Source organism: Microtus oregoni, unplaced genomic scaffold, assembly GCF_018167655.1.
Source record: "Microtus oregoni isolate MIOR12 unplaced genomic scaffold, Mior012 000026F_ref0000081, whole genome shotgun sequence".
NCBI classification, from domain to species: domain Eukaryota; kingdom Metazoa; phylum Chordata; class Mammalia; order Rodentia; family Cricetidae; genus Microtus; species Microtus oregoni.
The window spans coordinates 2,530,682-2,674,860 of NW_024543085.1; the positions used below are offsets into that span (position 1 = coordinate 2,530,682).

A 144,179-nucleotide genomic window follows, 5' to 3' on the forward strand; every position below is an offset into this window, starting at 1 on the left:
ATTTCCCAGATAGACAATTGTAATGATTCATTGCTCTGCCTTCTAGTCGGCAGCCTTGTAAGCAGAGACTCGTCGAGTTATAAATCAAAACCTTCCCAGCACTGTGCTCACATTCCTCTTGCTCATGTAGCTTGCCAATGAGCAGAGAGCATTTTAATTTAGCTTGTACGTTTTATCACCTGAAGAAGTCTTGCTGATGGAGCAATTGAAAGAGAAAGATGACCAGTTCTTTCTGTGGTTTGCAGGCGACTATGTCTTTCAGTCATGATGCCCAAGAGAATGCCTGGTGCCGAAGTTTTTCTCTTCTATTTGAACTCAAGCCGAAAACTTAAGCGAAAAAGTATTATTTCTTCATGGCATTTTTTTAAGTCGCAAGACATTTTTAGATAGCACTATACGTAAGAATATAATAAAAACATAATGGGTTTTTTATATATATTTATACTTGAAATCCATCATATTTCACTTGGTTTAGCATGTCTTCTGGATAAGAGGGCATTGCAGAAGCTGCCACAAGGATGGCATCTGTGTTTGGGAAAGAAAGTGTTCTTTCTGCTTGGTGTGGATGCTGACTTGCTGGGTATGCCAATCTTCATCAAACTGCTTCTGTATGCTAACAAATAGAGAGGACAGTTCTCAAACTCAAATTGTCTCTAGTCAAAATCGCATGCAGGAAACCATTCTGCCTCCAAGCTACTTCGCTACTTAATTTTCCATGCCCGCCCCGCTTCTTGTGGCAAATCTTCCCCTTGTGTCCAAGCACATTGCCCATCTCCCTGTATTAGAATGGATTGTTTGTTTTTGTGAGTTAATAAATGATATTGATATGCCACTATTCCATCACAGCATAACACTACAATTTCTTTAATGGATACATTTTTTTCCTCCATAAATTCTTTATTTTCTCAAGGCTAGAAAGCTTTTAGATGTGATAAAGTTAACTTTAATAATAAGCATATCAGTATTTTCAACTTTTGCAGATTTTTTATAAGTAGATGGTTAGATGCATGGTGATGATTAGGTAGACAGGTGGATGAAGGGAGGGAGGGAGGGAGGGAAGGAGGACAGAACTTCATGTGATAGACACTAAATAAGAGTTAATATTATCACAGGTTCTTGCAATTTTCTCAGAAAGAACTCCTTCTCCCCATCTTTGAAGGTTAGTATTTTTGTCAATTTAGGAAATGTTAGAAAAACTAAATTGACATTTTTATGTTAGATGTTAAATTGCATATTAATATACTAATATTTTTGACATACAGAAATAGCTATTTCCTATTGTCCAACTTAACAGCTTCCTTTGTTTTTAAGGATCTAGATGGGTTCTAGTTACCTGAAGATTTTATATTGATAATTAATTATTCCAGAATTTATAAGTTTGGTCATATTTTGGGTTAGTTTTGTATGGATTGGTAGAAACTTTAGACATACATTTTTTTAAAAGCAGTGGTAAATATTTGTATTCAACAAAATTTATTGTAGTGCTATGTGTGATAGGAATTAAAAATACTCTTAAATTCCCTAGAAAAACCATGAAACAGTGTAGAACTATTCTTCAAAAGAAATAAGGCTATTTATTATAAAATCCTTAATCGGATTAATTAGTAACCTGCTTAAATTTTAAAAAGTAAAAGTGGGACAAATAAACAATCTAAAAAGAAGCTTGGGGCTGGTAAGATGAGTCAGTAGGTGAGGGGCTTGCGGCCATGTCCGAGGTCCCAAGCAGTAGGACAGAACTGTGCATGCAGGCGTGCACACACACAAACACTAAACATAGAATAACTAAAAGAAAAATAGAAATAATTTTGTGATTATTTAGAAGTATATCATTTCAGGCAAAAATCTTTAAAGCTAATTATTTTTAAAACTCACCTATATTAGGATTTCAATTACTAATATCTAGTGGTGCTTGTATTTTAGAGAATTATCTAATAGTGAAAATTGTTTACACGTTTTTTTCTCATAAAATACTATTCAAAATACAGAAACTTTTTTAATTATAGAATTATTGCAGATGGATGAATTATTTTAACTCCCATGGACAAACTGAGTCTTTAAACTCCACGCTGTCGCCATCTCTCAGATACGAATTCTAGCACCTGAAAAGCCATGCTTGTTGTTTTTCTGCAGGTTGCTTTCTTCTCATTCTTTTTGCTTGCCTACCTCTGAGTCCTTTAATAAGTGAAATGGAAGCATCACCGTGAGACCAAATACTTTCTTTTCTTTAAACATTAACCATCCAGGCTCCGTTACTTCATAGAAGTTGCAGCTCTGGAGTGACAGTGAACATGGGGGGGGGGGGGCGGGGCAGTGAATAAGAGAAAGCCATGGCCGTTATCTAAGACAAGTAGGCCTTATTTCTCCCATCCTAAACCAAGATTCCTCTTGTTGTCTTGCACTCCCAGAACTGGGGCCTCACTTTTCTTACAGCCCAACCTGCTCTTGTCAGGATAAGCAAGGAGCCCCTTCCTGCTAAATCCCACTATCACTGCTGTATCATCCCTATCCCCAGGCAGCTGCTGTCATAATACCTCTGCCATTTCTGCTTTTGTCTTCTTCCTATCTGAGGAGCCATTCCTCCAGTCTTGGTTTGGGATCCTCTTCACATCTTCAGCATCTAAACTGCATTTCCCAAAACCCAGATCTGACCCCCTATTCCCACTTCTCAATGTCCCTTGCCCAATATCATGACTTAGTATATCATCTCTATCCTAAGGACTATGAAGTTTATATTTTATCTGAACTCAAACTCACATATGCATTTGCTTTTTCTGTTCAACTACTTCAAAGATATATATAACCATTAAAACAACATGCAAAGCTTCCCTATTATTGGTCAAATAAAAACTGACCAATCAAACCTCCCAGTTGTTCCCCACCTGGGCAAATGGTAACCATATTCCTCTATAACAACAGAAATGGATGTACTTCTTTGATACCCTTACTCATATACACCATGGCTTACAGTCAGGAATTCCTGTCAGCTTCCTCTCAGAATACAGTCAAAGTTCAGCTCCTTGTCACCACCTCCAAGATGACCACTGATCCGAAACAGAGTCAAATCTGGATTACTGCCTGTCTATGACTTGTTTGGTTTTGTTTGTTGAGGGGTGGGGTGGATATGTGCACGTGTTTAGACACTACCAAGCACAAGTGTAGAGAGCCCTCTACTCTCATTCCTCAAGAGCCTAACTCAAAACTTTTCATTGAGCTAGAGTTCACACATTAGGCTAGACTGGCCTGTCTCCACCTCCCCTCTGGCTGCGGCCATGGGCACACATCTCTATCTGGATTTGAAGTGTCTAGCTGACTCCCTAGAGCTTATGTTTCTGAAGACAGCAAGTTTTCTTTTCATTCACCGATTCTCTTCTAACCACTGTATCCTTGCTTCTCTGAGCACATGGTCTGCTGACGTCACCGCTCAGTCAACACTGCCAAATCACACCTAGTCCTAATCCTACTTTTGAGGTAAGAAAGTAGACGCTAAGAGAAAATGTTTCTCTTAGGGACAGAGACAAAGGCCTGAAGTGATACTTTAGTTGGCTTTTACAGCGTTAATTGCAGTACTCTAACATTTTAAACAGGTAAGCAGTTTGTATTAGCATGGGGTCCTTTGTGTTCCCAATGGCAAATTCCAGCTAGAACTGATCACAGCCTTTCCTGCAGTGTAGAGCCTCACCCCTCCCCTCACTACCATCCCCTCTCTGGTCATTGCCTTTGGTTGTTCCTTCTTAAAGTAGAAAATCTTTTCTTTGAACTTAAATATCCATCAAAACTACGAAAATAAAAAAGAAAACTATTTTTTAAAATATTGAATTTTTTATGAAAGCCAAAAATACTCCTCAATATTCAACCTGAGAAGTGTGAGAGCTTGCGAAGTGAAATCAAAATGAATGTCTACAGAGCTAGTTCCAGAACAGTTTCCAAAGCCACAGGGAAACCCTGTCTCGAAAAAAAAAAAAAAAATGAATGATGTCACACAAAGGCATAAACTTTAAGTTCATGTTAGTTTGGTGGCTTACTGTTAATGTAGTTTGCTCCTTCTCTCTTGTGTGAGGGGAGTCATTCAGGGGGAAGTTGTGACAGGTATTTTTGGTGTAGTGAACTAGAAATAAGCACCTACTTCTTGCCTCTTTCGTTCTCCTCTCTATCTTAAATCCCATTCATTTGCAGAGAAATGACCATGGAGATGTGCCTAGTGGAAATCCTGGTCCAGCAGTTGCAAATAGCCTCCCTATTCATGGAAACTGGAGCAGGAGGCCTTCCTCACAGGGCACCATTTTAAATGGGAATCATAAAGAGGTTATATGTACATGGGTCTGAATGGTCAGTAAGTATCTTTAAATGTAATAGTGAGGAAGGAAGAGACTTACATAATTGGTTATCTAAGCACATTATTAAATTACAATTATGTCAATATGGAAAAAATGAAAAAATAAATAGATCAATGTAAAAGCCTACTTTATTTAAAGGACATTCAAGTAAATGAGTTCACACGAGGTACTTTTCTCATGGCTGTGACAAAATGCCTGACAATGGCTACTTTTGAAAGAAGGAAAGCATTTATTGTGACTCATGGCTGGAGGGTATAGCACACCACAGTGGACAAGGACGGTGGCAGGGGCAGGAACAGGAGAGCAGCTTTGTCAGGAAACAGAGGTCACACCCCCATCCCATGGGATGGTGCCACCTCCATCAAACTTCTGGGAATGCCCCGTAGATACTCGCAGAGGTCCATTTCCATGGTGATTCCAAAGCCAGTCCAGTTCGCGATAAAGACTAACCTCAGAGTCCTTGTCTCTAAATGAAAAATGAGCCATGAAAGGAAACCAAAAGTTAAAATCAGAATCACTACATTCTAGTATATGAAAATTTAAAACTTAATTCTAAATTCCACTATATAAGAAATTAAAACTGAAACATGCCAAAAGGCATAAATAGGAAAAAAATGCAACCTGTAAATTTGCAGAACATGACTATTTGAGAGAAATTTAATGCCCTGAGCATATAGAGGGCTCTTTTGGTGTAGAAATACCAAGTTGTCTCTAGATTCCAGTTGGTTGCTAATTCTGGACAGAAGGCCACTTCATTCACATGCCTTAATGTATATTGCACAAATAATTTAACTTGGAAGAACATCAGGAAACCAGCATACTAAATACAGTCTTTCTATGGATCCTTCTGGGAACTGGCGAGAAGGGCAATTTTTCTTAATAACCACTGTGTTTTCTTATGCTTCCTTCAACCTTTTCCAAACTAAAATTAATTAAGACTAGATTATATTTAGCAGAAATTTGGAAACTAAATGGCCCATCTGTCTGTGTGAGAGCACAGATTCAATATTATTTTTCTTACTAAGGAGAATCTTGGCCTACCGCAAGAGTATTAAACTCTAAGTTTCCCCCGAAAGATGTCGCTCCTGCCCAATATCTTAAGAACTTTTCTCTGGAACCCTGGGGTGGTTGAACCCCAGGCAAAGAGTCCAGTGAATCCCACATAGTGCAAATTGTATACGGGTTTGGCTGTAGCAAACTGTTAGTAATATGATGTTAAGAATATTCATGTTGGGGCTGGAGATATGGCTCAGTGGTTAAGAGCATTGCCTGCTCTTCCAGAGGTCCTGAGTTCAATTCCCAGCAACCACATGATGGCTCACAACCATCTGTACTGAGATCTGATGCAGGCATACATGGAGGCAGAATGTCATGTATACATAGCAAATAAATAAACTTATTTAAAAAAAAAAGAATATTCATGTTGTTACTTCATCCAGTCCTTTAAAATGTATCTGTACGACTTCCTTTTTCTTGCCATTGTGACTAAATATCAAAGAAGTAGGTTGGCTAAAGGAGACACTCCTTTTGATTCCTCTTTTGAGGTGCAGCCCATCATGGTGGGGAAGGCAAGGCAGCAAGAACTCCCTGCCAACAGGCCTGAGGTAGCTGCTTGCTCACAATTCAGTGGACCCCGAAGCATGCTGATTGCACAGTTGGCTTTCTCCCCATGCCCTAGCCCTGCCCTCCAAGGAAGGGTGCCTTCCACTTTCAAACCAGGGTCTTTGCAGAGTGTGGTGGCTATAACTTTAATCCCAGCTCTAAGGAGAGAGAGACTAGAAGATCTCTGTGAGTCTTAGACTGGCCTGGTCTACAGAGTGAGCTAGGGTGGTGGTGGTGCACGCCTTTAATCCTAGCACTGGAGAGGCAGAAGCAGTGCGTATGTGTGAGTTCAAGGCCTGGTATACAAGAGCTAGTTCTAGGGCTTGTTTCAAAGCTACAGAGCACCCCTGTCTCAAAAAAGGGGGGGGGATGGAGCTCAAGGCCACTCAGTGCTTATTTCAACCCTATCTCAAAACAAAAACAAACAGAAAACAATGGTGGCCTTCCCCACTCAGGTCACCTCTCAGAGTGCACTTTGCGGATATACTCTAAGGTGCTCTTCGCTAATCCTCTAGGCCTTTCTTAATCCAATCAAACAGACAAAATTCACCAAGACACTGCATCAGAATATTAACCAAGAACCCAGCAAAGATCATCTGGATAGCAACTCCTTACTAAGCCCCTGATCTCCCTTGAATTTGAAGACAATAATCTGCGTTGTACTTCACCCTGCAGAGCAACTCTATGAGAAGCACCCTGTATCCTTCAGAACCTTAATTACACCTCGGTGAACTCTTTCTGTGCACTTTGGTTGTTCTGTTCGCTCTGCACTGGAGTGCTCAGTCTAGTTTCTTTGCCTGTAGACACCATGCTTTGGCTCTTAGTTTTTACTGGTAAGAACTAGAAGGGAAGCCGTTGTCACAAAGAACAGAGAACTTTGGTGTGTCTTATTCACATCACCCCCATTCTTGGCCACCTGTTTTTTCTTGTTTATTTCAGACGATACTGCTCTCTGCCTTGCCCTCATCCTTTCTGGAAACAAGACAGTCTTAAGGTTTGGGAGTGTCTATAGCTAACAGCAGTCCGAATGAGAAACACCACAGTCACATGAGCTCTTCATCTTAGTGGCCACACTTGGACAACACGCTCTTATTACGTGTCTCTGCAGCAAGTCTTCATGGCCTTCTTCACTCTTCCTTAACAACATGGCTGGAAGTTCTCCTTACCTCCTCACCGCATGTGTGCCCTCTTTCTCGATCGTATTTTTCCTTCTTTCTTTTTCTCTTTAAGTTAGCATGAGTTCTAGAATCATTTCTGCCCGTTTTCCCAACCCTCCCCCCAAACTGTCAATACTATTTCCCTTTACAGAGATTGTGGTCCTGAAGACCAGGTGCCAAACCACGGCCTCAAGATGCTGGCATATCCTTGTCTTTCCAGCAGAAGTGTGTGCTAACTTGCTTTGTTCTCTGACAATCTTCATGCCACTGCCTGTTCTCCCCTTGCTCCAGTATGCCAGTTGGACCTGACAGAGTCAGGGAAATTCTAGAAAAACATGGCTTACTACTCTCTGGAAGGAGTACCCTCTTCCTTTGGTGACCCAACATTGTTACCCTCAGAGGGGCTTGAATCCATGAATGCATGCACAATGTGTCACCTATGACAAAGTGGGCAGAGGCTAGCAACAGCTAAGCAGTAGTGAATACAGAGCTAGGGTGCTGAATGGCCACTCAGTACAAGAAGTTAGACTTTTGGTCTCCTTGGCCACTTCTCAAATATCCTAAAAATAAGCTGCTTCCATACAAGAATCAGGAACGACCGTCCTAGGAGATAGTGCAAGCTCTGGGAAACTCACATCTCTGAAAAAAAAAATTCTCTAAAGGAAAATGACATTAAAAAGTCAAACCACAATTAGCAGTTTGTACTTCTCACCATAAAAAGCCAGGTCATTTACCTTATCCTTATGTGACGTAAAGGTGTATAGCCTTCTTAGTCATCTATAAGCATTTTTTTATATATAAGCATTTTTTAATAAGGACGATAACCCTTTTTTTCTAATTTTGAAAATACTATCTCCAGTTTCTACTTGCCGTCTATTTTGACTTTTCATTTCTTTATGTAAATTTTAATTTAAAAAATAAAATCCACTCAAGTGTGTCTCTGATTATGCCTTCTTGTAGGCCCTTTTCATTCTGTAGGCTTGTCTTGTCCAACTTTTATGTGATAATTTTGTTTTATCTTATTATATTCTATTTTGTTATATTTTATTATTATCTCTTAGAAGCCTGTTCTTTTCTAATGAGAGACAGAAAGAGAGTGGATCTGGATGGGAGGGGAGGTGGGGAGAAACTGGGAAGAAAATCATGAAAAAAAAAAACATATCAGAATGTATTATTTGAGAAATGAATCTATTTTCAATAAAAGGGAAAAAAAGAAAACATGAAAAATAAAATCCCTATTAAAAACTCTATTTCTGCAAAGTGTTTTCCTATTCAGGGCCCCTCTAAAAGCTGGCTGCCTCTTTTGTCACTTGGCATATAGCCAGAGAAATAGTCTTTGAAGAAGAATGTGTTGTCTCTAAAATTTAAAAAGAAAAATCCTAACTAAGGAGCTCTTCTTTCCTTGTAGTATAAGATGCCAGAGGCAGTAATGTATTCTTTGGTTTGATAGACATGCCTGGGCACAATACTCATTGCTGGACTCCTAAAAGGTTTGCTGAAGAGTCTGACCTATTTTGAAGGGTTTATTACCCAGAGTCCATAGCGTGTATATCTTACCAAAGTCTGAGCAGAGGTCACCTTTTTCACATTCTGTCCTCAGTATAGCCTATTATCTTGAGAGTCCGTGCACGCAACACATGGAGGACCCACAGCTCACAGCTCTTTGGGCCATCTGATGAGACAGGGCGAACGCAGCTACATTCCAGTCAAATGAATACTCTCTATTCTATGTGACTGCAAACTATTTCTGGCTAGATAGAAGGAACAAATTTACTAAATCAGTGGACTTGCTCATGCATCTTCAGCAGCCTGTTCTAGTAATGAAACTCTGTCTAGTACAACACAGATGATCTTGGTTGTTACACGCTTGAGTGTGCTGTATGCACGGATACTCCTCAGGATGTATGTGCTCTCTACAGTGCCACAATGTTAACTAGAGTTATAATTTTTGTCAGGTAGAAGCTCTTGACCAGACCTTAGTGATTGTCTCAGCTCACACAGTGTGTACTTTCTAGTTAGGTTTTTAATATGTAGAAAAAAATTTCCTGTCACCCTGCATCCCAACAGTCCCCAGTTCATGCCTAACTTTGCCATCCTGTTGAACCAAACAAGGCAGTCACACGGCAGATACTGGCCAGAGGATATTTTACACCATTTATTCGGATAAAGACTTCCTGCTTCTATCGTCTTCATTTGCTTATTTCTATTACTCAGTAATGCGGTTTATTTTTCTCATATGGTGTAATCAACTCATTTTTAGTTTTTTTTAATTCCCTGAGTCGTCCAATGCCAGGGGCTGTCTTTCTTCTTTGCCTCACAGTTCTTGTGTTATCTGAGCAGTGCTGTGCATAAGAGCAGACATATTAGGGAACAAAAATTTCAATCGTAGTGATCCTCCTCCTTTCATACATGAAACCAGTGCATGCTTCCCTTCTGGCAAGAATCTAGCGTTGAAAATAGCAGTGGAGTCATATGGCGAAATCCGAAAGAAGGACAGGCGCCCTTCCCCAGGCTCGGCATTCTGGTCATCTTTAAAATACCAGAGAAGCCACATGAAGTCAGCAGAGATGGGATGCATGCTTGAGCCAGCCCTGACCGCCATCCTCTTCTTTCAAGGACAGAACATTTCATTGTGTACTTATTTCTGTTCAAGAGCAGGTTTTGATGGTTCAGAAAACAAGAAGTGCTAAGGAGAAATCACGCAACGTTTTATTTCTCGCCTGTGCGGTTCTTATAACGTCCACATTCCGGCGCCATGGAACCCGTCTACTGGTTCTTTGTGTTCTTGTAAATTTGCTTCATATGCCACAAAGAAAATTGCTATTTTTAATTTGCAACATACTAGAGTTTTGAACTTTTTCTTACCTAAAAATTTTCTTTAGTATCTATCTCTATCAATATGATGTCTTTCCATTGTGAGTGTGTGTGTGTGTGTGTGTGTGAGAGAGAGAGAGAGAGAGAGAGAGAGAGAGAGAGAGACAGACAGAGAAAGAGAGAGAGAGAGAAAGAGAGAGAGACACACACACACACAGAGAGAGAGAGAGCCAAAGAGTAACTCTCAGGTGCCATCTACCTTACCTTTTGAGATGAGATCATTCAGTGACCTAGAACGTCATCTCTTAGCGAAAGGTTGGACTAGCTGGCCAGATGTCTAGAGAATCTGCCTGTCTGCCTTCTACCTCACTATCATTTTCTACCTCACTATCATTTACAACTATGTATCACTATTAAAATTCTGTGTCTGTTCTTGGAACTAAGCTCCAGTCCTTACAATGGAGAGATGAGTACTTTGACTCCTGAACCATCCTCCACAGTCTTCTGCATCATGTTTTATCATTGCATAGTACAGATGTAAGTCATTGGCCTGGGTGACAGGGTGACATACCATCAACATCTTTATTTATCAATACTGTCAATTCTAACAAAAAATATTTTTAAAAAAACAGTACTATACACGTAGCTTTGCTTACATTTCATTTTCCACTATAAGTGCATTGGTTTAAGAGAGATTATCAGACGTGCAATTACTGAGTCTTAGGGAATCTGCATTTTTAATTTTATTCTGGAAATTTGCCCTCCTTAGGGGCCCCTGGGAAAGTACCCTTCCAATAACAATGCATCCTTGGCCTCTCCTGGCACCGTAGCTTTCCCTCAACACACTGGCATTATCACCACATACTCTATTGTAGATTTAAATGTCATTAATATGCCAGGCGTGGGTGGCACACTCCTTTAATTCCAGCACTCGAGAGGCAGAAGTTGGTGGATCTCTGTGAGTTCAAGGCCTGCCTGGTATACAAGAGCTGGTTCCAGGACAGTTAGGACTGTTACACAGAGAAACCCTGTCTCAAAAAACAAAACAAAAAAAGGCATTAATATTTCTCTCCATGTGAACAATCGCTTGCCCCCCTGTCTTAGTCCTTGAGGCTGCTATAGCCAGAAGGCTATGGACAAAGTGGTTCATAAGCAAGAAATTTATTTCTCTCATTTATGGACTCTGTGAAGTCTAAGATCAAGGCATTGGCAGACCCTGTTTGTGAGGCCCTAATGCCTGTCTCAGAGACAGCAGTCTTCTTTCTGTATCCTCACATGGTGGAAGGGGCCAGGCATGTCTCTCTTGTGAGGCTACTAATCCCATTCCATCTGCATGCCCTTATCACTCCACAAAGTCCCTATTTTCTTATACCCATGTTTTGCACAGTAAATTTCAGTATATAAATTTTCGTGTGGTATGTACAGGCATCTAGACCTAAGTACTTGTTTATCTATTGTTTTTTCTTCAACTCTTAATAGAACAGGGAGATTAGCTCATTATCAGTGATCTAAAATATACTTTCTCTCAGTCTGTCTTTTGTTTATTGTTTTGTTCTGCAAGAAAAAAAATGTTTTCAAAGAATAGGTTGTGTCAATCTGCCATATTATGACGTTTCCATTTGAATATTTTTGAATAAATAGGACTTCCCATTCTTCTTTAACAAAGGAAGCTAATAAAGGGAAACTGACAGCCATTTATTGAGACCTGGGTAATGTGTGCTTGGAATTCAGTCTGATTTTGTTTCAGATGACCACTCTGTTGCCAGAACCAATTTTTAAATACTCCATCTTTTTTCATAAGTGACTTCTCATTGCTTCTTATATACTTCGTATACTTATATTCTTCTTATAGGTGCCTAGAGCACCGTGTGTTTATAAAGCAGTATAGTCACACTGTGCCCGTTACCTTTGTGCTGGAGCTCTCACAGTTCTAACTACAGAGGCTTCCAGTTCCTTTATCTCACAATGTACTGTACAATGTTTGTTGCTGGTGAAAAATGCATCTCCATTTTTCTTTTCTTAAAAAATGAGAGGCTTACTAACAATTTTTATGCTTGTTTGTCCAATTGAATTCAAAGTTTGTCTACTTCCAAAAATACCCTAGTCATGTGTGTGTATACATATGTATGCATATACAAATACATCCAAAGCACTCCACTTTTGCTAATGTTGGATAAATGGCATGCTTTGTTTGCTTAGTTCAAAGAGATAAGAAGCCTTTTCAAAAATTTATGCAGCCCTCTTTTGTGAGAGTCAACTGGCATTTTGGAATTTCTACTTACATAAAATTTTTCCAGGCCAACTCATTACTAGATGTTTTTGTTGCTGTTGTTGGTTTATGTTTGGTTTAGCTTGGGCTGCTATTTTAAGTGAGGACTTTTTTTTTTTTTTACCATATCTTCTAACTAGGAATTATATATACATTATATATATATATGTTATCTTTATATTAAATCTTTATATCATTGTACTAGTCACTTTTAAAATAATTGGGGTTTTGGGTTTTTTGTTTTACTCATTTGTAATTGTTTAGTTGATTTTCTTGGATGTTTATATTTTTTCTGCACTCTCTTATCTGCATTAATTTTTCGTTCCCGCTGCCTTTGCAGGGTCAGATTGTCATATTACTTTTGCTGTCTTGTCTTGATGGCTCTTGTGTAGTCAGCTTGGGTCAGAACACCTCTGCTGTGCCTTCTTAAAGCACAGGGCTGCTAAGCAAACACCTGCCTGGATTCTCCTTCAAAGCACTGGGCCCTACTTGATGAAAACAGAGTGGAGATCACAGTCGCTTTCCAGCTACAGTGCGGACGGTCACTTCATCTTAAACTATAAGTTAATGCATACGTTGAATTGTGGGCTTTATTCTATTTAATTTTATTTACATCTGCTCATGTGCTTTCTGCTCATTTATGTGTCCCCTTTGGAGAGATGTGCAGCAGGGTTGTTGATTCTGAACTGGGTGAGGGGGGTCTTGTTGTTGCTGAACTGGAGTGCTTCTTTGTACAAAGTGCACATCTCTTATCAGATAAAAGAGTGGCAAATATTTTCCCATTCTTCAGACTTTTTTTCCCATTTCCTTGTTAGTGGTTTTGATATGGGAATCTTAACAAAGATCATGTTTTTCTATATTCCTGAGTTTGTAGTTTTGGGTTGAAGCCTTTGATACGTTTTGAATTATTATTGTAATGTAATTTTATTGGCTTGGATGCAGGAGGTTTCACCGACATTTCCCCTCAGATGGATCTTGTACTTTGACCGTGTCTGTGTTCTACTTGTCTCTTTCTTGCCTCTCCCTCTCATTCTTCCAGACTCATGTCCAGCTTCCCGTGTTATATGCGTGTGTTATTTAAAGCATCCGTATAAAACCTAGGACCCACGAATAAGAAAAACACGTAATGTTCGTCTTTCTGAGTCTAAGCTACTTTGTGATAATCTTCATTTACCTCCACTCTTGCAAACGACATGATTTTGTTCTTTTTTACTGAACAAAACTCCTCCATATGCACATAAGGCATTTTTCCTTATCCATTAATCTGAAAATTTTCAAATATGGTACAGAATACAATTTCATTCTCTTGCCTCTCCCCGCAACCCCGACCTCCTTTTTCAGTTTCGAAGGTCCTCACAGATGGCAAACAAGAACATTACCTCTGAACTAGATTCCTGTCCTTTTCACATTTTGTTTTTTTGAGACAAAGTCTTGCTCAATACCCAGGATGCCCTCACACTAATGACCCCCCTGCCTCAGCCTTCCAGGTGCCTGGACCGGCAGGTGGGATTGCACCACACTAGCCTTTAGCCACGCGGTCTGGATGTGCTTATCTTATTTTCCTAAGAGCATTTGATAGGGGCTTTCTTTCTCCACCCAATGGCTTCTGACCCTTTCCAAAAGCCCGTAGCTAGGAGAAAGAAGGTCAGAGTGTAGAGTCAGCAAAGACGATGTGTGTGAGGGGTACGGTCAAAGTGCATTATATAAGCTCAGCCAATGTCATAACAAACCTACAGCGTATTTAGATATGCAATTGGATTTTTAACTATATCCGAATCATTTTAAAACATCGACCTGCCAGAATGGAGGATAGCTTAGTTGGTAGATTGCTTGCCTAGCATACAAGCCCTGGGTTTGATTTTAAGCAGGTGTGTGGTGCGCAGCTGTAACCCTAGCCCTGGGTGAGTGCCGTAAGGGATCAGGAGATTAGGCCTCTCATGCCTGGGGCACGTACGAATGTTTTAAAAACAAGCACATCTGTCCTCTAACTATATTATTTTTTAACCCATTTACCTTAAAAGTAATTTCTGGTAGGATAACCCTCACTCTGGCATTTGTCAACTGTGGTAAACATGCTAAAGATTTTTGCTTTCTCATTTCCTCATTCTTGCTTTTTGCGTTTAGTTGATTTTTTTTTTTCAGTGAACAGTTTTTGGTTTTTCCTTTTGTGTTGTGTATCTTCTACACACAGACAGACACCCATACTCCTGACCCCACACTCCCACATGCAACACACACATGCAACACACATACACAGACAACACACACACACACACACACACTTCTCTCTCTTTTCTGCTTTCTATGTTGGAGATTGAACGGGTGCTAGAAAAGCACTTTACCAGTCCTGTCCCAGCCTCGAAATTCAAGCTGATACCAATTTACGTCTCTGTCTTTTTTTTATGTTGTTGATGTGATTTAAAATTTTATACATGATAAACATGCGGTGCTAATTTCATTGTCAACTTAGTTGCATTTGTAATAAATCAAGAAAAATGCTTCTGACGTGTGTCCGTGGGGCCCATTTCCATGGAAGTCTACCCCTGAACATGGGCCACTTCATGCCATCAGGGCCCTAAACTAAATAAAAAAGAAAAACTGATCAGAGAGCTGGCGGTCACCTCTTTTCCTGACGGTGGATGCAATGTGACCAGTCAGTCACCGTGTACTGCTGGAAACACTTCCCCACCACCATGAACCCTATACTCAAACCTTGGGCTGGAATTCACCTGCCTTCCTTTTTTAAAAATTTATTTAATTTTTTTCATTTTACATTCCAACCCCAGTTCCCCCTCCTTCCCGTTCTCTGCTTACCAATCTCCCCCCATGCCACCCCCATCCACTCCTTAAAGGGGATAAGGCTTCTCATGAGGAGTCAACAACTTGGGATACCAAGTTGAAGCAAAACCAAGCCTCTCTCTCCTAAATTAGGCTCTGGAAGTTATCCCACCATAGGGAATGGGGCCCAAAAAGCCAGTTCATCCCATTACCAGGGATGCTTCCCAAACATATCAAGCCACATAACTATCACACACATTCAGAGGGCCTAGTTCAATCCCTCGCAAGATCCCCATGTGTCAGTCCAGGGTCTGTGAACTCCCACTAGCTCGGGTTGGCTTTCCCTGTCATTTTCCCCATCATAATCCTGTCCCCTTTTTCATATGATCCCCTCTCCCTCTCTTCAAATGAACTCCAGGAGCCCGGCCCAGTGCTTAGCTGTGGATCTCTGCATCTGCTTCCATCAGTTACTGGAGGTAGGCTCTATGAAGACAATTAGGGTGGTCACCAATCTGATTACAGGAGATGGCCAGTTCAGGCACCCTCTCCACTATTGCTAGGAGTCGTAGCTGGGGTCATCCTTGTGGATTCCTGGGGATTTCCCCAGCACCAGTTAACCTGCCTTTCTTAACTGGAATTTTTTGTCACAACCATGAGTAAAGTACCTGCTAGTGTTGTCCATAGTATGGATTAGTGATTTATCTTTTACATCTTTGCCTCCAAGTCAGACTTAGCCCTGGGTTTCATATTTACCCATCACAAAAGAACTGGCTTTCATATTAACTCAGGGAGTCACCCTCGTTGAAGATAACCTTACAGGGGTAAGGTTGCTGTTGTTTGTCTTCACCTGAAGGACTCTGTAGTAGCTCGTCAGTTAGGTCTAATGATATTTAAGTTTCCTCAGATTTTATTTTCCTGGAACTGTCTTAATTTCTTTGCATTGTTTAATAGGTAGTTTTGTCAGATACACTTTGAATTGATAGATCTTTTTTTTGCAAGTTGGAATAATTATGAAGAAAATGACAGAGAAGGCTTACATTTCTTGGATCTGATCATCAGTAGAAATCTCAACTTTTAAGGATGTCGCTAGTTAGAATTCAACAATAAATAGATTACATAGGTATTTATAATCATGGTCAGCCTGTATGTTCTCCATGTCTCTGCTGCCTAACCAAAGTGTCTTCAGAACAGATCTTGTCCCTTTCTCTTCACTTTATGTTAGGGTTTGAGAGAGGGCAGAATAGTCACAGATTTAATGTGTCAGACACAGCCAAGGAGACATATCTTAACCTAGTGTAGAGTATGAGATTCTGTTGTCAAAGACTGTTGCCATGTTTGTGAAAGAGTTTGGGGGTCTTGTCGGGAGCCTTGTGTATTTACACGTGGGAAGAATGGAATACTTAAGATCAATGTATAGTCTGGTAAAGTGACTGCATCCCTGGTTTCATTGAATAACTTTTGTATATTTACACTTTGCCCTGTAGTCTTGAATGCTTTACTCACTCAGATTTAGGGCTCAGCTAATTTACTTGCTTGGTCTGATACTCGCAAATGTGTCACAAAGAGTCATTTGTACGTATATTCTGTACATTTTAGCTACTCCCATTTCTGCCTTTCTATGAAAACGCATTCTTACAGCCTAATCCAGAGAAGGAAGAATTTAAGTGTCCCCATCATCTCAGATAAGAACAGTCTTTATCCGCCACTGTATTCAGTAGTTAACCAACACAAGGCACAAGTGGAAATCCAGCTCATATCAGAAGATCTTCTTATTAAATATAACCTAAACAGATTGCTCACCAAGGCCTTTAAAAAGTTATTTAAATCACTGAAGTTTCAGAGTGGCTTTGTACACATCAGAACTGTTGCAGCAGATAACTGTGTACCCATGAAGAAATGAAGTACAAAGTATAATCCGTTTGAAGGGTACCCCCACCCCGTTTCATGGGAAATTTTAAGTACTTGGAGTTTCTCACAAAGCAGACTCGTCAAGCTGGTGAGTCATTCTGATGTAACGAGTAGACATGATGGATTTGATTTCTCGTTGGGAAAACTCTTACAGAGTATAATCCATGACTATCATCTATCAAGATGAGGCACTGGTGTGTGTTGTTACGTCTCAGTAGGAATTGTATACACAATAAGCGAAGATTTCTTCTCTCTTAATGGCCACAATGGGCTGCAGGTTCTTGTTCTCAACATTCAGATTTCTCAACACACAAAAAAGGGGAAGCAACTTTAATTCATTTCGAATTTCCATAATTTTCAGAGATCATAATAATGAGGGATTACTAGAGACAAATTGGGTAATAGCCCTTATTTACTTCTCTAACTTGTTTATGGCGCTTGAGGTCTGCAGAAGACATCCAGTGTTACACATTCACCTGGACAAGACCCCTGGATCTCGCTATCTTTATCCATGGTGGGACCTTTGAACGCTGTGCTGTGTCTGACCTGGACAAGACCCCTGGATCTCGCTATCTTGATCCATGGTGGGACCTTTGAACGCTGTGCTCTGTCTGACCTAGGCACATCACAGCTAGCTAATATGTGACCATCTGTTGTAGCCCACAAAACTTGTTTCAGGACACTGACAAAAATTTGGCGGATGGCACTGAAAACTTCTAAATTGGCACTTGTGGCAAGTTCTTCTCCCTAGAAAGAGTTGTCATTTGTGACAAGAGATAAAAAAAAAAAATCTGCAGAAATAATCTTACATTTATCCTTCATGCCTCCACCAACACAGTAAAGAGGCAAAAAATGCATTCACAACCTAAGATCATGATTCTGGAAGTTACCTTCAGGTCTCCTTTCCACACATTCACATTTTGCAGTTTATCAAAAGTTTCGAGCCAGTCTATGCTCAAACTGTTTCTCAATGGCAAACATGTCTATTCCTCAGCATGGAAACAGTTGATTGGCTGCCTTCGCATTAACTTCTTGCTCTTTCTCTCAGAATTTGTATTTTGGTCGCAAAATGACTTTGTTTTATGTGTGTATGAGTGTGCCACAGTGTGTATGTGTGTGTGCCACAGTGTGCATATGAGTGTGCCACAGTGTGCGTGTGTGTGTGAGTGTGCCACGGTATGTGTGTGAGTGTGCCACAGTGTGCGTGTGTGTGTGAGTGTGCCACAGTATGTGTGTGAGTGTGTCACAGTGTGCGTGTGTGTGCCACAGTGTGCATATGAGTGTGTCACAGTGTGCATGTGTGTGTGTGCCACAGTGTGCATATGAGTGTGTCACAGTGTGCGTGTGTGTGTGCCACAGTGTGCATATGAGTGTGCCACAGTGTGCATGTGTGTGAGTGTGCCACAGTGTGCATGTGTGTGTGTGAGCCCCAGTGTGCATGTGTGTGTGCCACAGTGTGCATATGAGTGTGCCACAGTGTGCATGTGTGTGTGTGCCACAGTGTGCATATGAGTGTGCCACAGTGTGCATGTGTGTGTGAGCCACAGTGTGCATATGAGTGTGTCACAGTGTGCATGTGTGTGTGTGAGCCACAGTGTGCATATGAGTGTGTCACAGTGTGCGTGTGTGTGTGCCACAGTGTGCATATGAGTGTGTCACAGTGTGCGTGTGTGTGTGCCACAGTGTGCATATGAGTGTGCCACAGTGTGCGTGTGTGTGAGTGTGTCACCGTGTGCATGTGTGTGTGAGCCACAGTGTGCATATGAGTGTGTCACAGTGTGCATGTGTGTGTGTGAGCCACAGTGTGCATATGAGTGTGTCACAGTGTGCATGTGTGTGTGAGCCACAGTGTGCATATGAGTGTGTCACAGTGTGCATGTGTGTGTGTGAGCCACAGTGTGCATATGAGTGTGTCACAGTGTACGTGTGTGTGTGTGTCACAGTGTGCGTGTGTGTGTGAGCCACAGTGTGCATATGAGTGTGTCACAGTGTGCGTGTGTGTGCCACAGTGTGCATATGAGTGTGCCACAGTGTGCGTGTGTGTGAGTGTGTCACCGTGTGCATGTGTGTGAGCCACAGTGTGCATATGAGTGTGCCACAGTGTGCATGTGAGTGTGCCACAGTGTGCGTGTGAGTGTGCCACAGTGTGCGTGTGTGTGTGTGCCACACTGTGCATGTGTGTGTGAGTGCCACAGTGTGCATGTGTGTGTGTGCCACAGTGTGTGTGTGTGTGTGCCACAGTGTGCGTGACTGTGCCACAGTGTGCGTGTGTGTGCCACAGTGTGCGTGTGAGTGTGCCACAGTGTGCGTGTGTGTGAGTGTGCCACAGTGTGTGTGTGTGTGAGTGTGCCACAGTGTGCGTGTGTGTGCCACAGTGTGCGTGTGAGTGTGCCACAGTGTGCGTGTGTGTGAGTGTGCCACAGTGTGTGTGTGTGTGAGTGTGCCACAGTGTGCGTGTGTGTGAGTGTGCTACAGTGTGCATGTGGAGGGCAGAGAATACCTTTCAGCAAATGGTTCTCTTTTTCTATTATGTGGGAGCGAGAAATCCATCTCAGGTCTTCAGGCCCGAGAGTAGGTGCTCTTATTTGCTGAGTCATGTTGCCAGCCACAAACAATTTTTAAGAATTTATCTCTGAGATAATTTCAGGGTTGGAAAAACTTTAAATATAGAAAACAATCCAGAAATACTCAGACTTCAAAGTCTGTCGTGTTACCACACTGGCTTTCTCCTTTCTGCACACGCATGCATTCACCTTTGGTTTAGTTTCACCTGTAAGAATTACGTTGTAGACCTGTACACTTTGCTTCCAAATCCTTTAGTGTAAATCCTTAAAAAAAAAAAAAAAAAAAAAAAAAGAAGAAAGAAATACTCTCTTACATTACCTGTGTTTCAGAAGCCACACCAGGGACTTTAGTTTTGCTAGAATTCTATTATCTGATGGGTTGACCTTATTTTTATTCTACAAATTGGCCCAATAAGGCGGCTTTTCTGATCCAGAATTCAGGTGGAGGTCACATGTTACCTGTTACCTGTGACTCCTCTCCACTGTCTTCAGCAACCTGAAGCTCCCCAGTCTTGGACTCTGCAAGCTTGGCTGTTCTGGAGGCTAAGACCAGCGATTGTATTGTATGCCTTTACGATCACTGTCACCGTATCTCCTCTCATTTAGTTTCTGGCAGGCAGGTTTCCCATACAAACCACAGTGCCTTCACCGTTTCGCTGTGCAGAAGTCTGAGAAGCACCTCTTTTACCTGGTCAATGTTAAGAAACATGTACATTTGCCTCTTGATGGGGCATGTTGAAAATGGTGGTTCACATTCAAAACAGCCAAAAGAAGGAAGCAACTCATATGCTCCGGTAAAAAAAAAAAAGGAAAGAAGGAAGCAAGCAAGCAAACAAGCAAACAAGCAAGCCCATTGGAAAAAGTACCAGCAACGAATATTATTTCTCTCAATCCATCTCTGCATGGTTTATAGTGTAAAATAGTGTTACTCATATTATCTATGAGTGCAGGGATGGGTTAGTTTTCTCCACTGATTAAAGAATTAAGAGGCAGGAAGACTTTGAAAATCAAGCAAAGCTTAAATTTATTCAAAGAAGACAAAACCAAGTTTAAAAGCTGCCCCGGGGCAGGCAAGCTGTGAAGCTCAGCAGCTGTCCAGAGGAGGAGAGAAAAGAAGGTGAAAAGCCACTCTGCTAGAGCTAAGCCAGCATGGAGCTCAGTGAGGGACAGACAGCCACAAGATGGGGAGCAGAACTTTAGAAGAAAATGTCCCCCCCCCCCCCCAAAAAAACCACCTTAAGTTCTGGCCATCCTCAGAAAGAAATAGAACAAACAAGGAGAACAAAGAGGCCTTTAGGAGTGAGGACTCAAAAAGGTGGAAGGACCCAGGCAAAGCTATGAAAGCAGCTCCGGAAGACTGTTCCGGGGGTGGGAACGGGAGAGGGATCATTATTTCGCTGATCTCTTCAGCATTGCTGAAGGAGAGCCAGCTTTCCTGGGAGTGATCCTTAGGTGACTGACAGGCCCAACTGGGTTCACTTTTTCATGTTTTGGATAGCTTGGACTATTAAGCCTCTACCCAGGCCAGAGATTTCATCCTCTTGACCAGAAATAATTAGTTTTCCTTTAACAGGCCTTTTGCCGGTACTGTTATTACCTTTTTGAAAGCGTCCACCAACTGCGTGTATCCTATTCTCTTGGAGAAATAACACTCTTAGGCTGAATAACACCTGGGAAATGCTCATAGAGAGAGTGGGGTTTTCATGGACTCCCACTGTTTCGATGACTGCCTCCACCATCGCTCGCCATTCACGGCGCAGGTCCTCATCTCTTTTCTAAACTTTAAATTCAAATATCCACTTCCCCGCTGTTCTTAGTTCTCTCAAAAGAACCTTAAATTCAAATGCGTAAATCAGAACTCATATTTATTTCCTCGGCCCTGCTTGCCGCCTGGCATCATGTCTCAGGACAGGCCCCTTCCTGTTCCAGAACACATTTGCCACAATACAGCTGCTGCCCTTTACTTCCTAAGCAGCCACCCCCTCTCACAGGCAAAGCCATTATTTCTCCCGTTGTAGGTCTTATAAGACTGACAGTTCTAGCCACACCCACTCTGCCCACTGCTCACGACACTACTGCTGGATTACTTGTATGGGAAAACTATGGAAAATAAGACATCATCGCTTTTCATTCTTAAAATTTTTTCAGGTTTTATTTCTCTGCTTTAAATTCACATAAAACTTAGTTCTAGAGACCTCCTGGGTCTGCTTGACACCTCACCAACCCTTACTTGTTCTCCTTGCTGGCAGCACTGGGGTCTCTGGGAGAACTCGGTGCTCACGGGCATGCCTGCCTTTTGCTGGTGCTCACGGGCATGCATGCCTTTTGCTGGTGCTCACGGGCATGCCTTTTGCTGGTGCTCACGGGCATGCCTTTGGCTGGTAGTATAGACATCTGCATGCTTCAGATCCTTCCTCGCTTCTCTTCAAATGAGGCTCTACAGGCCTTCAGATGTCACCATGAACTCCTTCATGGGAGTAGCTCTTTCCTTGCTGAGCAATTGAGGGCTCTCTGAGACAAGCATGTTTCACAGAATCAGTTACTTTCACACACAGTCGTCCTCATGATTGCACTTTGCCTTTTGTGTCTGTGAGCACTTGATTGGCATCCGTCTTCCCAACAGAATGTGAGCACCATGAGGGGTACTAGTGCCTGTTTGGCGTCACCACTGTGTCCTTCCAACATTGACTGGCTCAGATTAAAGTATTGGCCATTAAAATAAATAAGCGTCTGGTAAAGTATGTTCCATAGATGCTTTCACATGCACACACATCCTTCTTAGTTCAGTTTTTTAAGATATTTTCATCCACCATCTCCATTGGGATAGTCAAATATGAAACCTGGTACTTTAACTCATGAGCTGTGGGTCTGCATGGTCACACTGCTTCCACTTGCTATAGCTGTACTTAAAGGCATGGGTTTAGATGCTGCTTTCTAATTATTATCTTAGTCCAACCTCAGACTTAACATTCGTTCTTGGTATCCTCCACTATCATTAGGGCTGACTTGTACATGTCGAAATTTTAATGAACGTTCTAACGGAACTGTTTTGGAGTGCCGAGTTTTCTTAATGTATGTGATACCTCTAGCCATTGGTAAAAATTCCCTGCTGCTTATGGTCCAATCTCACTAATCATGATGCCTCTGGTGTCCAAAATAGGTGATGGGCTCAGAAACAAAAATAGAAGTTTGGTGGGAAACAGTGTTAGGAGGCTCAGTGCTTTCAAGGGTCATGCTCCTTTAGTCAATTTTAGGGAGCTGTTTTATAGACATGGGATTTGTGGAATTGTGGGAAATCTTACAACCACTGACACATCACAAGTCTTCGTGAAAGGCAATTCATCTCTTCTATTGGTGACTATACTTGTGAGGACAGAAGACACTTACTGTCTGGGAACATCTGAACCCTAAATCCAACTTTAATTGAATCTCCACAACTGCAGAACACTACAGTTTTAGGACAGGTCTTATTGTAGCCAACTGAAAAGATATTTTAGGTTTATATTTTGGAACTCCAAACCCACCATGCGATGATTTCCTCACAAGGACACACAGGAATCTTCCGTGGGTGGCAGAATGCCTATTTAAAAACACCACACACACACACACACAAACTCAAAATAAGGATCACTAGGGTATTAGCAACTAAAAGGAAACCTTTGGACTTCTAAGTTTCATCAGAGGGAAGACTGCTTTTCAGGTGGCTTTCTAGAGATTAAGGCTGTCAACAGTGTGTAAGACTTTGGACGATGGTCACTGCAAAGATCAGCGTTATCTCCAGCTGAATTTTCCAAATCCCTCCACAATGTTTTTACAGGTGAGTGATTGTACTGACTCCCAATGCACAATTCTCTGGTGATTAAACCTTATCCTACTCTTTCTCACTTATTGAGCAGAAGACTTTGATTTCAGCAGCAGGGCCAGCAGTTTATGCCAGACTCTGTGCCGCACCCTCTGGAGCCTCGACAGTCGTTCTTCCATTGGGATGTAAGCCTAACACAATCACCAGCTGAACACTCCCAAGGAGCAGCAAGAGGCAATGCTCTGGTTGTTTTAGAAGAAGAGATCTATCTTTAAGAAATAAAATAGCTCTTCATCTGGACCTTGGGAGCTCAGTCCAGTGCTCCAGTGTTGGTCTCTGTCTCTATCTCCATCCATCGCCAGAAGAAGGTTCTATGGTGATATGCAAGATATTCATCAGTGTGGCTATAGGATAAGGCAAGTTCAGGCACCCTCTCCTCTGCTGCCCAAGGACCTAGCTGGGAACATCTCCATGGACACCTGGGAACCCCTATAGAGCCAAGTCTCTTGCCAAGCCTAAAATGGCTCCCTTAATTAAGATATCTTCTTCCCTGCTCCCATATCCACCCTTCCTCCATCTCAACCATCCCACTCCCCCAAGCTCTCCCCAATCCTCCCCTTTTCCCTTCTTTCTCCCCATCTTCACTTCCCCTTACCCCACTCCCACCCCTGTGTTCCCAATTTTTGCCCGGCGATCTTGTCTACTTCCAATATCCAGAAGGATAAATATATGTTTTTCTTTGGGTTCACCTTCTTATTTAGCTTCTCTAGCATCACGAATTATAGGCTCAATGTCCTTTGTTTATGGCTAAAATCCACTAATGAGTGAGTACATACCATATTCATCTTTTTGGGTCTGGGTTATCTCAGTCAGGATAGTGTTTTCTATTTCCATCCATTTGCATGCAAAACTCAAGATGTCATTGTTTTTTTACCGCTGAGTAGAACACTAAAGTGTGTATGTGCCACACCTTCTTTATCCATTCTTCTACTGAGGGGCACCTAGGTTGTTTCCAGATTCTGGCACTGGACTGAGTTCCCAAGGTCCAGATGAAGAGCAGAAGGAGGGAAAACATGAGCAAGGGAGTCAGGACTGCGAGGGGTGCATCCACCCATGGAGACGGTGGGACTGATCTAATGGGAGCTCACCAAGGCCAGCTGTATTGGAACTGAACGAGCATGTGATCAAACTGGACTCTGAATGTGGCTGACAATGAGGACTGACTGAGAAGCCAAGGACAATGGCACTGGGTTTTGATCCTACTGCATATGCTGGCATTTTGGGAGCCTAGTCTGTTTGGATGCACACCTTTCTAGACCTGGATGGAGGCGGGAGGGCCTTGGACTTCCCACAGGGAAGGGCACCCTGACTTCTCTCAGGTCTGGAGAGAGAGGGGGAAGGGGGAGTGGGAGGGAAATGGGAGGAGGTGGAAATTTTTAATAAAAAAAAGAAATAAAATAGCCTGGTATATCACTGCATCCTTGCAATCCTGGTCCTTGGTAGATGAGGGAAGGGGATTGTGACATCCAGACAAGCTACACTGGAAGACGCTGTATCCAATTAAAAAAAAATAAAAAGACATAAACCAACACATGCCCATATAATATCCTCAGTCCTAGAAAGAACTGAGAACAGGAAGGTGATCCAAAGACCCGCTGCAGTATTCCCTCCGTGTGGGAGATAATTTGTCATATGCAAAAAAAAAGGGGGGAAATGCTTTGGATTTTGAAGTGGTATTTATATATCATTTGTGTGACATCTGATTAGATACAAGGTAACCCACAAACTGGCCCAGAATAGAGAAACAAAGCATGTTACAGCCAGTCCATCCCTAGGTAAGGCTGTAGCGTCTGCGACTACAGCCATATGGGTCCTTGGCTCCTAGCTTCTCAGCTAAGTCACCTTAAAAAAATAGATCTTCCCCAAATCTGAGAGGGCTCTTCCCATTTGTGTCACATGACCAGTTCCTGCATTTGGGGAACAAAGTGCTGTGATTCAGTGGGATCAGATGTTCATTCCCAGATCATCCCTGGGAGCAAAATAGAATCAATATGGAAGATTTATCATGTAGCAGAAGAGCTTCCCCAAATGAGCAGGTATATTCTTTCCCAAGAAAATTATGTCTAGTTGTCAGATTAAACATTACATGTTCACTAGATGCTAATCCTATAGACCACAGCAGCTATCTTAATACCCAAAGATGCAAGATCTGGAAATTAATGGTCCAAAGTGGAAAGGGATTATTTGGAAAATATTACACGGACTTATCTTTATCAGGGCTTAGCTCAGTTACTAAAGTTAAATTTCTAAGTCTTCTGTAAGAATAGAGTAACTGAACAGTTCAGTGTTGGAGTCATGAAACAGAGCAAAATTGGATGAGGAAAATGCCAAACCCGGAACATGAAATTTCCCATAGCGGACACTGCAGGGCTAATTTACAGCCTTAGCAACTGTTCTCTCTGTGTGGAGCAGTCTTTGGCTTGCAAACATCCAGTTACAAGGCCAAGTCTACACCCCAGGCCACCCCACATAAAATGGGCATGAGCACTCTATGAAATACAATATGAAAACAACAGGCTGTACAGTTCACAGGAGTTGACGCATTATTTAAATGGGCTGTTCACTTGGAACACAATTTATAAAGTCATAAGAAGCACTTAATAAAAATCCCATTGAACGGCCCAGCTCCTAGCAACTAATAGATTTCTACCACACAGGAGGCAATCAAATACTTTTCTGAAGAAAATTTCACTGCACATTAGACTTCATTAATATTTATTTTAAAGATCACTTTTTATTGTAACAAATATAAAGTCACTGATGTCTTATAAATTTTCAAAAATGCTTTAAGTACAAAAAAATACATTAGTAAATAAAAGATATGTTGTAGTATTTGGTATATACTTAATACAGTCAGCATGCATAACTGATGTCAGAAAAGCTCATGCATTATTGGGAGCGAAAGGAAATGAGACATAACGCTATGTTGCTGATTATAAACTCATTGCTTCGGTCAGTTTTCTTTCTTCAGGGATACCATTTACCTAGAATCAAGATGACAATATGAGAATGAGTTATGCAGGATATGGTATACCTAGATTTTGAGCATCAGAAATTATTACAAGAAAGTTTGTCTTTTAAAATGAGTAAAGTGCTTATATCATTACCAAAATTTCTAGGTAATGTAGAAAATGGTGCGTTTTTTTATACCTCCACATATGTATCTCTTGCATGCTGCTTCTATTTGGCTCCTTAACACCTTTTTTTTGTACTCTCCTTTTGGTCCTCGGGGTTCTCTTCACACCACTCACCCCCTTTTTCGCCTCCAGCAGACTTCTACTTTCGTGTTGTATATAGGACACACACACGCATACACACCATACGTGCATATCTGAAAACCTAGGTTGTAGGGAGGATTTTTCTATCATCTTAATTTAAAATAATTATATTCATTAGTTTGGTTTGGTTTTGAAGGAAGGAAGGAATAAAGAAAGGAAGAAAGGAAGGGATTAATTCTGAATTAGCAACTTTTTCCCGAACCAGGCTGCAATGTTTTTTTCTCAAAAGTTATAGTCTGAAAATCCCTCCCTCAATAAACAAGCAGAATGAGTTCGACTGCGGGGTGTATGACTGTACCTTTTAATGGTGGCTTAAAAAAACACCACGTTTTTGGAAGGGCAGCGTAAAAGAGAGACCCAGAAAGCACATGAAGCCCACTGTCTTGGACCCAGTCCAAAAGGTAGTGCTATTGTCTGCCCTCCCCTGCTCTATTATCCCAGCCAGCGCTCCAGCCCAGCATCCGCGTCACGGGCTAACTCATTTGCTAAACTTGCGATGAAAATTTAGCAGAAAGCAACTGGCTGCAGGAAACAAGCCGCAGACCTACTTTCTGCACTTAGGGGCTACAAACAAAATGACTTGCTCTCCAGGAGACGACCCGAGCGCCTCTCCTCCACACAGAAAAAGCCTGTCCCTGCTCCATAATAATCACGCAGAGATCTGTCCCTTCACACCATGCTAGGATGAGCCGAGTGAGGGAACAGAGGGAACAGAGGGAACAGAACAGCTCAACTGTACTCATGAAAATACACAACCGGCCCAAAGCCACGTATTTGCAGATGGAACAGAACAAACTGGGAGCCAAGAAAAACAACATTTTAATGTAAATGAATAGAATATAGAATATAACTGTCCCTCAGCTCCCTTCCCAGGAGGCCTTGGTTTTAAATGTATGAGAGGCAGAAACAACAGCGCCTCACAGTTCTCAGACACTTTGGAGGCTCACAGAGAAAACAACAACAGAACACAGTAGAGGACGGTGCCCTCTAGTCAATAACAGGAGGAGAAAAGCCGCAGGGAAAGGACAGGCCTAACAAGAAGGATGAAATTCTTCTGACCTCACCAAAGTGCCTGTCCCCTAAACCTTCTTAGAAAAAGCTGTCCAAGAGGAAGCGTTTTCTCAGCTCTAAGTGCTCCTCCTATCAGGGCAGAGAAAGCACCCCGGTATTGAGGATGCATGTGGATAAAGATCTAGATTTTTACGAGTTTCAACATCGAGTTAGGATTTTCCTAGAAATTATCTGACTCCCTCTTATTGCCTGCCTCAAATAAGAAAGAGTCAGAAAACAGACATCTCAGGAGAGATAGGCCTTGGTGGTGGTTAGAAAGGAAGGGGCTGTATCATCTTTAAAAATATAGGTATGTCATTAGTAGAGATAAAGAATTTGAAAACTCTCCTCTTTCCGTGACATGTATATATAACTAAGCTTGTTTTCATCAATCTCCTGAATGTTTACGGAATAGCAGCCCCCACCAATACATTGAACAATCTGCTTGATCACATTAGCATTTAATTAAAACAAGCAATCAAAACTGTAGGAACAATTCTGATAAACATCATCTTATAATTAAAATCTGATTTTTTTTTAAAAAAAACTTTATTATACTTGCCTCAAATCTTTGAAAAGTTGTCAAACGAAAATCTCCTTAAATTCCCGAAAGCAGTAATAAAGAAAATAATTCTGAATGAAAACATCCAATGCATTTCTGCATGTGGCTGACATTTTTGAGAGGCTCACTTAATGGCTCTCCTACCACAAAGCCACTATTCATACTCAGAATTCCACACTCAACTTACACTTTCAGAACTTCTCTTACGTTTCCAAAAGAGGAACAAAGGCATTATTGGTTGCCTGGCAATTAGAACTAGGAATCAACCACTAATTAGGAGACAATCATGAGTAAGCAAGGGATGAAGGAAATAATTGGCTGTGGAAATTTTTTTAGGGACCCTTGAAAGACATAAACTTAAAGAAAGCAAGTTTTGGGGAAACATAACAGCCTCAGGGAGAATTGGCCACCATCTTGTTGTCACTGGTCATGTTCTAATGGCCTTTTAAAAGGGCTTTAAAACCAGGCTATTTTTGATTGATTGTCTGAAGGCTCAGTGACTAGTCACAATTCCTTCCCCTTGTGAGTCAGCTTCCACCTGCTTACTTACTGAGACAAATCCTGGTACCATCCAAGCTAAAAAAAAAACCTTTTATACCAAGGAGAATAATAGGGACTATCCCCAACCCCCTTTAGAAAGGGACTTCAACGTAGTCTTTCTTAATTAGACAGGACCTCCATGGATGCTACACTCTAAGATCATTTATCCTTTGTCACTGTGATGCCAATTTATGCAATAATCTAAGCGATTATTCTGAGGTTCTAAGTCTAATTAGGGCTGATACAACTGTTTCGCCTTCCTTGATGAAGATAAAACTGTCCTCAATTATATAGTACTGTGATTATCTTTAATATATTAGCTTCATTCATAAACATCACATCAGCATTTCTGCACTCACCTGTAGTCTGCTGCTGGGGAATCTGAGTCTGGTGTGGCAAGTTCCTAGAAATGATTAACACAGTTAAGCAAAAGTGTGTTTTCACACTTGTAAAGAGAGAATAATTCACATTAAGATGGAAGCCTGCATGGAGAGGCAGGACCCAGATGATGTTCTCAGCTCCCCTCTCTGGAGCTTACACACGAAGAAACTGAAATCCAAGGAAGACAAACAGCAGTCCCTGATAATGTCCATGAAACTCTCACCATACTATATTAACTCCTTCACAACTCTGAGATATAGTGCTTTTTTTTTTCATCTTCTTAAATTAGGAAATAGCCTTAGTATTCCAAGATCACACAACTAAACACAGTGGATAAAGATGCAAACAGTGATTCCAGCACTATTGATCTGTACAATTTCAAACTAGGTCTAGATCATACAGCAGGTATGTATCCATGCATAAAATATATGTATATATGCAATGTCTTCATATCATCATCGTCACTGGCATGTTGTAACATCTTTTAAAGCATATTACCACCTTTCTTCACTATGTCCCAAGTGTGTTCTTGTATCTTCATGCCAAGGAATGCCATTTTCCCACCTGACTAGTGAGAACACACGAGTCACCCTTAACCTTTCTCTCTCCTCCCAAAGTCAATCAGTTGGTATGTCAGGACACATCTCAGTCTCGGTTAAATCTGACCCCTTCTTCTATACTTTCATTCCTCCCTTGGAATGTCTGATAGGTCGGATATATTTCTTTGTTCACATTCTTCCTCCCTTAAAATGTTCACTGTCGTCACACGCTCTCTCAAGGCACACATTTGCAACTAATACCGCAATACTTCTTTATATCGATCAGCAAATCAAATTTCTGGTTGCTTTAGTATGTCACATGCAGTCAGAAAACTACCTGTGCCTCCAACCCCACACACAGAAAGATAAATAAACTTGCACCCAACACAGAGAGCCCCACCTGTTTGAAAAAAAAAAAAAACAACTCAATGAGCCTGCAGCTGTCTTTGCAAATTCAATTTTAAGCTGATTCCAGCAGATATATTTTAGAGTGTGTCTGTGTGTGTTTGTGTCCCTTCATGTGCGCCACAGCATGGGCGTGGTCAGAGGTCAGTTTCTCCTTACACCACATGGGTCCTAACGATTGAATTCAGGTCATTTATGCTTTGGCAGCAGGTACTTTTAGCCACTGAATGATTTCATTAATTCTTTTTTTTTTAAAAGAAAGGTATATATTGCACAGAGCAGATACATATTACTCGTGAGTATAAGATTTATATGACTGTATCAAATATTGAAGTATTATTTTAATTAAAAAATAACACCTTAGGAACCACCTCTTTGGGGGTCTGGGAGATGGCTCAGTAGATTAATCACTTGCTGGACAAGCAAAAGGATCAGAATTCAGATTCCCAGCATCCACATAAATGCCAGGCAGGGTCAGTTTATGTATCTAGGGAGACAGAAACACGGGGTCCCCCCTGGTAAGGAGGGAGGTCATTAGCCTATGGATCACAGGTTCTGGTTTCAACGGAGAGATTCTGCCTCAGTGAACAAGATGGGGAGTTCTCAAGGAAGATTCCTGACTCCAGCCTTGAAGCCCCACATGCACATATGCATTCTTCACGTACCTGCATATGTGACCATGCATATGCATGCATCACACACAGATACATGCAGAAGATAAAAGGAAATAAGACCTCTTCCAGACATTTTCACTCTCTAAGCACCCCTAAATTAGATGATGATACTTAGGCCATTTAGCTTGCATTAGACGTGTGCCGACTGCCATTATATTTCTCCGCCTATGCTATTTTGTTGCCCCAAATTGCTGTACTGGTAAGAACCATCCTATTTGTTAATAGCTCTAGGAGGGAAGAAACATGCAACAATTTCTTGAATGACTATATGCAGAAGTGAGATGCTCATAAAGACTCAAGTAATATGCACATATTTATTAACATGTAGATGCATAAACTGATATTGTTCATGACAAAGTACAGTTTAGGTTGCAGGTGGAATAAAGCCCAGAGTCAACCCATCCTATGCGGTAAGGACCGTCCAAGCTTTTAGTTTCTCCTTAGCAATGCGACTCCTTTCAGATGAAATAACACAAAGAATTGTGATGCACCAGACATAGTCCCAGCACTTAGGAGGCAGAGGCAGGCAGCTCTCTGTGAGTTCAAGGCCAGCCTAGAGTCTACAGAGTGAGTTCCACAACATAGACCTTTTTTTTTTTTTTTGAGACAGGGCTTTTCTATGTCAACCTTGGGCCTGAACACTGAACACACACACACACACACACACACACACACACACACACACACACACACACACACACGTACATCTACATGCACACACCACAAACAATAAAGAAGAAAAGCATACATAATGATGGAAGGGAAAACAGCACCTACTAGCTGATTGCTGTTTAAAGCTTCCAATGGTTTTTGTTTGTTTGAGCAGATTTTTACTCGCTATGGAAATCAGGCTAGCCTCCAACGCATAGACATCCACCTGCCTCAGCTGAATGCTGGTATTAAAGAAGTATGCCTAGCCTAAACTCATAATCTCTACTAAATGCCTTTAAGTGATTAAACCACTTAGAATATACATTGTTGAGGAACTAACAAAAATCAGTTCTCACTCACGGAAATTATCTGATAATTCACCCCAACAATCATCTCCTCTTCCGCTACTGGTTTAGCTATGCTTATGCTCCTGTGGCCTAGGGAATATTTCTTTTGGTTTGTTTTCTTTCAGAAGTTCACACGATGTATTTATATTGGTTTTGGTCACAAAAGTAAAAAGATTGATTTAGAAACCATGAAGAGATCAGCTGTGCATTTACCAGTGGAAGAGCAGAGACCTTTATTACACAAGTCCAAATGCAGTTACGTGGGCCCTGGGGCTGAGGGGTGGATGAACTTCATTTCAGGTCCTCAGGCAAAACGGACATGGGTCTAGTCTGCACCTGAAACTGCTCCACACTTGCCCTGCCTTCTGAACACACTTCCTCATTCTCCATTAGCTCCAGGAACACCTAGTCTAATAGCAAATTAAACCAACACTAACAAAATTCACAGAGGAAAGGAGAAACCCAGAGTATGTGCGTTCCGACACGTGGTCAAAGACAGTGATTTCCCAAAGGCTGCAGAGGAAGGATATCTTAAATTCAAACATAGGGTTGGGATATGGCCACTGGAATCCTACACTCTTGCCAGGCCCCACAGCACATCTGTCAATGGCATATATTGTTTAAAAACTAGAGCCTGTCAGTTCGTACCTGTTATTTCCTGATTTTTTTTCTTTAACTACACTGTCAAGGCTGACCTGGAACTTGCTCTGTAGACCAGGTTGGCATCGAACTCAGAGATCCACCTGTCTCTGCCTCCTAAGAGCTGGGATTAAAGACATTGGCCACCGCTGGCCATCTTATTTTGTTTTGTCTTTTTTGAAAGAGGATCTATGTAGTCTTGGTTGCCCCATAACTCCCTATGTAGGCCAGACTGGTCTTTAACTTATTCAGCCAGGACTACACAGATAAACCCTGTCTCGAAAAACTAAAAATAATAAATAAACAAATGAAGGAAAGGAGGGAGGGAGAAAGGAGACAGCGACCAAAGGAAGATGTTATAATACTTGTTTTATTTCCTCTAAAAATATTTGTGAAGCAAATTGCAAAATGCTGATGACAGCCAGTGCTGAGGTGGGGGTACACAGTTCTGTACTTTCTGTACTGGACGCCCCCCTCAAACAGCTCTCAGGGCTAATCAGGCGGGGGGGATTTGGAGTCATTAATGCTAAGGCAGGAGTCGGCAGGCATTTTCTATGAAAGACCATAAGGTCAACACTTCCGGATCTGCCCTGTGCTCTCCACTGTGATGACTCGGCTCTGCTGTCAGCAGCCACAGACAACAACATATCAATGGACGTGTAGCAGTGTTTAATAAAGCTTTATTTATAAACACCAAAAAAAAATAACTACACTGTCAAACTTACAATCAAAATACTCTTGGATGAGTGAAGAGAAATTGTTTGTTAAAGAACTTAATCGCTTAGAAGAAGCTTAGAAAAGGCACACGAGAGAGCCATTTGTATACCTGGATTAGTCTGGGGGTTCAAAGCAACTAACATGGCATCTGATTGAATGATATACATGGTCCCCCCAAGCCTGCAAATACAACTGCAGGTGAGTTATATAAAAAGAGCTCATTTGTGCAAAGAGGTTAAACAACAACAAAAAAGCTGAGCTACTTTTGGGCATTCACAGCTGTGTGTGAACATGAAGGAAACTGAGGGGCCAACGGTATCGTGGTTAGAGATCCAGCCTGGGAATGCTGCTTCACCTGGTCGCTGGGAGGTCCCGTGTGCCACCTAGAGTGGGGGGTGGCTGCAGCAGGCATACTGAATAATCGGCCTACAATGGACTCTTCTGGCACTGTGATGAAGGGAGACTGTGGGGGACGTGGGAGCATGCCCATCTTTGTAGAAAACGGGCCACGGGCAGCAATTAGGCAGGAAAGTGGGGCCAACTTCAAACAGAGCACCTAGGCTCCTTCAAAGAAAGGACCTTTATGAAGCCGTAAGACCATTTTGAGTAATTAAGTTATTAATGGACTTATGGAAGGGTTATAATATGTAAACTGCAGCAGTATATAGAAAGCTAAGAAAAACTGTAATTCTCTAAATTATTCACATTAATTATTTCCCAATTTTTTTGCCATTAATTGCCTGCATCTAAATAGAAAATTGTCCGAATTAGCCACTGCACAAGCTTCATTCTTTAAGAAAGCAAAGGTAATAATTTCCAAATTCGTAAATAATTGATTTGGGAAAGAACACAATTATTCGTAGTTTGTACAACTGTTTCAAGGTAATTTACATTGTTGGCTATCCTGTAGAGTAATTCTATGAGTAAGGTGGATGATTAGCAACTGATTATGCTGCGCCTTGATTGAAGACTCAAAAAACAAAGTCATTTGTATAAAGGCACAGACAGACTCTATGCCGGAATCGAAAGAAAATGACCTTCAGTGTGCCGACGTCGTCTTTTAAAATTATATGGAGATATTTAGCAGCAAGTAGTAGTTATATTATTTGGGAAATTTTCCTGTTATTTCGGCAAAACTGATAATGCCAAACCATTTTTTTTTTTTGTCCTTGAACACGGTGGCTTGGACCTACAACTCTCTTTTTTTCTGAGAAATCAACAACAAGGGAAGGCCACACAGAATACAAAAACACTATTGTGGTTTAGATGTGAAGACATTTTAATTAAAATCAACTCTGTTTTGTATATGATACATAAAGGAGGAAGATGCCTCCATCTGGTTTTTTCAGTCCTGTCCCCCCCCCGCCCCCCACCGTCCTTGCTCGAGTCCAGAAGCAGGACTCATCACAGCTTTAACCTGATGCAGGAGAAACCAAGAGGACCCGAGTCCATCAAGAAGCAACAAGCCCATCACTTTTAATGTATACTTAAATAACTAAACACATTTTTGCAATATTCTTGGCAGCTGATGGTTCCTGTCAGCAGGAACACTGCAGTCTTGGCCTACAGAAGCAGTCAGCTCCAACTGACATTAACTTTCACTAAAACTTAACTTTCTATATGTAGAATTTTACCTTGAAAACTTGGTTTTCATTATCACTGAAGAGAAGAGAAATGGAAAACACTCAAATAAAAGCTAAATTAGTTTCCTAGCTTTAACCCTCATTCTCAACTGTGCTCGCATAGCTGTTGATCTCAAAGGGTTCTGAGCAAAGTCTGTCTGAGGGGCTTCAGTTTTCCTGGATTAGATGTTAGGGTTAGCAGAATGGATAATGACAATTTTTGTACAGTCAGTTAAAAATGTTACAGAAAAGTGTCTAGAGGCTTGTGCTCCGTTACAAACATGTCCTCTGGACAGAGGCTTCACCTAGAAAAGGTCAGGGGCTGTGGATCTGGTTACAAAGGAATGAGGAAGAGAACCATCTGCCTGGAGTAGCAACTCCTCAACACTCAAAAGAAATCAGTGAGCCTCTAGAAAATTCAGTATTTGGGGTCTCCCCTGTGCTTTTCAAGGCATAAAACCATACATTAACCACAATCCCTAAGGTGTTTTTATTCCTTTATTTACTTTAGTTTTTCAAGGTTTGGCATTTTTCTCTCATTTGGCCACTGCTTTCAAGTCAGAACAACTGCTCACTTCCACCCAGTGTTTCCTTCGAGCAGCGGAAGAATTAATTTGGTGCAAAGCCCAAAGGTTTAACCACCTAAACTCTATACGTAAAATCCAGTCCTATTTCATACTTGCAAACATGCCCTTCGGGGGAACTTAGAAAAAAAATGCCTTTGAAAACTTTAGGTGAAGAGTGTATGTATGTGCCATCAACACTCTTACTGCAATCCCATTGGGATGACCTGAGAGGCTTTGCGGTTTTGTCTTCTCCCTCAATTCTTTAGTCTGTTAAAGGTGAATTTGCAGTCATGATCCTGCTCTTAGTGACATGTGCTCCTACTCGCCTCCAAACCCAGACTTCGGACTGAGCTCCTCACTGGAACAGCTCCAAGAGGTCTGAGCACCATGGTATGGAGATGGTGTTAGATTGATTGTCTCCAACTTGAGGACATAAAATTCTATGACTCAGAACTCAATCTTCTAGCTATAGAGAGTATCTTCTGGAGTTTTGGATAAGCCTCTAGTTAAACACATTACCTCAATTTCATTTAAGAATTATCTTAAAATGTGATTTCCAGAAATGAATTGTATTAAGGAAACTGCCGGTGGCGGGGACATCAACAGACATGTATACCTTGAGAGACACAGACAACAAAGTGGGGAAGCAGCATATGTGAACAGGAGGAGGGTAGGACTGATGGAGGAGGGTCATTGGCTAATAAAGGAACTGCCTTGGCCCATTTTATTGGGTAGAGGATAGGTGGGAGGAGTAAACAGAACAGAATGCTGGGAGGAAGAGGAAGTGAGGTCAGACTCGACAGCTCTCCTCTCCGGAGCAGACCCGAGAGAGACGCCATGCTCCTGGCTCCTGGGCAGACGCATGCTATGAAGCTCCGACCCAGGATGGACACAGGCTAGAATCTTCCCGGTAAGCGCACCTAGGGGCGCAACACAGATGATTAGAAATGGGCTAAATTAATATGTGAGAATTAGCCTAGAAGAGGCTAGATCGAAATGGGCCAAGCAGTGATTAAATGAATACAGTTTGTGTGTTGTTATTTCGGAGCATAAGCTAGCCAGGCGGCTGGGGTGCCAGGGATGCAGCCCTGCCGCTCCTATTACTACATAGGACAATTCCTCAGAACACTTAGCTAGGACTTCTGCACCCTAACATGGCAATCAGACAGGACTAAGGAACTTGCCAGTGCAGCGGGCACTAAGGAAACATAGTGACTACTGTGCCCTTAATAAAATGTTGGAAGACGAAAAGAACATGACTGGAAAACTAGGAAAATCTACAGGAATGTTGGCAGACTAGGTAATAGCAGAGGGCCGTTATTAAGAACCTCACCTTGGTCCTATGCGTCCCCGGAACCACAGTGTGGTAAAGAAAGAAAGTAACTGAGAGCAAGTGCAGGCTCTATTATCCCTGCACCTCCAAAAGAAACTGCGTGCCAAACGCACCCCTTTGCTGAGCATGTGACATGCCTCCCGATCCTGCCCAGCCTACTGCTTTTCTTCTTTTAATGTCCCTGTGCCTGTGAGCTGGCTCAGTACCTCTGAGGTCAATGATCTCACACTATCTATCCGAAGTAGATAGCAGAACTGGTAAATACTCCACCCTGACCGCATTTATCTTTGTCCATTGTTGGTGTCTTAAAGTTATCGCATACAAACAATCAGGCTTATTATTTTTTTTTTAAACTGGATAATTTATGGTGTTAGTCTCGAGCCCTGTGAAGTATTGTGTCAAAGAAGGAAGGTATTTCCATGTAAGTGATAACACAGCCTGTAGTTACCCAGCTGTTGGGAGAGCTCCATACCTCTCAAAGGCATTAACTTGTTTAAAAGACCAAATTAATTTCTATGCAGCCTTGAAGGGAAGCTTTGAATGTTCCCAGGTTTTACTTATAAGCTCACATAAGTGTTGAGCCATCTCACGCTGCCTGACTATTTCTGCTACCAAATCTGAGGAATAAACACGAAATCCTGTAGCTGGGTAAGCCTGGTGTGCTAGGATGCGTGAGCCTGACACGCTGGCCCTTTCACAAGGGGCTGATGAGCAAACACAAAGCAGCAGCATCCAGGCACACACCTGGCCATGAGGACCGTAGCCTGCTCAGATAAATACCACATATTCACCTTGAAAACTCGGCTCCATCCAAATGACCAAAATATTTGTGTCTACTTGATGCTAAAATAAAGCCTTTTTTTTAAAAAAAAAATAATGATTTTCAGTTTAAAGCATAAAAGTTGAATTTTGTAATAAAAAAGTGTTGATGAATCTAACACAATAAATTCCCTATTATCAGGCATAGTTAGAAAATGAGGTTAATCACATATTCTGGCTTATAGGGAGTTACCATAGAGACCGTGCACATATTATCTATTTCTAAGAATAAAAGAAAGATAATATACACTCAACACTGAAACGACAGCGAATGTAATTTAATTTTCCTCTGATGAGTCAGGCACACTTGATGATCCCACAGTGCCTCAGAACAATCACTGTGAACATCATCAATTATCTATGGACCCCATTTATATAGAAGTGTTAGTTAATGGAGCTTTTCCATTAGCAGGAATAGAAATAATACAAAGGTTTTCTGGACTTCAAAACACATATACGTTGAAATTGTTGCAAGCTCTGTGTAATAACCTATTGTATTTGCAAAGAGCTGGGCAGCATAATGGTGGGTCTTAGCGGATTCTGAGAAGGCCTGCGAGACACAGGGACTTATAAACCAGACAGAAGGTTTATATATACTGATAGATAAAAAAAAAAATCTATCAGTAGCAAGAGTATAGAATCCTGTTTTGGCACAAGACAAATAAATATTTTTCAAGGAAATATTTGCTAGTCTCAACATATATAACTGGAAAGGGTATCTTTAAAAGTGGCAGCAGCCTTCCCCTTCTCACTGAGACGTCAGTCACTGAGCCTACCTGCATTACACATAGCCAAGTTCTTAAACACACCACAGTAAGTAACCACCGCTGCACTCTAAAGTTTGAGAGTATCGTGATGTCATCAACAGAAACACTTCCAGTCCCTTGTTCTCTGCAGAGTTAGCAACTCGGAATGTTCTCCACAAATTTAAGAAAAACCTAGTGAGACAGCTCAGCCCATAAAGGTTCTTGCTACAAAGGGTATTACCCTGAGTTGGATCCCTAGGACCCACATGGTGGAAAGAGAGAATCAACTCTTACAAGTTGTCCCTAACCACCCCATGAACACTATGGCATGCAGTCCTCCCCAAAATAGTATGTGGGAAAAAAGTAAAACAAACAAAAGTCTGGTTTTTAAGCATACATAGCTTCATGTTTTGAATACTGTGAACACTTCTTTGGCCCTCTACACAATGTAAGAGACAGTACTTAAATATCAAGTATGATTCTGAGAATAAAAAAGATTATTCTCAATTTTCATCTAAAAATTGGCTAGATGGATAAGCTTAGAATTATTACAATATTCTTAAAACTTCTGATTTTTCTATCAGTCCCTAATTTGAGTAAGTGAGGTCTTAGATTAGCCTATAACAATGGACCACTACCTTTTATAAAGAAAACATCAATGTACATATGTCTCTACATTAAAATTATATATTGTGAAATTTGCATATATTACTACTATAACAATAATTTACAAAGTTATGAATTCAAATGAATGCAAAGTTTGACCACCATTGAAAGACTTAAATTAGTCACTCACACACATAGCCTGAGCTTATACAACCATCCCTAAGTAGATGATCTTAGACATTTAAGAAAATATTTACAATTACGTTAGATTTTCAGAGTGTTTAGGTAAATGCATGGAGCCATGCTGTTTACACAGTTCTACATGATTATTGTTTGAACTGATTTATTAGCACATACATTTTTACATAATCATAAATAAGCACTCTCCATGGAAAAATGTTTGTGTCCAGCACGGTTCTAAACAGGTTTTACTTTTATATCTGTGTGCGTGTGCATGTGTATGCATGCATGCATGTGTGTGTGCATGTGTGTTTGTGTGTGTGCGTGTATGTGTGAAGGAGTAAGGGTCAGAAAGACTGAGAGATTTTTCTGTGACTCCATACCATTCCCTTTGAAAATTACGAACACGTACAAAAATACAGTTGTGACTTCTAGTTCTTGGGCAACTCAATTTAACCCATTCTATTATAAGGTAAAAAAAAGAACTACATACCAAAGGAACGAATGACAGATTCATCTACCACTTCATATATGAAAGTCTAGTTTCTAAGCGTGTAAACGTCCTCCCTTCCTTCCCAGCATCTAACCTTCACAGTGCCCTTCCTGAAGCATGAGGGGTTTGCTACATCTAAATGTATGATCATCTGGACACGAAGGCACATGCCTGTACCTCCGGCACTTACGAAGCTACAGAAGAACCAGCAGTTCAAGGCCATCTTGGTTACATGGAACTCTGCCTTAAGAAAGCAAACCGAATAAAAATAATTGTATGTTCAAAGTTCAAATCAGAGTTGCTTGTTTTGATGTGCAAACGTATACACATACACTTTTTTGTTGTTGTTATTTGTTTTTTTGAAGACAGAGTTTCTCTATATCTTTGAAGCTAGTCCTGGAACTAGCTCTTGTATATAGTAGAAGGCCACTTGTCTGTTCCCAGCTGCTTAGACCCAAAATAACCATACAGAAACTGTATTAAATCACTGCTTGGCCTATTAGTTCTAGCTTTTTATTGGCAAGCTCTAACACCTTAATTTAACCCATTTCCATTATTTTATATTTTACCATGAAAATCGTGGCCTACCAGCAAGGTTCTAACTGCAAGCTTGCATCTTCCCTCTCTGGTGGCTCCATGGCAGCTCCCTCACTCTGCCTACTTTCTCCCAGCATTCAGTTTAGTTTTCCACGCCTAGCTCTACTCTGCCCTATCACAGGCCAAGCCAGACTATTCATTAACCAATAAAAGCAACACATATGCAGAAGGACTTCCCACACTACTTGTAGACCTGGTTGGCCTTGAATTCACAGAGATCTGCCTGCCTCTGCCTCCCAAGTGCTGGGATTAAACCGCCTGGCCCACAATTTTTTTTTTAAACAGAAAAAAATAGTTTAGATTATAGTTCTGTGAAAGTTAAGAGAAAAATCAAACCCATCACCTCTTAGAAACAATGTGATTGTCATGCTTTAGTCTCTGCCTATCTGCTTACACTGAGTTCACCTTAGGACAACCATGTAGATTATTATCAGCGTCAATTTCTCACATATTAATTTTGATGCATTTTTCTTACTAAAGAAAAACATCTAGAAAATGGTTCTCTTACACTTATGTCAGACCAAGTTATGATATTATGCTAAGGTGTACTCCAATAATAAATGAACAAAACCCGTAACAGCTAAATGGATTGGTTTTGATAGATATTAGTAAAATACCCATGCACTCTGGCACTGTGCCTCCACATGCATACTTACTGCTGTGTCTGCATCAAGGGCATGTTGGTGCTGTCGTAGTTGTCTGTGTGCAGGGGAGGTATGATTTCCCCAGTCACGGGGTGAAACACGGGGAGTGTAGACAGGGGCCATGCAATCTCTCTGTTTTTGGACATGTCTCGAAGCTCCTTGGTAGATTTCTGAATAGAACTGTGATGGACAAGTTGGATACTACATAAAAGAAGAGATAAAACAACACATATTTAAAATTATATACTAGCCTAATAAGTATCAACTTGAAAAAAAGACACTTTCTTTAAAAAAAATTAGACATTATTGCATTGGGGTGTTCTATAAACTAGCTCAGAGAAACATACATCAAATATACCTTTATTTACGTCTCAAGCTAAACTCAGCTATGAAGGACTATGTTAACATTACAGCAAGAGTCACAAACTGGTTACCTATTTATTTCTATGATTAAGATAAGACTTAGGATAGCTTTTTATATTATTGCTTCTGGTGGGGGCATTTATAAATACTCCCAGGAGTTTCATTTTATGGAAGGTTATTACTATAGATTCAGGAAAACATGTATGAAAGGCCTTGCCATCTGTCCTTTGGTTTATAGAAGTGCAGGTTGGGAAAGCACATAATGTAAGTGACATGTTAATATTCTGAATCTGAAATAATTTAGGTTTAATTTTATCTAGGTTACCTTAGATTTTGAGCCCTTTTTAATTTTAGTGTCTACCCATCCTAAACCTCTATTTAGAGAGCAGCTTTCGAGTTGGTGACGTCAACTAGGAGCGACGGTGAATGGGAAGAAAGCATGAGACACATGGACGGAGCATGGTGGGAAACTGAGGAGTGACAGAAACGATGGCAAAGAAAATAACAGGAAAGAAGACACTTACTCTGGGGTTTGCATGTTTCTCTTTTCCCTAGAAACAAAACAAAATTTATGAATTAAATAATAGCATTGATATTTGGAACATTAAGACTATATGCTCATGGGACCTTGTGTGATGGGGAAGTGCTGATGTTGTGACTCAGGCAACCGGGCAGCATTTGCCACCAGGTTCACAATATTACCAGGAAGAGTACACACACAGCGATGGAATACTGATGAGAAACACACAGAAAATGAAAAAAATGGAGATTAAGAATCGAGCTCTTGATTGAAATAAACTCTATGACATAATGAAATCAGCTACATGAAGAATGGAGAATTTGTTACTTGCTGCTTTATGAGTTTTTGAGCCTTTGCTTTGTTACCCTGACTTCCAAGTAATCTCGGGAGATTATCTTAATTGACATAGATGTCCTGAAAGTACTAACTATTCATGAAGGGAGGACTCATTACTCAAATGATACCTTATTTTCATTAATTTACTCCTGGGTTATTTTTTTTAATATATTTTAAACATTTAGATTGTGTCACCCTGTTTGACAGCAGAATGACTCCAAGAATTCTGACCATCACTTTTCATCACACTGACTAAGACAATTTATTTATTTAAATGCAATTACCATGTCAATAGACTTCTGTCTCTGCTCACACAAGATGGCTTGCACAACCACAGGGTCTAGCCTCAATTATTCTTGGTACTGTTTTTCTATCATGAATTTATATCTAGCCTTAATCATTTCTGAATAATTTTGGCCCCTAATTTGGTTTGCTAGACTCACAACTAGATTAATTCATTTTGAAGGAATAAAGTACTGCTGTTTGACTTGAATCAAATTTCAATTCATTTACAGTGTGCTTTATGAACTAGACACACTTGGCTTTGAAGGGACTCGTTCGTCTCTGTGGTGCTAGCAGGCTCGCCCGCTCCTGAGGTCTTTATGGAAAGTACTCACACTCCTTCCCGGCGGCAGCACATGATGTAGGCGAGGATCAGGAAAAGCACCAGTGCTACTGCCGAGGGCACAGCCAGGGTGACCAGGAAATCCGTGTAGTAGTCTCTGCTTTTCAAAGACTCAGAGGGGGGCTTGTACTCCCCACCATCGGGCAAGATCCCCTCACCACGAACCACTTCATGATAGGTGGACACTTGTTTCGTTTTATCAACCTGATACAAAAGGAGACAATTACACATCAAATTAGTAGCTACAAACATGAGATTTTAAGATGTAAACACAACAAAAACAGTCTTTGATAAGTTACCTTCCCAAGCCAATTAGTTTTCCAACTACTTTATTATCCTGATTTATCGTTCTTTATTGGAGCTAGGGAAAGTATGTATCTAAGTAATAAAGACTTTATAGAAGCCTGTTTGCAAGATAAACACATATACAGGTATATTTTGCTTGTTTGTTGCAAAGCTGAAGTCCTTTTAAGACTAAATACTTGTGACCAGCTCCTAATGAAAATGTTAACCAACTGGCTGATAAACCAGGACACAGAGACGGCATGTAACAGGAAAAGGAAGAAGAAAAGACAATTTCCAATGCACTATTCAATCTTTCTTCTATTGGGCTGACATTAATTTTAGAAAAAGGAGCAGAAGACAGCCCCCCGGGGGGCGCAGCACACTGTGCCCTGCTCCAGGACCACAGTGCCCACGCACCCTGCACCACGCTCACACGTCTCCTATTTTGCTCATCTGTTTCTTTGTGCTACACTTCATTCTACTGAGGGTTTCCTGTAGCCATGTGAAATTTGTTTCGTTTTATGATTTAACAAACCGCTGGGAGAATTACGTTGGCCGTATTGAGCATCCTCTGCAGGAACAGCTTGTTCACCGGGGCACTCCTGCAGAGGGCCCAGTGCCCTGCCTCCTCCCAGGGACTTCTAACTCGGTTTCCTGGGGTGTTAGTCTTAATAGTAGGAAGCTGGCTGTCCATTATAACCTTATTTACGTCCTACTTTTATCATTTAAAAAATTATGTTTGTTATAAGACTGTGTTGCTTATCTTTATCTTATTTTAGTTTTCTGCAGCTACAGCCTGAACGGGCCGGCCTCAAACCCACACAGTTCTGGGGTTACAAGCAAGCACCATCGCATCTCTTTCATCTAAGCTGCCTTAAATAGTAAGAAATGTTCAAGAAATATTTTTGTAGAATGATGTGGCATATTAATAAATATACATGTAAAATTAAAATGAAAATCCCCAGACTCTTCCATTATAAAAAGCCTTGCCCTCAAAACTTTCAAAACAGAAACAGTTTTTAACTTTTGGAAGCTAGACAGTGTTGCTAAACATAAATTCACGTAACAGCGTCGCCACGAACAGAATGCTTCTGGCAGGGCCTGCTGGCTCCTGGCTGGTGAGAGGAACGTTTGTAAGTCATGGAACCAGCTGCTCCTGCACAGTCTTAGGTGATTAGTACCGTGACTGAAATATTGAGCTGTTAATATTTACCTAAGATTGTACATAAACCAGTTTTTTAAAGTAATTTTATGTGATTTAAGAAGGCAAAGAAGGGTATAATTTTTCTAAAATACAAAACACAGGAGAAAAAGCATACAGGGCAGAAAGCCACAAGGAATGCTGGGCGCTGCAGTGTGAGTGAGCAATGTGCTCCCTGGCCAGCGCCGGGGCCTGGAAAGTCACCTGCAGTGGCCTCTCTAAGACATGAAGTGACAGTTGGGTTTATGTGTCAGTAACTCTGTTCAGACATCAGGTTTAAACTTAGATCGAAATCCTTCACCACCAATCAAAAAGTTGACAGAAGTTGAATCTAAAGGTCACTAAAAAATTAAAGGTCATAAAAAATTTAAGAATCTAAATAAGCTCAAAATACCATATAAAAAGACAAAAAAGACACACACCATAGATAAACAGGAATATTTTTATTTTTAGCTTTCAAATTCAAAACACGTTTGCAATTGTCATAGGACAAATTTAATCAATAAAAATTTTTTAAGGTAATTAAAAACACTTGGAATGTTGATACATTTATTTAAGGCTGTGGGGAAAGATACTCTCTTCCCTTAGAATTGTTCCTTGTCTATTGAGCACTGTGGTGTGAGTTCACAGCAGAACGCAACTCTATCCGCACTGTTTCATTGTGCTCTCTTATTTCCCAGCAGCAGCACATTTAAAGGGACCTTCTGCTCACACCACACTGGCTCCCTGGTGTAGGCTGAGTTAACAGCCTCCTCCTGCATGTCTAAGAGCTTCAGCAGAAGCTCCCGCCAGATAATCCAGCCTCAGCAACTAAACAAGGTTAGAGTCCAAAGGTGGCAAGACTCTTTCTTAAGCGGATGTACCATCATCAAATTTACCAAATCCTGAAAAACAAGCAAGCCCACACAGCTGACAAAGAGAACCTAGGATTTATTTCCGACAGCACTGCAGGTTTTAGTCAGACGTTATGTTCACAGACATCACTACTGAGCACATTCGCACAAGCAAAATCTTTTTTTAGGGAAAAAAAGAAACAAAAAACTCACCAGTGAAATTTTGCACCAGTCAATGTGAAACTGAGTTCGAAACTTCTTGTCACACGTTATCACAGGCTCCATTTCTTGACTGCATCTCAACTGATTCTGTGGATTTTCAACTTCTCGTAAACAAGAAGAAAAGGCAACATCGGCACCAACCATGACATAAACACTGCAAAAGTGAGAAACTCTCAAGTTACCCTTTAGGAAAATTGAAAATACGGAAAAAAAAAATAAAACATTTACCCCTGAAAACAGGTCTTATCCTTCTGAATTGAGGGATTAACTGGAATCATCTCTAGGTGGGAATCTAGGCGTTCAAAGCAATGCTTCATGTAGGGCCTTCTGCTGCCCATTCCTTTATTCAGCCAATATTTACTGATTGCTTAGGTGGACCCAGTACTCTTTCCATTCTGTGTGAATGCCTAAAAGTTATATTTCATCCTTTTTATAGCATTCAAACCTGCTACGTGCTATATGCCCTGGTTATTATATTTGGTAGACTTCTTACACTAAGATTCTTCTTCAGATAAATTTGTTAAGAAAATAACCCTATCGCTAAAATAATAGTTGTGAGTAATGGCTCTTGATTTGATTTCATCCTAATGTAATTGTGACATCACACACTGGAACAGCCAAGCTCTCTTCCAACTTCATTTTTCAACCGTACATTTCTGTGAGTGTTTGGAGCACACAGACCCCTCTGCTTTTGGCTTCACCTCAGATCTCCTACTCTGCAGCTAAGAAGTTAATGTAAGAGAAAATTATTGTTTGGTCACACAATTGAGTCAAAACATGTTTTCTTGAAGAGTACCCTTAGAATCATGAGGAAAACAATCCACTGAATTGAGAAACAGGATTTCACAAGCAAAGGGAGACAGTGCCTGCTGTGACAGGGACAGTCTCACAAAATCTTGACAAGATCGGAATCTTATCAACTTTCCAAGGAAAAAGAGAAAACAGAAAAATTCTCTGAATAACTATAAAATAACTACAACTTCTTTTTTTTAAAAGATAAGGAATAGCTATTCCTAAAATGTGTGAAGCCTACCCAGGATCCAGTTGTCTTTGGGGGGGAAAAAAAAAAAAAAAAGACAGATCCCAAGACTCATGAAAGTTCAAGAAAACCAAAAGGCCAAAAAAGAAAAATTTGAGTAAACAAAACAAATTTGGAAGGAGGGAGAGTGAAGGTTTGCAAATGAGCGTCAAGTCACAACATAAAGATACAATGTGCCCTGCATGGGGTATTTAGTCAATTGCTATCACAGAAAGTCTGACAGAAGATGAACAATATTTACAATAAAAGTCATAGAACAATTAGGTATCCACTTGAAAACGAAGAAAACTTTAAATCCCACCATTATCTCATGCCATCAAAACCATTACCCACAACTGATCAAAGAAGAATCCTGGTTTTGGATTCAGTTAGCACAGAAGAAGACTGGCAATCCGCACCATATTTTAACATAAAAAAACAAAAAATGAACAAGCTGAACAAAAGAACAATTCCTAGACCCAGAAGACAAATAAGACCATAGATAAAACTGATGCTCTGGACTTGGAGAGACCAACAGATGAATACAGAGAATTACAACTTCCTGGAAAAGAAGTTTGCAACCCCCAGCCTCTGAGGAGCCAGCCTGTGAGGTGGTGGAAAAAGAAATCTTAGCTGCAGTTAGACTTGCTGGAGGGTCAGTGTGGACAAACCCCATAGTTACAAACTCCAGAGCAATATGGTCGCTAGCAGGCCTGCCCCCACTTCTTCGGGAAATACAATGTGTTTGTGCTGTTGGCAGAAAAGAGGGAAAGGAACAACTCCATTCTTTAAAGCCTGCCTTCAGGAGAAACCATGTGGATCCTTGACTTCTGGGATTAAGGGAAGTCTAGCAGCCCCAGCGGGAAACTTTCAATTCCACCAACCATCACAGGGGATGCTGTCCTCAGCTCCAGGGCACAGGATCACTTCAAACAGAGGGCTAGTCACAGAGTTGGAGAAACAGACCCCAGTGCCTACCCCAGGCCCACATCTTAACTACTCCATTACTTAACCACAGCAGCTCCTTTCTCTCATTATCAGTCCAGGTGCCAAGAAAAACATTGGAGGTAAACACCACAGCTTGAGAAACTTCCAGCAGAGTCTGAACCAGACCCAGAACAGTGGCCTATAATGTGAGTTTAAAACAAAACAAAACAAACAAACAAACACCCTCAAAGAACAATCTTAAAATATTTTTATATTTTAATCTTAAAATACAAGTCTTGTTTGTTTTTGTTAAAATATAAATCATAAAATATAAATACAAAGAATGCAAAATGTTTTTCAAAATTTTGGGACGATAGCCAAGGTAGTTCTTAGAGGGAAATTTATAGCACTGAATGCATCCATTCGAAAAGAGAACAATTTAAAATCAATCACATACGCTGCCACTTTAGGAAACAAAAGCAAAACAAAACAAGTCGGCAAATTAAATCCAAAGTAAACAAATAAAAAGCAACAATAAAATTCAGAGAAGAAATGAACGAGTTGGAAACAAGACTGAAGAGGAACATCAAAGAAATGAAAAGATAATTCTTTTAAAAATGATAAAAACAGATAAATGGTGGTATACAAGTTGTTAATATAAAAATAAATGCTATACATTATAAGAGATTGTTATGAACACAAATGAATAATGAAGGAATATCACAATCATTTCCATACCCAAATTTTGATTGTGCACAAGAACTTGAATAATTATGGGGGAGACCCATCTCACACAACTAGTAAAAAAGGAAACAATTGGTGTAGACCACAATCCAGAAAGAAAACTCATCAGTAGTCAGTCGGTGGGAACAGCAGATCTACACACAGGAAGTCGTAGACTTCCCCACACAGTTGATAAAATAGTGCTTGTTTCCTGCCAAGTCATTCAGAATACAGAAGCCAAGATGGTGCCAATAGTCTAGCAAGGCAGAAGCAGGGGAGCCAGGAGCTTGAGGCTGGTCTCACTCACTACGCAGTGAGTTTCAGAGTGTATTTGATATCAAAACAAAATGAAAAAAAATGTATAAATAAAACTATAAAAGATGACCATGTAGAATTTATCCCAGTTATGAAAATAAAATTAAAAATAATTTATCATATTAGTGAACTGCACAGGGAATTGTCTTATTAACAGATTAAGAAATATTTTTAACAAAATCAAACATTCATGAATGATAAGATCACTTATAAAATGAGAATGGAGGAAACTTCCTAATCTCAATATGGAGCATCTTTTAGAATCAAAGCCAGATAATAATGAATAGTTAAAAAAAAAAAAAACTCCAAGATTTTCTATGTCAACATTGTCCTGGAAGTTACAGCTAATGTAGACAGAATGGAAAAAGAAATACAAGTCATGCCAATTTGGAAGATATATAGACATCTTATTCACAGATGACAAGATCCAAAATAATGTACAAGTGCCTCCCAGAGCTAATAATTCATGACAGTGGGATTACAGAGTACAACAGAACACAAAGACCAAAGGCACACATCATTTTTCTGCATACCAGCATAAATGAGTCTTGAACCAAAAGCACCATCCCATTGACATTAGAAGCTAACAAAAATAAATAAAAATCTCTAAAGGTTAAAGGTGCATTCAGACTATATACGAGAAAAACAAAGCCTGCTAAAGAAATAAGAAAACAAAATTAATGGAGAGAAATTGTGTTCTCAATAGGAAGACTCAGTATTGTGAAGACGATAATTCTTTCCAAATTAATTCATAATCGCAATGAAATGCCAATCAAAAGCCCAGAGATTTGTTCTGTGGCTATTGGCAAATTGGGTCTAAAGCTTACACAGAGAGAAAAGACTTAGAATATCAGACATAACACTGAAACACAAAAACAAAGTCAGAGGACTGAAACTATCCCACCTCGAGACTCACAGTAAAGCAAAGTCATCAAAACAATCTAATTGTAGATATGGTAGTGCAACCAAGAAGAGAGCCTAGGACTAGACCTATATGAGTTACCCATATTAAGTTACAGTTAATTGACCGGTAATAAGGAACAAGTATACTAACTTATATTAATCTTTTCAACAAACAGTACTGGAACAACTAAACATATACATTAAAAAAAACAACTGCAATTGAGTCTTCATATGTAGCTTGTATTCTTCACAAGAGTCATCTCAAAATTAGTCACATATCTAAGCAAAAACTGCAAAAGTACACAATTCTGAGAAAGAAATACTACATGATTTTCTAGAACAAAACACTAAGAGTATAATTCATGCGATAAAGGAATTGATAAAAGAAACAAATTTAAATTTTCTCCCATCTTAAACAAAATTTCAAGAAGACTTTCCAGAGCCTGGGTGAAAACATTTGCAAACCTCCTATAGCATAAAAGCTGCTATCAAACATAAACAAATAATAAAATGAAACTGACTTAAAAGTGTCTCAGCGTTGGGGGGTTATCTCACTTGGTAGAGCGTTTGCCTAGCGTGCACAAAATCCTGGGTTCAATCTTTAGCACCTCATAAACTGGGCATGGCGATATACATCTATAATCCAGAATCCAGGAAGTGGAGGCAAGAGGATCAGGAATCCAAAACCATTACCAGCTAGTGAGCATGAGACCAGTTTGATACTGTCTCAAAAAGAAATTAAAAAGTAAATTAATTAATTAAATTTAAAAAGGAGGAATACCTTAATAGAGAATTTAGCAAGGAAATACACAGAGAGCAAATAAAGATAAAAAGCTGTCCCACATCACATGGCACTGGGAAACCGACGAAAACGGTGTTGAGAGACCAAAAATTCTGGACCACAAGATCAACTTTCCTGAACGAAGCAAGATAATGTGGTGCAGCCATCTGAAGGCAGCTTGAAGTTTTCTAACAACATTCAGCATATTTTACCTTACAGCCCAGCTATTAACGAAAGGATCCAGCACTTAGGTCCACACAAAAACATCAATGAATAAAGAATCCAGAAGCCATCTGTGGGCATTTTAGGGGTAAATGGCTAACTGTGGTACATCCAGAAAAAAGTGAAATATTATTCAGCACACACACAAAAAGGAATGGATTATCAAGCAAAAGAAATTTACGTGCATGTGACAGAATAAAAGAATATAAAAAGGGTACATGCATTATTATAACCAACAACTCTTATTAACTGTATGGCAATCCAGATTAAGCAAACTTTGGGGGGACAAAAGATAGTTGCTAGCAGGTAGACGAAAAAGAAAGATGAAGACGTGAACACAGATGATTTTCAAGACAGTGAAACCGCTCAGAAAGATACACTAAAGTGTATATATGCCATATGCATTTGTTCAAATCCATATAATGTACACCACTAACAGCGAACCCCCACGTAAGGTATGGACTACTAGTCCTGTCAATCAACAGCAACATCTGTACCACTTTGGCAATAGATAATAAGAACCAGGGGAGCTACAGGTATGTGGGAGCAATGGCATGCAGAGCATCTCTGTACTTTCTCTTTAATGTTGCTATGAAGCTAAAAATTCTCTAAAATCTGTTTACTTAAAAATGTACACAGTGACTTACTTGAATGCAAGAGTTAAAACTAGGAAGAAAATAGGCATAAACCTCTGCAGCCTTGGATCAGCCCATGGTTTTTTTAGCTTTGACATCAAAAGCTCCAGCAGTGACAGGAAAAACTAGATAAGCTAAACTTTATCAAAATTAAAACATTTCATGCTTCAAAGAGCAACAACAAGAAAGCAAAGATAAGTCACAAAGGGGTTATTTACAAACTGCATGTCTGATAAGTGACTTGCATCCCGAATATGTAAAGGAATCTCATGTCTTAAAAAGACAAATAGCCCAGTTAAAAAAAATGATCAAGGATCTGAACGGACATATCTCCAAAGAAAATCTGAAAAAGATGGTTCTGCTGCAGTGCACGCAAACAATGTACAGAAAGACATACAACATCGTTGGCCCCTAGTGAGAGAGACATCAAATCCACACGGAGATACCACTTAATTCCTGCTAGAATGGTGATAGCCAGAAAGCAGGATGAAAGCTGGTGTTAAGAAGGGAGCAGAAGAATCAAGTCCCTCCTAGTCTGTGACTGGAGCGTGAAAGGACTCAAGGCTTTGGGAAGACAGCTAACAGTTCCTCCATCAGAGGACTTGGGGATCCTATTCCCATGGATAAGCCTAGGGGAAATGAAAATAGCTCTCTACATAGCTATACGTTCACAGCAAAAGCATCTCTAATAGTGAAAATGTGAAAATAATCCAAAGTCTTGTCAATTTATGGACAAACGCATGACGGCAGCCATATTTGAGAATAATAAGACAGAACAGAATACCTTTTCTACAACGGATGCGACTTGAAAACATTATAGAAAATGATGAAAAAGTCAATCACAACAACCACACCCTGCACCATTTCATTTATGTGGAGTGCACAGGAAAGGTTCGTGGAAAGAAGCAGCCAAGGGAGCTAGTCAAAAACTGAGACTGTTGGTGTAAGGGACTACTGAAGCATGTGCCCAGGGGTGGGGGGACTCCCAGGGATAAACTACACCTACTGGTTACTGCGATCCACTCTGAATGGGTGAATTATGCCATACGTGTACTCTACCTTAATAAAGATGTTATTTGGTCAATGTTTTGAGGCAGGATCTCTTTTTTTTTTATAATCTGGACTTACTATATAAACTCACTATGTGGCCCAGATTGGGTCAAACTCACAGCAACCCTCTTGCCTCAGTCACCCAAGTAGCAAGATAACAGACACGAGCCACCACTCCTGGCCTACTGTTATTTCATTTTGACATTAAATAAACCAAAGCATGATATAAAAATTCAAAGCTGTATCAACGTAAGCATGATATCACAGCGACATTTGAGGCGACAATTGTTCTAGAACACAGCTGCACGAATCTGTTTCTCCTTTCCATCAATTTATATCAGGCTGAAGTTTCATGTAAAGAACAACTTAAAAACAGCAACTATATGCCATTGGGGGAATAAAGAGGAAATAATACACTAAGTTAAAGATCAAAGTAAAAATTCAGAACAGAAGTATATGTAAGAAATCACTGGAAAAGCTAAGTGCTCCATGACATATTGTTTATAAAGTCTTTGCTCTCCAGCTTCCGCAAACTGTCTCCATCCCTTTACTAACTGCCTGCCCAATACCACACAATTTTTCCTGATCACTGCAAAGTATTTTCATAAACAGAGACAATGGATGTGTTTCTCATATCTGTTAAGGGCCCTCTTACTCAAACATGGCAGTGATTTGCATTGATAATTAGTAAGGTTTTAGATTAATTCAGCTGAAGTTAATACAAATAAGCATAAGAAGTTTGGGTACTTTGAAATGTGTTTTCTCTTAAATTTTAAAAGCAATATAAAACATTACAGAAAACTTGGAATATAAAAACAGTACTCATTTATATTACCAAGATAACTATTTTCATTTTCCAATGTACCTTGCAGACTATTTTTCAAATGCATATATTTTAACCTAATTGCAATCATCTCTAAAATTTAATTTTGCATCCTGCTTCTGCACTTAATGCGTCATAAGCATTTTCCATATTGTAGTCTTTGTAATTATGGTTTTATGGCAATATAATTTTTTAAGTGCACATGATTTATTTGGCAATTATTTCAGAGTTGGACATGCAGTTGTTTCTAATTTTTTGATGTTATAAGTAAGAGAGTAAAGCCGCTCTCTGTGCATTTTCCTTCCTTGCTGTTGCTGCCTTAAAAGTAAGGCTGGAAGTGGAAACATGTCTATGGCCGTGGCCACTGTGCCAGCTACTTTTATCTCTACTAGGACGAACTATAAACCCTCCAACTTGATCTGTTCCGAACTGAGCTCATAGTCACCCCACCCCACCCCACCCCACCTGTTCCTCCTTCCATCTCCTTCTCTAGTAACTGGCAACCCCAGATGCTCAAGTCATCGTCTTTGAGTCTTCTCCTTCCCTCACAGCTCAATCCATCATCAGTTGCTGACAGTTGCCCTGAAATAACTCGCGAACACAAGTGTCACTTGGTCCCATCTCACTGATACCACCTTAGTTTGCGTCACCACCACCCGAGAGAAGGGCAAAGCGACAGACCTGTGATTCCTAACGCCAGTCTTTGCCGCTGTCCTCTGGAAGCCCACCTACTGAGTGAGCAGATGAGCAGATGCACCAGAGAATAGCACTTATCAGTTAGAGTCAAGAGTGCAGAGGCCACAGTGAAGAGTAACAATACACAGTGGACTTGTCTCATGGGCCAAAGGTGGATTTCTTGCTTCTTTTGTAGAATAAGCAACTTTGGGCACACTGGCTCTTTCTAACATATACTTTTGTATGAGAACATATTTAATAATACCAACCGAATGTTGTACATGAAAAAAAAAACATGTTTTTCATGGTTTCCTTTTAGGGATGACGTGTGTGTGTGTGTGTGTGTGTGTGTGTGTGTGTAAAACCTTATCAAATAAAACGAGGCTAATTGTTATCTTGAATCCAACCATATGTTTTCAAATTTTCCAATGTGTCTGAACAGTTGAGATGGGCACAGACTGTCAAGGACAAACCCCTAGGGCAGTGTTCTCAACTTGCGTCCTAATGCTGCAACTCTTTAACCGTCCCTCATATTGTGGTGACCCGCAAACATGAACTTATTTTACTGCTACTTCATAGCTGTAATTTTACTAGTGTTACGAATCATAATGTAAACCTTTGATGTGCAGGACATCTGCTATGTGACCCTACTAGGTGTTGTGACCCACAGGCTGAGAAGCACTACTCTAGCAGAATATAAAATATTGTGCTTCAAAATGCCAGGAGCTTCTGCACTCTGGATAAAATGCCTTATCAATAGTTTTATTACAATTTGAACACCTCAGTTTCCCTTGAGGTAGAATGCGCTTGCTGATAAACATATCATGTGAGGAGCCAGCAAGCAGGAACACAGCTGTATTCAACACTGCCTTTCACAGCAACAGCAAGACAACGATCACCATGAATGTATGTTTTTCATAACTGTCCTACTCGTGGAATACATTTGACTCCTGACCTTGTGTCTACAAGAGATACAAAAAATAAGGTGTAAAATTAAAGATCTATAAAGCTATTTATAAGATATATAACAAAATGACTAAGTAAAGGCCAGAAATTAAAATTATTAAAATTAAGAATTGCATTTTAATTCAGAGCTCTGCATTCACAGTAAACTTTCTCATAACAATTAAAAATAGAAAAAGAAAACAACAGTAAAAATATATTACCTTCTTAATAATAAAAGGAGGAGTGTGGTTAGTTCCTAGAGACCAGAAGACAGGACTGCTGTAAATTCTGTGAAAATTGGTGTATAGTAAAGGGAGACAGGGAGGAGTAGAGACACTGTGTGGATTTCAGATGGCCCAAGCTCCACGCCCCTGAGCCATCTAAAACCTGCACATCCATCTATACTCCTTCATTCTGTTTTATTTTTTTCCAAACTGTATGTGACGAGCCTAACATAGAAGCTTTCTTATTAACCATTTTCTGAAAAGATTCCTTTGCTTCAGGATGATACCCACCCAGCTTCCATAGACTATAATGGCTTCCATGGTTTAGCAGCTTCATAACCATCCCAATGTTGGGGAAGCACAGACTTGTGAAATCCTGGGCTCACTGTGCACCTAGCAAAGTCTAATCAGTATGCTTCATTCCAGTGTGACCCTGTCTCAAAGGAACAAGGTGAACAGCTCCTGAGGAATGATCATGTTTGGCTCTCTCTCTCTCCCTCCCTCTCGCTCTCTCTCTCTCTCTCTCCCTCCCTCTCTCTCTTCTCTCTCTTTCTCTCTCTCTCTCTTCTCTCTCCCTGTCCCTCTCTTCCTGTCTCTCTCTCCTCTCTCTTCCTGTCTCTCTCTTCTCTCTCTCTTCCTGTCTCTCTATCTTCTCTCTCTCTCCTCTCCCCCCTCTCTTCTCCCTCCCTGTCTCCTCTCTCTCTTCTCTCTCTCTCTCCTGTCTCTCTCTTCCTGTCTCTCCCCGTCTCTCTCTTCCTCCCTCCCTCCCTTCGTCCCTTCTTCCCTCCCTCCCTCCCTCCCTCCTTCCCCCTTTCTCTCTCTTTCTCTGAGAAGGAAAAGATGAGATAGCTTCTGAGCTAAGCACCCTGGTCCAGCAACATGACTTTCCATCACAACAGTATCTAACAGCCACTGACTTACATTCTCTTCCTCACTTCTCATCATATAGACAAAACCCAGCCAGTTAGACAGAGTATTTTATGAAATGGCTCACAAAATAAATGAAGCCAGTTTCTCTGCCACTGATTGAGGCTAGATCTGCTCGCTTTGGTCACCAGAGGAAATAGGTTTGACAATCTCTTATGAGAAGTGAGTATATTCTCTAATCCTCACACCCCATCATTCCCTTCAGAGTCACCATTTACACCACATCACTCACCCACGGTTGGCAGCTCCACTGTGCCTAGCATGAAATATGACCCTACTCTTCTTTCCACTAGTGTGATCCAGGGCTAAATGCATCTATGAGTCCTTAGCCTCTGGCTCTATGTCAGGAGCAAAGGTAACACCAAGTTCATGCACACTTGCCTTGGGATTACAAGTTTGGCAAGTGAAAATTAATCTTTTCAGAGGGCTCAGCCTTCCTTTGCAGAGGCTTCCTCACTTTGAAGTAAATCTTTATAATTGTTTTCTGTTTGATTTAGAAGAAATTTGAAAGCTGTCAGCAGTGTCTGTGGAGTTGCGGAAATGCTCATCATGAAGGAGGAGCTGGGATGCTCCAATGGGCCCTGCTGGCTGGTGTTTAAGGCACCATGGGCTGTAGAAGGGCATAAAAGGGTCTACCACTAAGATACTCCAAGTCACCTGTGAGCTGTGTCACTACGCATAGTAAGCACAGAAAAAAATATGTTAGAGGACTGCGGGGCTGCCATGATTAAAATAATAATTTCATCAAGATCTTTATTTTTCCTTTAAATCTTGGAGCACGATTTATGTTAAGTATTAAGAGAATACATTTATTAGTTTTTTAATTGCTATTACCAAAGCATATGCATTATTTTTAAATAAGATTATAAAAAAGCAATATCTGAAATTCCTTGGTTATATCTGTCCTTCCTTGTTTATATTTTTAATATTTTATTTTAACTATATTTACAACTCATGATATTTTTAAATGCAAAGGCAAAAAAATATATTAAATGAATTACTATACACACTATATATCATTTTAAAATGTATTAAGTGAATTACATATGCACAGATATATCATTTAAAATACATTAAGTGAATTACATATATACATTATATACTATTAAAGAGAAAGAACGACATAGAGCTGAGAAAAGTGCGGAATTTGTTTGTCTTCATAAGGCAATGTGGGTAAAGAAACTTTTGTCATCATAAGTTTATATAACAATGAAAGAAAATAAGCGAAATCATTCCTAGGGACATGTTTTTCTCCGGCAACTGTCACCCAATCAGGATCTTCTCTCACTGGGGCTCACGTGGAGACCTTAGAGGGGCAGAGCTGGCATCAGGGGCAATTTATAGAAGCACTATTTTGAAGACTTCTCCTGTGCATACTTCGCAAAGGGTAAAGCTTAACGTTAAACTACAGTCATGGAAAGCATTTCAAGTTGGGCAGGGATCTGAGACAAGGGTCTAAATTAATGCCACAGGGCAAGCGCTCTTAAATAGCTGGCAGGGGATAGTGCCCTCAAGCAGGTGCTGTGGGTCAGTTAGCTAATGGCTCGATGCTCAGCGAGGACTTGGAGAGCCGAAATTCTGTTCTTAATTTAGAGTCATATGCTCAGGCCCAGCTTAAAACTTCAACATCTCTAGAGGGTACCAGAGGCCAGCAACCTATCTCTTTTCTACATTTTAAATAATACTCGAGTCAAGCTCAGGCTAGGCACAGTTGGAACGCTTTGGGATGGTGTTTGGCTAGAGATGGTGTGAGCCCAGATGAAGTGGAACTATTGGTGCCTGGAGCTCACGCTGTTGTTTCCAAACTCTGGCTGTTGTTTTGACAATCGTCTTGGAACATCTTAAGGGAACTGCTGAAAAGGGGGCAAGTTGGGAGAGTGTTTTCAGGGGACTCTCCTGCTCACCTTGTTCCACATTTATGCTTTTTAATTTACTCCCTGGGAAAGAGAGCCACACTGGAACTCCACAGTGAAAAGTGAAGCTCTAGAGTTACGTGTCATATAGAAAGCCAACCAGCACTCGGACAAGAGATAAGCCCGCCATTTTCCTCAAAGCACTTCTATGTGTGCTTGACTGACTTCACAATCCATTGCTATAGCATTCAAGATAAAAGTTAATTCTGAAATTTTAAGTTGAACTTCACAGACCACTGCTGCCCCAGCCCTCTCTTGCCTGCCCTCCCAGAATTCATTTATGATCTTTGCTGTTATTTCCAAGCAAGTTCTCCCTGAAGCCGCCCTGAAATATGATTCTTCTGAATCCAGTTATCCTACTTAATTCTAGACATCGCCTGCATAGAAGTGTTCCCAGGATTATGGGAGACGGGAGAATTAGAAGGGGGTTATGTTGCACTAACTGTGATTAACTCCACGAAGGACACTTTCACAGGATTGAGTTAAGAAGCAATTCTCCATCAACCTACAGATAAGAAATTAAAGATGGAAGTCTGCTATGATATTGACACTGATGCTTTCAATTCACCCAACAGGACTGTTTTTACTTACACAGGTCACACTCTGCACTGCTTGAGAGTTGGCATATCCACCTCAAACGCACTGTCTCATTTAATCACCTTAAGAAGCTTGAGAGAGAATGTCATCCCCACCGGAACAGAAAAGGAGGTTGAGGCACAGAGGGGTTCCGCATTTCTGCAATGTCACCCAGCATATGAGTGACAAGGCCAAACTTTTGGCTCTAGTGTCACAGGGATGGGTTTCAAATCCACTTCAGCCATCAGCCACCAACACATGGTGGAAAGAATGTGGCAGGCAAAGAAAGAGTTTCCTAGAATAAAGCTCCAGCAGGCGGGGAGTCCTTCAGCTGATAACTGGGAGTCAATTTCCTTTGAAATTCATGGCCCTAAAGAATCAGCTTGTCTCTAAAGGTACAAAAGGCTCAGTGCTATAATTTATGATGTCGATCCTGATCTACAATTAGATTCACAGGGCCTGGGTACTGTGATTGAAGCAACCATTGACACTATCTCTTAGTCAATATAGAAAATTGCTTATGTCTTCATATCTTCCTAATATCTATTTCTTATGAAAAAGAAAATGCAATAGGCTATCTTCCATCTACAATAAGTTTGATAAAGTCACCATACTTAAAAATCTACATTTAAGGCAACGAGATAAAAGTTGTCTTACCCCTCCTTCATGTCATTAATAGGAAGCGGCACCCTTCCACCCCTGTCTAGGGCCGACGTGATGTTTATAGCGTTGAGACGCTCCGGTTGCCACACATTTTTTACAGCCCCAAGAAAGTCTCCAAGAACCTCACTGGCCAACATTTCTTCCACATTCATATTTTTGATGAAGAATTCTGCTTGATATGGCAACGGGAATTCTAGTGTTGATGAAAAGGGATACACATATGTTTAATGAAGCAATCTCTTAAAAGGAACAATTTGAGTCTTGCTGAGTTCTGGTATCGACCTGACAGCAGAGAGCAATGCAAAACCGTCAATTCTCCATCTGAATGGCTCCAGACGCTTGGATAAGTCAGAGGCGGGCAGATCTCTGTGACGTGGAGGCCAACCTGGTCTACAGAGTGAGTTTTAGGACAACCAGGGCTACATAATGAGACCCTGTCTACACAACAACAACAAAATTATGTCTGTACTCAACAGTATAAATTTATAAACTTTCTCATCCATGAATCCTTAAACAATGTGCCAACTATTTATATAGAACCTACATTGCACAGGTATAATGCATAATCTAGAGATAATTCACATATGGGAGAATTGTGCAGATCATGTATAAAAATAGCTTTTGTATGTTTTTACATATGACTTGCCCAACTTATATAGGGGATTTGAGAGTTTTCCAATTTGAATATCCAAAGGGATCTAGGAACCAATTCCTGGTGGGTACTGAGGGATTGCTGTGACTTCAAAGACTTCTCTATAACTGATGTTGTAGCTAAGAACGTAATATACATTAGGAACTGAAACTGTATCTGCAATATAATAAAATCCATGCTTCATGGAAATAATTTATAATTTCAGAATTTAACCAGAGAAAGCAAGAAGATGACTAAACCCTTGTCTTTAATTTATAATATTTCTCATATTTTTTGGAACATGCTAAAAAAATCATTGCTTTTTCTATGATATTGATTACATAGCTCGTGAGAATTCTAAAATTTACCTCAATTCTATTTGGATTATTGTGTACTAAATATTTCAGAAAATCAGAAAGCTCTTGTACAGTTTCACAGTTAGAGTTTTAGTGAGCTTTTTTTTTCTTTCAATACATTCACTAAATTCTCCTTTAAAAAAATATAAAACAGGTGGTGTGGCTCACTCCTTTAATCCCCAACATTCAGGAGGAAGAGGCAGGAGGATCTTTCTGAGTTCAAGGCCAGCCTGAAACTACAAAGCTAGTTCCAGGACAGACAGGACTACACAAATATATCCTGTCTTGAAAAACAAAAAATGTAAATAACTTTCAACAAACCTAATAAAAAATTCAGTCTATTAATATAAGAAAGACTTACTAAATATATATGTTTCTCAAGTGTTCGTCTTGAATTACTGACATTTTCCCTATATTATGATTGTCCTTTTAAAAGTAAAAATGTTTTCTTCTTCTACACAATACTCTTTGTACAATAATAAGAGTTAATTTGAAAACGATTACAAAGCAGGGAAAATGAGGAGACCCCTGTGGATTGTAACAGCGGGAGTGTCAGCAGGCTCTGCCCTCACGCCACCCCCCATACTGTCAGCGAAAGATTTGCTTTAGAGATGTTCAGAAAGACACAATCATTTGAATTTATCTCATTCAATTTTTCTCTAAATTAGAGATTATGTCTATAATGTGCCTAGCAGACTTCAAACATATGGTAAAAACTTATAAAATATTAAGACTTTAGTCCTATTTTAACATGAAAAGGCTAGTTATATGAATACTTCTGAGTTCTAAACAGACTTAATATCTTCAATACGAATTCTACGTACATTCTCTATTTAAACAAAATCATGAGTTTGTAAATTAATCTACTCTTATTTAATAAACAGAAGATAAAATACATAATAATCACCCAACATCTTAATGACCTCATTTCTTGGAAGACTCTTTGATACTAATGGACACTAGACACCAGAAATTTGGTGAGGGAGCCAGCATTGGCTGTAGAGGTTTGTCCAGAGCCATGCAGCAAACATTTCCAAAGCCATAGCTCTGCAAGGCCCTTCTCAAGGGAAACCCTTGCCTCCTCTCCTGCAGGCACTAATCTGGTCTGTGATTATGCTAGATTTATTCAGTGCATGGTCCATATGTAGTCGTCTAGAGCATAAATTCTTCATTCTCTCCTTGTAGATAAGATTTCAGTTGATACAAATGCATTTCCTCTTTACATACTACATTAGCTTAATCATATGACACTTTCTCTCAAGCCTAAAATAGTCACACAAGTGAATCATGATGAAGGCTTTCTCAGTGGTAAATGATGTAATATTTATAAATAATAGCAAATATAGTTTTGGATATGCCAGATGTATAAAATTACTCTTTTCCCTAAATATTTTCACATTCAACTTTCCATAAAAATACAGAAAGCCCCTACTCCACCCCCTCTCCACCCCACCCCACCTGTCTTATCATCAGTACTACTTCTGGAGAACCACTCTTTGGCTCTTCCTGAACCATTCAGCTCCACTTAGTGGTTCCCTTTCTGAGATCTGCTACTAGCCTTGAGGTTGCTACCGGCTCCCTCCAGGGCTCTGGCCCGTGCAGCTTGGGCCAAGAACAAGTGCCAGGTCTCTCTAGCATGAGTCAGCAGAGCTTTCTAACTCTGGGGAAATCCCCGTGATTGCTATATTTGGAAATCAGAGAGGCCAAGAGAACAGTAGGCCAACAGACTGGTGGCAACAGGCCTCTGAGGTGCTAACCCCAATCTAGGGATTCACTTTTTATGCAGTCTTCTTGAGCACCGTGCTGTGAGTCTACATGACTAATTTCCCATGAGGTCACTCAGAGTACAGGACAGCTGGCCAGAGCGCTGGGCTGAGCACGAGTCCCCTGATTTACAACTTTGTTATTCCTTCCTCTAAAGCTTATCTGGGACAAATAGCATGAGTGAAGGCCATGTTCAAAGACCGTCATTCTCAAGTGCATATGAATCTTGTCTAGATTGGCAAGGACAAATGTGTGACCTTTTTAGTTTAGTGGTTTTCAAACCGTTTGGGGGGTCCCTGAACCCTATGTAGAGAAGAAGTGGAGCAGATCTGCCTAAGTTCCAAATAGAGACTTCTAAAATCTTCTCCTCCCTACCTCATGAACTTCTACCTACCTCATGCAGATGAAGAGCCCCGAAGGCTTACTCTTGACACTTCTGTTGGGTAGTATTCTCTCTCATACCAGGAACCAGGTGAATATGGATCCCTGTGTGACATTAACACCTACAGTAGCTTCTGAATGTTAACTTTCTACAGCAGAGACCAGTCTAGAGAAAGACAAACTTCCAACTGCAGACCAGGCTCTCTTCCTGTCTGCCATATCTGACAAAGACCTGGTCTCTTCAGCCTATAATTACAGGGTCCAAGAGCCCAAAGTCACCACAGGGTATCTATGTGACTCAAGCCATGAATTCACAGATTGGAAAAAAAAGGAAAAGACAATGACTCTGCCCACTCAAGAGTTCCCAATTCTACATGAATAGTTTAACTAGATACAACTATCCAATCCTAATTAAGTCAAGAACCAGTCTCCCTGATCTATGGGTGCCTAGAGACCATGCAAAAGGCAGAAGTGAGGGGAGGGAATGCTTCACCGTGATTGGTTTTTTATATGAAAAGCACTTTACGTTTTAACCTGGCAGTTGTCTGCAGTAGGCACTATTAAAACACCTAAGGTTCAAGTCTTCAAGCAGTCTTTCCAGGTACACATTACCAATTTTTGTATTTAATTCTTTGATATAGTCTAAGAGCAACTTGTAGCTCAGCTTAGCTGAGTTATCATAAATTTCAAAATACTTGTTTCTGGCAAATGTTTTTGTTTGTCTGCTTTCTGCTAATAAACAGGAGCAGTAATTCCCCATCAGGAATGTATTCTTATTTTGCTCTTTTTCAGAAGAAAAGATCTGTCACAGCTCCCTTCCTCTCGGTGCCTTCACTAACAGTAGTAGAGTATCCCATAATTTTCTAATGCTACCTAAAATGTCTTCTCATTCTTTTTTAATATTTAAGCCTCAACGGGTGAATCTCTACGAGGTTGAGGCCAGCCTGGTATACAGAGCAGGTTCCAGGACAGCTCAGGTTACACAGAGAAACATTATTTTGAAAAAAATAATCATCATCATCCCTCAAGTCTGAATATGGGATGGTAATATTTTTCCCTTTCCTCCCTTCAGGCCCTAAACCTATCTTCCCAGGAACCATTCCCCTGCCCCCACTCTCAAGTTGGTAGCCTTGTTAGAACATTCTAAGTGTTAAATACATTTCCTATTCTTTGTCAAAATGGGGTCAAATATAAGCATAATTTTATGCTTTCTGTGTCCCCAACCTTCAAAATCCTCAGGAAATCACTTACAGTTTGAGCATGTTCTTCTAAATTGTTGGTGGACTTTTATTTACACAATGAGCAAAATTAGCTAATTAGCAAACAGTGTACCCCACTCCCCAAATCCGTTCATCTTCACATGCAGCTGAACTATTACTTACAATTACATTGAAGTTCAATATAGAATTAGTGAACAACTACTCTGTGTCTTTGGACTCAACTCATAGGTGTTAGAGCAAGCCCGGAAGCATCTTAGCCCCCTTCAGCACTGATGTAGCAAGGCTTGAAGACACCAGCATCTGGGAAGAGCCATCCTCAGTTCGTCAGCATAGCACATCACTTTTATAAAAAGTTAGAAATGGCTTGCCTTTCTTCCTGCATTTTACTATTTCATCAGTTATAGTAGGTATGCGATGCTTTGCAACCCACGATTATATTTTATGTTTATAAATGCAATGAAATCCTTCTTAAAAATAAGAAATGATCATCGACATATTTTCCATACTTACCTTCTGCTGACATTATATTAATTATCAAATTATGCCTTGCAGTCTCAAAGGTACGTCTATTATAGGCAGTTATCTGTTAGAAAAGGAAAATTATGTTTAGAAAGTGAAATGTTTTAGAAAATACAACTCAGTAAAGGCAAAATGAAACAAATCATTGCTTTTCCTATTTTTATTATTTGTTGATTTATCTAGAAAACTTTCTTTCCTGGGTAATAAAAATCATAGGACTTTTAGCAGTATTGTAGGAAAATAATCAATTAGTCAGGTCTACTTAACATGCTAAAACAAAAAGTTAAATACAAAAAAATTCTTTTCCTAGAAAGCCATTAGGCACAGGAGGGGGCACATAGATGGGTCACTAGGAACCATTAGTGACTTGCTGGTGACAGTAAGATTAAACACCACACACACACACAGAAAAACTTAAAATATATGGTTGTGATTGTAAATGAATTTAAGAATCATCATGAAAAGTACATTTTAACCAAGCACACCAATGTTGCGTTTAGTGTCGAACTGCACAGCAATCGGTCAAGAGATGCCATAAATAACCCTCTCATGATGTAGATATACCTCATGATGAGTAAAGCAGTGAGGGTGACCGTCTATAAACTTAGAGCACATGCTCAAAAGCCACAAATCGGTGTTTCATACAGCCACATGTTAGTAAACATTTGCGGGCTCAGTGAGCTTCTATCCAAGTCGGCTCAGAAGGGGCTACCAGAGACAAACAAAACAAAGGCTGCAGAACTTAAGGGATGATTAACTTTGTAACAGGCATTAAATGGTGCAGACACATCTGGAGTACCTCAGCAAAACCAAAAGAGCGTCAAACTCTTAAGAGTCCAGGTACTAGGTTTCTGGCGATGGCTGCAGCTGTTGGTGACGCGGAGGCAGAAGATTGGGAGGAAGCTGGTTCCAGCTACTAGAAGAGACCCCTGTGTGCAACAAGCCCTGCAGATCTCTACATATCAACAGGAGCTGTGCAACAAGCCCTGCAGATCTCTACATATCAATAGGAGCTGTGCAACAAGCCCTGCAGATCTCTACATATGAATAGGAGCTGTGCAACAAGCCCTGCAGATCTCTACATATCATCAATAGGAGCTGTGCAACAAGCCCTGCAGATCTCTACATATCAATAGGAGCTGTGCAACAAGCCCTGCAGATCTCTACATATCAATAGGAGCTGTGCAACAAGCCCTGCAGATCTTTACATATCAATAGGAGCTGTGCAACAAGCCCTGCAGATCTCTACATATCATCAATAGGAGCTGTGCAACAAGCCCTGCAGATCTCTACATATCAATAGGAGCTGTGCAACAAGCCCTGCAGATCTCTACATATCATCAATAGGAGCTGTGCAACAAGCCCTGCAGATCTCTACATATCAGCAGGAGCTTGGCCAGAAGTAGGTTACACTCCTTGGGAATACTGAAAGCTAAAACAGCAAGATTCAGAATTGGGGGATAAATAATTTCAAACCTTTGGCAATATTTGTTCTGAACAGCACACTAACCCACAGAGTTAGTGGAGCTTCTCTCTCTCCAACTTGTCAAAATAACATCGGCATCGCCACTTTCTTCCTCAAGTCAAACAGTGACCTGAGACTAGTTACCAAAATAAGGAGGAGAGAGAGTGCAAAGTTCTAACCAATAGACCACCAGGTATGCTGGCTACCAAAACTAAATAAGAGTTATTTTTCCAAGACAAATGAAAACATTAAAAATAAGTTGTACTTGGGAATTTTTGTGATTTAAAAATTAGCCTTTACTCATTAGCTTACACAAATAATATATACTAATAAATTAATTTGCCATACTCCCCCCCCCCAGTAATCATAATCATATTATCAGTGGAAAAAAGAATGACTGATCTTCTCCAGTGTGCTATTACTGTGAGCTTTTGGCTCAGAAGAGATGAGTATTTTAAATTAATAACAGTAGCCTTCCCAATTTGTCTCAAATTTCATGATTGCAAGTTTCTTTTTTAAAAAAATCTCTGATTACTAGAGGCAGTGAAGAACATTTCATATTAAGAGAAAAAATTAATTACCTGAATGTATATCTAATGTTTAGTCTTAGCAGCTACCACAGAACAACATGCTCTTCCTCACTCCTGCTCAGATATTTAAGAACTATAATGACCTCAATCAGATTTTCCTTACTTCAGAGATATGAAGTGCTTCAAAACAAGATGGAGGAGGCTTTAGTCTTCATCCTCTCTTTCTAAAAATAATGCCTAACAAATTTTAGATGTTTACAATCTAAATATTTCAAATTCATAGCTGCTGAATGGATTAATTCATAGATTGATATAATTAAACAATGTTTTAAGACATAAAATTTAACTAAATTAATAGAATACTATATAAAATCCTATATACTTTTTATACTATATAGATATATTTGTCTTCTATAAAACATTGTGTTGAGTTTTCATCGGCACTTATTAAGCATATTATTTAATGTCTGTGGTGATTTATAAGAATGTCTTGACTGTTCTAGAACTCCCCTCGACAACATTACGGCTCACCTGTGTTGGCCCAGGCTGCTTTCCAGCAATAGTGGAACTGGATGTTTAAAATCCCATTTACTTAATGAGATTAAGATTTCATTTACCTATTTACTTAAGAGCTCATTTGCTCATTACAAAAATGTGTAGACTTCAAATATATTGCTTAGCTTGGCTTGTTTTTGAACACTGTAAGACTAGTACTTTATATACCACCCACATGTTCTCCTGGAGGTCCCATCCGACAGTCTGCTTAAACCTTATCCATGTTGTTGGACAAGCCTCAGTTCAGTTTTGCTCTTAGTATCGACCACATATACACAACACAATGCAAGGACCTAGCTCTTGCTCATAGCCTTTAGAGTCTGTTGTTCTGTGGGTTTCCAGGGCTCCACTTCATGAACAATGTTCAAGGAGTATGTCCATACATGTCTTCAGGTGAGTTGCTTGTTTGGGCAGTTATCTAGAAGTGGGACTGCTTTGTGACACAACACACTGATGCTTACTCATGGATCCTAACTTAGGACTGATCCCATAGTGGTTAGTCAATCTCTACATTTCTCTCCAATGGATCTCACTGATGGTAAAATTCTCATTATTGTCTGAATAAGTATGTTCCTCATTACTGGTTAAGAATAGACATCTTACTTGGTCTCATGACTATTTGTGTGTTCTGTTCAGTGAAATCTTTTTTTTTTTTATTGAATTGAGGGTCTCTTTTCGATTTCACATGCTCTTTTATCTCTTAAAGAATCTCTTTTGATGAATAGTTCACAAATATAAGAGTGAAAACTATGTCTTTTTCTCTCAAAAATATGCAGTTTATATTTAAGAAATCTATTTTTGTCCCCAAGTCAGCAAGAGTCTTTTGTATTTTAATATAATAGTTTATTTTTTTTTGTTTCTCACATTTAATGCCTAATCTACCTATATTTTTGCTTGGCATTTAGTATGAAGGATCTAACTCTATGATTGGTATTCAAGTAGCTAACAAATTTTCTGAGCACTAGTTAAGAAACAGACATCCCTCTTTCCAAAGACCTGTGGCACCAACTCTTCAAACATCTGTCACTGTTCCTTGTGTGGTCTGTTTCTGTCCTTGCTACTCAACCTGTCAGCCCATTTGTCCATCCCTGTGTCACTGAAACTCTGTGATCACCACCATGAGTTTCTGGAAATCTGGATGCCTATGAGAGAAAAGAAACCTTCCCCTTCATTCTTCTTTACTAAGGCTTGGTTGTTTCTACCACATAGCCCTCCCCATATGTGTAAGAAACAGTCAAGTTCTACTTTTAAAAATCTGCTGAAAACTATATTGGTGTGCACTAAATCTATAGATCAAGGGAAATTATGCCATTATCACACTATCTTCCTATCACTGAAATTATCACCTATTTATGCAAATTTTGTATTCATTGTGTTTTATTTACTCCTGGTACCTTATAATTTCTGTCTGTATTGAAAATATGTGCTTCTTTGAAACATCTATTTTCTCAATACTTTTTATTCAGTGCAGAAATAAAACACACTTATGTTTACCTCACAGCGGATTGGTAACCTTTCATAATATTTTAATAGTCAATAGACTTTATACTACTGAGCGCTCAATTTCTTTCAAATCATTGGGGATTTGATTTCATGTTCTTCTCTTCACTAGCTATGACTTCCAATATATCCTATAATAAAATATAGAGGATGTCATTCTTGTTTTGTTCCCAAATTTAAGTGCGATTTCTCTAATGTTTCTCCCACTGAGAACGATGTTTGCTATTCTTTTGGGAAAAATTATCAGGTTAAGGAAGATCAATTTGATCCTTAGTTTAAAAAGTGCTCAACAGAGGAACTGGAGAGACAGCTCCTCGGTTAAAATCATTTCTTATTCTTACAGAGGATGCGAGTTTGGTTCCCAGCACCCACATCAACGGTGAAACTTTTATCTTTTAAGACTAGAACTTTTTTTAATTTTTTTTTATTTTTTAATATTCATTTATTATTTATTATGTATACAATAGTCTATCTGTTTGTATGCCGAAGGCCAGAAGAAGGCACCAGACCTTATTACAGATGGTTGTGAGCCACCATGTGGTTGCTGGGAATTGAACTCAGGACCTTTGGAAGAGCAGGCAATGCTCTTAACCACTGAACCATCTCTCCAGCCCCTAAAACTAGAACTTTTAAAGGAACTATTCATTCAAATTACCATTACCATTGTTGCTGGGGGTTTTAACTTCTCATGTCTTATATGTATGCTGATATTAGAAAAAACTGGGGAATTACAACACCCCAAAGGCGTTCAGAATACAGGTTAACCCTACTATCACAGCTTGCACAGCCTTTGGGGGTTTGCTTAGCAACACTAGTAACTTGTGCCTATCACCTGTCCCCTAGAATGTACCTTAACTTCTAACCACAAATACAGCTTTCTGAGTTCATCTACTTTTACACCTCCCTCAGTTTTTTCCATTCGGGATGGGGTGGGTGTACTTTTATTGCTTGTTTTTTTTTTTGTTTGTTTTTTTTCAGTGCTGGAAATGAACTTGCATATACTTGTCATCTTCTCTACCGTTAAACCAGAGCTCAAACCCTATTTTCAAAACCTAGAAGGCTTCCTTGGCTGTGTGAACTGCCCCAGCAGCTTCTATGCTGGTACTGGGTAGGCGTGTTTCTCCCCCACTCTTCAGCCCCTAGACCATATCGCAGGGTTGAATGCACCTGTCACTCATCCTTCCAGCCTTAGTCACCTTTCACGATGTTTGCTAATTAAGATGTCTAGTGATTGACTTTCTTTTTGAATAAAAAATATAGACTTGACTTGGCAATTTGACTCATTGGGTAAATATACTTACTACCAAGCCCAAAGACCTGAGTGTGATCCTCAGAACATACATGATAGAAGGAGAAACTTCTGACGGTTCTTCTCTGACCTCTACAAATGCATCAAGGCACACGTACACCTCACACACACACACACACACACACACACACACACACACACACGCGCGCGCGCGCACACTCACACACACAAATAACTGAAACATAGAACAATTAAATGTTTTAGGTTTGCATTTATCTCATTAAATAGATTTTACATAAATGTATTTCTTTAATAATTTTTACTAGTTTATTTTATCATTTTTAATATAAATGTTGAAACAGCAAACTTTATAGAGAAGAATATTATGTGTCAAAATATTAGCGAGTACATTTCTATGTTTTAAAAACTCTTAAAAATCACTTCCATGTAACTTTAATTTCCACATTTAAAATAAATGACAAAAAACATAGTATTTCCCATTCAAAATAAATTACCTCAATGATTGTTGGTTTTCCCACATTTTCAGCTGTTGGGGACCCATACAGAACCCCATCACTGTATGGTGTCCTTTGGATGTATCGAAGCCATCCAGGTCTGTCTGGGTAACCCATTAAATTTGTGTTAAATGTTATGGGATCATTACTAACCTCACCTAGATAAGGAACACAGAATTAAGACATGAAACAGTTATTTTCATACATGTTTCTTTGGTGCTTTCAGTCAAAACATTCCATCAGAAAAAAAAAGTGTTTGACATTTGTAGCAACCTAAATATACAAATAAAAAATTTATCTGGAAATTTGACTTTAATTACACACATAATAAAAAATATCCTTTTGATTATTCAATTGGTCTTGAGATCAAATAAATAAGCATAGTAGATTCTAACAAATTTCTTGGTTTTATTTTGAGGATGATACTTTTGGGCAGTTTTGCCAGTTAGAAAACAAGTTTCACAAATATCTCCCGAGATGCATTCATTTGTTCTTGACAAACCTTCCCTGATCTTCAAACATTATCCGAGCAACATCGAGGAGTGGTCTGATAATCATAATGTGTCATGACTACACACTTTTCCTATATGTAACAATTGCTGTCTGAAAGGCCTGGCCATCTAGTTTTCTAAAAATGAATATCTCATAAGAAAACACTTTAAAATTAATAGAGGAAAAGACCCTTTTTATTATTAAAAACAGATCTACCTTCATTTTATTAATGTGGTCATCATATAGCCCACAAAGAATAATTGTATGAATTCTAATATTAAACGTGTATTTTGAAAAGTTAATTTTCAAAAGTCATTTTTTGTTACTGATTTAATGTTTTCTCTTGCTATTCTTTCTGTATCTTCATTAGTGTGACAGTACTTGTGATAATTAACATTTAAACCAACAGTGAATTAAATAAGTAAGAAACTAAGTCCGAGTACAGAAACTCCTAACTGGGTACAGCTGTAATTATTTTTGTTTGACTAAATGTAGGGCACTTGCCAGGCAGGGATGTAACACTCAAGATTGAAACTTAAAAAATACGTATTCTCGAAAATTAAAAAAAATATTTCCTTTTATAATTAAATTTCTAATCTGAAAATGAGAAAGATCCTACAACAACCAATTTTTCACATATCCAAATCATTTTAAAAAGTGTTAATCGTGTTTGATCTCATATCGCTCAGGTTCTGCACAGTGAACAAAAGGAAATATTTCCCCCTACTTCCCTCCTGCCAAGAACCTACCGGGCTTTGGATAAGGAGGAAATTCACCCTTGAAATACTCTCTCTCCAAAACATGAACAAAGAGGACCCCTGCAGACGGGTATACGTTCCGATCAGCGTGCACCTTTGAGAAAAGAGTGTACACTGCAAGCGAAGAGAGAAGAGAGAAGGTGCTAATGAGACTTGCCCTCGATGACCGAGCCGTGGCTATAGAAACGGTCTCTCTACGCAGAAACTGCCGAGAAGACCAAATCAACACATGAGGGAACGTGTTAGTACATATGTGATTGAAAGGGAAACAATTTTAGGACAAAGCTAAGAAAAATTTTCCGACTTGTGTTTAGAAACCATTAATACTGCACAAATAAAATGACACATGTTATATTTAGTATTTTTAATTGCCATTAAGCATAAAAACACAAATATCATTTTGATGATTTATTTTTGTCCAAAATATTACCAACAAAATATATATAACAAGAACTGACATACTTCATAGTTACTAGAGCTTTTTCTCTTTCCCTTTTAAAAAAGCGAATACATTATTAGCACTTTTAAAATGATAAGCACTATGGTTTTCCAAGAAGAGGCAAGTCAGCCCATATAACTCTCACCAGACTCTCTGTCTATACTTATGAGGATGTGCTGACGAGTTTCTCCATGCATTACTGAAACCTTGTCTAGAAACAATTACTTTATTTCATGTTTCCTGATTTTAGCATCTAATAATTAAAATAGCACAATTTACTCCATTACGCTCTCTCCTAACTAAGCAGCAACAATTGCACAGTTCTGAGTAAGTCCTTCTTTAGGCGAAATGGGACCAATTTCATGATTCACCGGGGCTTAGGACCTAAGATTTCAGTGTACAAAAATGGCTAAATTAGTCTGACTAGTTTCCACCTCTTGTTTTTTCTCTGCTATCATCATCTCCACCAACACATCACTGTCAGCACCCCTTGTCACCTCTGCAATATCTTTTGGGATTCTAGTTTCATGACTGGCAGTAGCTGCAACCTCTAGACAGAGACACCCTACTCATCCCGTTCTTCCCCTTAGTCACTGATGGATTTGTAAATGTCACAATTAACCTGAGAAACCCCAAGACTTCTCACACCAAGCTCAAAACTCGCAAAAAGTCCTTAGACCGCCAGATCATTGACAGTAAAGTTTTTAGTATTCAAAAGGAAACTAAACAAAACAAAAAAGCTACCACAAAATGGAGCCCCCTCTGAGAAACCTTGTCCCTCTGTTTTGTGGAGAGCTACCCCTAAAAAAGAAGACAGAACTAAAACATTTGGCTTGTAGTTTCATGTAGCCATAATTTGGGTACTAAAAACACAACTTCAAAGCTTATGGAGCAGTCAGAAGTGGTGGCTCATGCCTATAATTCTATCACCCAAGAGATTTGTATTAGGATTGCTTTAAGACAGTCTTGGTTATAGAATAAGTTCAGGGTAGCCTGGATTACAGAGCAAGATCATGTCTCAAAGTAACCACAGCAAGAAAGGCTATGCATCCAAATAAATAAATAAATAAATAAATAAATAAATAAATAAATAAATAAATGAAGCTGCAAGATAGTTGAGCCAGGTTAAAAGACACTGCTGTGTTGGGCACTGGTGTTCCGACGGTCAGCTTTTGCTCACAGACAAGTTACTCACCTGGGGAAATGATGATCACATTCCAAATAATAATCACTGAATCAGAGAAACATTATAAGGATGGAAAGTAAGAGAATCTGACTTTCTTTGCCCCAGTTGAATAACACAATGTATCCTAAATATCAATGGTGTCAAGAATGTGAAAACCTCAGAGACCCAAACCCTGCTTCCCACAAGGCCACCATCCAACTCGGGAGACCAACATCTTCTTAACCAGGTATTATCCCAGAGATATAAGATGCTCTGGCAATACTAGGAAGGGTGGTCTGACTTTGGAAAGATCTGGTAAAAAATTAGGAGATTTAATATTTTTCCTAATAGTAGTTAGGAAACAGGATATTCAGGCATTCATCAATGAAAACATGCAGGATGCAGGAGTGGGCTGTCATGGGGAGCCTTTAGAGGAAGTGAGTAAGCCAAACAAACATAATCCTGGGGTTCGTGGCAGAAGAAAACAGAACTGGGAAAAGAATCAAATTGAGAAGAGTTTCAAACTGCTTCTGAGAAATTATTTTTCTCTATATGACAGTTGTTAAAATTCCTACTGCAACCTTATATCCAAAGTACAGGAATATTTAGAATGATCTAAATGAATCTCTTCTGAACTTATCTGATTTATTAATCTTCCTAGAGATGAAAACACCGTGCTGTGCAATACTGAGTTTTATTTTCCTTGTCATTTTTTTAATACCTTAAGGAGTGTTGAGCATATTTAAATAGGTTTATAAATGCCTCTGGAATGAATGAATACATTCTAATGGAAAGCAATGCAGAGACAGACACAAGTCTCAGGCTAGGGAGCTAAACATATATGACACTTAATTTAAGGTATACTATTTTTGAAGATTACTATCCTCCACTTCCATCATAAAGTAATAGCCTTCTTTAGTGTTTGCTACACAAAGTGACATATGTCAGTCTGTGAAGCAAAAGGAAATGTTTCTCATGTTAAATAAGACTGAAATAATTCTATTTTCTATATAGCTCTCACAGAGCCCAACATGAACCCATTAAAGGGCACCTATCATTCCATATCACCCCACCATGACTACTATAGAACACCTCAAATTCTGCCCTCACAAAACAAAACACACAAACAAAAACTTTTTCTTCAATGCACAGTGTTAAGCCACAATTCACCATGGCCCTCTCAGGCTTTGAGATGACATGCACATTTTTCTTTATTCATGTATACTCAATTGCCGTTGTGTAATCTACTGAGCTGTACCCTTGCTGGTCAGTTACCTTGGAAACTCACAGTAAAGCCTTCTTCACTTAAGTATAGTGTGCCACTCGATGGGAGAAAAACACGATACAGATGCATGATATATTCATCACCTAGAGATGGAAATGACTAAGCCACTGTTTTGTTTGAGAAAATAATACTTCCTTTCTTTATGATAGGTTTAAATTATGGGCGCCCACACAACATTTTTAGAGAAGAGCCCTTTTCCTGTTCCTTTGTGATTTGCAAAACAAGGAGCTCTTCACAAGAGGCTATTTGGGCAGCATTTACACCTATGCTTCTTTTCAAAAGCAAAATGCCATAGAATTTGAAGCTTTGGGCTGTTGTTCTTCTAAACATGGGCGATGTCAATAATGTTCACAGGTAGGCACATTACCCCTAGAGACTGCTTCTTTTAAGAGTTAATGCTTGCTGCACGCACAGGTGCCGAGGTCGCATCCACAAACAACAAACTTGATGCATACTCTTTCTTAATAACAAATATGGAAAATGAAACATAAACACCCTAAAAGCCACAGCACAGAGATTTGATCAGCTCCACAATAAACATGTGTACAGCACTGTAGTGCTAATCAAGCCGGGGTCACAGGGTCTGGCCTCTCTGTGTCTTGTATGGTTCTGTAATCTTGTACAGCTGCAGATCCATCACCACTGCAAGCATGTCACTGGAAACAAATGAAACTGGAAACCAGCATGGAGCTAAATCCCTGCAAATCTAGCAACATTAGTGGGCAAAACAACGAAAGCAAAAGGTTAACCCATGGAGAATCAAAATCAGCATTGTCAACTGGAAGAGACGGCTATGGTTATAAAGATTAAACTTTTGAAAATACACTGCCATAAGCAATATAATTTATTAAAAAAAAACAACTCATGTCTGAATAAATAAGAGCCAAAAGGAAAATAGTGTTGGAAAACAATTTAAATATTTTACCTTCCCTAAGCTCCTATGTCTCTCATTACCAAGCAACCAAAACCTTATTCACAGAAATATTCTTTGCATGTTTTGTCACAGGGAATATAGAAAAGGTCAGGGCATTTCAACAACTCTGTATTATACGACAGTAGATAGCCAAGAATCAAATAATAGATCTTGACAGAAGTACCAATAAAGTGGGGCCTCACGCTAGCTAAATTGTGCCCGTCTTCCCTGGCTAAGACTCTGTTAGGAATTTTCTCTCTGTGTGAAGAAGAAGGTAAGCGTGGCATCAATGTGCTTCCTTACAATTACCTTAAAACAAAAGCAAACACGGGCGGACTTCACAAACACCGAAGTTTGAAAGAATCACGCTGCTAAAGAAGCTGTAAGAGATCTTCACGATTGCTGTGATCATTACTGAAATAGGTAAACAGACACACATACCATCCCATCTTTACAAGGAGTCCAAGGAACACGTCCCGGCCCTTTCTTCTGCGTCACTAAGAACAAGGACACAGCCATAAAGATAAAACAGACACTGAGCGTGAGGCCAGAGAACTCCAGCTACGTTTAATCTTAAACCTGTCCTTCTTCGCAATCTTTGAGAACGTCATAAATTATTGCCAATAAGTGTTCCAAGTAGTCTTTGTTAGGCACCAAATTATGCGAATGGCTCATTTATAGGAGCTTTATCAACAAACTGATGGCTTTAAAACATCCACTTATATTGTCATTTTCTCATTTTAAGGTTTACACGGAATAAAATCTCAGATGACCAGGAACTCCACAGAACGGAGCGTGGAGAGGGTTGCTGCTCCTAAGGTAGCCGCAGTTGATCCTTTTCCATAACATTGTAAGGTCATCATTTCGCACATCGGTTACTGCCTGCCACTCTATTACACAGGGGCCGTATGTCACTGACAAATCACGGGAGTGGCTCCCAGCAGGCTAATGCATTTTAAGGCTGCGTGTTTTATAGATTTTGTTTTCTCCCCCGGTAGACAAGTCGTCAGCTGTCATTTCTCATTGCTATCAGTATGTTTGCTATAGCAGCTTTTCTAGCCTTTCAAGTTTGCCATGATTAACCTGCTGCAGGTTTAAAAACCAGACTAGCAAATGAGGTGGACTGCGTGCTAAATTAAGAGGAGATACGTGCCGTGTCTGTGCGTGCACTGCTCTGCTAGACGGGGGGAAAAAAACAGAAGCATGCATTTGAAGCATTAGCTGCCCAAGGACCCTTTTGTGGTGTATTTCCTGGCTCCGAGCTCACGCTGTATGCCTTTGAATAGACTCTCTTGCTGTCCGCGGGGAAAGTGGCATTCCTTGAGGCAAAAGCAGTATAAACTCTGCACTATAATACATTCAGAAATAAATAGTGTACAATTGAAAGTCTTAATTCAATCCAGATGTTATGTAAACATTGAGCTGTCAAATCAAAATGAACATAAAGGGTTAAGTGAAATAACTTCATGTTTGCTATGTGGGAAACAGACTGCATAATTTAAACAGACTTATGGATTAAATATTACTCCTAGCAGGAGTAACCTAACCAGCCCCCCCCCAAAAAAAAACAAAAAAATAAAAAACAAAAAAAACCCACCAAGCTACTATAAAGAATAGCTTTCACATGAGAAATGACAAGTTTCTTTCTAAAATCACCTCAGTTTTATCAATGTGCCCTCCGCGTCCAGTCATTGGGAACTATCAAAAAGGTACTCTGGGACACAAATTATTTAAATAAGAGAGCGTATATATTTCTAACTGTTCACAGCATTATCTTAATGGAAAATACTACCTGGAAGAAATGAGATAGAAATTGTGAAGATTTTCCAGGATGTTCAAGCTGTAAGGAGAGCACTGATCAGGCACCTTTCTTAATATAACTTAAAAAGCGAAGCTTGACCTAAGCAACTAGGCATGAGTGTCCTGAAAATCAAACATCGTAAGTACTAGCAGGGGAAATGAGACTTCATTTTTCATATTACAGCTTTAAGGGGCTTAACAATCTCCTCCAGCTCAGAGCCCCTGCATAGCCAGCATTGCGAGAAGCCGCTGCTCAGCGCACCGGAGCAACCTGCAAGATGAATCCCTTTGGCTCTCTGGCTCAAGATAATTCACCTCGGGATCTGCAGTGCTTAATAAATGTATGAATTCCTTCCTAATTCATTTTAACAAGTTATTACACCCTTAAAATTAAAATTTAATTACTAAACCAGAGAATTACTGTAGAAAACTATTTTAAGAGATCTTAATATCCAAACAGATAAACAATGTATTTTCTTCTTTTCTTTTTTTTTAACATCTCATTGAGATTTATGCTAGGTTTGATCAATTCAGCTTTATAAATGTTGGCTTTCAACTGAAAGCGTTTTTCTGCTGTCAACCCTTCACCTCAGGGTATCAAAGGCCAGCGGGGCCGCTCATTTAGAGGTAGGCAGCTTTGTTTCCCTAGCAGTCACAAACTGTCCATGCTAAGCTGCGGGATTCATCCTAAGGACAGCACTAGAGTGCCTCCTTTGCTGAGAGATATAGACACTTCTGTTCATGGGAGGCGGAAAACATGGCTTGGATCTTTTTATATAAAAAAGGCAGAAGAATTTCATCATGAAAAATTTTCTCCCTAGCTTAAGATACTAATTTTAATTTTTCTAAATTGGAATTATCTTCTTGATTATCTAATCAAATGTATTTCTCCCCTTTGTTTGCGTGGCTTACATGTCAATAGGAAAGGGGCACAAACTATTGTTAATGGGTGATCAATAGAATACGGGATTCAGAGAACACCAAAAAGTTGAAAAGGGTTTTATGTGCCATGCTCGCTAGGCATGCAAATATCTTTATTAAAAGACAGATCAAAGCACTCCTTCTGACCCAGACACAGCCTCAGCATCCAACACAAGCCAGGATTGACATGCATTTGCTTCGCTGGAAGAATAAGTCCCCCATTTTACTGTGTAGGTTGTCCACAAAAGTGAACTCAGAGAGGCTAAATGTTTGCTTCACAAGTATAGATGCAGGACCGACAGATCAGCCATGGAGTTTATCAATCTGACAATACAAAACACAAGTTAACACATTCAGTAGTTAACGGCTCTGCTACAATAAGACTGTTTTATTGTTTATATCGCGTAGCTTCTTAGCTTTCTTAATTGCTCCGTGATTTATAAAGAACCAGAACTTGATCAGATAATCTAAGCTTCTCATTTCAGAGAATCTTAATTACACTTCAGAACAAGAAAAGGCAACTGTATACACACAAACCTTAACAAACTCAAGTAGGAAGAAGCCTACATAGTGGTTTATAAGAGAAGGAGGCATCTCAACGTCGTAGCTAAAACTCAGGAGGAGAGTCTCACATATCTTGTACATGGTCCTTTAGAGTCTTAAAGTTTTGAGATTCTACGATTCTACTCCCAATTTTACCTCCTATCATAGGCAAAGGAATATTTTCAGCCTAGGGCACTTCCTGTTCCTCTGCGTTCATGGAATAAAAGAGGTAATTAAGAATTAAGAACCCTATCTCTATCTTCGAGTCTCCTCTCTCTCTCTCTCTCTCTCTCTCTCTCTCTCTCTCTCTCTCTCTCTCTCTGTGAATGTGTGTATATGTTTGTGTGTCTCTCAGATTTACCTTTATTTTGTGTGTATGTAAGAGTGTCTCACTGTCTGTGTGTGCTCTGGCACTGGAACTAGAGCTGGCTGGGAGTCACCTGTGTGATTTCTGGGAACTAAACCAAGGTCCTTTGCAAAGCGGCAAGTGCTCCACCACTGTGCCGGCTTTGTCTTCCTGACACTCATTTACTTGTCAATAAAGCAGCCTCCTTTAAGACGGAAGATTAAGCTATCTAATGCGCATACTATTTTATCCCCTGAATATTCAGTTAAAGTTTAACCTTTAAGTTGAAAATAATTAGGGAATCTAGGCACAATCATTTTGACTTTTGTCTTAATTTCTTAGAAAAAAAACCACAATGCATGTCAAGCAGTAAACCTAAGGTTGACAAATTTTAGAATGTGAATCTTCCTAAAGAAGGGAGGATAACAAGAGGAAGCGAATACAAGAAGACAATCAAAGCTCACTACATGAATATATGGAAGTGTCAAATGGAAAAATATACTTCGTATAATTAACATGTAATGAAAATTTTAAGTATGTAAATATGAAAATATACTTTTCATGTAAATTACCCTAAGGATACACATTACAGTTTTAATTTCTCTAAAATTACTTCAGGATAAAAGAAGGGGATCCATATTTGGAGGTTTTTTTTTAATGGCTTTTATAATCACTATATATCAGAGAACAATGTGAAATATGCAGGTATAAGTCAATCAAATTCCTCTGAACTTTATTTACAGAACTTCTGTTCCACTGTTTTAAGTTAAGAATTACAACGTGATTTTTAAAATTGTGTCAAAAATAACCACTAAATTAATTTTCCTATATAAACGCTCTTCTACTTGTGCTCCCTCGAAACTGTCAAACAGTGACCGGCATTCGTAGTCAAGGACATGACAGAGATGGGAACTCAGAGATAGCACTGACAACATCCTCACTACACAGGCTGCTAGTACTTGTTGCTAAGTCTTAAAGTAATGGCCAGTTTTCTTCATTATCATTAGTAAAACTAACAGCTTCCTCTACAAGTTACTCTAATCACTCAGAAGAACGCTGGATGTTAGATGGGATGAAGAAACATGGAAGGAGAAAACATCTCAGGGATGAGGAAGTTAAGAGCAGCACGACCCAAACTGGTTTCATGGCTAGATTTGAGAAGGGTTTTTATTTCTAGCTCAAGAGGTAGTATGTCTCAAGTTACACACTGAACATTAGTTTCAGGTCCAATTGTAAGCATGACATTGAAAAAAAGAAATCACCCTTTGGAGTTTCTAGTGGATGCTGTCTGTCCGTCTGTCTATCTGTCTGTCTGGAAATGCATCTCCTTCAGAGTAGATCTGTTTTAGTGACTTGGCTGGAGCTTCTTAAACAGGTCATTTTTGGCAAATCAAACAGGGACCAGGGGGGTAGGGCAGAGAGGGCAGAAGGCTTAAGAATCATCGTTTAAAACAAGAGAAAGAATGAAAAATAAAAAGATCACTATGATTTATTACTCAATTCTGCGAAGATCAGAGGAAGAATCTTTGGGGATCCCATGGGCATAGCAGAGCCAAAGAAGGCTCCATTCCTTTGAAAAGAACAGGGTATAAGTAAGAGTGCTAACCAGAACAACGAAAGACACAAACACATCAGACCCATAGAAAGAAAGAGGAATGTGGCTATGTCAAACTAACAAAATAATAAGGGTTATCAGAGTGAGTCTTTTGAAGAACCTGTGGGAGAATCCACAGGACATAACTAAAGAGGATGTGCGAAGAGGAACCATGAGCAATCCAAGAACGAGCACTCTGGCGGTTTTTGTTTTTTTTTTTTTTTTAGACAAATATTTGGCGTCTTTTCATGGACAGTTACTGTTATAAAGCTGTTATCTCCATATAGACATGAGCAATGAAAGTCCCTTAAGATACACAGATGTTTGTTTCAAAGACAGAGGCGATCCTGGGAAACGTTACCCGACTGTGAAACAGATGTGGAGGATGAAGATTCTAGTTACTGTATAGTTGGGTCCCAGTTATAAAAATCTTAGTGACCCCAACTTCAAGGGTATATGGAGAAACTCCTTTATTTTTTTTTTTATCTTACCGGAAGAACATTTTATGATACGAATTTGCTCTTTTCAAGATATTTTAACACTATCAATATTAAGCAAGCATTTTGGCGACCCCAAAGTTACAGAAACCAGTCTATTATTTGGTTAATCTTTATAATCACATATAGCTAATGTAGTAAACATTAGCTACATGAATATGGAGTGAAAGTTGACAATGGCAACTGATAGTCTAAAAAACCTACTGCTTAGGCAGGCTTTCGCCCAATTGCACTGTTCCAGAAGTCATGGAATGTTGCTAATGGACACATTTATAGATAGAAAAATGTACAAGAATGAACCCACCTCAAAAGTCATGTAATGTTGCTAATGGACACATTTATAGATAGAAAATGTACAAGAATGGACCCACCTTTCTAATAAAAATTAAGTACCAAGTAATTATTTAATAGCACAACATCAATTTGGTTTACAATCAAATCACCCAAAATTAGACAAAATATTTAAGGCCATTTTTCTAAGTTTACATAAAGTGTTTTAAAACCATATTGTTAATTACACTTCTTAATTTTTGTCAGTGTTTTCAACAGATTGTTACAATGAGCAGACTCAAGACGGTTTTTGTGAGAGGCACAACAGAAGCTGAATGAAGGGCGCAGGTCAAAAACCAGAGTGATTTTTAGTTTTGTTTTTAAGGAAAACAGTGTATTAAGAACACAAGAGGATCAAAAATCTTTTTAGAAGATTAGGAAAACAAAATTTTATTTTCCAGATTGACTTATTAAATAAACACTCACTGCCACAGGACTAGAGCAGAGCAAGAGGAACACTGACGTGGACACTGACCCCCCCAAGCAGAGGCAAGCCTACACTCACCGTCTTTCTTCCCAGCAGCCATTTTTCTGCTGATAATAAAGCTGTTCGCTTGTCTGGTCTTCCAGTTAACTGTTCCATTTATGCCATCAGCACAGCTTAATAAAAAAGCTTTTCAGAGTAAAACAAATGCACACAAAGAAATGAAATTAATGTCAAAGTAAAAATGAGTATCACCGATCCTGTTAACTTGGCACAGATCACATCTGGTCAAAGTAGCTGCAGATGTTTATTACCTGCCAATGTGGGGAAGCTACAGGAATAACAAGTAAACAAGCATGGTTCCTGATCCATAAGGCGCTTACAGTCTGTGAGGATCCAATGCTAATGTCTATACAGAAATATTGATTATGAAATGACATCGATGATGTCCGTGGACGGCCAAAGGCACAAGGGCCACAGGAACACTGGAGGGGAGACAATTATCTCTGGCTAGGAATTTTGCATTACATCAACGCAGAGCTGAGTTTGGAAATATTAAAGTGGCAGCGATGAAGAGGATTAGATAGGGCCCATCGATATGCTGAGACCATCGCAACAGCCAGCTCAGAGCTAAGGGAAAGACAAAGAGGCGCCAGCCACAAGACCCAAAAGAGATAAAACTGAATACTTTTCAAACCTCAGGGTGCGTAGATAAAGAAGAATCAAAGATGGCTTTGAAGGTTTGGTCTAGAATGATACTGGCCAGAAAAACCCAGAAGAAAGGTTAACTTCAGGAGAAAGAGGATAATCAAATTGGAGATATTTTAAATTTAGGGTACCAAATGGACAGCCAAGTGAACCCAGTTAAGAAGACAGGTCTACAGATTTGGTTCACAAGCAAATATAAAGGGGCTTCAGGTACAGACTTGAAGTCATTTCTCAACAGAACTGACTACAAAAGCTGAAGTCCCAGGGCAATTCTCAAGCACACCATGCCCCCAGGGAAGATATTTGACACTCTAAGCCATGAGGTGGTCTGGAGCACGTACACAGTTCTTCCTGCCTCTCTTCATCCAAACTGACATCTCACTGCTGACTTCAGTCCTTTCCCTTACCTGGTCAGAGTCACGGAGTTAGCCTCCATTCTTTGGACAACACCAGCTCTCTAGCCTACTCTCCCTCTTCTCGCCATCTCAGAGAATTTGCTTCTGGGTTGAGCATGGCTGCAGAATCCCCTAGGGTTTACTCCAATTCATTTATCCTTTCTCCTAAACCCAAAATGCAGAAAAATAGAGCACACAAGGGGCTAGAGAGGCGACTCAGTGGTCAAGAACACTTTTTGTTCTTTAAAAAGTTGGTTCCTAGCATCCAACTCAGGTAGACCGTGATCTATTATAACTCAGGGGAATCTGATGCTTTATCCTGATCTCCTCAGGTATCTGTGTCTAGGTTGTGCACAAGAGTTCATGCACACACGTACATTTCAAAACTAAAAAAGAAATGAGTAAGACAGAATGCACAAAATTGGCAGGGACAGTAAAAGAAGAATGTGTTAACATTAATACTTATATATCAAAATCAGAGAGTGAGTCCGCAAAGAGAAGACAAAGGTAGTCACAGGTCGAATGACAGAGTCTGAAATGCACCATACACCAATGAAGAAATGTCAAGGAAGAGGGTTTGACCCATATCCCTACTTGCTACAAAGCGGTCAGAAGACGAGAGCGTTAGAAAAAAGAACACCAGCTTTCAAGTGTAGGAGCTTTACTTGTGACTGCCTGAAAGTGGAGTTCGAGTAAAGTGGCGGAAGAATAAAATTGCAAAGATGAAGATGCAGAAGCTGCCAGCGCAGTCCCTCTGTGAGAGCCGTCAGCACGAGGAAGCAAAGTGGGCAGTGGCGGCAGGCAGGGTGGAGAAACGGTGGAGTCATGCTAGCAGAGGCAAACGGAGGGTTTACGTTAGCACTGGAAAAGAGGAGAGGAGAAAGAAAGGCGTAGAGAGATAAAGAAAAGAACCATAATAATTGGGACACAAGTCCAAGAAAAGTAGAACTTTTGGGGCTAGAAACAGACAATATAAATAAAGAAAATACTTCTTGAATGAGGAAGGACAACTGAAAACAAACATGGAGAGTCCCGAGAATTTTAACGCTAAAAGACATGAAGTCAGACATTGTGAATGCATTTTCTTTTCATGTTGACTTTTGAGCAACATATTTAACAAACTAAATAAAAAAATATCATGTACCCGTAGAAAAGGAAAAAGAAAAAGAAGAATGCAATTAAATCTAGAATCTATGGACTGTGGTAACACATGCCTTTGATTCCTGTATTTGCAGGTAACAGCAGGATAAAGAGATAAAAGGCAGACAAACAAACAAACAAACAAATCCTGCAAAGCCCTGGGTCATAACCCACATAATCAAACAAGCATAAATCTTCGGGGAGTAAGTGGGAGGGTCTAGCACCCCACGGGAGGAAAGTACTTGGCTGGCACTCAGTTTTAGAACTATGTAAACTTGAGTGAACTAGCTTGCTCTACTAAGTGGCTGATCTCAGAGCGACGTCCCTAATACGTTTTATAACTGAAATTTGGATTTCTAAAGATGAAACACATGGTAGGCATTCCTAATAGCTTCAATTTTAAACAAAATCCAAAAACTGCTAACAATGTCCCATGACTCAGAAGTCCTCTCTAGGTCTCCTCATCTTTGGGTTCCAAAGGCAGCAAGCTTGGTTACACACCTAGGCAGCCCCTTCAGACTAAATGTCCCATATACCTTAAAAGCTTTATAGCAAATCTAAACACAACAGATATCCATGACTCTATAAAAGAAAAGCTAGGTAGATGTGATCTAGGTAGATCACAATTTCATCACGTGATTCTCATAAACAGTTATGAAGTAAGTCCAGAAGACTAATATTACATGAAAGCATATGACTTAGCAGTCTGATTTGCGTGTATGTACCAAAACAAGAGGGAAACCAGCAGTGAAACCCCTACCTCCTGACCCCCAAACTAATCTATCCTAACAGTCAGAAGATGAGAGCCGCTGCTGGATGGTGAAGAAGCCCACCCTACAGATGCAGGAAGCAGACGACAAATTCAGCTGGACTTTCCAGCAGCATTTCTATTTTACTGTTTCACACTGCCAGACCCTGAGTGAAGAGCTTTCATGTATTGTCTCACTCAATCCTTACAAACCCAAGGGACTCAATGTGTTTGAAGATTACAGAGGCTTAATCTTAAGGCACAAGGTAGTAAATCCAGGAGGCAGACGGGGCTTGTCACTTCTCTGTGAACTGGGTGGTGACTCATCACAAAGGAAGCATGGGTTGAGAGACCAGATAGCACTGGGCTGATTCTTCCTCCCTTCAACCGCATCAGACTATGCCATACCCAGGAATCACTGCTCAGAGTTGATGCACAAAACCACACGCACTGTGCTTTATGAGTGATTCAAGGGGTTGATGTGCATAACTCTAAATCCGTGAGATTTTCTTCTTCTACTCTTGCTTTCAGAACTTGACTAACCTAGCATGAGCTTTGCAGCCACTTTGTGTCTGTGGCTGGTAAACTAATATATCACTTCCACACTTCCGAGTCTTCCATAGAGATAGCTTAGTTATCTTTCATAAGATATTTTAAAACATCTGATTAGTGCCCCAACTGTCAAGGATTAAGGTGGGACGAAACAGCTACATGCATCTCACAGATGCTACTACACCTGAGGAGCAGCAATGCTGAGTACATCTTTCTTTTTCTAATGTAAGAGAAAGCCAGAGCTTTCTTTTAAAGTGTTTATTTATATAGTGGGGTGTGCAATACATGTTCATGAAACTAGGCGTGCCATGTTACACATCTGTGAGACAATTTTACAATCAATCCTCTCCTTCTGTTTTATTTGGGCTCCAGGCCATAGCACTTCATGGAAACGTACCTTAACCGTGGAGCTACCCCACTGGTCCATGCATATTCATTTTTAAAATTCATATAATAGCTGACTGACCTCAGAAAAACTGAAGCCTGATAAACCTAAATAAAAGGGCAACTATTATGCTCTGCTCACAGGAGTGTTATTAAAGGCAAGACAGAATACCACAGAGAATGGGGTTGCTTAGACATGCCAGTACCCACACACTTTACAGAAAAGTCCCAATAATATGAAAATAATTATTTGCTTTTAATTATATGCTCAACATTATGGAAGCACTTAACTAATTTCTTGTGTAAAAAAAAAAAAAACCCTGCAATCTGCACTGAAAATGGAGGTTACTCACTGAAAAAAAACAAAAGTAATGTTTGGTAGCTTTATCTTCACTAGAAGACCAAAGAGAGCATTTTATTTCCTACGAGAAAAAAAAATCTTTTAAAAGTTATGACTCAGTTTAAAAAAAAAAACTTTTCCTGTATACAACTTTTTCAATGTGTAAAATAATGCCAACCTGAATAGACCAGTAACTGGGCGAACTGCGAAGGCTGCACACAGTCCTCGGAAATGGTTACAGGAAGAGCATCTGACACAATGACACTGACAAGAATGCTTTGCTCTAACTAAAGAGCGGAAAGGCAAAGAGCGAGCGCAATGGATCCTGCCTTCACACAGTGTAAAGTCTGTAGCAGTTCACACGATTCCCTGGGCCACCGCTGTCCACTGCACAGCCAGCTCTTCAATGCTTCCCCACCAAAATAATCCGAGCCAAATGAATCTGAAGGTAGCATGCCTTCGGGCTCTCTAGAAATCCACACAATACTTAAAGTTCGTTTTAGGATTTTCTGATTCATTTGGAGGCTTGTAGCAGCAGAAGTTTTCATCTGGCAAGGGAAGGGGCAAGCAGTCTCTGAAAAGAGAGTATTCCTCTTTCCCCAACCTGGGTAATTTGCAGACTAGGGGAGGGGAGCTGCTGTTTAATACAAGCAATTGAGGAGCTATGAATAGTGGCTGATTGCTGATGAGCTAATCAGACAAGGGACAGAAATAATAAATAATAACTTGCTCAGACATCACTGTCCAAGTAAACAGCAGGATATGCCAAATGAAATTTAATCTGATTAGCACACTCACCTTAGCAGGGAGCGATCAAGCCTTCTCAGGCCTCTCTCAGGTCCCTGCTCCAGTTATCTCTTTGCATATGCAAAGACACTGCTCAAAGATGCTGCCTCTGTTGACTGGATAGCTCACATCCCCCCGTGTTCCCTTCTCCAACTCCCTTCAAGACCTTTTTCTTTTCCTTTTTAAAAAAATATTTATTATCATCATGGGTGTGTGTTCGCATGTGTGTGAGAGAGGGAAGTCTGTGGTGCACATGCCTCACTCTGTGTTTGGAGATCAAAGGAAAACATTGTGAAGTCAGTTCTTTCTTTTCAACTGTACATGGGTTCCAGGGATTGAACTCAGATTTCTGGGCTTTTAAATCTAGCAGTAAAGTCCTTTTACCCACTGAGCCGCATCTTCAGGCCCACTTTCCTTTCCTTATGCTTTTTTCCTACTCCTTATAAAACTGCTTCCTAAACTGTTTCTATTGCTTTTTTCCTTTGTACAACAACAACAACAAAAAGATCACCTATAACTTTTTAAATTAGCGTCCATGTTTTCAGTGTTATGATAGCTAGACACTGAACAAAAGTGTTTATACATATTTACCAATTTCATCCTTGAATTAAGTGTGTGAAATAGGTAGTATTAGCTCCGTTTCACAATAAGAATAAGAAGTCTTATGAAATGATGTTACTTGCCATCAGTCACATGCTTTGTAAGTGGCGGGGTGGGATTTTAAACCCACTTTGCAGCTGACGGCAAAATCACTATTAGATACTTATCAACCCTACCTAAGAATGCAATGCATAAACAGCATGTTCTCAGCTCGGATACCCTTATTATTGCTAGCATTTCAACTACAGTTTATTTTGCTTCTGAGAAAAAAAAAAAAAAGTGCATTGCCAGATTCGTGCATCAGAGATAGCAACAAGCCGGTGCTGCGGCTGGGAGGGAGAAACTAAGCCGGTGCGCTTTTGCATCAAAACAAAAAGAAAACACAAAGCAGTTCATTGACAGAAGAAAGCCATCAAGTCGGTAAGCATCTAGGCGGGGAAGAGGCTTCTCTGAGCCTGTCCTCTAAGCTGCTCTCAGGTGCCAGAAAAGGTTTTCCCAAGGGAAGTGCTTGCTACAGCCGGACTTGAGATCAAGAACTTCAAAAACAAAAACAAAATCCTAGCAGAACCTGAGCAGCTATTTAATACGATTCCAGTTTACTAGACTTTTCTCTCGTCGTGAATCAAGGCCGATTAGACGACATGGAGGAGAAAGGAGAGTGAAGAGCCGAGAGGCAGGAAGGCAGTGCTGCGGGGAGACTGCAGGAAGCCAGCTGCACTCCCATAACACTGGTTGTCCAGTGTTTCTGTGCCTCAGTTTCTTCTCTGGTGGGACAGGAACAGAGCAGGGCTCCCATCACAGAGACCCTGCCAGTACTGAATTAGAGAGAACACGCATAAAACCTTTACAGTGAAAGCTAGCACGAAATGATAATCCACAAGTGATCTCCAATTAAAAAAATGATCACTTCAGCTGGCATTATATAGCACTCTCATTTTTTTTTTTCCACAACTGTGATGCATGAAATTTAACCATATTTCTATGCTGGGCTAGGGAACATTCTGGAAGCACCTCAAAAACTTTTAAGCCTAGTGCCTCCAGCCTTGTGAAACTCTGTCCCATTGCCTCCCGGAACTAAGAGTCAGGTAACCAGGCATGTCCTCAGGCCTGACCCTCAGCCAGGGAGTTCTGGAGACTCAGAGTCGTCCTTTATCTCTTTGAAGAAAGCAGATGCTATGTGAATTCCATTCCCATTACATCTTCCCTGAGATCTCATGAACTCTTTAGGTGTTTTTCTGAGGGAAGAATGCAACCAAAGGGGGAAAAGCTGCCTGCCAGGTGCACGATTCAGTTTTGCAGTAAACATAATTCCACGACTGGGTGAAAATTAAATTGCGACATCTGACAGAGGAACTGAGACCAGAGGTCTCTAGCTAAGGTTTGCTCCCTCGCTCAAATGAATTAGAAGGAAAGTTGCAGTCCTCCCTGTGCTTCACAGACCTGTCTGCTGAAAGGGAACGCGCTGGGACCTTTAACAAAAGCCGTCTGCCATCCCCGCAGCAGCTATAGGCACCGTAGCCACCTAACGCGCTCATTTGCTTGGAATGAAAAGAAGAACAAACCCACACTGCTAGTGCGATCTAGTGGAAAGGGATTAGAAAGCACTGGGGTCCCCATGAGCCGCCGGGCTAAGGAAGGGAAGCTGCAGCGAAGGCTGCTGCTCTTCAGAATCAAAATCACAATACTGCTACACCCTCTTTCCAATTAGCAGGCACCTAAAAGAGAAACAGGCTTGCATCAAGTGTTTGTTTTAAACTGTCATTAATTGTCTGTATTATAAGAGTCGTGCTTCATAACACTTCTATCAGGAAGCTCTGTTTTATAAAGGTCCCTTCTCACATCCCTATTGCCATGCTACCCAAGGCCACCCACTGGCTAAAACATGCACTGTCTTTGTGCCTTTCTATGGTTTATTCATGTGAAACATATATTGGTACACAGGCATAAATATACATACCACGTTCTCCCATACATGTGGTTCCCTCTGCTTTTCTCTTAGAGCATACTTGCACCTATTTACATGTTAAAATTGCCTAGCTTTCCATCCTGTGACTCAATCATACTTTTTTTACTGTCACCGTGAATTCAACGGGATCAAACTTAGACCAGCTATCAGACCTCCTTCTGACACAGCGACCATCCCACAGATGACAAAGATGTAGCAATCATAACCTTCTGGCAAACAACCCCAAATTCAATCTGATACCCTCACCCAAATTTTACCCTTCAAAAATGTTCCTCCTCTGTCCATTTTGCTATTCCTACATTAGCCTACAAGGTCACTATCTCCAACCTGGATTTAAACAACCTCCAGCGGCCTGGCTATTCAGAGGCCTCTAACCTTTTCTTCACACAGCAGTTAGAGTACTCTTTTTGAAATGCAAATCTGGCCTTGTCCTGTTTAACCCCCCTCTGAGACGTCCTGTTGGTGTTACTACCAGATGAACCTCTTTAAGTAGGTCTACTAGGTCAGGAGAGATTGGCTCCTTGACCTGCTGGCATTGTCCTTGCCCGTCTCTCAGTACTTTCCATTTAGCATGCTCTGGCTGCCCCGGGACCTCAGCAGGGCCTTGGTCTCACTGGCCCTTTCCTGACTCACCTCCCTAGCATTTACTCCCCTTCACATCTGAACGCTTCCTTGAAAAGCCCATTCACCCTTCTTCCAACCAAATCCTCTGCCCGTGTCTGCAGCTTTAGCTTAGTTCCAGTGAGTATGATATTGTATGTGATTATTTGATTAATCTTCGCAAAGACTAATCTTGAAGGAAAAAAAAGTTTGATTCATCTTTGTCAACTCAATAGTGTAAAAATCTCTATAGCTGGATCACATATTTCTCAGCATCTGTCACAGGGTCTCAAAAACACCCAATGCATCTCCAAACAAAGTATAAAATAATTACTCATTCATTAAAATTACCAAGGGTTTTCTAGTTTTTCATTTTTACTATCAACTGTAATAAGCATCCATGTCTGTACCTCTCAGTGCTTTTACCTGTTTACATGTAGGCTAAACATCCATAGGGAAAATTGTTAGACCAAAAAATAAAATGTATAATTCAGATCCTAATAAGATATCTAACAGCCTGCTGCATTGCTAGGCTTTGATTAGAATCAACTGTGTAACTACTGAAAATCAAAGCTGTCAAAGGTGCTAACTGATTAACTGTTGCATGGGGGAAAAGAGCAAGCGGTATCATTTTACTGCCTAGTGAGAAACACAGATCCGTAAAGAGAGAAAACAAAAATCTGAGAGCTAATGTTTTCTTCGCTTTTGTATTCGAAGGTAAAACAGAAGCTATATTTCTTTGCAAATTGCTGGGAAAAAAACTATAGAACTGAAACTCCCTGTGATAACTGCTAGGAAAATTAACTGATCTCTTTCTAATTCCGAGAGTGAACGCCGATCTCCATAAGAATCAAGTGGTGAGGGGATGAATGAGCGAAAGGGCAGGGAATGGGAAGCAATCCACACCAAAGCTGCCTATTTCCCAAACAATTCTGAAACCAGCTGTTTCATTTATCTGAAAAGAAAGTCTGTCCTTCCATGTCACAACAGATGCTGTGGTGATTCCTGGGGTACAGGCTGCCAAGGATCTATTCTAAATACCTGATTAGCCTAAGGTAATTAGCTAGAAAGTGAGCCGTGTGAAAGATATTTTTTAAACAATAAAATAATTTAAGCCACTAACATAGATGCATTAAAATGAAGATTTAAAACAACAACAGTGAAGAAAAAAACCTCACCAGAGAGACCTAAGAACAGTGTATAGCCTTCACTAACACATTAATGCTTCTGAGAGTAACAATGGCCACACCAGCAACCAATGTTTGGAAGCAGCACAGTCATTTCCCAGGATAATAAGTTTTAAAGTTTAAACATTGGGGTTATTACTTTGTAGTTCAGGGACATGGGCAGGCACCGCACTCAAGGAATTGCAAGTAGCCAGCCGGCTGTGGATCAGGTGAGCTTTGCCATGCCAGAACCTCACTTTTGAGAGTTTCTCTTCCGGAAATAGGAGCTGAGCCAAAGAATGCCTGTGGCATCCCCAGCAACTGGGAAGGCAGCCACCACAAGCGGCTGCGTGTGTTATTACAACCTCACCAAAGTGTATGGCACTGTTACAAAATGAGTAAGAAAGAGAAGAAAGTTGTTTAACAGTAAAATCCACTTCGTGCAGTCAGGAGGCTGACTTGTGAGCACTGGCGCGGAGAAGAAAGTTCCCGGCTGAGGCAGGAGTGAAAGCAATGGGGGAGAGCTGACTAGCAAGGACAGCACCCGAGCCTCCCTCCCCTTCACCTCTCTTACAGAGCCCTCCTGAGTCTGCAAGGTTCCCAAGTATTTAATGCAGATTCTAGGAAGTGAGGAATACTGCTCAAAAAAAAAAGGTCCCCTACGGAAGTCCTATAACCTCCTGAATTCATCTTGGATAATCACGTCTTCCAAGTTAGATATGGCTATCAAAATAAACAATCAATGGGCAGATGCACGGAAGAAAAATCTGCCGGAGACCTGTTGTTTGTCACAGTAAGAATGTGCCCCCGAGGCAGGGAGAAACCAGCTCCTGCTGACAGCCGTTAAAACAGCACAGGCTGGAAGCCACAGTTGGTGATGATGATTTTATGGTACTACTGAAAAAAACAAAAAAACCTCAACTTTTTTATAAAGTTTATTATACCACAAGGGGGAAAAGGGCTACCGTAGAGCTCTGTCCCACACCCCTCTGAGGAAAAGGATGGCAGGCACCAAGCTATCTTGGGCCAGTGGCCTGTCAGGTAACCCTGGAGTCCCAAGCATCTGCCACCACTAGGCAGAAGTATGCTTGAACCAGACAAGACACCGGGGAATGAGGGGAGAAAGAAAAAAAAGTGACTCTGGGGAGTTAGTTAAGACAAAGGGAGAAAGGATCCTGGATTTTTTTTTTTTCACGTTTGTAATGCAGAGGAGAGAAACATGAACTTGTAACTTATATGCTCATTCTTTTTAGAACGTTTGTCGGGAGACGAAAGGTTTCCATGACAAGTCTGTGTACTGGCTACATGAAAATGTTCCAGTTGTCCTTAGAGTCCCCAGTGCAAAGGAGGCGAATGTTCCAGATACTGTAAGAGAACAGTGGAGTTGATGTTCCTGCTGTGCTGCACTGTTTGGAAGCTCCTGGGTTGACTCCATGTGCACTTTCACCCACTGATGCTGCTTCTGCTCTCTGAAGCAGAGGGGAGCTCATTGCTACTTCCACTCTACCGGAGCTAAGCATTTCCAGACCCTCTGAGGATACCCTCCAGGACAGAGTACTTGCCAGATGCCCACCAACCTCATAGACTGTTCTGCAAGTTGTCTAATGTGTCAACATCTCTCTTCAAACTGACAGCCAGAAATGAACACAATACTCCAGATGTGCTTGATTAGAACAAGGCCCTATTAATTTTTATGATGTACAGACATTACAAGTTAATCCCACAGTCCAACTTGGATTTTTATTTTCATAAGCCACGCCATGCCCTTGCTTCATACTGATCTTCCTAAGAAACAGGAAGCACACCAAAGTCACCCCCTCCTCTTCATATCAGTGAATTAAAGTACACTGGCTGCTGCATTCTGTGCTTGCGGCATCACACTTGACTCAACTTAAATGGTATTTAACTCTAAATTCTGCTACATATTTTCAACAGCTATTCCTTTTCCAGTCATCCATGAACTGTAAAGCAAGCCTTCTAGATCTCTGTCAAAAATCACTATGCCAATGTTAAACAAGTGAAGACCCAGGGCGAGGCTTTGTGGCTCTAGTCGGTTCCCACTTCTTCAGACCCAGGAAGTAACCTGTACACATCTGGCCAGAGCTGGTCCCATTTAGTGTCTGGCTCACACACCGATCCTGGTAATTAGTCTGAATACCATCTCTCACATCAGCCTGCAAACGGCTTCCCTAAAAACAAGGCTCTTATCTTTCCAAATAAAGTGTAAAAGATCCACACAGCTTAAAAGTACTTGTCTATGAAAACATACATTCACACCAAGCAAAAGCCAGAAAGAATACCAGTGAAAAGGTTTATGGCAGGCTGCAGAGGTTGTTGGGGTTTATTGTTGCTATTGTTTAATTCATTGTTGTCTTTACTACAGTTACAAGTTCTTTAAAATAATTCACAATGAAAATCGTGTACAGAGAATTCGGCTTGGAAGCAGTCCATGTGAAATGGCTTTAGACCATTGAGAATCTCTTTCCAACCGGAAAACACTACTCAGAAAAATAGTCTCTGATACGACTTGTTGATCCCTAGAAATATCAGCCTCGCTTTCTTCCTTTCTCCCCGTTTCTTCTTTACCTATTCTTTTCAGCACTACATTGCTATTTAGACTTAATAACCTGATAATAAGGGAAAGAACAGACTAGAAACCTGGATCCTGAAATTTAGAAAAACAGTCTGGATGATGTGTGTGCCTGTGTGTATGAGCACGCGAAAGCGTGTGTGCGTGTCTGTGTGTGTCCAGCCATCCCTCTGTCTGCCTCTGCTAGAGACGTTGAGAAATTGGAAAAACAGGATAGAGACTAAAACAGAGCAAAGTGTAAAGACTCCTTCCAGCCCAAGAACCCGAACAGACAAACCTGTCTCATCTGATTACCTAGGGTTCCACGCTGAGACTAGGAAATAAGATAAATAAACAGAATATAGATTTAGGGGCTTAGAATAGAGACTGTGGAAGGGTAAGCTTAAAGAAAAAGGACCGGGAAGGGTATGAGCCTATAGGCAATTAAGGAAAAAGAAAAGAAACAATTGTGGGATACTTGTAGAGAAAAACAGCATGTACAAACACTGTCCTGAGATCCACAAACCATCTGAAAAACAGCACATGCAAATACTGTCCTGAGATCCACAAACCATCTGAAAAACAGCATGTACAAACACTGTCCTGAGATCCACAAACCATCTGAAAAACAGCACATGCAAATACTGTCCTGAGATCAACAAACAATCTGAAAAACAGCATGTACAAACACTGTCCTGAGATCCACAAACCATCTGAAAAACAGCAGTGCAAACACTGTCCTGAGATCCACAAACCATCTGAAAAGCGGCATGTGCAAACACTGTCCTGAGATCCACAAACAATTGGACTATTTGACTTGAAGCATTTTCAACAAGCCAGGATTTCTTCACCGTTACCATCTTTTCTTTAGGGATGAGTTTCATCAGCGCAATAGTGCTGAAAGCTGGGCACACGCTATCTTTCTCTCTCAGGTTATATCTAGTCTGTCTTTGTGGTGTTGTTCATTCCTGTTTGCAAAGTCGGGGAGACAAGTGGAAATTCCATTTGGCTTAGATGTGCTACCTATAAGAGCAAACCAATAGCTGCTAAATTCATGGTAAACGGTTACAACAATAGATAAAATGAGCAATTCAAACTGTAGCTACTTTCTGACAAGTAAAAATTTTATCTTGTTTAAGCCAACTACAGCTGGCAAATCAGTATATCAAATTCTCATTAAAAAAGATAAAATGTCCAAATAGGAGGTCTACTATTTGACATGTGAAAATTCTACCCATGCTTTAGAATAGAAATCCCTTACTCCTCTAGAATTTACCCTATTAAATATAAGATACAAATCAACAGCTTCACAGATACATGGCAAATTGCCATAAAATAGGTAAAATATACAAACAGAAGAAATATTATGTGTGATATCAAAACCCTACTTGGTGCTAAAGTACTTTCCCTACCTACACTGGCGAAAACTAAACATGGTGGCAATGCAAGAAATTGATAGCTCCAGAGAAAACTCTGTAGCTGAACATTTTGTCCATTTCTGTTAAAGGACAGCTAGTACCTAGGGAGGTAAGTCATGCCTAGGAACAGTGCACGCTTTCCATGCTGACCCTTGTGAAAACCGGGCACAAAAAAATCCACACAGGGAAAATCGCTTAGGAAATCTGAAATTCACCTGCATAGTAAACACCAAGAGAATTAGAGGCTTGTCTATCAGAATTAGGACACACGGGGATTTAAAGTACGTTTTGGTGACAACAAAATCAAAAATCTAAAGTATCTATTAATTTTGTCTGTTCAGTTAAATATTGTTTTGCTCCTTCAGATAGCAAGAAAGTTTTACCTGAATATCTGTTATTGTTTTTTCCATGGGAAAATTATAATTTGAAGCAAAGGGAAATTCTTTTCATAAGTAGACATTAAAAACCTCAAGGATATTGATCAGGATTACAGCTACACGTGAGAATACTGAGGTCAGGGAGTCTGTTCAGCTCGTGGGTTTGAAACCGCTGCTGTTATGGCTGCTCATATACATCAACCAGAAAATATTAATTTAATATTTTCTTTTAAAGAAAACTGTAAAATTAATGTTATTTGATGCTCAAAATCTACTTACTTGGAAAGAAAACATAAAGAAAATTAATTTGATCCATTGTTTATATTGAGAAAAAAATATACGCAACCCTCTGAAAAAAATGTCTTCTTTAGATGCCTCTGTAAGCAAAGAGATAGTTTGCCTCCCCGCAGCAAGGCGAGGGTGTCACAGGTGATCTCGGTCGCCTTTACTAAGGCTCTCTCTGGAATTTGGACAATGAATAGAATAACTATTATTACAAAAATACAAACAAAGCCTTTTTTACTTTTTAAGACAAAAAAAATCCTGGTTCAAATTTTGAAATGAAAAATCAAACTAGTTTAAACTTTGAAAGACTCGGTGATTTTTTAAACTTGAATTTTCTAATATTTTTAATCCATGCTTACTATAAATTTCACCTTTGGAAAAAGCAAAGCTATCAAGGAACAGCTAGGTGAATTAACTTCGTACGAGAAACAACTGCGGAGCACAAGGCAGTCCCACGGCAGCCAGAACAGCGACTGTTAAATAAACATTCCTTTAAAAATCCTGGAATTAGTCTGTCTCGCAGAAGAGAATAAACATTTTTAAATTCAAAAAACATGATTATGTTCACCTAGCTTCCTTGATAAATGCCTTTTCCTGCTGGAAACCTGCACCTCCTCATTTCTGTTTCTGGGGGTCAACGCATAATTTCTGATAAGTTGGTTCCCAGTAAATCAATGAGTATTAGCTTAATGCTAAAAAGCTGAACGCTTTTTTTTTTTATAGCGCAAGGTCCCTTCCACCTTGTGGTGTACAATGAATCAAAGTCTTGCTTTTTTCTTTAAGGGAAAAAGCTGTAGGAATCTTCCTGAAACGCACCGAGTTTTAGTCTGGAAAGACAAATACCTTTCACCTGTGGTGAATAAATCCAACTCAGTTGTAGACAATTTGATTTTTAACTTTAACTTTTTGGACAAAGATTTAGCAACAGATTGTCAGTTTTCTCAGCACCTAACATTTTGAGCAGCTTAAGTGGTAATCCACGTTGCTTTATTTCGCCTCCTTTCTCTTCAGTATTTGAGTGATTTTGACCCTTTGCAAATTTCCCTAACGTTAAAAACAAAAAAAATTACAAGTTTATATGTACCAAGCCGAGCAAATGTTTGTAGTTGAGTCTCAACAACCTGTTTCTTAGGTTTACGCGTGCAGTTACTGTGCTCAAAAACATTCATTCACCCCCAAGACTTAGATAAACATAACGGCGGGCGCGGGAGAAAGCCGAGGTCTCTGTGTAAACCCTGTAATCACCACCAAAAGTCCGTAGCTGAGACCTCCAAAGCACCCACAGCTGTTTTTAATTGTTCCTTCCTTTCCCCTCAGAATGTATTCAGTAGGGCAATGGGTGCTGCTTGCAGCATCTCAGGCCTCCAGCCATGGCTGACCCTGACCCGGACACCTTGGGTTCCCAGCATTTTATGATTCTGCTTCCTTGTTTGGTAAGACCTAAGAAAAAGCAGGTTTGCACCAGCAGGAAATATTCTTAAAAAAGAATGTGTGTGTGGGGGGGGGGATTTCAGTCTTTTGAATGTCATATTTCGGTGGTCTCTGTCTCTCAATCAGATTCCCGAAAGGGAGAAAAGACGTGCATCTTTGTGTAAGAAGAAAGCAGCTGGCCAGCCATGTCCTTTGGCTCGCATGTAGGCCAAGGAGTCTCAATTGTGGGGTAAAGACCCCCACCCCAAGGGGCAATGAACCCCAGGTCTCTGCTTCGGGGACCAGAAGATGTCCACCACCAGGGTGGGGGTGGAGGTGCGGGGGGAGGAGGGGTGCTCACAGTAGAAACTGGAGCCGGATTCCTGCCCTGCTGGACAGGGAGGGGCCGTGGGGGTGCCGAAAGAAAGAAAGGGCCAGGGGTCAAGCCCGGGGAGGGACCCACCGGGCCCAGGAAGTGGGCTTCAGCATGCCCGAAGAGCGGGGTGCTGTGGGGCAGTGAGCGTAGAGAGGGGCTAAGCACCCTCTGGGTGCGCCCTGGTACCCCGGAACCCGAGTGGGGGGATGGGGAGGCGACGGCCTGTGGTCCCCCAATCCTCCACGTCGCGCGCGCAGGCCACTAACCTGTCAGTAAGAACGTGCCAGTGGTCGCGGGGCTCATCTTGCGTGTCCCCCGACCCTTTCCCGTCCAAGCACAGGGGTCTCCCAGCTCCCACTACCACGATAATAGAATTCTTGGCCTGCCCAGGCCGGCTTCTCCCCTCCCCTCCCTTTCTTCTTTCCTCGCAGCTAGGCCGGTTCGGCATCGGGCCCGTGCACCCCCCATCCGGGCCCATGCTCCCCCTAGCGGCGGGCCAGCGCAGCGCAAGCCGCACCCCCCATCCCCCCAGGCGCCCGCCCACGCAGCCCCCCCTCTCCGCCCCCGCAAGCCCGCGAAGCACGCTGGGATTTGGCGCCCCCTCCTTGGAACAGACTATATAAGGCGGGCAGTCCGGAGCTCTCGGCACACGCGTTTCCAGTGTGTCGAAGAACCCAGCAGCATCCTGACGGCGACCTGAGGAAGGAAGCCCATCCGAGGCGGTCCACCGGGCCTCGCCGAGGTCTGCTGCGCGACTGCGGTCCGGAGCTTCTCCGGACCGCGGTCCCCAGTGGACCATCGCGGGCCAGGTGTGGGACCCCGTCATCCTTCCCGGCTTCGCAGAGGGGTCCTCGAGTGGTGAGTATGCGGTGAGGATTTTTTTTTTTTTTTTAACGATCACACGCAATCCCCGTTTATTTTTTTCAGGAGCTGCGGGAGATGAAGTAGCGCCCCGGAATATCTCCTCGCATATCTTTTTTTTTCTTTCCCATGCCTTCAGTGGCCGGATCCTGAGACGCGAGTGTGGAAAGCGAGCCTTCACGGCTTCGGTGTCCACGACCCGCGTCCAGAATTGGTCAGTAGACGCATGAGCTGCGGACAGGTGATGAGCTGCAGACGCACATGAGCTACAGACCGAATTGCAATCTGCTCCTGAAATGCGCTGCTGCGAAGTGACGGCTCTGCAACTCTACAGCGCTTCAATGCGCTACAAACGGAGAAGCGCTTTACTACTTGCGCTGCAGACGGGCGCTTCATGCGCTGCTGCGATGAACTAACAGGCGCTTCATGCGCTACGAGCTACTAAGGGGCGCTTCATGCGCTAAGACGGGATGGGCGCTTCATGCGCTTTGAAATACTAACGGGCGCTTCATGCGCTTTTCTGTACTAATGGGCGCTTCATGCGCTCTGCGATGTACCAATGGGCGCTTATTGCGCTTCAGCGTGTGCTAATGGGCGCTTCATGCGCTCTGCCATGTACTAATGGGCGCCTTATGCGCGTTTGCGCGCAAACTTGCGCTTCAGGCGCAACAAATCAGCCCTGACCGCGGCGATCCTCGGCGATCTGCGCGGCAATCCGCGGCGATCCGCGGCCGATTCGTGCTTCACGCACTTAATTCTGAGCCGTAGGAAGGTAACCCAATACGAGTGCGCAAGAAAAAAATGAATTTACAAATGCGTCACAAACTGCTGCAGAGCAATAGCCCACTCTTGAGCTCCAGAAAAAGTGGTTTTGGAAAGACGAGGGAGAAAGTACAACTCTCTCCTTGGAGGGGGGTACAAAACGCGGTTCGCCGTTTTGGAACAGGTCCCGTTTCTGTTTTTCTGTAGGACAGCTAGCTGCGTGATGGTGTAGGGGGGGGGGTGCAAAATGGAGCCCTGGGTTGCAAAAATTAGTGTTTAAAATTCTGCCCATGCCATTCCTGCTCAGGCAGGAGCGTGGAGGGGTGTTGGATTTTGGCGATGGCCGAATGGGCCTTGTCTAGGGGTGATTGATTGAGGTGACGGTGCAGTTGGCTTGGTGGCGCAGATAGGCCTACAGCAACAGTTTGTGCAAACTGGTTTGCTGGGTGGGTTTGAGGCGGGGGGGGGGGTGGGGGGGGGTGGCGGTGGCTTGCTCTTGCGGCCATGCGCGGTTTGAGGCGGAGGGGGGGTGGCGGTGGCTTGCTCTTGCGGCCATGCGCGGTTTGAGGCGGAGGGGGGGGGGTGGCGGTGGCTTGCTCTTGCAGCCATGCGCGGAAATTGGGAGCTGGTGGGGGCAGTCTGGGGAGGTGGGGAGGCGGGGGGAGGCGCGCAGACACTCTGCAGCCCTGTAGCAGCCAGTCTCAGACCTGCCCCTCCCCTCCTAGCCTGCCTCTGCGGTGTCGAGGCCTAGCGCCTCGTCCACGCGCCTCGCTGGTCACGCACTTTTCCAGAACATGCTTCCACAGGCCCAGCCTCCCAAGTGCTGACGTCATAGAGCCAACCTCCCAGGGCCCGCCTCCAATGACGTAACCAGCTCAGCCCTGCCCCAGGCCTGCCTCCTCTGAGGCGGCCTCCCAGCCCCGCCCTCCCGAGGCCCGCCTCCTCTGACGTGGCCTCCTCAGCCCCGCCCAGGACCCGCCTCCTCTGAGGCGGCCTCCCCAGCCCCTCCTGAGGCCCGCCTCCTCTGATGTAACCTGCTCTGCCCAGCCCAAGGCCCTCCTCCTCTGAGGCCCATGCCCCGCCTCTCTAACACCTGGCTCCTCCCAGAGCTCCTCCACTGAGGAGGCTCAGAGCCCCGCCTTCCCCTCATCCTGCCTGCGCATGCGCAGTGTGGGCCCCAGCCCCTCCCAGCAGGTTTGCCTCCACTGCGCAAGTGCGCCACACTGTCTGAGCCTGGCTGTACAGCCCCGCCTCCCTGCTGTTTCAGTGTTGCGCAGTTTTGATTTTTGTCCACAGGTGTCTAGTAAATATAAGAATAATAAGAATAATTAGCAACAATAATAAGTGTGCTTGGCATGTATAGGCACTTTTAATAAGTGCCTTGCATTATTAAATAAAATGATCCCACAATTAAAACTGATAGTGGGATATGGGAACTTCTAATAAGTCCTGGCTGATGCCTTAAAGCAATTAAGCCAATTATTTATTTTAAATTAAAAATTAAATTTAAAATATTTTCATATTTAATTATTTTCTCAAGACACCATTGGACTTCCTGGAATTGAATGCTTTGCTGAATACAGAAACAGGAGCAGCTTGAACTGTGTTTCTTAGGAGTTTGAAGTGGCACTGGTTTATGGCTTGGCCTCTGAGGAAGAAGTTTGTGAGCATATAAACGTTTCAGTTTCTTGATTTTCTTTAAGAATTCTAGGTGATTAGCTCTGACTGACATGCCTATATACAGTAAACTGTGCTTGGCACATAGTAGGCATTCAGTAACTGTTTGTTGAATGGCCAAAAGCAAATTAATGTCTTGCTGCTGGCCTTCAGGCTTTTGAGTTTTTGGTCCTTTTCCTGTGGTGCTTTGCTGTCCTGAACTGAGCTGCTGGCCACTCTCTCACACATTTAAAAAGTGGGTTTTTGAGTTCCAGTAAAGTAAGCTGTAATTATAATGTGAAATAAAATTATATTCCAAATAATTAGCTTTTTTCATAAAAAGCTAATTATTTGATATTCCAAATAATTAGCTTTTTTCATAAAAAGCTAATTATTTGATATTCCAAGTAATTAGCTTTTTTCATAAAAAGCTAATTATTTGCTGTCCCAAGGAATTAGCTTTTTTCATAAAAAGCTAATTTAAATTTGGGGCAAGTGGGTTATTAATGCTACATGTTGACATTTAAAATTTGTGTGATGTAACAGAGTGGTTACATTACAAGACATAGATTGTTTCAACTGGCTTAATTAAACATCTGTAATTTACAGACAAGCCAAATAGAAATATCTCTTAATTAATGAAGAGATTAAGAAAAATGGTTCTATATATTACAGACTATGAACCAGGATTTTGTTAAGGGGAGTTATAGGCTCTTGCCCTCAATTCTCCCCCTCCTAATGCCCCTCCTTAATTTTATCTGCCTATTAAGGAGGTTCAAAACATTGGAAATAAATACATGCAAATTAGAATTTGCATTTCACATAATACTAAGAAAAGGACATTTAAAATTTAAAGCAACTAAGAGTTGCTTATTGGTGTTTCATTTCCTAATGAGACATTTATATAAGATTATTTACTATTATTGTTCTTTGATGTGTTTGGGGAATGAAAGAAGAGTTTGAAGAAGTCATTGTAAAGGCCTAATAATTAGATGTACTTATTTATTTCTAAATAGACTAAAATGTAATTATCGTATGTGAAGATGGTCCCTGACTCAGGTTGCTTGGTGTGACCTTCCAGTTTTCAGGAATGGGAGTGCTCCTGCAAACCCCACTCCTAATCTAGCCCCTTGAAAGGGATAAATCAAATTAAAATTAAGTCAAAATTCGTGCTGCCCCAGTTGCTCTCAAACTTTTCATTACTTGTTTATAATTACTGTTTAACTGTTTTCCCAGGGCCCTATTACTTTTCTGATTAAATACTCTTTTTTACAGTAGAGCCCCACCCCAAAAATGCAAGACCCCCAATAGGGTGAGCCTAGGGTCTAGGAGTGGGGAAGGTCACAAACCTTAAAGTGGTGACCTCACAAGCCATTAAGGCCATTAATTTGTTTAGCTAGTACTGTATTATTAAAAACCAAAAGTGCCCCCCTGAATATCCTAGTGGGAGGGGCACACTTCTCCAAGGTGCACGGGTGCAGCTCCCCTGAGTATCCTGGTGGGAGGGGCACACTTCTCCAAGGTGCCCAGGTGCAGCCCCCCTGAGTATCCTGGTGGGAGGGGCACACTTCTCCAAGGTGCACGGGTCCAGCCCCCCTGAATATCCTGGTGGGAGGGGCACACTTCTCTAAGGTGCACGGGTCCAGCCCCCCTGAATATACTGGTGGGAGGGGCACACTTCTCCAAGGTGCCTGAGTGCAGCCCCCCTGAGTATCCTCGTGGGAGGGGCACACTTCTCCAAGGTGCCTGGGTGCAGCCCCCCTGAATATCCTGGTGGGAGGGGCACACTTCTCCAAGGTGCTCAGGTGCAGCCCCCCTGAGTATCCTCGTGGGAGGGGCACACTTCTCTAAGGTGCATGGGTGCAGCCCCCCTGAATATCCTGGTGGGAGGGTTACACTTCTCTAAGGTGCCTTGGTGCAGCCCCCCTAAGTATCCTCGTGGGAGGGGCACACTTCTTTAAGGTGCATGGGTGCAGCCCCCCTGAGTATCCTGGTGGGAGGGGCACACTTCTCTAAGGTGCATGGGTGCAGCCCCCCTGAGTATCCTGGTGGGAGGGGCACACTTCTCCAAGGTGCCCGGGTGCAGCCCCCCTGAGTATCCTCGTGGGAGGGGCACACTTCTCCAAGGTGCCCGGGTGCAGCCCCCCTGAATATCCTGGTGGGAGGGGCACACTTCTCCAAGGTGCCCGGGTGCAGCCCCCCTGAGTATCCTGGTGGGAGGGGCACACTTCTCTAAGGTGCCCGGGTGCAGCCCCCCTGAATATCCTGGTGGGAGGGGCACACTTCTCCAAGGTGCCCGGGTGCAGCCCCCCTGAGTATCCTCGTGGGAGGGGCACACTTCTCCAAGGTGCCTGGGTGCAGCCCCCCTGAGTATCCTGGTAGGAGGGGCACACTTCTCCAAGGTGCCCGGGTGCAGCCCCCCTGAGTATCCTCGTGGGAGGGGCACACTTCTCTAAGGTGCCCAGGTGCAGCCCCCCTGAGTATCCTGGTGGGAGGGGCACACTTCTCCAAGGTGCACGGGTGCAGCCCCCCTGAGTATCCTGGTGGGAGGGGCACACTTCTCCAAGGTGCCCGGGTGCAGCCCCCCTGAGTATCCTGGTGGGAGGGGCACACTTCTCCAAGGTGCCTGGGTGCAGCCCCCCTGAGTATCCTGGTGGGAGGGGCACACTTCTCCAAGGTGCCCGGGTGCAGCCCCCCTGAGTATCCTCGTGGGAGGGGCACACTTCTCCAAGGTGCCCGGGTGCAGCCCCCCTGAGTATCCTGGTGGGAGGTGCACACTTCTCCAAGGTATAGGGGTACAGCCCCTCCCCCATTTCCTTAACTCAAGTCTCTTTTTAAATTATCTTTTACAAACAATGAGATATTTTGCAATATCAATAAAAATGGCGTATTGATTGCTGATTTGCTAATGCAATTTCTGTCCTACAATGAATTGTCTTTTGTAAGTGTTAATGCCCACCAGACTTGGCTTCAGTAAAGCCCACCCCGTTTGGTTGTGTACCTTCCTGACCTGGGTTAGGCCACACCAAGCCATGCTGAGACCATCTTAAGGAAGTTTTTAACTTCTGTTTTGAAATTGTTATTTTCTAGATGACAGAAGTCACACTTTAGTCACCTGACCAGTGTTTTTTTTTTTTTTTTTGAGGAGAGATTAAAGCAATTTAATTAAAAAATATTGCTTTGTTTTGACTATGGTCTTTGTCACTAATATACTTGTCTTTAAAGAATTGGGAATGCCACAGGTCAAGGTGTCTTCTAACTTTTAAAAACTTGAATATTATCAGTTATCTGTTTAAAGTGATTAAGTAGAAGTGTTAAACCTGTTAAAATGGCACACTGTTCCCTGTCCTTTAAGGACCTTGTGTGTTCTACTCACTGGAGAGGCCACAGGTCGGCTTGGGATAAAGGGAAAATGGCTGCAGGTGGTTGTAGCAGGGGAGGGGTCTAAAAGATGGGAGGGGGGAAAGCAGGGGGATTGGACATAGCAGGGGAGGGGCCTAAGAGATGGGAGGGGGAAAGCAGAGGGATTGGACAAGGGTGATGAACAGGTGTCATGTGGGATGACAGTTTTCCTCTTTTTAAAAAATATTCTATTGAATAAAATATTAGCTGCTTTCCACCCAACTTTTCTAATTAACATTTTTAAATCTTTGTTTGTTTCATAGAATTTAATAGTGCCCATTTTCACCTTGATTGGTCAGAGAAAAATAACTTATTTTTAAACTTTTGTTTATTTAAACTTTATGTCATTAAACTTTCATTGAACTTTTTAAATTAAAAGTTTGTAACTATTAAAAAGTTCAAACTTTTGAAAACAGAACTTCAAAACTTTCTGAAGTTTCAGGCTTTAAACTTAAAAAGTTGTTTGTAGTTCAAACTTTTAAAAAGTTTTTTTTTAACTTCAGTAAACTTAGTTAAACTTTTTAAAAAGTTTGCTAGACTGTCCAATTTCAAAGTTTGTAAAACTTTAATATCTTATTCTTTACTATAACTACTTTAATTGTCTTAATTTGAGATTTGAGATCCTTATGAATCCATAATTATCTAATTGTACTTAACTTTTTTTTTTAGGAAGTACACAAGTAGACAGTGTCCCATGGTTATCACTACCCTCATTATGAAAACATTTCAACTCTTCCCCCCTCCCACATCCACTCATCTTTTTGGAGTCCAGGCCTATCCCACCTTAAATTTAGAAGCCTGTGGGTGGGCCCTACAGAAATCTCAATTAAAAACTAAAGACTGCACCGGTGACCTGTAGTATAAATAAACTTCTGCATTTCTTTGAATAATTTTAATTAATAAACATAATAAAGTATATTTTTAATTATCTGTAATTCTGGGTGACCAAGCTGCTATAATTACAGCCCCTTCCCGCTTATAAGAAAGTTACCTTTTTAAAAATTAATAACCTTATTAACTAATTAACAGGTATAATTCAGTGATTTATACCTGCATTATTTAATTAAGTCATAATTAAATTTGTTGTATTATCAGGCATCATTAAGAAAAGATGTCCTATTGTATAATCTATTTCTTTTTAGGAGGCATCAATTAATATTTGATTAATGATTGCTTAATAAGGTAAACTGACATCCCTTTGTACTGTTCATTGCCTTTTCTGTCCCATAGACAATTCTGAGGACATTAACATGTGGTCATAAAAGCAATTAGACAGCCTTGTGTTTGTGATAGTGGTTGGTCGACTTTATAATTAGACCTTCGGTGTTAAGTGTGCACCTCTGTTGTGACCTTTGGCCAAGTGTGTACTTCATTTCTTCAGAGCTGATGAGTACAGGCATTGTGGTTCTTATACCCACGTCTTTTGTGTGTGTGGATTGTTATTGATTAGAGTATTAGTTATTATTTTCCTAACACCCTTATTAATAAAAGGTGTGGTGTTGGGATTATTTGCATAATTAGAAGTTATTTTGCATAATTCACTTCCTATTTATCTTTGCCTTGGAACTTTCTTGCTGTGTAACCTCCATTCAAATGGAGTTGTTTATGATTGTGTACTGTCCTTTATAGCCTGGAAAGATGAGTGTGCTTCTGATAAAGGTCGTGTATTAATTATAAGGAGCAGGTGGCTTTTTTAGGAGAACAGGCATTTGGATGTCTGGACATCAAGAGGTGGTGTGCTTTCTATTATTTTGTGAGTGATTCCTTCATCCCCCTTTGAGGGCGTGTGTTCTGTTAATTATCAATAGATATTTTTATATTGTTTACATATTTATAATATTGTTTTTATATTGTTTATAGCGACTGCTTTGAATGTATATGTTGAATGGATGCTTTTGCTCTCATTTACAGGAATAAGCGTGTTTTGAGGACCCGGAGGAGACGCCGACCACGAAGGGCCCAGAATCCAGGGCACCCTCCCCAGAGTGAGGCAACACCTGGGAGGTCCCCTCCTACCACCACCATGGCTACCGGGGGTTTCGACTGCCCGCCCCCCTCCTCCTCCTCCTCCCCCCAACAACAACAACAACAACAACAAGCCCAAGAGCCCCAACAACAACCACCAGCGCCGCCGCCGCCGCCATGGTGAGATCTCTGGAGAGAGCAACAACGGCTTCAGAGATCAACAGGTGGTCAGACCGACCATGAGGAACAACAGCCTGCACACCCAGGTGGAGCTCTTCCCAGGCCAGAATGGCAATTTCGGCAATTTCGGCAATTTCGGCAGTTTCGGCCATTTCGGCAATTTCGGCAATCTGCGCAGCCCTCGCAGCCCTCGCAGCCCTCGCAGCCTTCGCAGCCTTCGCAACCTTCGCAGCTTTCGCAACCTTCGCGATCACGTGGAATTCGAAGTTGAGCCCGAACCTCAACACATTCACTTCCGGTTCCGCCTAGACGACAATGACGATGACCTTGCGCTCCAGGGTGCTGCAGCGGCCGCTGCTCCAACCATCTTCTTTGACGACGACTGCCTTGAATTCCTTCCTGAGAAGTTTGATGGCAACCCTGACAATCTGAATTACTTCATTGCCCAGTGCCAGACCTTCATGGAGAGGAGCAACAGAGATTTCTCTGCTGATCGTATCCGTGTATGCTTCGTGACAAGCATGCTGACCGGCCGAGCCGCCCGCTGGGCTTCTATTAAACTGGAACGAGCCAGTTACCTGATGAACAACTACCGTGCCTTTATGATGGAGTTGAAGCAAGTCTTTGAAGACCCTCAGAGACGTGAAGCTGCCAAACGCAAGATCAGACGTCTGCGCCAGGGCTTGGGATCTGTTGGCGAGTACGCCAACTCATTCCAGATGGTGGCCGAGGATCTGGATTGGAATGAGCAGGCTCTAATTGACCAGTTCCTTGAAGGCCTCAGCGACGAAATTCGTGAGGAGGTGTCTCGCCACGAGCTCCCAAACACCCTCTCTGCTCTGATCAGTCTATCCATTCACATTGAGAGAAGACAGGCCCGCGCTGCTGCTGCTGCTGCTGCTGCTGCTCGCAAGCCTCGACCTGATCCACCCAGGGCCCTGGTGATGCCTCAGAACCGCCAGTCTGATCCTACTGAGCCTGTGGGAGGTGCCCGCATGCGCCTGACCCAGGAAGAAAAAGAAAGACGCCGCAAACTGAACTTATGTCTATACTGCGGCAGTGGAGGCCACTACGCTGATAACTGTCCAGCGAAGGCCTCCAAAAATTCACCGTCGGGAAACTCCCCGGCCCCGCTGTAGAGGGACCTTCAGCGACCGGGCCAGACAGAATAAGGTCCCCACCCCCCGAGGCTTCGACTCCGCACCTGCAAGTGATGCTCCAGATCCATATCCCGGGCCGACCCACCCTGTTTGTCCGAGCTATGATTGATTCTGGCGCATCTGGCAACTTCATCGATCAAGACTTCGTCATCCAAAATGGGATTCCTCTAAGAATCAAAGAGTGGCCAATCATGGTGGAAGCGATAGATGGGCATCCTATAGCCTCGGGCCCAATTGTTCTAGAAACACACCACCTGATTGTTGACCTGGGTGACCACCGAGAACTACTGTCTTTTGATGTGACTCAGTCTCCGTTCTTTCCCATTGTCCTGGGAATTCGTTGGCTGAGCATACATGACCCTTACATTACCTGGAGCACTCGCTCCATCGCCTTCAACTCTGATTACTGCCGATCTCACTGCCGGGTGTACTCCCAGATACCTCCTGCTCTGCTGCTGCCACCTTATCCTCCACACCCACCGTTCTTCTACCACGTGGATGGATACAGAGTTGTCCACCCTGTGAGGTATTACTACGTCCAGAATGTGTACACACCTGTGGATGAGCACGTCTACCCGGGTCACCGGCTGGTTGACCCCCACATAGAGATGACCCCTGGAGCTCACGGCGTTCCCAGTGGACATGTGTACTCGTTGACTGAATCGGAAATGGCTGCCCTGCGAGAATTCGTGGACAGGAACGTGAAGAATGGACTCATGATTCCGACCGTCGCTCCCAACGGAGCCCAGGTCCTGCAAGTGAAGAGAGGGTGGAAACTCCAAGTCACGTACAATTGCAGAGCTCCACACAACTGCACAGTCCAAAATCAGTACGTTCGCATGACTCTTCCAAACATGGCAGACCATGCACACCTGGCAACCTATGGTGAATTTGTCCCTCACATTCACGGGTACCACCACCATCATCACCATATCCCTGTCTATGCCTACGCAGGTCATCAGGTGATGTTTGCATGGCACCCAGTGGGACGAGATATACATGGAAGAATGATCCTCACCCCTGTTGTGATCACCTGGTGTCCACATTGGTACCGCCATCATCCTCATCCGGTACCCCAGTATCCTCCGCCGCCGCCGCCACCTCCGCCGCCGCCACCTCCACCGCCACCTCCACCACCTCCATCCTACGGTACCTTGTAAAGACTGTCGTGACCTTCGGAGTGTCTCTGCCCTCAACTTTGACCTGTGCAGCTTCTCAATCAATGACTGTGTGCTACTGGATCTTCAGACCACCTGAGGCACAAAGGCACGCAGGGCTGACGTCAGTTTTCCATCTTGACTGCCAGTTAGTAATCTGACATCTCAATTGCAGACTGGCTAATTTCTTTCCAGAGAAGCTGACGCAAACACAGGACCTGCTGGTTTCTTACAGAGGGGAGGAGAGGAGGAGGAAGGACACGACCTGCCCGCATCCTAGGACGGGCACCTTATGAAGGAAGCCAGACTTTCTGGTGCAGCGTGAAAGGCTTCCGTGATTAGCGTGCTGCACCCGCCGGAACTTCGCCGACTTCAAACTCCATTTGTCTAACCTCTTTCTTTTTGTTTGATTCTCTACGGCTGCCATTCACCCTGCTGCAGGATTTGTCACCCTCCTGCCTGACTGCTGAGACTCAGTCTCTAGTTCAGTTTGAGCAGTAGGACACAGCATGGTTTTTTTGTCTTCACGGTGAAGTTTCCTTTTCCATCAACATCATCTCTCCCCTACCCTTGCATGTTTAAGTAGTTTAGTAGATTTTTTTTTTTACACATTTTGTTTTCAAGTGTTGGCTATGCTTTCAGAGTTTCCATTGAATTAGGAAGTACACATACAATCTAAATTCTATTAATTGGGCCTTTAAAATTCACAAAAAAAGATATACAACTGGAGGAACCCTGATTGACTATTGATTCCTGTTCAGTGGGACCAGACAGCTTGCCAGTCATCATGTTTTACATTAATTACTTTTAAATGGTGCATTTGTGCTTCTGATTTTTGTGAAGCGTCACTTCAGTTTACCTCAGAACTCAGTTTCATCCTTCATGCGTTTTAATTGATTTGATCTTCAAGCTGCAGAGTGCCTAGAAATGGGCCATTTTCTGCAGCCCTGGCATAGACACACGGACATTTGCCACCACTGCAAGCAGATATCTGGAGAAGCTGACCACGACAGTCAGGGAGAACATGCTGGTGTGGGCCCACAGCTCACAGACCACAGCCCTGACACACACTGGATTGTTCTTTGAAGCTTGCTTAATGACTTTTGGCAGTGTGTACTATGCCCTATTCCTATATACTAGCTATAAGGGTTAGGTGTTAAGGATAAGTACTCTTCAATTTACTGGAATTTTGTTAAGTTTCCTTTTAGTTTGTTAAGTTGTTAAGTTTCTTTTTGTTTTTCTTCTGTTGATCAAATTTACATTAAATGTTCCTTTTTTTTCTTTTATTTGGCATTTCCAACAAAAATGCCCTTATTCATTTATTAGGAAGGAAAGATAAGTTGGAAAAGGAGGAGAATACAAACTGACAAAATTAACTAATTGGCTGTGGGCCCAAATTTTAATTTTTCATTAACATCATGAAGGGTCAGTTAGTTTGGTTTGAACCAGGAGGCATTTGGCTGAGTTGCTGATTTGAGAGGGGCATCTGTATGGTGTCGTCTAGGGTTGTGTTTAAGTTTGCAGGTACCTCTTGGACTCCTGAACTGATCTGGTTGTCGCGCATCATCAGCATCCCGCATCCCACACAGTTCCGAGATTGGCAATGGAGAGCACCCTGTTGGAGAGGCCTGAACATTCATGAAGGACCACCTGCGGAAGAGAAGAGTCTGCAGGAACCACGCTACATATTCAGCTGGAGAGGGAACATGCATCTGATGAGAATGGAAGCTTTTGGTTGTTTCAGATTGTAGAACATTTTTGAGTTGGTCTTGAACATTGTATTGTTTTTCTTTTTTTTTTCTATAGTCAATTAATAGGGGACACATAGTCATTAAGAATTTTAGGCTGGGAGGGATTATTAAGTAATCTTAGGTGGGTGGGTAAGTTAGGATAAGTTAGGATAAGATAGGATAAAATAGGATAAGTTAGGATAAGTTAGGATAAGATAGGATAAAATAGGATAAGTTAGGATAAGATAGGATAAGTTAGGATAAGATAGGATAAGTTAGGATAAGATAGGATAAGTTAGGATAAGATAGGATAAGTTAGGATAAGTTAGGATAAGATAGGATAAGATAACAATAAGTGGACCAGTGTACTTATTTGTCCCTCTTACCCCTCCCTACAATTTTACCTTTAAAACTCTACTCTGAGGGAACTGCAGGGAAATCAACATTCTATGAGTGAATTAGACATGGATAGAATTCTAGTGAAAGTTCAAAGATGATTAGATCAGTCTAATAAAGGCCCAGGAATTATCTCCAGGGATCGATTGTGAGTAAAACTTTGAGAGGCATATTTGGGAAACTGTTTCTGGAATAAAACTTGTAATGCTGAATGAAAAATATTCATGGCAATTATAAGAATGTGATGAATAAAATCTCTTGTTCTTTCCTTGTCAGTAGCCCTCCTCCCCTCCCCTCCCTAACCCCACCCCTTCTTCCCTTCCCCTTCCCAACCCCACCCTTCAAACTATATTACTGTATTCTCTTTACTATATTGATGTTACAATAAAAATTCAATAAATAAAGACTTAGTGGTTAAGGCAAATTGTGTCCTGATCATTTCAGCGCCCACCCAGCATCAAGAATGGAGGGAGGAGCAGTGGGTGGGTCCGGAGTGATAACCGGTGGGAACTAGGAAGTAAAGGGGTTGTGGGGGGGGGGCAAATGGGAAAAGAGGGTGGGGAAGGGTGGGGTTCGGAAGATGTTTGGGATAGGGATGGCATATAAGCAATCGGTCACACGGTTCATCATTAATAATATATCAATCGGTCACACAGTTCATTAATAATATACCCAGAATACTCCAAGATATCGACTAGTTCATTCCAGCTGTGACATTAGCCAACTATTCACCTCACAGCAACTCCAGCGACATAATCATTAATCTCCATGTGACTTGGAATACTTGATTTATTAACATATTAGAGGGGGTGGGACCTCTGAGAATGAAAGGGAAGAAGAACAAGGGTAGAAGAATGGGAGATGGGGCAGGAGGGTGGAGGATGACGTACGTGCCATGCAACGTACCAGCGTACCAGTCATAGACTCTTATCAATGATGGACCCAGACTACCCCAGCAAACCACATTATTCCGCTTATAAAGTGCATGTGTAGGAAGCAACCGATCCATAGCGATTACAATGACATGACCTTAGTGGACGTACTTCTTGGAACAACTGAGATTTATAAGTGGAGGATGGGCAAATAGGATCACAAGGCAGAGTGGGGGATGGGAAGTGGTGACAGGAGGGGTACAAGTTGAGTAAATTTGGAATGGGGTTTTATATGAAGAATACATCAATCACAGAGCCTAGTAATAATACACCAAGAATACCCCAGGAAATAAGTGTATTCTAGGAGCAAAAGACTAACATGCAAACGCACCAATTAATGGTAATTCCAGTGACATAACACGGGTATAATTCGATATGACTGGTGTTCTTGAGATACGGGGAAGGAAGAACAGAAGGAAGAGTAAAGGTGTGGCATTAGTAATCCTGTAGGGCGGGTGGTGGGTAAGGAGCATGTCAGTCCCACTCATACAACCCTGTAGCAATATCGCCAAGAACATGCAAGGAAATCAACTTCCATGTTCCAGATGCAAAACATGAGTATCTGTGGTAACAGAGTCACCAAATAAAATCAAGCCCATGGACATAATAAACCCCAATACTAATAGTACTTGAAATAATTAGGACTTACTTAAGTGGAATTGGGGGCCAGCAAGATGGCTCAACAGATAAGGTTGCTTGCTGCCAAGTTGGACAACCTGGATTGGATCTCTGGACCCCTCCTGGTGGAAGAAGAAGACGAGTACCTACTAGCTGACCTTTGACCTCCATAAGCTCAAAGTGGGACAATGGTGTTCCCCCCTCCTCATACAAAATAAATGGAGAGGGAGGGAGAGTAGGGGAACATTTGGGGGCAGAAAGCAGGGTGAATGTGGGGACTGAAGGGCACGAAGAGAGGTTGGGGTTGGGTGTGGCTTTGGAATGGGGACGGTGCATAAAGAATACCAATCACATAACTCATTATCAATTATATGCCTAGAACACCCAAGGGATCAGCTGAATTCCTGCTGAAAAATATTAGCAGATGTGATAAGGCCAACAATTAATAGTGACTTTCATCATCATAAAACATTATTAAATGGAATACTTGAAATGAATTAGAGTGGAGATGGAGGGACACTGAGGAGAGTTGGGGAGAGTAATGAAGTAAAGAGAGAAGATCAGGGGGCTGGAGAGATGGCTCAGAGGTTAAGAGCACTGCCTGCTCTTCCTAAAGGTCCTGAGTTCAATTCCCAGCAACCACATGGTGGCTCACAACCATCTGTAATGGGGTCTGGTGCCGTCTTCTGGCCTGCAGGCATATACACAGACAGAATATTGTATACATAATAAATAAATAAATATTAAAAAAACCCACAAAAGATAAAAACAAATATTAAAAATAAAAAAATAAAAAAAAAGAGAGAGAGAAGATTAGGAATGGGATGAATTGAGGAGAGGATTGTTATGTTTTAAAAAAATGTCAATCACACAACCCAGGGTCAAGATAACCAGAATGCCCAAGGATGTTACCTGATTTTACATTATCATGTAAGAAACAATACCATGAATAGTAAAGAAATCAGTTTCTCCTATGACATAATAAATCTTATCTTTAGTATCAACACTGGAATAGTTGAGGCTTATTTATTAGAGTAAGGAGGAGAGTATAATAGGGAGAAAGGAGGGGAGGGAGAAGAGAGAAGGGTGGGGAAAGTGAGAGGTGGGACTGGATGTGACATTGAGATGCGAGGGTATCTAAGGAACACATCAATCACAGTCCAGATCAATTGTATATTCACAGCCTCCAAGACAATAAGTATACTGCAGTTGCAGGCTATTAACATATTAATAATTAAGTCATCAATAATGACTTCATTGATTATACATATTTAATATTAATTAATATATTTTAAAGTTATCAATAAGTGGAAGAGTGAAAGAGAGAAAACAGTGTAGGGGTAGGAAAAAGAGAATTGGAAAGGTGGACAGTGGGAAAGGAGAGGATGAGGATGCATAACAAATGTCAATCACACAACTAAGGACCAATGACAGTCAACCTACTACACCAAAAAGCAACATACAATAATAAATATATTAATAATAGTATCTTTAATGAGTTAATAAATCTATTTTAGTATCAATTTTCTTTGAATGCTTCAGCTTTATCAGTAGGAGTAAAGGGAAGTAGGACAGTAGAGAATGTGATGGGGAGGGTAGATGGGCATAAAGGGCGGAGGGATGGAGGGGGTACCAAGGGATGAGTCTGAGAGGGGACTGATATATAAAGAAGATATCAGTCACACACAGTGCAGTACCAATCATGTACCCAGAATGCCCCAGAAAATAAATTAACATATTCCAACTGCAAAATATTAACATATGGAATAATAAACCTAGCAACAAATGTCAGTGATGTAAGAAAAGACAGCTTTCCACCCTTTTTTTTTATTAAAAAAATACTTTTCATTTTACATACCAGCCCCATTTCTTCCTCCCTCCCCTCCCCTCCCCTCTCCCATCTCTCTTCCCCTTCCCATCCCCCATCCACTCCTCGGAGAGGGTAAGGCCTTGCTTGGGGAATCAACAAGATCTGGCAGGGCCAAGCCACTCCCCCCTGTATCAGGGTTGATCATGGCATCCCACCATAGGGAATGGGCTTCAAAAAGCCAGCTCGTGTACCTGGCATAGGTCCTGGTGCCACTACCAGAACCCCCTCCCCATAGATCATGCCACATAACTGTCACCCATATTCAGAGGATTTAGTTCTGTCCCGTGCAGCTGGCAGTCCATTGTCCATGATCTCCTCACTAGCTCAGGTCAGCTGTCATCATGTTCTTGACCTCTTTGTTCATATGATCCTTCCTCCCTCTTCAACTAAAGTCCAGGAGCTCATCCCAGGGCTTGACTGTGGGGAAACAATAGCTTTTAATATAAGTATTACATAAAATTATGGATCTTTTCATTGGAGAAACAAGTAGTGGGGGTGTCACAAGAAGATAGGGTGGGGGAGACAAGAGTGAATGCGGAATAGGGTAATGTATAAAGGGTCCATCAACCATACACAGTAAAACACTCAGGATCCTCCAGGATAGCTAATATATTACAGTGACAAAAAAATAAACAGGGACTGGAGAGGTGGTGCAGAGGATACAGACTACTCTGCAAGCTTGAAGATGTAAGTTCAGATCCCTGGAATATATGTGCCCAGACTCACACACAAAGGCATCTCACACATACACATCCGAGGTTTTTGTATAAAGTTATATAAAAAAATTTGTATTTGATATAAATATTTTTAAAGCATTAAGTTGAAAGGGAAGGGTAACAGGGAGTGTAGGCAGTGAGGGGTAAGTGAATGTAAGCAAAAGGGGTGGGGCATGGGAGAAGAGAGTGAGTGAGTGGGCGGAAGGAGCATAAGATGAGGTTAGTTATAAACCCACCAATCACACAACCTATACACACTAGCCGCCAAACTTTAACATAAAAATTAAAGCTACACGTGATGTGGGAGTGTCATATATCAATCTGTTGATTTCATTGGTTAACCAGTAAAGAAACTGCTTGGCCCTGTGGGTGGAGTAAACAGAACAAAATGCTGGGAGGAAGAGGAAGTGAGGTCAGACTTGACAGCTCTCCTCTCGGGAGCAGACGCCTGAGAGAGATGCCATGCCCCGCTCCCAGCATGAAGCTCCGACCCAGGATGGACTAGGCTAGAATCTTCCCGGTAAGACCGGTTCTCACAGATTATTAGAGATGGGTTGATCGGGATGTGAGAATTAGCCTGTAAGTGCTAGAGCTAAAGGGCCAAGCATAAGCTAGCCGAGCAGGCAGCCGGGGTGCTGGGAACGCAGCCCCGCTGCTCTTATTACTACATACCTGTGACTCTTAATAACGTAATCAAACAAAATTCATTTAGAAATGCCAATTTTGCTTGAGAATTTTAAGATTTATCAGTAGAGTTTAAGAAAATCAGCCAGTAAGTACAAGGATCATGGAAAGTAGGAAGCAGAGGAGGCTAGGGAGTATACAGAAATGGGCAGAGTAAGGAGAGTGAGGAACTGGGGTGAGCTTGGAATTGTGGTGATGTGATAAGGTCAATTGCAACCCAGTATAGACCCCATCGCCAGCCTGTCCCCAATAACTTGACTGATTTATTCTAGCTTTCAAACTGTAACACATAAAGTAAGTCAACATTAATAGTGACTCTAGACATAGATCAAGCTTCATTTTTAGTTCAAAGTTTGCTTAGAATACTTCAGATTTGAGAACAATTGAGAGAGTGAGACAGTGAGAAGAAAATAGAAGGTGAGGAGATAGAAGAAGCCATCAGTGGGTGCAATGGGGATGGGGAGGTAGTATAAAGAAGACACCTGTCTTAGTTAGGGATTCTGTTGCTGTGCAGAGTCACCATGACCATGGCAACTCTTATTAAAGGAAAAACATTTAATTGGGGCTGGCTTACAGGTCAGAGGTTTAGTCCATTATCGTCATGGCAGGAATCGTGGTAGCATGCGGGCAGACATGGTAGTAGAGAGGTAAAGTTCTGCATCTGGAACCTCAGGCAGCAGGAAGATACAGTGAGGCAGTAGGCCTAACTTGAGCTTCTAAAACCTCAAAACCCACCTTCAGTGGCACACTCTCTCCAACAAGGCCACACCTCCTTCCACAAGACCACACCTCCTAATAGTGCCATTCCCTATGAGCCAAGTGGTTGTTTTCATTCAAACTACCATGTGGTAGACATTCTTCTCATTGGTCTCCATAGGCTTATAGCTCTATCATAATGCAAAATGCTTCCAGCACAAATTTAAAGTCCCCATAGTCTATCACAGTCTCAACGATGTTTAAAAATCCAAAGCCGCTTCTAAGATTCATTCAGTAGTTTCTTAACTATAATTGTAAGGATTTACAGTGCAGGTGACCCTGCTGGTATGGGGGACCACAGGCCGGTAAGGGACAGACAGATATACCATGAAGAGAGAGCTTGTGCATGGAGAGTTTATTTAGTGGGGATTGGGAAGATATAAGGGTAGGGGAGATATAGGAGAAAGAGAGAAATAGATGGAGAAAGAAGAGAGAGAGGTGGGAGGCAGGTAGGCTTGCCTCAGTGAGCAGAGGGAGACTGGAAGTGGGCAGAGCTTGTCTCTTAAGAGGACAGAGTACCCAGGTGACAGGGCATCACACTGGCATTTAAATGTTTAGTTACTAAAAGACTTCCCATACCAGAGAGATATGTTGTCTCTTTATCTGACTATCTCTTTGTTAAAGCAAACAGGGCATTTAAAGGGAGAAAGACAAAAAGAAAGTTGCAGTTTTTTAGCAGGTGGTAGAGAACAGATTCAGCTACAGGCAGAGCAGGCAGTTGGCTGGGGTCCCAGTGAGCCTGGAGAGCTGCTGGCAGCTGTGGCCATAGTTAGGTCATCTGATCTGACATTATTTAAGATAGTGGCGGTCATGTGATTGCCCATAGCAAAGATGGCGCTAAGGTCATCTGGTCTGCCATCCTTGCCTTTAGTCAAAATGGTGGCCATCATGTAGAGCAAAGCATGGAGAAGCTGTGGGAATTTTAAATATATAGGAATAACAAGAGGGACATATAGGATATATAAAACATACATTTAGAACAGAATCACTTTTCACATTCATTCACACATTCTTTCATACACAAAATAAACAGAAAAATTCTTCAGCATTGCCAGGACAGGTAGACAGATTCCATCTCAGACAGGCTTAGCCATGGTGGAAGGTGGAACGATGGAAGGAAGAGTGGATATGCAGGAGATGCTGGTGAGGTAGAGTTTAGCATGGCTTCATGTATAGAAACTTTCCCATCTACCTGTTTGCTGACAGAAATTAGAAAGCTCTCATGTTGAGGTCTGCCATTAGGCGACCACTTTAGGTTGTTATCTAAGGGGTACTTAAGCCATTTCCCATAGCTGAGGTTAAAAGAGAGAAAATAAATGAGACCCAATGGCCAACTTATCTGCAAAAGTCCTTAGACAGAGGGAGGTTTGGGCCACTCTAAGGTGCAGGGGTTGGAGATCAGGGCAGAGTAGCCCAAAGGACAACACTCAGAGATGAGAAACAAGATCCCAGTCCTCAGCCCTGAGGAACTGCCAGAGGTGAATGTCAGCCAAAGCTAACCTGGAAGAAGGAACCTTACCATCTGTGGCCAGTGTTGTATGCAGCAATGCAGTGAAAAGGGAGTTGGAAAATGGTCCATGTCCAGGATCCCCGCATGGCTCAGCCTGTCTGCCTGAAAGACCTCTGGAGCAGGGAGACTCTTATTCAAGTCTCAGGATAACACGAACCCCCAGGAACTCACGAGAGACTGTCCTTGATGCAATCACACAAGGTTTATTGACAGGACAGGAACCAGTGCACTGGGGCCGAAACTCATTTCCCACGCAGCGGTAGAGAGTTCAACCCCAGTAGCTGGGAGAAGGGGTATTTAAGGGAAGAAATCATAAAATCCCAAAAGTACCAGTGATCATTGAAAATTTTCAAAAATACCAGTGATAATCACAAGGGGGTAACTCCCTGTTTCTCAAGATTATTCTCAAGATTATAATCTAACTTTATCTTCAGCTAGTTCCTGAAACACAGTCACTGAAATGGCTAATCTAGATTTTTGATTCTTCTTTCCCTGATTAGATTTTTGGCTCTATTTTTTTTTTCTGCTAGAGAGGTCTGGATTTATCTAGGTCTTTCATCTCTCCACTTCTTCTAGTACCTAGTTCTATTCATAGAACTAGATTTCAGTATCTTCTTGATCTTGTAAAGCGCAATATTGGTGGTGTAACATCAAAATCTGAACAGCACTTATTCCGTCTCTAATGAAGGTAATTAGCTTTAATTCATTAAAGCACTGAGGGGCCTGTATTAGGGCAGCTACCCCGAGGCCCAGGATTACTGCTAATATCAGAGAAATAGGTTCTCATCCAAAGAGAGTTGTGTGCTTGTCAAACTCGTCTTCAAGCATGTTAGCTGGATGATAAAAGACCCTAGGTACCAGTTGGACAAGCACACAGTAATCTTTGGTGTCATTAGAAACCGATGTCGACATGCAAGGTGTCAGGCCTGTATTACAAACCCACCATTTATCTAAACCAGGAACCAAGTACCTGGTGTCAGGAGTCTTAGGGCTCTTAAGAGTCTCATTACATAACCTCGGTAAGAGTCAGCCTATGATTAGTCCCCCAAACACAAGCCTCCTGACTGGTAGTATTGTTAAAAGCCCTGGATACTGCAATTTGGGTAGTTCAGGAGCTTGCTTCACGTGGGAGGTGTGGATCCAGGCAGAGATGCATACTTCTTTCAGTTGTTCCCAGATCTGGTGTCTCACCATTTCAGGGGCCTTTAGGTGGGCAAATAAAGGTCTAGAAAGAATAGCATTGGAATTATACACTCTACCCGGCTCAGTGAGCGGTGGCCGTTCTCCACATAAGATCTCATAAGGGGTGAGTTTAAATCGCCCTGGGGAGATCCGAACCTGGAATAGGGTAAAGGGAAGGAGGGCTGTCCAATCATTCCCACCAATCTCAAGGGCCAATTTTATCAGGGTCTCTTTTAGGGTTCTATTCATCCTTTCTACCTGACCTGAGCTCCGGGGTCAGTAAGCACAATGTAATTTCCAATTGATCCCCAGTTGGGTAGCCAGTCCCTGACTTACCTGGGCAACAAAGGCAGGTTCATTATCAGACCCGATTACTCTGAGTATCCAAAACCTCAGGAAGATTTCTTCTATGATCTTAGCCACCACATTGGCTGTCTCTGTCCTGGTAGGAAAAGCTTCTACCCAGACTGAAAAAGTATCTATAAAAACTAATAAGTACTTGTTACCATATCCTGCTGGCTTTATTTCTGTAAAATCTTCCTCCCAGTAGGCCCCAGGCCAGTTGCCCCTGAGCCTCTTCCCAGGATTATATATGGAGTGTCCTGCATTAGTCATAGCATAGGCCTTGCAGCTTTGACTACTTCTTCTGCCAAGTCAGAGAGTCCTATAACATAATAGTTGGAGGACCTAACCACATTTTAGTTTCTTGGCCCCCAGGTGGGTTGGGTAATGTAAGTTGGTAACATACTTGTGCCCTTCTTTTTGTGGGAGGACTAGTTTTCCTCCTTCTGTCCCTACTGCTCCATATGGGGTTTTCTTTACCAGTCCTAATTTTCCCATAACTTGATAGTCCTTGGGGGTGTACCTAAAGTTGGTTTCACTGATGCCATAATAATCTTTAGGCTCTTTGACTGCCAGGATCATTGCTCCCTGAGCCGCCTGTTTAGCGGTTAGGTCTGCCATTTGATTTCCTTTAGCCACAACATCTCGAGCTTTTTGGTGTCCTGGACAGTGTGTGATGGCTACCTTCCTTCCTTGGCAAATGTATGGCCTCGAGGAGGCTCAAAAAAAAATTTTTTTTTTTAAATTTTTTATGTCTTTTCCTGCAGATGTTAACAGTCCTCTTTGTCTGTATATTGCCCCGTGTATATGGGCAGTGGCAGATGTACACTTGCTGTCAGTGTAGATGTTGATAGACTTCCCCTCTGCCATTGGTACAGCTTGTATCAAAGCCACAAGTTTGGCTTCCTGGGCTGACATCCTTCAGAGAGGCTATGCCAAGAATACTTGCATCCCATCCACCACTGCTTCCACTTACCTTCAATCGTGGAACTGCTGCCATCTGTAGACTCACTTGGACTCCCTGGCCAAGGCTGATCCTTCAGATCATTTCGGATACTAGCTTCTTCTGCCAAGATGTCAGCGTAGTAATGGGTATGTGAGGAGTCATCAGTCTCGGGCAGTAGGGTAGCGGGATTGAGGACAGCACAGGGAGCGAAGGTCATTCATTTGGTCAACAAAAGGCTTTGATCACCTCCGTTCTGGTTCAAGTAAACTTGATCTGGGCCTTTAACGTTGTTAGCAAGTCTCTTTCTAATAAAGGTGTGGGACACTCAGGGATAACCAGGAATGAATAAGTCACTTGTCCTTTCCCCAAATTCACAGTTCGTAAGGTGGTCCACAGATATTGTTTCTGTCCAGTTGTTCCAATTACTATAGTCTTTGTATTCTTTTAGCTTCCCCAATGGTTGTTTCAGCAAAGAATGCTCAGCCCCTGTGTCCACTAGAAAATCCATAGGGGTCCCTGCCCTAGGCATGGGGGAGAGGGTCCGAGCCCCATCCCCTCTAATCATCTTCTTTTAGGACCAGTAGCTTAGAGGCCCCGCCTTTCTTCTTTGGGCATTCTCTTGCCCAATGTCCCTTTTCATTGCAATAAGCACATTGGTCTTTGTCCAAGGGGTGCCTCTGTCCATCTTCACTCATCTTTGGTCTTCTGTTGCCCAGGTTCCCTCTCTGTCTAGGCCCTGTCTTTCCCTTCTCTCCTACCACTGCGGCCAAAATTCTAGTCAAATTACTCTTGTCTATGATCCCTCCTGTCCTCTCTTCTGCCCCCGCCCCCCTCTCTCTCTCTCTCTCTCTCACACACACACACACACACACACACACACTTCTCTTCCTCAGTCTCTCACTTATGAAACACTTTCTCTGCCTCCTTAACTAAATCCTGCAAGGTATAATCCTGCAACCCTTCTAACCGCTGTAACTTTTCTTAATTTCTGATGCTGACTGTCCTATGAAGGCCATAGCTACCGCTGCTTGCTGACCCTCAGAGGTTGGGTCAAAAGGAGTATAATGCCTGTAAGCCATCTTTAAATGTTCAAGAAACACAGATGGTGGTTCAACCAGTCCCCGAAGAACCTCTCTTACCTTGGCCAAATTACTGGGGTATCTTGCAGCCCCTCAGAGACCTGCCATGAGAGTGCTGTGGCAATAGAGTGTCAGCTACTCCCTATCTGCTTTAAGTTTGACCTTGAAAATATACACAGAGAAATAGAAATAAGAAATAAGGCCCATTTCTGTTTCCACAGTTTTTTTTAACCAAAATTTCTCTTGCTTTTGAGACAACATAAAAACACTTACCAAAGTCCTTTTTGTGGTTTTTCTCAGTGGGGATGTATGGCTACATTTTAAACAAGAACAGCGCATAAAATTCTATACCAGTGTGAAACGTGTGAGACCAAAAATAGATTTTTTTAAACATTAACTAACAATAACTTGTAACCAGCCCCTATAAATGATGACAGATACTTATAACCCATTGGATCTGAAAAAGTTCTTCACCCGTGGAGCCAGCTTTAACCAGAGATTTGAGGCATGCAGCTCCCAGGGCAGGTGGAGGGAACTTGTCCATCAGCATGGGGCGGGGGCAGGGTGGTACGCAGCATTGGGGAAAAAAGATTGTTAACCTCTTTAGGCCATAGCAATTACCCTCAGATTTTCTGTTTAGTGTTTGAAATCCTATTGGAGTATATCCGCCTTCTAAAACTGTGTCTAGCAGCCTCGATACCTTGTAACAGCAAGGCTGAATAGCCCAGCCGTGCATACAAGCATGCTACTCTGCAGCCACGTGCTTGGGGCCGAGACTGAATTTTTATGAAATACACGCCTATGCTTATGGCCCTATCTCTAAAGTCTTGTAAGTGGTCACAATATCAAAGTCAAAGAAGTCATGATTTGAGTACGTCAGCGTCGGTCTAAGTCAGGACAAAAGCACAACACACATTACACAGACATACAGGATAATGGTGTTAAACAAACGAGACACAGCTTCAAGTGTGACCTGCCTCGCTATCGAAATGAGACTGCTATCCACGCATGTCTCTACAGAGAACTGACCATGCCACTCATGTGTCATTCCACAGAACTGAGAAACTCCACCTGCATATCTCACCAGAGAGTTGAACACGCTACCTGCACATAAAACAAAACCGAGACCGAAGACACACAGACAAAGCCTTTGATCCAGAGTCAACGTCACAGTCTGTCCCAATCGTCAAAGTCAGAAGTAAGACAACACAAAAGACCAAAGACTGAAGACACACAAACAAACAAATGTCTACCTCCACCAAGACAGACAAAACCATTCCAGAAATATAGATGGCCGAGAGGGTGTATAGTTCCTCCAATCCAGGAGAACTTCTGTATCCTCACCAGCACCCAGATGGGAATCTCCCAGGTGTCCCTGGGTCCCTTTTCACCTCCCGGGACATCTCCCAGGGTGGCAGTCAGTGATCTCCTACCACGTCTGCTGATCACTCTTTCTGTCTCCTCCTAAGACGTGAGTGACTGCAAAACCTAAACCGAAAATACAGAACCTGTACAGAACCTGAATTCAGCCAGCACAGAAACACAAAGACACAGACACAACTGTGAAACCAAAAGTACAGAACCTGAACCTGAATTCAGCCATCACGGAAACACAAAGACACAGACATGACTGTAAACCCAAAAGTACAGAACCTGAACCTGAATTCAGCCGGCACAGAAACACAAAGACACAGACACACAGACAATGTCTCACCTCCAAGTGAGTCTTTGGAGATGAGTCCCCAAATGAAAGACCTCCGGAGTGGGGAGACTCTCACTCAAGTCTCAGGATAACACGACCCTCCAGGAACTCACGAGAGACCGTCCTTGATGCAATCACACAAGGTTTATTGACAGGACAGGAACCAGTGCACTGGGACCAAAACTCATTTCCCATGCAGGGATAGAGAGTTCAACCCCAGTAGCTAGGAGAAGGGGTATTTAAGGGAAGAAACCATAAAATTCCAAAAGTACCAGTGATCATTGAAAATTTTCAAAAATACCAGTGATAATCACAAGGTGGTAACTCTCTGTTTCTCAAGATTATTCTCAAGATTATAATCTAACTTTATCTTCAGCTAGTTCCTGAAACAGAGTCACTGAATGGGCTAATCTAGATTTTTGATTCTTCTCTCCCTGCTTAGAGTTTTGGCTCTATTTTTCCTGCTAGATTTTCGGCTCTATTTTTACTGCTAGAGGGGTCTGGATTTATCCAGGTGTTTCATGCCCATGGGTGGGAGGGAACACAGAGAGAGCCTGGCCAAGTCACACACAAATGTTATGATTTATGGCATGAGTAAACGTTAGTGGATCCCATGGCAGACAGATAGGCCATGCAGAGAGAACTTGGATATGGAGAGTTTATTTAGTGGGTATTGGGAGGGTTTAAGGGTAAGGGCCATGGAGGGGAGAGATAGAGATAGAGATGGGGGGGGGGGTCCCAGGAGGGCTTGCCTCAGAGAAAGAAACTGGGAGTGGGTAGGGCTTGTCTCTTAAAGGGACAGAGTACCCAGGTGACAGGGCAGGCCAGCATAAAGATCATAACCATAATCCCCTGTAAACAAAATGAAAATAGGATCACATACTTCCTATATACAATGGCACATATTCATTCTAAAAGGAAGGAAAGGGAGCATAGTGAGGAACTACTGGACCAAAGCAAAACTGAAAACCAGTTGGGAAACTCCAAATTCTACATCTCCATGTCTAATGCCAAAACACTTCAGATCTCCATCTCCTTTTAACTCTGTTGACTGCAACACACTTCTTTCTCCTGGGCTGGTTCCACTCTCCGTTAGTAGCTTTCCTCAGCAGGCATCACAGCTCTGCATCCCTGGCATTTTGGGGTCTCCAAGGCAATCTAGGCTTTACCTTCACAGCTTCACACAATGACCTCTCTAGGCTTCTGTGCAGGGACACCCGGGTACATGCTGGGCCTGAGCACCTTTCTATAACTGTGAAGAGAGATTCCATAGCCTCTTTCTTCTGTCCTTGGCTCTAAATGCAGAACTCTGTGGCCTAAGGTGCCAAGTTCTGCTATTGCTGGGGTTGAAGCATGGTCGCCTCATTTATTACATTGCACTAACTTTCTTTTTTCAATGGTTTCCTTAACTGTCTAAGCTTAGCTATCCTGACATTTGCTCTGTAGACCAGGCTGGCCTTGAACTCAAACATTCACCAGACTCTACCTACTGAGTGCTGGGATTAAAGGTGTGGGCCACCACACCCAGCCCTAAGCTTCTCTTTAATTCCTTTTTACAAAACTGGAAGCTTAGTTGAATAAGGCCTTGCTCTGAGATCACCACTCCCTTTATTCCAGTTAGCATCAAGCTTTTCCAAATGTTTACCCTTCCTGGTGCCCCTTTTCTCTTCAAATTATACATTTTGTATTTTTACTTACTCAGCTTGTTCCTTTTTGCTATAGATCTGCATAGGCATGGCTGCTAACATAACTGTATGACATAGTCCACACTAGGCTGTTTTGAAATCTCAACTACAAATGCAATTAATCTAAAACTCTTCAGTTTAGCCTGAGGCAGATTTTGGACAAAGGCAGAAAGCAGCGATATTATTTACAAAAATAAAAAACAAGAACTCTATGCCACATAAAAAATTGTCCTCTGAAACCCCTTGAACCAGGTGCCCACAGTTCAAATCAGCCCCACTATCACTGTCTTCCATGTTCCTACTAGGATGGTCCATTAAGCTGCTCTTAAGGTACCCAACCACTTTCCTAGTTCAAAGTCACAAAGTGTTCATGTTCCTCCAAATGAAAGCATGGTCTGGCCTCTCACAATACCTCAATCCTTGGTACCAACTTTTATCTTAGGAGTCATTGCTGGGAAGAGAGACCATCACCATGGCAACTCTTATAAGGGAAAACATTTAATTCGAGCTGGTTCTCAGCTTAGAAGTATAGTCCATTATTGTCATATGGGGGAAACATAGTGGCCTGTAGGCAGACATGGAGCTAGAGAGGTAACTGAGAGTTCTACATCTGGATCCACAGGCATCAGGAAGAAAGAATGATGCTGGGCCCGGCGTGAGCTTCTGAAAATGCAAAGTCCTTCCCAGTGACGCGCTTCCTCCAAAAGGTCACACCTGCTTCAACATGCTTCAACAGGTCCTCATAGTGTTACTTCCCGTGGGCATGTCGAGGCCATTTTCACTCAAACCGCCACCCATCACTAAAGCGGTGCCACGTACCCAGAGCATGCTAGAAACAGCTGCAACACGTCAACAAAGAAAGTCATCACCAGTTAGTCGTCTTCTGTTTCAACGTTTATCTTTAATACCAACGTTACTTAAAAACTGGTGATTTACAAACATAAGTGATAAAATATTAGTGAGGAATAAATACTAAGTGTAGTGGAGATATGGGAAACTAACTAGGAAACTCATTCTTCTGCCAATCAAAAATTTTTAAATGTCAGGGCATCTCACTGTCATTCACATAATGATAACTGGCTTATAGTAGGCAGCGTGACAGCAGGCAGGTAGTCATGGCCCCGGAGTAGAAGCCGAGAGCTTACATCTGATCCACAAGAAGGAGGCAGACAACCAGACTGGACTTGGCATGGGCTTTTGAAACCTCAAACTCATGCCCAGTGACATACCTCCTTCGATAAGGCCACTCTTCCTAATCCTTCCCAAACACTGCTACCATTTACAGATCTGAGCCTATGGTGGGCCTTTCTCATTCAAACGACCATACCTAAGTCTAGAGGTTTCACTGAAAACAATACTAGCAACTGGGCTAGTGACCATTTTTGTGATCCTTTGGCAAGAAGATGACTACTTTTTGCTCTGGTCCCAAGCATCTACCTGAGGGCTAAATTGAAAGTTTTGGATTAATTTTGTTGGCAAATGGAATTTCAAGATAATCGAACATTGATTCTGTCCCAGGGTTATTAGTAATTGTCCTCATGAAGGTCTACAATGAAAAGGAACAAGTGGGACAAAAGGAAATACAAAATGTACAGTTTGAAGTGAAAAAGAGAATCAGGAGATTTAATGTGGAAGCCAAGGCTTAAGTTGAAAGACCTAAGGAAGGTCTGATGTGAAATGCAAAAGGTCCTCAGGGCAAGACCCCACCCAGCCAATTTTCCAGGTAGTGAAAAGGAAACGCCTAAGGAATTCTAAGTTGCTAAAGAATAGTGACAAAAGACAGTGTAGGCAAAGGTGATTAAGGAGGCGGCAGGCTCCATCCCAAGCAGGCAGTGAAACTTAGCAGTGCTGTCTTCCCGTGCTGTCTTTAGAGCAGTGCTTCTCAACCGGTGGGTCAAGACCCCTTTGGATATCCGACATTTACTTTATAACTTTATGGTTGGGGGTCACCACAACATGAAGAACTGTATTTAAGTGTCGCAGCATTAGGAGGGTTGAGAACCACTGCTTTAGAATCATGAAATACACACAAGGAAAGAGGTTGTGGAATCTGCCTCCACAGTTAGGGAAAGCTGCCGAGGCCAGGCATGTGGCCGGGGAGTCACTGAGAGGCAGTTGCATGAAGTTGTGAAAGTGAGGCCTGCATTGGAGACCCCAAGACATTAGTGGGGCCGTCGCCATGGGATATCTGCCAAAGAGACGAAAAGTGTATTGTAGTTATCAAAGCAGCAAGCCGGAGCCACCTATGTTCTTTTATATCAGAAATGGAACTATAGAATTCAGTTTCCTCTGTTGATCTTGGTTTGATCCAGTATTTTTCCATTATATTCCCTTTCTTCATTTTGGAATGGTAGTGGATATTCTGTGCCGTTGTATGTTGGAAATATGTAAATTTTTTTTGATTTTATAGGGACTTACAATTAAAAGATAGCATTGAGTCTTAGAAGAAACATTGGACCTTGGAATTTCAAAATTTCTTGAGTCTGTGAAAGACTATGAGGACCTCTGAAATGTTGGACTAAATGTAATTTGTGTTATGACAGGCCCACAAGCCTTTGGAGTCAGGGAGTATAGTGTAATGGTTTGTATGAGAATGCCCCCGAAGGTTCGTATATTTGAATACTTGGTGAAACTGCTTGGGAAGAATTAGGAGTAGTCTTACTGGAGGATATGTGTCACTGGGCTCAGGCATTGCGGTTGCAAAAGGCTACTTCATGCCTTGCCAGCTCTGACTGCTTCATTGCTGTGTCTCAAGTTGTAAGCTCTCAGCTACTGCTGTAGCACTGTACCATGTCTGCCTGCTGCCACATTCCCATGATCACCACTATGATGGGCACAGACTATGATCACCTTAAGCTGTGAAACCCAAATAAATTCTTCTGTAACTGCCTTGGTCATGGTATCTTATCACATCAATTGAAAAATAACCAAAACAGTCCCTTTCTTATCATATGGAATAGTTTATATAGTGCTTTTTTGGTCTGCTTTTATTGAAAATAGATTCTTCTCTCATATAGTGCATCCTGGCCATGTTTTCTTCTTACTCCACCTGTCAGCTCCCCCCTCCAACCTCCCTGCTCTCCCCGATCAACTCCTCCATTTCTTCTTCAGAAGAGAGCAGGCCTCCAAGAGACTCTGCTACTCCTTACTATTTGCTACCAATTTCTTGAGGTTGTTTATTGGTTGTTGGTTAAATTTGTTAGGTTGTGTGTGTCCCCAAGTTTCTTTTTAAGTTGCTTTTGGGGTTTTCATTTCTTGGCATATGGTTTTTAAAAAATATTTCCTACTGATCTTTTCACTAGCATATCCTTCAATACCTCCTCTTTTATCTCTCATTTTATTAATTTATATCTCTTTATTTTGGTAAGTTTAGCTTTATAATTTATCAATTATGTTGATCTTTCCAAAGAATCAATCCTTGATTTTATTACCATGTTGCAAATTGTAGCCATTATTTATCAGATTTATTTCTGCTTTGACATCTGTTATTTTTTTTCTTTGATTTTGGACTGTGTTTGTTCTTGTTTTTCTAAAGCTTTGAGATGGGCTACTGGGCTATGCATGTTTGAGACTTTTATTTTTGTGTGGACACTTTTTGCTAAATGCTGCCTCTTAGTATTGCTTTCTCTATAGTCACAGGTTATTCTGTACTGTGTTTTCATTTTCATTTAATCCTAGAAAGTTGAATCATTCAGTGACCTACAGGTTGTTCACTGGTATGTGGGTGATGTATGTGTATTTACTATAATATATATATTAAATAGAGTTTTACAAAATTAGTAGGAAGTTTGGAGTTTGCAATATTAATTATTCTTCCTCCTAGTTTCTCTTCTCCTCCTCTTCTCCTTCTTCCATCCCTCTCTCCTCTTCAGGTTGAATCTAATACGACATTCACACTAGACAAATACTCTACAACTGAATCAAATCCTAAATCTCTACAAGATTAATTTTTTACTAACTATAAAAATTTGCCTACTAGTCATGTAAGAATGGAGAAATCAAATTCTGGATGTTATCTTTTTGAGGCTCAGAACCTGAGAAATTTATAAGACTTGAGGAAAATATCTAAACATTGGTGAGTAACAAAAAAGAATGTTCAATGTCCTCTAAAGGCTAGAAAATAGCACAGCAGGCTGAAACCCTTGCTGCACAAGTATAGGCTGAGTTTAAAAATTCAACACCAACGTACAAAGCACGTCTGGTCTTAGATAGGAAGATCACCAGGGCTTGCTACCCACCAAGCCTAGATCCAGTGAAAGATTCTGCCTAAGGGAATGAGGTGGCAGATGATGAAACAGGACTACTCATCTGTCCGACATACATAACTGGGCGCATTCATTCATAGGGACATGCACTTGTACCACACAATGCACCACACACACACACACACACACACACACACACACACACACACACACACACTGTAGGCCTACATTTCTTTATGGTATGGCAACCAGGCTCTAAAGCCATAGGCAACACTTGAAGTAGTCACATAACCTTCCAGACAGGCATTCTAACAAAAGGTCAAGATGTTACTCTGCTCCTTTCTCTATAATTTGGAGGATGCCTGAAAAGAGATGCTAATTTAGCCTACATGACAAAGCTAACATACTGACCAGGAAGATGTGACAGAGGAGACACAGGTAGATGTGGACATGACTAAAAGTCATTCACCTGGTTCCCTAGAAAAGAGAATGCTAATGAATTTCCTCCTTAGTTTATGTTTTGGTATATAAGGCTGTTTAAAGTATAAAGTGAGGAATTCCTCAGGATGAGAACTCAGGATTTCATGAGGGATCACAGAGAGTCTCCCTTCCAATAAAGCCATTCACGCCTCCACACCAGTCCAGAGAGAATTTATGTTGGAGTCTGGTCAAGAAAAATAACATACGGTCCAGACTAGCACCAGACCCCAACAACGCTCTCACATACATACACATACTTATACACATAAAAAAATCTCCACTACATATTTTTCTTTTCCACTTTAAAATTTGTTAATTACTTATTAATTTTTTTTTTTTTGGTTTTTCGAGACAGGGTTTCTCTGTAGCTTTGGTTCCCGTCCCGGAACTAGCTCTTGTAGACCAGGCTGGCCTCGAACTCACAGAGACCCGCCTGCCTCTGCCTCCCAAGAGCTAATTACTTATTAATTAAGAAAACCTATTTCTTAGCCCACATATTCATGTTTTAAAGCTCAAGAACACAGATCAGAGACAAACCTCTATAAATCTTAAATTAAGAAAATCCCAAGTCATTTTATATTCTGGAAGATTCTAGCCTTGACCTCCATAAAACCTTGGCTGGATCATAATATCTGTAAAAATGTACTTGTGCAGTTTTTCTTGATTCATCCATGAAAGGAATGAATGTATGGAGCATTTAAAATCCCAGGTGCTTTGGCAGGAACTCAAATCAAAGGTTTTTCTCCAAGTACTAGAGATTATGGTAGTTGTTTTCAACTCAAGATTCTGCTTGATTAGTTTTTCAGTCTCTTTGCTTGGCATCAAAACCAAGACATTTCATTCTACCTAACGTCTAATTAGTAGTCTGGCATGGGAGGTCTTTCTGTGTATGTGTTGCCACCACAGGGAACAGACGAGCCAGAATGGAACCTTGGCGGTAAGCCACAGCTGTGTGGTGGACACACAGATTAATAGAAATAGGTTAAGTTAAGATATAAGAGTTAGCCAATAAAAAGCTAGAGTTAATAGGTCAAGCAGTGATTTCAAAGACAGCAGAATATGGCATTTAAAATTTTTAAAATTTAGGACTTTTCATGACAGTGAGACACATCTGCACCTGGTACCACCAAGCTGCATCAAGAGGATGATGGGCACCGAAGAGGCTCCTTATGATATTGGTTAGCCAGGTAAGAAACTGCTCTTGCCTGGATTGCTTGATACTATTCTATATGAACTGGACATGTAGGACCCACAGAGAAATGACTGTTGAACTTACCTAAAGGTGAGATGGCCCTTTGGGATTCCTGCTACATGAAAGAGTCTGCCAGACATTCTTCAGGACACAGAAGAAAAAGCAACCTATGGACTTTGTCATTATGAGACAGAACAAATCTTCAAATTTCCTGCTTCATGGAAAAGTCTTCTGGATACTGTGTAGGCTGTGTAGAAGATAACTCAATTTGTGAAATAACCAGGCTAGCTTAAAGGATAAACAATTGTATTTTTATTTATTATAAGGGGAAACTCATGCCACAGGAATGGAAAGTTCAGGCTCTGGTAGGTCGAGGCAGAACCACACAGAGGGAGGGCACCTTGTCTGTGCAAATGTTTTTCTCTCTGGGTCTCAGAAATCCATGCCTCAGCCTTGGGTACACCTCTTGAAGATAACTAGCTAACAAGATTTTGCCATCATCTCCCCCTTTTGTCTAAACAAGAGCAATCTAAACCCAATACAAAACTATATACAATAGGAACAGATAACAAGTATAAAATTACAAGCAACATAAGCAATATTAAGCAAGAAACACATGATAAGTGTTTTCATAAACATTCTACTTTAAGGAGTCTAAATGCTACATCGGAAATAAGCTTGGCTAAATCATGAGAAAAAGGTAGCTATGACTATCTAATCTTCAAACCCATTCAAAGTCTGAGAAGAAAAATAATATTACTTGAGTAGGCAGGAAGTGCAATCAAGCAGCTTCCAAAGCAGGCAATATATGACAGAGACAATTGGCTACCTGAACAATCACCCAAAGTCTCATCTGCAACATTGAAGCAACCAGCTTTGGCTAAGGCCTAGCATAACTGACAGATCACTTTTAGATGTAGGAAATTTTTGAGAAATGTCTTACCCTGTCTTGGCAAGGTTTAGCTGTCCTTTACCATATGTCCTGCTTATCTAGACTTTGTCAGTGGTCAAGGCATGGGAAGTTCCTTGCCCAAAGGCCAATTATTCCAAAAAGAAAAGAAACTCTGCCTGGAGTGTCTTTGGTACTCAATATTATCTCAGGAATAGATTGGTGCTGTCAGGAGCAATCATGTCTCATGTCATCAGAACTCTAAATTATTTAAATGCCTTGTTCTTTTTTGGGGGTAGGGGTTCAAGACATAAATGGAGATCCTTCTACAGATCCATCTACAGATCCTTGAAATGGTTGAAGATTACCTATTTGGGCAGAATATAATGTCTATAAATCCTAATCTATGAACCTAATCAATCTGACTCTGTATAACAAATGTGAACAACTATTGACCTATAATTTAATACTTGCATAACTTAAAGGTTAAAACTTTATGTCAGAGTATTAAGTAATCTGTAAACAAATGTGGAGCAAATGAGGACAATGACCTCAGAAAGTAAACAATTTATAAGTATCTTGATCAGAGATAAGAATAATATATAATGTAGAAACCCTGTCTCTAAAAACAAAACAAAAAAGAATAATACATAATGTAATATGAAAATATATACTGAAAGTTGAATTATTATACAAAATTTCCTAAGCATGCATATATACAATCTGACAGAATAACTTTGCATAGCTGTACAAATAATGTAAACAAAAATAACAAATATAATTTGAACTTGTATCAATATACAAAACCATACCAATATAAATTATTTATAAATAATAGCTCACAAGTATTCACTCTATTACCTATTATTATTATTATCATTATTATTATTATTCCCCTTTCTTTGAACCCACATAGTTTCCAACCCTCTACCTGATATAAGTAATAATCAACAATCCCTAAACAGTGTTCCCAACCCTGAGGACAAACTTTTTTGGGAGAGGGGTTGTCCTCTAGAATTGCTTTTCACTGTCATGGTGGTGATGTTTTCTTTATAGGATCCTGCAAAAGTAAAGAGATGGTTAAGTTTCAAGATTACTGTCTAGTATAGATGCAAGCAATTTTATGAGCAGTTGATAGGTTTTTTTTTTCACCCAAAGTTGTTATTTGGAGTTCTGGCCAGAACATCATGTGAACATCTCAGCAGCTGGTACCCCAAAACCAGTCTTATAGAAGCTCTCTCAGCATTATGATATCATCTCAGCCAGGTGGGAGTTGTTGCTGTGGAGCCCTATCTTCTTCCTGGAAACTTCAAAGATTACTGCAGGAAAAGAATCAGTAGGAAAGTCCATTTTTCATTGCGGAAAACTAAAACATCCTTTATATAAACATCTAGTTGCTCTTGTACCAGCTTTTCTAAAGCCTGCAGTTTTTCTTCAGTTAGAGGCCACTATTTAACCCATATTGGTTTCTAAGTTAACCATTTAAAAGGCAGAGCCATTAGTACCTATGAAGGTTTGTCAATTGCTTTGTGTTCTTGTACAGCCTGAAAGTCCAGTGAATTTTGTCTATAATATCTTCTAATATCTTCCCCAGAAACATAGGTTTTGGGGGCTGCAGGAATGTTAGCCTGGGTATTCCATAGCTGTAATAGGTCATGACCCCACAAATTAACTGCAATATTAGCTACATATGGCCTCAGTCATCCTCTCTGCCCCTCAGGCCTTAGGCATTCAACCCATTTTGTACTTTGTTTCACTTGAGATAAGGTTCCAATTCCTAAGAACTGAACATCTAACTCTTGAAGAGGCCAATTTGGATGCCAAGATTTTGGAGTAAGGATACTTATATCTCCTCCCATGTCTAGTAAGCCTTCAATAAAATGCCATTTGTACACACTCTTAATGTTAGTCTTTGATCATTTATAGAATTTGGCCAGAATATACATTTCCCATGCTCTATTGGAGTGTTTGATTCATTCTCCACATCTATTTTATTATCTAGACCAGTATGGTTTTTTTTTTTTTTTTTTTTTTTTTTTTTTTTTTTTTTTTTTTTTTTTTTAGTAGGCACTGGATTTTTTAATTTTCCTGGTGAGACATGTTTTCCACAGTAACTGGGAATGACTGGATCATGTTCGTCATGGGAGCCTGGGAGAGGCCCCCCACTGAGTTTCCCAATGGTATTGGGTTGCCTTGTCTTTCTTTCAATGATCTTCATTCATTGGTCCAATGTCAGCCTTTGCCACACCTTCTACATATATCTGAAGGCTGAGTTCTCCTATTCTTGTCATTCCCAGAGGAGACACTGTTCCTAGGAAATTTTTGTTTATAATCCCTTTCAGATGTTTCATTATATCACAATTAAAACATTTGGTATTTTGATGTTTCTTCATAACATTGGAAATTTTTCTTCTACCCAAGCTTAAGTACCATAGTCAAGTGTCTCAACATTTATTGTATACAGATCTATTTATCCATGGGTGCTGATCTGATCTTTAAAGGCCCAAGGATCCTTATACATTCTGAGTTGGCATTCTCAAAAGTCAAAGATTCAATTAGTATACATCTAGTTTTGGGTCTGTTACCCTTATTTGTAAAGCCTAAGTTAATCTTTGTAAAAAGTCACTAAAAGATTCTCTCTGACCATGTTTAACCCTAAGATATGATTTAATTCTCTTTCCTGGTTTCTGAATCCTGTCTCAAGCATTTAAAGCTGCTGTGTTACATAGGGACAAGGTGGATTCATCGTAAAGAGCCTGATCTTGAGGATCAGAGTACAGTCGCTTGCCCAGAATTTGATCTTGGGAAATCTCAAGTCCATTTGCTTTTTCCTGTTGCCTAAAATTTTAGCCTCTTCTCTCCAATCGCACCTCTAAAATAACTGTGTTCTGTTCTCTAGGACTGCCAAAATTAACTGAGTCCAATCTTGTGGCATTGCTTTGTTACTGGAAGCCCACATTTTGACCATTTCCCTAACAAAGGACAAATGTATTCCATAAGATACAATGACTTGTTTAATTTTCTTTAGATCAGTCATACGAATAAGCTCCCATGTATAATCTTTGACTACTTTAGGGTATTTGGTGCCAGATGCTCTTTCTGATGATATCACTGGAAAAGCAGGTGTAACTCTGGGTAAGCTACCCTGGAGTTTGGTACATACTGATGAGGCTAAATTTTGTCTTTGCACCTTTTGTCCCTGGTCATTAAATTTGATAAATTCCTCAATCTTTTTAAACATACGTATTACTGTCTTTTGTAAAGTCTGGATCTCTTGTCCAGTATTTTGCTCTAATGCCTTCACTGAGGATTTCAAGGTGAAATCTGTCCAGTAGACATAAAAGTGCCCTATTATTGAACCATGTTTTGAAGGAGAAAATACGGAGGACGAAACTAATCCCCAGAATCAAATATAATGATGTAGGAGGGAAATCATATAAGTCTTCTGTTACCTTGTACATGGTATAAGTAAAAAGGGTATTGAAACCCTAAATGGTTAAGTTGTCCACAATCCTGGCTTTTTAAATTATAAATTTATAATTTATGTTTCTAATTATGAATCTTACCTGTGGTTGATTTTGAGCTGGAGTAGGTGCAATAACTGTTGCCTGCCAGTAGGTGTCGTGGCACACTTAGAGCCGCATGTCTGGTCTTAATCTGATTTTAGAGTTAAATGTTGAAAGATAGGCTCAGATTAAGAACAATTATTTAGTTTACGTCACAGACTGTGTGCTCCGTGGTGGTCCCTCAGCAGCCACACAAGCATAGGAATCACAAGATAACAGAGGCCCCCAGGAAACCCTGTGTCCAATCTGAGTTTCAGTGGTATGTGGCGGTGTCAGGGCACAGGGACCAGGGGGAATGGGCTCGGAGACTTGAAGCTGCTCTGAGGCCATGGCTACTCAGGGCCACTGTACGAGAATTCTGTACCCAAATGAACTGCTGGCTCTGTGCACAGATCACAGCTGAGGTGGACTGAGGGAGGCAGCATGGGCCAGACATGTACTGAGCCCAGCCAGCAGAGCACATGCAGGCAGGTGTTGGGCGCCAACGGTAAAAGCTAACTCAATTTGTGAAATAACCAGGCTAACTAAAAGAATAAACAATAATATTTTTTATTTATTATAAGGGGAAACTCAATGCCACAGAAATGGAAGGGCCAGCCTCTCCTTGGTCACAGTAGAGTAACACAGAGAGAGGGCACCTGGTCCATGCACACATTTTTCTCTCTGGGTCCCAGGAAACCATGCCTCATTCTTAGATTCACCTCTTAAAAGATAATTGGCTAACAAGGTTTCCCCATCAAGGCTGAAGATGGGTGGCCCCAATGTTACAGAAGAACTTTGGGTGACTGTCCAGGCAGCAAGATGTCTTTGTCAATGCATGAGCTTTGGAAGTTACTTACAATGCACTTCCTGTTTACTTAATATTATATCCTTCTGGAAACTTTGATGGAGTTGAAGAATAGATATAATTTTCCTTGGTTATGATAAAAGATAAAGTAGATATAAATATTGTAACTATAACTTTTGTTTGATACCTATCTTGTTATATGCAATTTTGCTAGGTTAAAGCTAAAACCTTCCTTTTACTTTAAACAGTAAAGGGGAAATGGTGTGGGAAGTCCTTCTGTATATTTGTTGCTTTTATTGGTTAATGAATAAAGAAACTTCTTTGAGCCTATAGCAGGGCAGAACAGAGATAGGCAGAGAAAACTAAACCTAATCCTGGGAGAAAAAAGGCAGAGTCAGGGAGACTCCATGTAGCCACTTCTGGGGACAGATGAGCTAGAACCTTGCCGGTAAGCCACAGCCATATAGCTGCACACAGATTAATAGAAATGTGTTAAATTAAGATGTAAAAGCTAACCAGTAAGAAGCAAGAACTAATAGGCTAAGCAGTGACTTAATTAATACAGTTCCTGTGTGGTTATTAAGGGGCCGAACAGCCAGGAAAAAGCAAGTGGCCTCTTACCGCAGTAGTCTGTCTACAAAGTTGGCATTGCTCATGTGTTCTACAATGCAGTTCTTTTCCAAAAACTTAATTGTGGTAGACTTTGACAGCTAAGAATATGCTTTTTGACAATTTCATCTTGAATAAAATAACATTTGAAACCTATTTTACAAAATTATAGTTTTTGGTTTTTTTTTTCTCCATATAGGTGCAATCATTTCAGGGCCTCATCATTCTTTTTTTTCTCTCTCTTATTTATATTGATTGATTGTTAATGCATGTGTGGATTTGGGCATGTGTGACAGGGTGTACATGTAGAGGTCAAAGGACAACTTTGTGAGTGGAATCAGTTGTCCTCTTCCAACTTCATATGGGCTCTAGGGGTGAAAGACAGGGCACCTGCTTGGCATCTGCCCTTACCTTCAGAGCTGTCTTTTTTAGCCCGGTCCTCCCTTTTCCTCAAAATGTGTGCCACTTTTGTGTTTTTAACTCATGTTTATAAAAAATGGATTTGAGTCATTAGTGTAAGCATCCCGAGGCTCTTTATCTATTTTAAAACCTTTCTTAAGGGAGAAATTACATAAGTTTTTTTTTTTTTTTTTTTTTTTTTTTTTTTTTTTTTTTTTACCAGTGGAGTGTGGTATCCATGGAAATGCTTCTTCCTGGTGATAAAGGGCAGCTTTTCTGAAGGGCCTAAGGATGAAGGGCCACTGTTTTCTAAAGCAATGATGTGAAATGTCTCTGTGATCCAACTTGCAGTAGCTGTTTCTTGCTCCTGGCACTCGTTCCAAAGGTACACCTACAGCCCAAGAGCTCATGTTGAATCTGGATTTTTCATGAACCTGAACTCCAGCTTTATTAAGTTCTCTTCATGGGATTTAGTCAGTGTGTTAAAGAATGTCTGAAATTGGACTGTCCTCACTTTTGCACAGTTCTCCAGTGGGTGGCTTTACTCCTTGGCTGACTACCAGCTCTAGTTGCCAGGTCCCTGAGTCAGAGCTCAACATCTTCTAAGGCTCCCAGTGCCCTTTCTCCTAGTGATCTGCCCTATTTCTGCAGGGATGGGTGAGGCTTTATGTTCAGGAATGCCAAATTGATTCCCTTTTGTGTTACTCCCATATTTTGAAGTGATACTATGGATAAAATATGTTATTTTTCATACCCTGGTATAGTTGGAGTATTTTTCCCACTTGGCAGTATCAACAAAGCAATAGGCATAATTATAATTATCAGACGAGTTTTGACAAAACAATAGAAACAAAGAAGCATTGATTTGATTGAAAATTCAGATTTTCATGTGCCATATTAGCCCCTTCTATTCATGCCAGCTGTTTTGACCTTGTCCATAATCGAGAAATATTAATTTCACTTGACAATTCATTTTAGCACTTCTGCAAAATTATTTTCTCATCACTTTCCTGCATTGCATATATAACCCCATTAGCAAAACACACAAAACATGTATTTTTCTTTTTTTAAATTCTATTATCTTTCCTATTAATAACAAAAGTTTGTGGTTCTTGTGTTTGGTTTTTTTTTTTTTGACTTGCCACAGGATAGGCATTATTGACCTCTTTGCATATTGATCCATTTCATACACATACATACACAAACCAACAACATGGTTATTATGTTCATGTTAGAAAGAAGAAAATTCTACTTTCCTCTTTCGCAGACAACATGGTTATTATGTTCATGTTAGAAAGCAGAAAATTCTACTTTCCTCTTTCTCAGACAACATGGTTATTATGTTCATGTTAGAAAGAAGAAAATTCTACTTTCCTCACTCACAGCTAGAATTTTCAAGAGACATAATGCGTATGCACACCATGCACAGACACACTGTGAGTGGGCCAATACTTACCTCAGCCACACCAGTTATCAGTTCCCTAAAATGAGTAGTCAATACTTAAACAACCACACTTCCATTATATGTGTTCTTACATAAACTTACTCTATGAGAAAAATTATTATCAGGGTATTCACAATCATACACATAGCTAATCAACATCAATATCTGTGGTGAATGCAGTTAGTTGCCAAATGAGAGAACTGAGAGATAGGGGAGGAAAAGAGAAAGAGGAGGGAGAAAGAGTGTGGAATAATACACAGCAAGTGTGTTTAGCAACAATGCTAGAAAACACCAACCTAGGCATCAACACATGTAACAGGTCTTTCTTTGGACTGCCAGCTCCAAAATAATAACATGGGGACTTCTTAAAAAGATGGCCTTAGCTTAGGCATATCCCAAACTGGTTTCTATAATGTAAATTAACCCATCTATATTATTCTATGTTCTGTAGTGGGATTTTTCTGTCCCTTCTGCCAGCTCCCAAATCATGACATGGAGAGTTCTTATTAAGTATAAAAGCTTGGCCTTAGCTTAGGCTTGATGCCAACTACTCCTATAACTTATACCAACCCACATCTATTAATTTGCTTTTACCCTTGTGGCTTTATTACCTAATCTCTATAGTGTTCATACTGCATACTCTGCTTCTTATGGTGTCTCTGCCTTCTTCCTAGAGTTTTCTATGCCCAAAAGTACTGCCATGCTATTGGCCATACTTTTTATTAAACCAATCAGAGTGACACATATTTGGTCTACAAAAACATTATTCTATAATATTTCCCCCTTTTGTCTAAATAAAAAGGAAACATTTTAATTCTAACATAGTAAAACTATATACATTAAGAAATATTATCAGATATTGTCTAAATAGAAAGGAAAGATATTAACTTCAAAAATGAAATTATATACAATAAGAGAAATTATCAAGTAAGAATTATATTTACAATGTCCAGTCTATTCATATTTGGCAAATTTAGAGAAGATACTCTATTATCTAATTTCTCTTGACAAGTCCAAAGTTTTGTACTAGCTTATCCTGTATTATAACTAAGAAGAACTATGACTATCTAGACTTCAACTCTATCAAAGACCCCTTAATGGTATAATATTACCCTGGTAAGTAGGAAGTGCAGAGCAAATAACATCCAAAACTAAAAGAAACAATAGAAACAGCTGGCTGCCTAGTCAGTCACACAAGATTTCTCTGCAACACTGAGGCAGCCTACAGGCCTAGAATATGTGGCAGACTTTTTCGTGGAGTAGGAATTTTTGTAGGACTGTCTTACCTCATCTTGGCAAAGTTCGGCAGCCACATTTTTTTTGTATCATGCTTGTCCAGTTTGAGCAGTATACTATTAGCAGCTGAGAGAAGGGCAGTTTCTTGCTCAAATGACTTGCTTTTGCCATAAAGAAATCAAACTCCATATAGAGGTTTTTTCATAGCCAACATCCTTTTGTGAACTAGACTGGTGTTGTCAGAAGCAGATGTGTCTTAGTATGATGAAACGCCTTAAGTTATTAAAACATTTTAAGTGCCATATTCTGTAGATTGGAAGTGTTTGAAGATTACATTTCTGTATAAAATATGTATCTGTATGACCTTGAAAATATACCTAACATAACGATAACTTTCATAGTTACAGGTGACTATTAACCTGTACTTGTTTTCTTAAGTAGCTTTCAAAGACTGAAACTTAACACAATCTTTTAGAATGCGATACATGAGTATCTCATTTTTAAAGTACATCTGTAGCTGAAATTTTTACAGGATCTGTACTGATATTTTGTTAGTGCTGAAACAAATAAAGCTTGCCTGAAGATCAGAGGGCTTAGCTAGTCACACGAATTAGTCATAGAGTGTAAATGGAGACCATGCATTGATTTCCCAGCCACCCAGACACAGAAACTATATTAATTACAACACTGATGAATCAGGAATATTTCTAGCTAGCTCCTACATCTTAAATGAACTCATTTCTATTAATCTATGATGACCACAAGGCTGTGGCCTACCAGTAAGTTTCCAGGATCTTTCTCCTTTGGCAGCTACATAGCATTTCCCTGATTACACTTTCTTTCTTCCTGCATTCAGTTTAGTTTTCCTGCCTAGCTCTAATTTGCCATAGAACAAAGCAACTTCTTTATTAACCAATGGTAATAAAACAGAGTCACAACACATAGAGAGGAACCCCACATCATTTCTCCTTTTTTTGTCTAAATAAAAAGGAAATTTTAAACTTTAACATAGTAAAATTACATATAGGTGGCAAGCAAGAATTACAGTTTCAATATTTCTTTGTTAGTCTAAGTTTTCATATATAATTTATCTCATCAGAACAATCAGTAAGTAAGAATTATATTTACAATGTCCAGTCCATTTATATTTGGCAAATGTAGAGAAAATACTCTATTATCTAGCTTCTCCTGATGAGTCCAAAGTTTTGTACTGATTTATCTTCATTATAACTAAGGAAAACTATAGCTATAACTTTAATGGGCATAGTTTTTTCCAAACTGCTTCCTGCCATTTGTTGGGTGAAGTGTTTTTAGGGTACACAGAGGCCTTTCCAGGGTTCTTAACTCATTAAGTGACATTAGCCTGGAAGGACTCTACTGGCTCTCATCTTCTGTGGCAACAAAAGCAGAACCTCTTTTTCAAAGTAACATATTCTTAGACTCAAATTTTAAAGTAAAGATACCTTTAACATATATATGTTGGTTTAGTTTAGCAGTCCATACAATCAAATGTCTCTCTACAGTTAGCTCATTAACAGTCAAAAATTTCAAAGAAAACACAATAATATGCATAATCCAGACACTCTGTGTATATTTCATCTTTACATGACTTATTTTTCTTCTCTATTACTTTTTAATATTCATTTTATTATCTTTACTTCTTTAATCTATGACTGTCTGTACTCGTTTATATTACATTTACTGTCCTTTAAAGATTTTGTTTTACTTTTAAAACTATTCTTTTCTATAACTGCCTATACCCATTTTTATTTTTTTCTTGAGCTTACTTACATTTTTTTAAACACATTGTGACCTATTGAGAGGTTAATTTCTATCTGAATCTGTTTTTATTGCATATCTAGAATCCTTTTTTGATCACTGTTGTGAATTTTTAAGCAGGCGTGACTAGAACCAGAACAGTCACTTTGGATCTTGGTTCCACCCAGCTTGGCTTTCCAACATGCAGAGGTCCACGTATGCCATTTCTGGGAGCCATGCTTTCCATCCCAACTCTTGCAAGAAGTTGACCCATGCTGCCACTAAGTAACTTGCAGGATGCTGCCCACAAGCCCCATTCTAGTGCTCCATAACAGGTTTTTCTGAAAGATCCAGAGCGATTTGTGCCACCAGCATCAGGCAGGAAGATGTGTCTTAAAGGAGCCATGCAATTTTTGCTACTAAAGCTGGATCAGGAAGCCTTCTCTTAAGGGAACCGCATCGCTGCTCACCACCAGCAAACAGAGACTATCTGAAAAATTGCAGTTACCAAGAAGCTCCAGTTGACTCCTGTTTTTGTGGGTCTAGAAGTCCTATTATTTTCCAGCTTTCTTAGGCTTTATATGGATGTATGTTGCCCCACATTGGATGCCATTATGTAAGCATTTAGACTGTGTGCCTACTTCCCAGCCATCAATATCTGAATAATCATTCAGGAACTATATCAATTACAACACTGTTTTACTGATGGCTCAGGCATATTCCAGGCTAGCTCTTACATCTTGAATTAACCCATTTCTACTAACCCATGTGTTACCACAAGCTTTTGGCCTACTGGTAAGTTTCCAACATCTTTCTCCTTTGGTAGCTATGTAGCATCTTCCTGACTCTACTTTCTTTCTTCCTGAATTCAGTATAGTTTTCTCACCTAGATCTCTTCTGCCTGCCATAGGCCAAAGCAGCTTCCTTATTAGCCAATGGTAATAACACATATTCTCAGCACACAGAGGAGAATCCACCATCAATAGATGCCAGGCAGTGGTGGCCCACACCTTTAATCCTAGCACTCAAGAGACAGAGACAGATGGATCTCTGTACAGTCTAAAAGTGAAACAGACTCAGGTGGTGGTGGTTCACACCTTCAATTCCAGTACTTGGGAGTCACACTCCTTTAATTCCATCACTATGGAGGTGAAGACAGGAAGGGCTTTGGCTGGGCAGAGAGAGGATTATAAGGTGGGAGGAGAGAGGAGCTGACTGCATTCAGTCTAAGGATTCACAAAGATAGGATCACACTTTATGTCTGAGGTAGAGGTAAGAACTAATGGCTAGCTGTTCTGCTTCTCTGATCTTTCACTGCTAAAAGTTAACTTTAAGTTTTTATTATTTAAGACCAATTAGAATTCATGCTACAGGGGTCCCCCTGATCAAACATGATCCTCTTTAAGCTTAGATAAATCCACAACTTATTGTTTTCTGTGAAAACAAAACCTTAAAATCTTTTCCAGCACAACATGTTTTTTTGACTTGCATTTTGAACTTAAGACATTTAAAAAATATATATATATATATATATATATATATATATATATGTTAGTTTAATATAGAGGTTTATATAATCCAATGTTTCTCAGCAGGTATTGTTTGTTCATTAACAATCAAAAAGTTCAAAGACAACACAATAACATACAGGATCTAGACTCCTGTGTATTTCCCATCTATATGTGGCTTATTCTTTTGTTAGTATTGTTACTCTTATTTTTATTATTACTTTATTCTTTCTTTAAAGACTTACTCTATCATTTAAAAACTATGGATTTATTCATTTATTTGTTTGTTTATTTATTTGTATGGTTATCTATACCCCCTTTTTAGTCTATGCATATTTTAAGTACATTGTAACCTGTTTAAAGGTTTTTTTTCCATCTGAACCTGTTTTATTGTGCTTCTGTAACCTTTTCTGTCTGCAAGAGCAACACAGCTTGGTGCACAGATGCCATGACAGCTTAAGCACGCAGGCAGATGTGTGTAACCATCATGAGTTATATGAGACTAGAAAGCTGTATTTGACTCCATTTTTATGTGTTTAGAACCTTTTTTTAAAGCTTCCTCAGGTCTTATGTGGATATGCATGTCTGGACATTGGGTACCATTTGTAGGCAGACTTTTATGTTCTGCCTGCCAGCTCCCAAATAACCACATAGAGAACTCTCATTAGTTACGAAAGCTCAGATGATAGCTTAGGCTTGTTTCTAACTCTTATAACTTTTCTATTAACTTATTTTCTGCCTCATGCTTTATTGCCTTTGCTCTGCCCATGTTATTTTCCTGCTTTCTCTGGCTGACTGGTGATTCCTTGCAGCTTCACTGTTCTTATTCCCAGCATTTGCTCTGGCCCCTAAATCCTGCCTAGCTATTGGCTGGTAAGCTTTTTATTAAACCAATTACAGTGAAATATCTTCTTCACACAGTGTAAAGGAATATTCTACAGCAATGTTCTGACATGTGGCTTGTCACCTCTCCTCTGTATTATATGTCCAAAAAGTGCTCTATGTCTCCTGGCAAATCCCCCAGTTCAGATTCTTCCAAGAGTTCTTATCTCTGGCCAAAAGTCTCACCTATCCTCTCCTGCCTAGCTATTGGCTGATCAACTCTTTATTAAACCAATCAGAAGGTACCTTAGGTTGGCAAGGAAGAACAGAGACACATCTTCACACAGTGTGATCAAGTATCCCACAACTAATACATGGAATGAACAGACACATTCAGAGAGAAGTAGACCTTCAACACTATTTTCCCCAGATTTGTGTGTGTATGTGTGTGTGTAAAATAAAATTAAAGATAGCAAGATATTAAAAAAAGTAGAAAAAGACCTGACATGACATTATAAAACAAGGAAGTTCCAAAGACACATTTGAATTCATTTTCTATTGCCCACCTACTTTTGGGCATGCAGCCTATCCTTAAGGGTAGTTTGTTTCCCCAGTGAGACACCCTTGGAGAAAACAAAGTTTTCATTTGCAAGTGTTATTAATTATTTGCAAGTGATTATCAACCAGAGATTTGTATGGGTTAGAAATGGGAGCACATGTCCATTTTTCCTTTCAGTATTAAAACTCCATCTCATACAGTTCACTATTGACTCCGCACATGCTGCCTCAGTCTCTGTGAGTACACACATGTACCAGTCTTGTTGATGTGGAATATTTTGTTTTCTTTGTGTCCTTTGTTTGCTCTTCTCTGGATCTTAGACTATTCCTGCCTCCACTTCCACTTCCTGAGCTCTGAGGGTAGCAATTTGATAGAGGTATCTTGTTTAGTGCTGAGTGTTTCCAAATCAGTCATTCCCTGCATATCTGGGTGCATATATAATATCTGGTTGGAGGTCTTTGCCTTTGTTCTTACCTGCTACAGGAGCAAGCTTCTCTGATGATGACTGAGTAAGGCCCTGATCATGAGTATTAGCAGAATGTCATTGGGACTTGTTTTATTGATATGTTCTTTTTGCTTGTCTGTTTTTCAGTGATGTGGGATAATTGTCTGCATTCTGTCAATCATGTTTTAAATAAACTCTGATTGGCCAGGCAGGAAGTATAGGTGGGTCAACCAGACAGGAAGTAGAAGGCTGGACGATGAGAACAGGAGAATTCTGGAAGGAGAAAGTTGATACCTCCCACTCCTGTCCAGACTCCGAAAAAGCAACATGTGATCTGCACCACTGTGAAAGATACTGAGCCATATGACTAACATAGATAAGAATAATGGGTTAATATAAGCTACAAAAGCTAATAAGAAGACTGAGCTAATGAGGCAACCAGTTTTATAACATGGAGATTTCTGTGTGATTTTCTTTGGTGTTTGCCGGCTGTGGGATATCAGGTGGGACAGAAACCCCACCAAGCAAGCCCCTTCATGTTACAAATGGTGCCCACGTGGATGGCTGGATCCATATAAAGCCTGAGACAGCTTGG

General features: G+C 40.9%; 2 protein-coding genes across 6 annotated transcripts; one reads left to right on the plus strand and one right to left on the minus strand.

Moving 5' to 3' along the window:
• Positions 1–25,992: 25,992 nt before the first annotated feature.
• Positions 25,993–96,843, minus strand: Sgce (sarcoglycan epsilon). 5 transcript variants are annotated; one of them, XM_041675522.1, is made up of 13 exons: positions 96,661–96,843; positions 80,656–80,763; positions 70,309–70,431; positions 69,068–69,225; positions 63,245–63,317; positions 58,377–58,575; positions 45,054–45,216; positions 42,514–42,725; positions 41,565–41,591; positions 40,690–40,878; positions 29,078–29,121; positions 28,179–28,213; positions 25,993–26,272 (listed from the first exon to the last, which is right to left on the minus strand). In XM_041675522.1, exons 1-13 carry the CDS (start codon positions 96,695–96,697, stop codon positions 26,222–26,224), a joined length of 1,419 nt encoding a protein of 472 aa, XP_041531456.1. In that variant the 5' UTR covers positions 96,698–96,843; the 3' UTR covers positions 25,993–26,221. The 5 variants fall into 5 exon arrangements, with proteins under 5 accessions (XP_041531456.1, XP_041531459.1, XP_041531457.1 ...); XM_041675525.1 differs by lacking the exon at positions 80,656–80,763; XM_041675523.1 differs by lacking the exon at positions 41,565–41,591.
• A 150-nt stretch (positions 96,844–96,993) lies between these two features.
• Positions 96,994–110,081, plus strand: Peg10 (paternally expressed 10). Its single transcript, XM_041675586.1, is given in 4 exon segments — positions 96,994–97,263; positions 104,987–105,125; positions 105,127–106,330; positions 106,333–110,081. Coding segments are annotated over 4 exon segments (2,556 nt in total). The 5' UTR covers positions 96,994–97,258; the 3' UTR covers positions 107,541–110,081.
• The last annotated feature ends 34,098 nt before the right edge of the window (positions 110,082–144,179 follow it).

What these genes read in the sequence shown, in the direction of transcription:
- Sgce (XM_041675522.1), bottom strand. Translation starts at nt 96,697, where the DNA reads ATGAGCCCCGCGACCACTGGCACGTTCTTACTGACAG. An exon ending in ATTAATGACATGAAGGAGGG is followed by an intron (nt 45,217 to 58,376) that starts GTAAGACAACTT and finishes TCACTTTTGCAG; the next exon opens with TGTTTATGTCATGGTTGGTG. An exon ending in AGAAACATGCAAACCCCAGA is followed by an intron (nt 40,879 to 41,564) that starts GTAAGTGTCTTC and finishes TCTTTTATGTAG; the next exon opens with TATCCAACTTGTCCATCACA.